This window comes from Panthera pardus, unplaced genomic scaffold (assembly GCF_024362965.1).
Source record: "Panthera pardus isolate Hobbes unplaced genomic scaffold, ASM2436296v1 HiC_scaffold_27, whole genome shotgun sequence".
In the NCBI taxonomy this organism is placed as follows: domain Eukaryota; kingdom Metazoa; phylum Chordata; class Mammalia; order Carnivora; family Felidae; genus Panthera; species Panthera pardus.
Window position 1 is genome coordinate 51,382,274 of NW_026526843.1, and position 144,179 is coordinate 51,526,452.

Consider the following 144,179-nt stretch of genomic DNA (forward strand, 5'->3'; position numbering starts at 1 on the left):
AATAGAATATGTGCAAATTCTTTAATGTGTATGCAAGCTCTCTGCCCCTGTCCTCTATTACACTGAATAAAAGCTTCTTGCACTAACCCCACAAAGAGACAGTGCTTTGAGAGTTATTTCCCCGTCTCCTTACTTGTAACAAGTAATAAAAAGTATTTTGCTTTTGGAGCATCTGTGTGGCTCAGTCAGTTAAGCATCCGACTCTTGATTTCAGCTTGGGTCATGATCTTGCAGTTTGTGAGATTGAGCCCCATGTCGGGCTCCATGGGGATGGTGCAAATCTTCCTTTGAATTCTCTCTCTCCCTCTCTCTGCCCCTCCCCTGCTTGTGTGCTTTCTCTCTTTCAAAATAAATAAACATTTTTAAAAAACCCTTTTCTTTCAACACTTTCTTGGGCTATGTTCAACTTAATGTGCGCTAAACAGTGAACACCTTGAGTTTGGCTACATGCCTAGTACTCAGAAATAAATGACATGTGGTAAATTTGCTATAGAGATATGAACAAAGGCCAGGAAGCACAAAGGAGCAAATCATTTTCCTTGGAGATCATGGCAGGCTATATAGAGACCTTGATGTATACATAGTCAGACTGGTAGAAGGGAAGTTTAGCAGATAGAGAAAAGACAGTACAGGAAAAGGAAGGATCACAGCCAAAGGCAAAAAGACTTAGAAAAACAAAAATAGAAATGAGATGGGTCTTGAGAAAATAATGCAACATATGTATGTATATTGTATATATATATATATATATATATATATATATATATATTGCATTTGTGTATACACATGTGTGTATATACACACAATATATATGTGCATCTGCCTCTGTGTGTGTGAAAGATAAGAAAAGAGACAGCAGTTGCAAAAAATGATCAAGAAATACTTAGATAAATGAACAGAAAAAGACATCCATATTATTATCTATCATATATATATATATCATATATATATATCATATATATCAATCATATATATATGATATATATGATATACATATCATATATATATAATATATATTATATACATATCATATATATATACATATATATATATATATACACACATATATATATAATATATATAATAGCTGGGGTGCCTGGATGGCTCAGTTGATTGAGCATCTGACTCTTGATTTTGGCTCAGGTCACCATTCCAAGGTTTTGAGATCAAGCCCCATGTCAGGCTCCACGCTAAGCATGGAGCCTGCTTAAGATTCTCTTTCTCTCCCTCTGCCCTTCTCCCCCACGTCACACTCTCTCCCTCTCTCTAAAATAAAAAATAAATAAAATAAAATAAAATAAAATAAAATAAAATAAAATAATAAAATAAATAAAATATAGCTATGTTTGTATTTATCTTTGGAGAAATTATTTAAAATCATGTAATTGGGTAATTCTAATAGATTATAAAATTATTAACTTTAATAATTCTTATATTCACTCAACAATTATTTATTGAATCTCACAATATACCAGGCAGTTAATTCAAAAAGTACCTGTTATCAACTTCTTTTTTTCAATGTTTACTCTTGAAAGAAAGAGACAGAGTGAGCAGGGAAGGGGCAGAGAGGGAGACACAGAATCTGAGGTAGGCTCCAGGCTCCAATCTGTCAGCACAGAGCCCGACACTGGGCTCAAACTCACAAACTGCGATATCATAACCTGGGCCGAAGCCAGACACTCAACCAATTGAGCCACCTTGGTGCCCTTGTTATAAACTTATGATACATATAAAGTAAAAAAAAAAAAAAAAAGGAAAATGCTATCCCAGAATCTTAAAATAGTAAATATAACAAATCAAAACACTATAGTTAAAATACCAATTTAGGGACATAATTCTCCACCAAAATCTCTGTAATTTCAATCCGTTTTCTTCCTTCCACATTTCCATGTGAGGTACTACAAGAACAACAGATCAAAGACACTGAAGGAAATATCACTCCTAGAGATAAACGAAGCAAGAAGCAAGGCTGTGACCTATCAGTCCAGAATCTTGACCACTAGCTTTTTACTATCCCTGAGCACCTTTCCTTACTGAGTTCCCTAGAGAATATGAAATGTGTGGCCTTTGGAAATGTATCTTACAATGGCACACACAAGGCTAACACATACATTTCTTCATAATTGGAAAAGCCAAAGCTCTGAATTGGATTTTGATCTTCATTCTTCAGTCTTCCCACAGAAACTTGCAACTTTGCTTATTCCCAAACCTGTGACTCTGCCTTCTAAAAGCCTGTACTAAAACAAATACACAGAGGTTCATAGGAACTCTGTGATTTCATTACTTTTTATTATCAGGACATTAAAATTTGTCAAAAGGTATGTTAAGTGTATTTGAAATTTCTATAATAGTAAGTGAGATGTAGATAATATCCAATGTGAACTGAGTTTCAAAACAATGCTCTATAACATATGATTTTATCTAGTAATGATAATTTGGGAGACCCTTCCTTAAAGAGATAGGGAAAATTGTATTCATTAGTGAAAGCTTTATTACTGAAATACAGTATCTAGTATTGAAAAAAAAAGATTGTATCTTCATACACCAAACACAGCCTGAAAAGTGATCAATTTGGTCACTCAATCAGATAGTTTTTGCTCATTATGTAAGTTTCATATTTTTAAGAACAGAATTATCTTATTGGTTTTGAATAGTGAAATAATCCTGACAATAATCAAGAAATGAGAGAGACATTATATAAGGGACATAAAATGTCCTAACCATCTAGGCAGCTATTGGTCTCCTACTTATATAATCACCTCTAGACTGAATACTTAACTTCCAAACATATTTATACATGATTAATATACTATATGTATGTATACACACACACATATATATATATACACACATTTAATATGAAAATTACACACACACACACACACATATATATCTCCAGTATAATATTATTAAAATAGTATTACAATATTATTAAAATATTCAAATTCCTATCAAGATTTGTTAGTAGGTTTATGTTTTTTATTAATAATAATAAGATTAATACAACAGGATTTCTGAAATTCCATGTCATTACTTTGATTCTTTCATTTCTAACATTTTTGAGAAGCACACAGTTCATGCATATGGAGAATAACCAAAATCCCATTTGTTTTACTTGTAGGAAAGCCTGATGGTGTAGTTTCTAGTGAAGCATACTGACAAGTGGAATGAAATGGTTGGTTCTTATATTATGATTCCCCCAGAAGGAAAAAACAAGGTGATTCGTCTTTAATTTTCATAATGTGACTTCTCCTATTCCAAATGGTAGAAATTTTAGAACTCCTAAAGCTATCTGGAATTTGTCCCTAAAGATCTTTCAAATTGAGGTATGAAATATCTTTTAAAGAATCTGTAACAAGAAAAAAGCAACAATTAACAATTACAATATTTTAGGAAATGAGAAGTTGGCTAAGGAGAAACAAAACCCAAAATTTGTGAGCAATTCAAAGCACCTGGATGGCTCAGTCAGTTGAGTGTCTGACTCTTGATGTCACTTCATGTCATGATCCCAGGGTCCTGGGATTGAGCTCAACATTGGGCTCCATGCTGAGCATAGAGCCTGCTTAAGATATTCTCTCTTTCCCTCTGCCCCTCTCCCCTGTTCACTCAGTTTCTCTCTCTCTCTCTCTCTCTCTCTCTCTCTCTCTCTCTCTCTCTCTCAAATAAATTTTTAATTATAAAAAACTTTTTGAACAACTAAAGCTATTTAACCCACTATGGAAAACATTAACAGTGAAGCCTTACTTTTATGTAATATGATTAAAGTTTCAAAAGCCCTTTCAAATCAACAATTTCATTTAATACAACTGACTTGTAAGAAAGAACCCAGGAATGAAGCCCTTCTAACAGGTAAGCACAGAGGAACACATTTAAGTAATCAAAATTACAACCATAAACAATCATACATTTATTTTTCCATCCATCCGTTTATCATTTATTGAAAGATTGCTATATGCCAGATATTGTGTGAGTTGACAGTGGAATGCCTTTGCCTTCAAGGCTGTCAGACTACTCTAAAAAGGATGACAAACAAAAAAGTTTCAGAATGATGTTATAAATGTTATAAGGGGATTTGGACCTTGAAAAAATGAAACTTTAAATTGCTGTGGAGCTTAAAACTAAACTCCCTTAAATCTCACAGATGAGATGTTCATGAAAAAAAAAAGGAATCTTTGAGCACAGAACCACAGAATTTTAGAGGTGCAAAGGGCCTAGAGATTATTTTTCCAACAATTCCCTTATTTTATAGGTGCAGAACCTAAAACCTAAAGAGACAGAGTGATTTTTCAAAGATAATAAAACTGGAAAATGGCAAAGCTTTAAAGTTTCTTAAGCCCATAAACACAATTTCCAAACTCCTTCAATACACATGGAACCAAAAAAGCAAAAAATAAAGTGTGTTTTTAGTCTGAAATGTTAGATTTTAACACTATCCTTAAAGTTTTCAAAATGTCAAAAGAAAAAGGGGATTTTTGTATTAATGCTATTTGCTAGTACTATAATTTCTCAATGAATTAAAATATTTTTAACATTCAATGATCAAATATTACTCAAAAGGCAAAAATGAATAAATTATACTTTACATTATGTTAAAGATCCTTGCTGGCACCTCTCTGAATGAATGGACATCACCAGGTCAACTGCTAAATATATATATACATATATATGAAGATAGAAAGCTTCTGCACAGCAAAGGAAACAACCAACAAAACAAAAGGCAACCAACGGAATGGGAAAAGATATTTGCAAATGACATATCAGACAAAGGGCTAGTATCCAAAATCTATAAGAGCTCACCAAACTCCACACCCGAAAAACAAATAACCCAGTGAAGAAATGGGCAGAAAACATGAGTAGACACTTCTCTAAAGAAGACATCCGGATGGCCAACAGGCACATGAAAAGATGCTCAACGTCGCTCCTCATCAGGGAAGTACAAATCAAAAGCACATTTAGATATCACCTCACGCCAGTCAGAGTGGCCAAAATGAACAAATCAGGAGACTATAGATGCTGGCGTGGATGTGGAGAAACTGGAACCCTCTTGCACTGTTGGTGGGAATGCAAATTGGTGCAGCCACTCTGGAAAAACAGTGTTTAGGTTCCTCAAAAAATTAAAAATAGACCTACCCTATGACCCAGCAATAACACTACTAGGAATTTACCCAAGGGATACAGGAGTACTGATGCATAGAGGCACTTGTACCCCAATGCTGATAACAGCACTCTCAACAATAGCCAATTTATGGAAAGAGCCTAAATGTCCATCAACTAATGAATGGATAAAGAAATTGTGGTTTATATACACAATGGAGTACTACGTGGCCATGAGAAAGAATGAAATATGGTCCTTTGTAGCACCATGGATGGAACTGGATAGTGTCATGCTAAGTGAAATAAGCCATACTGAGAAAGACAGATACTATATGGTTTCACTGTTATGTGGATCCTGAGAAACTTAACAGAAACCCATGGAGGAGGGGAAGGAAAAAAAAAGAAGTTAGAGTGGAAGAGAGCCAAAGCATAAGAGACTCTTAAAAACTGAGAACAAACTGAGGGTTGATGGGGGGGTGGGAGGGAGGGGAGGGTGGGTGATGGGTATTGAGGAGGGCACCTTTTGGGATGAGCACTGGATGTTGTATGCATACCAATTTGACAATAAACTTCGTATATTGAAAAAATAAATAAAAAATTAGAAAGAAAAGAACAGTGACAAAAACAAAAAAAATATATAGAGTAAAAAATGGAGAAGAAAACAAGATCCATCTGTATGCTTTTAGAAGAAACCTATTTTAGACCTAAAGTCACCTTCAGATAGAAAGTAAGGGGATGGAGAACCATGTATCATGCTAATCGTCGCCAAAAGAAAGCCAGAGTAGCCATACTTATTTCAGACAATCTAGTTATTAAAGAGTATAACAAGATATAAAGAAGGGCATTATATCATAATTAACGGGTCTATCACTGAGATCTAACAATTGTAAACATTTATGCTCCAAACGTGGTGCAACCAAAAATGTAAATCAATTAATCATAAACATAAAGTAACTCATAACAGTATGGGACTTCAACACCCCACTTACAGCAATGGACACATCATGTAAACAGAAAATTAACAAGGAAACAATGACTTTGAATGACACACTGGGCTGGGTGGACTCAACAGATATTCAAACATGTAATCCTAAAGCAGTGGAATACACATTCTTAGATAATTTACATGAACATTCTCCAGAATAGATCACATAATGGGACAAAAATCAGCCCTCAACAAGTACAAAAGATTGAGATCATACTGTGCATATTTTCAGACCACAATGTTATGAAACTCAAAATCAACCACAAGAAAAAAATTGGAAAGATAACAAATACGTGGAGACTAAAGAACATCCTACTAAAGAATGAATGGGCTAGCCAGGAAGTTAAAGAGGAAAGTAAAAAGTACATGGGAGCCAATGAAAATGATAACACAACAGCGCAAAACCTATGGGATGCAGCAAAGGCTGTCACAAGAGAGAAGTATATGGCAATCCAGGCCTTCCTAAAGAAGGAAGAAAGGTCTCAGATACACAACCTAACCTTACACCTTAAAGAGCTGGAAAAAGAACAGCAAACAAAATCCAAAAGCAGTAGAAGACACGAAGTTATAAAGATTATATCAGAAGTCAATGGTATCAAAAAAAAAAAAAAAAGAACAGATCAATGAAACCAGGACTTGGTTTTTTGAAAAAATTAACAAAAATTAACAAAACTGATAAATCCCTAGCCAGTTTTATCAAAAAGAAAAAGGAAAGTACCCAAAAAATTAAATCAAGAATGAAAGAGAAGACCTCACAACCAACACTGCAGAAATGCAAACAATAACAAGAGAATATTATGAGCAATTATATGCCAATAAATTGGGCAATCCAGAAGAAATGGAAAAACTCATGGAAACATATAAACTACCAAAACTGAAACAAGAAAAAATAGGAAATTTGAACAGACCCATAGCTAGTAAAGAAATTGAATTAGTAATCAAAAATCTCCCAAAACACAAGAGTCCAGGGCCAGATGGCTTTCCAGGGGAATTATACCAAACATTTAAAGAAGACTTAAAACTTATTCTTTTGAAGCAGTTCCAAAAAATAGAAATGGAAGGAACATTTTCAAACTCATTCTGTGAAGCCAGCATTACCCTGATCTCAAAAGCAGACAGAGACCCTACTAACAAGGACAACTACAGACCAAAAATGGATGCAAAAATCCTCAACAAGATTACTAGTCAACAGGATCCAACAATACATTAAAAGAATTATTCACCACGACCAAGTGGGATTTATACCTGGGATGCAGGGCTGGTTCAATATCTGCAAAACAATCAGTGTGATACATCACATCAATAAAAGAAAGGAAAAGAACCACATGATCCTCTCAATACATGCAAAGAAAGCATTTGACAAAATACATCATCCTTTCTTGATAAAAACCCTCAAGAAAGTAGGTATAGAAGGACCATACCTCATTCTTAAAAACCATATATGAAATACCTACTGCTAATATCATCCTCAATGTTTAAAAACTGAGAGATTTCCCCCTAAAGTCAGGAACATGACAGGGATGTCCACTGTTGCCACTGTTATTTAGCATAGTATTGGAAGTACTATCCTCAGCAATCAGACAACACAAAAGAATAAAAGACATCCAAATCAGGAAGGAGGAAGTCAAACTTTCCCTCTTCACAGACAACATGATACTGTATATGGAAAATCCAAAATATTCCACCAAAAAACCCTAGAACTGATCTGTGAATTCAGCAAATTCGCAGGATATAAAACCAATGCACAGAAATCTGTTACATTTCTATACACTAACAATGAAGCAACAGAAAGAGAAACCAAGGAATTGATGCCATATACCATTGCACCAAAAAACATAAAATAAATATGAATGAACTTAACCAAAGAGATGAAAAGTGCATACACTGAAAACTATAGAAAGTGTATGAAAAAATTTAAAAATTCACAAAAAATGAAAAATATTCCATGTTCCTGGATAGGAAGAACAAATATTGTTAAAATGTCAATACTACACAAAGCAATCTACATATTCAATGCAATCCTTATCAAAATAACAACAGCATTCTTCACAGAGGTAGAAGAAACAATCTTAAAATTTATATAGAACCAAAGAAGACCCCGAAACCCAAAGCATCCTGAAAAAGAAAACCAAAGCCGGAGGTATCACAATCCTGGGCTTCAAGATGTATTACAAAGCTGTAATTATCAAGAAAGTATGGTACTGGAATGGAAACAGACACTCAGATCAAAGGAACAGAATAGAGAACCCAGAAATGGACCCACAAATGTATGGCCAACTAATCTTTGACAAAACACGAAAGAATGTCCAGTGGAATAAAGACAGTCTCTTCAGCAAATGGTGCTGGGAAAACTGGACAGCAACATGCAGAAAAATGGACGTGGACCACTTTCTTACACCATACACAAAACTAAACTCAAAATTGATGAAAGACATCAAAGGAATCCATAAAAATTCTAGAGGAGAAAGCAGGCAAAAACCTCTTTGACCTTGACTGCAGCAACTTCTTACTCAACATGTCTCAAGAAGCAAGGGAAACAAAAGCAAAAATGAACTATCAGGACCTCATCAAGATAAAAAGCTTCTGGACAGTTAAGGAAATAATCAGCAAAACTAAAAGACACTGACAGAATGGGAGAAGATATTTGCAAATGACATATCAGATAAAGGGTTAGTATCCAAAATCTATAAAGAACTTATCCAACTCAACACCCAAAAAACAAATTATCCATTGAAGAAATGGGCAAAAGACATGAATAGACACTTCTCCAAAGAAGACATCCCGATGGCCAATAGACACATGAAAAACTGCTCAACATCACTCATCATCAGGGAAATAGAAATCAAAACCACAATGAGATACCACCTCACACCTGTCAGAATGGCTAACAGGAAAAACTCAGGAAACAACAGATGTTGGCGAAGATGCAGAGAAAGATAATCTCTTTTGCATTGTTGGTGGGAATGCAAGCTGGTGCAGCCATTATGAAAAACAGTATGGAGGTTCCTCAAAAAACTAAAAATAGAACTACCCTACTACCCAGCAATTACACTGTTAGGCATTTATCCACAGGATACAGGTGTGCTGTTTTGAAGGGACACATGCACCCCTATGTTTATAGCAACACTATCAACAATAGCCTAAGTATGGAAAGAGCAGAAATGTCCATCAATGGATGAATGGATAAAGAAGATGTGGTATACTTATACAATGGAGTATTACTCGGCAATCAAAAAGAATGAAATCTTGCCATTTGCAACTACGTGGATGGAACTGGAGGGTATTATGCTAAGTGAAATTAGTCAGTCAGAGAAAGACAAATATCATATGACTTCACTCATATGAGGACTTTGAGAGACAAAACAGATGAACATAAGGGAAGGGAAACAAAAATAATATACAAACAGGGAGGGGGACAAAACAGAAGAGACTCATAAATATGGAGAACAAACTGAGGGTTACTGGAGGGGTTGTGGGAGGGGGCATGGGGTAAATGGGTAAGGGGCACTAAGGAATCTACTCCTGAAATCATTGTTTCACTGTATGCTAACTAATTTGGATTAAATTTAAAAAAATAAAAACATAACATTAAAAAAAATTATAAGCCAAAATTATAAGATTCTTTCCTGTTGATACATCCCTTCCCTATGCCTAGCCCAGTACACATTCTATCTAAAAAAATAATGAAAAACCACTTTAAACCAATATAACTTTGAACACTAAAACAAGATAAGATTACACTATCTGAATCACCTCATGGTAGATAAGTGAGACACTATTTACAATATTACCAGCATTTCTTAAATGCTTATAATAAATTATATTGCTTTCCCCATACTCTTTGTGCCACATCCCAATCAATAGGTATGAAGTTATTTTACATATATTTCAATATTTTAAGAGACATTTTAAAATACACTGAAATAAATGTAAATATTATTACTATTAAGCTTTTAATTGCTTTCCTTATTTTCTTTTTTATAAAGGAAGACATTTCTAAGTTTCTTATATAATTTACCTAAAACTTATTAGGTAATTAATTCAAGCACAGTTAGACAATTTCCAACAGCGCACGGAACCATAAGGAGCTACCCCAATATTTAATAGGTTATAGGAGTACTAGCTAGTTATTAAAATATTCAAGGATGGTGTTTGAGAATAATTTTACTTGGCCTTTAAGACTCAACAATTTAATCCACTATCATCCTCTTTTTTTTTCTGGAAAAGACAGAGACCCTAACTGAATACCAAATAAATTTCAGTTCCTTTCCCATGGATAATTAAAAGGTAGAGTGTCTGTGAATGGGAGAATGTTACCAGTATTTATAGCCTTACAGTGTTAATGAAATCAAGACATTTAGCAGCATTATTTATTTCAGCATTGTCCAAAAAAGATGCAAAGTGAGTAAATAGGCCTAGACTTAAGTACTGTATATATACTGCTGGCTTATATAACAATCAGACCAGCCATTTGCTATTATAATTGATAGCTGTCCAAAAAAGAAACAAACACAGGAAATGGCAATGTGTATTGAAGGGTATATCCTTCTACAGATGTACTAGGCAAGGATTATATTTAAATTTTATATATAAAAATTTTTAATGTTTATTTATTTTTGACAGAGAGAGAGAGACAGAGCATGAGTGGGGGAGGGTCAGAGAGAGAGGGAGACACAGAATCCAAAGCAGGCTCCATGCTTTGAGCTGTCCACACAAAGCCCAATGCAGGGCTCGAACTCACAGACCGAGAGATCATGACCTGAGCAGAAGTCGGACACTCAACTGACTGAGCCACTCAGGCGCCCCTATATTAACATTTTAGAAGTAAGTTCTTTCTCTGCTTAAAAATATGCATTTACTATAGAAAATCTGGAGTATCAAAAAAAAAATAACATTACAAAAAATCATTCCTTTCCCCAAACTCAGTAATTATAAAACCTATTATCCCCAAACTCAAAAATTACAAGTGTCAATATTTTGCTGTATTTCTCTCTGTGTGCATTGTGTATGTGTGTGTGTCTACAGTGTCTTATACAGTATATACATGGATTCATGGTATGTTTTTCTCACTTCAGACTATATAATGGAAATTTTCCCCATCTGTAGATATAGTTCCAATTGTAAGTAGTTACATAGGATTCCATAGTATAAACGGACCATAAGGCATTTAAGCAAAATACTATAGACCATTTAAGCTATTTCTGATTTTTTGTTATTATAACTAAATGCATAATAAATATATATCTTTTAATCATTTGTTATTTTCTATGGATAAATTACTGGAAGGGGAATTAAGCAAACAGTGTGAACGTTTTGAAATCTCTTTTATTTTTTTAATTTTTTTTCAAGTTTTATTTATTTTTGAGAGAGAGAGCATGAGTTGGGGAGAGGCAGAGAGAGAGGGAGACACAGAATCTGAAGCAGGCTCCATGCTCTGAGCTGTCAGCACAGAGCCCAATCCGGGGCTCGAACTCACAGACCATGAGATCATGACCTGAGCTGAAGTCAGACGCTTAACCGACTGAGCCACCCAGGTGCCCCTGAAATCTTTTAATAAATACTACGCAATTGCTTTCAGGAATTATTTTACACTGTCATCAGCAGTGTATATGTTTTTCTCACTAACAGTGCAGTAGATGATAGATAAGTAGATATATAAATACATATATACATCACACACACACACACACACACAACACGCACACTTCAGTGGCATTTATTAAAGATGCCAAAGGGATCTCATTACTCTAACTTACATTTCTTTGTCACTAGTGAAGCATTAATTTTATGTGGACAGTAGTTACTTATATTTCTGATTTTTTATATATCTTCTTAAATATTTTCCCATTCTCAATGAACTGTAAGCACACTTGAATATATAATATTGAAATGTAACCTTTCAATCAGGTTTGCAAATCTATTGTGAAAATATATAGAAAATTACAGTAAATAATACAAGTATAATTATCCACCTTCCAGAAGTAATAAATATCAATACTATTTTAATTTCTCAATAACTTTTCTTTTTTTAAGAATAAGTAAAATATTACAGAATTAAGGTGCCTTTATATCATTGTTTAAATCAGATCTATCCCCCCCCCACCCAGAACCATCAATAACCATGATTTTTATTTATATACTTCTCATTGTTATTATACATTATAAGTATTTTCATGAAAAAGTATTTGATATTATTTGGACTGCCTTAAAGAAAAGGTAAATATCATATTCATCATTCTGCTGCTCACATTTTTTACTTAACATTTTTGAGATCTATCCATGTTGATGTATAAATATCTAGCTTATTAATTTATACCAATATATCCATGTTATTTATATAACACGCATTCATTTTTAACAGTTATATAATATTCCATCATATCAAGATGCCATTATTTACCCATTCACTATGATAAACATTTAACTTGACTCTTGCTTTTGGTATTCTAAACATTGATTTAGCTACCAACCTTGTGCATTTGTGCATTAAATTCTATATGTTATATACATAAATATTAATTTTTCCACCAGGATGTTTGAATAATTGTGTTGAATATTCAATTATTGAATCACTTTAAACCTTATTAGATACTGTCATATTTCTCTCAATTTTTAATGCTTTATATATAATTTTTATATTTATGTCAAGAAAAGACACTGGACTATAATTTTCTTCTGCTGTATTTCCTTTGTCTATTTTTCAGTAATAAATTATTAATAAAAATTATAAAGTTGGTTGGGGAGCATATCTTTATTTTTTCAAATTTGAAAAATATTTATTTAATAGGGATTCTATTCCTTGAAGGAGTGATAAAATACACATGTAGCTGCACTTGATAACTTTAGAATGGAATAGGAGGGATGGCAATATCTTTTTTTAACTTTCAGTTCAATTTATTTAATGATAATCAGTTTAGTCAGATTTTCTGTTTCTTCTAGCTTCATTATGATATTTTATATTTGTCTGGAAACTTTATCAATTGTTTAGGCCTTTATTTATTCTCTGAGATAAGAACTTATATGCAGGTAATATAGTTGGGGCAAAGTGTATGATTCCAGGGAATAGGTATGTGGCACTGGAGAAGAGTGAATAAAGGAAGGAAGGAAGGCCTATTCAAGATTATGTTATTGGGGTGCCTGGGTGACTCAGTCAGTTGAGTGACTGACTTTTGATTTTGGCTCGGGTCATAATCCCAGGGTTGTGGGTTCAATCCCCACATTAGGCTCTGCACTGAGTGTGGCCTGTTTAAGATTCTTTCTCTCTCTCCTACTGCCCCTCCCCCGCTCTCATGTGCACTCTGTCTCTAAAAGTAAAATTAAAAATTTAACATAAGGGAAGGGAAACAAAAATAATATAAAAACAGGGAGGGGGACAAAACAGAAGAGACTCATAAATATGGAGAACAAACTGAGGGTTACTAGAGGGATTGTGGGAGAGGGGATGGGCTAAATGGGTAAGGGGCACTAAGGAATCTACTCCTGAAATCATTGTTTCACTGTATGCTAACTAATTTGGATGTAAATTTAAAAAAATAAAAAATAAAATTTAAAAAGGGAAATAAAAAGATTGAGGTCAAAAAAATAAAATAAAATAAAAATAAGAATAAAAAATTAATTAAAAAATAAAGATTGTGTTATTGAGTTGATCACGACTTTGGCCAACTGGGACTTTTTTCTACAAGTGACCTTTGAAAGAGCATACGGAGTGCAGCACAGAACTGTTTACCATTCACTCCAGTGACTCCTGCTTCTCATTGATCAAGCATGGTAAGATGGGCTATTAAATGCCACTTACTTCTAAGTTGCATACACGTATAAGTGCTATGGATTCCCACACATCAGAAAGAAAGATGAAGTGTCCAAAATTACTAAGTCATAACTATGCAAATCTGTCAGCTCCAGCAACGACCAGAGTAAAACATGGACTGAGTGCACATGAGGTAACAGAACCAAAGGTGTCCAATACACTATTTCCTCTTAGTTTTCAAAACCATTAAGTCTCTTCTGATTTCTAGGGGTTTTTTTTTCCTTTCTTAAGTTTTTCTTTAAATTCAGTTATTTAACATTCAGTGCAATATTAGTTTCAGGTATACAATTTAGTGATTCAACACTTATATAAACACCTGGTGCTCATCACAAGTGCATTCCTTAATAACCATAGACTATTTAACCTATCCCTCCACCCACCTCCCCTCTGGTAACAACCAATTTGTTTCCTATAGTTAAGGGTCTGTTTCTTGGTTTTCCTCTCTTTTTTATTCCTCCTATGTTCCTTTGTTTTGTCTCTTAAATTCCACATATGAATGAAATTATATGGTATTTGGCTTTCTCTGCCTGATTTATTTTCCTTAGTATAATACTATCTAGCTCCATCCACATGTTGTAAATGGCAAGATTTCATTATTTTTTTCCTATTATTTCTTTTTTAAATAGCCTTCACACCCACCATAGAGCCCAATATATGACTTGAACTAATGACCCTGAGATCAAGACCTGAGTTGAGACCAAGAGTCAGATGCTCAATTGACTAAGCCACACATGTTCCCCAAAATTTTATTCTTTTGTATGGCTGAGGAATATTCCAGAATATTCCATTATATATATATATATATATATATATATATATATATATATATATATATGTGTGTGTGTGTGTGTGTGTGTGTATACACATATGTGTGTGTATGTGTGTATATATATGTATATATATACACACATATGTCACATCTTCTTTATCCATTCATCAGCCGATGAACATTTGGGCTCTTTCCACAATTTGGCTATTGTTGATAATGCTGTTATAAACATAGGGGTGCATGAAGCCATTTAAAATAGTATTTTTGTATTTGGGGAATAAACACCTGGTAGTGCAATTTCTGGATTGTAGAGTACTTCTGTTTTTAATTTTTTGGGGCAACTACATACTGTATTCCAGAATTGCTGTACCAGTTTGCATCCTTACCAACAGTTAAGAGGGTTCCCCTTTCTCCACATCCATGCCAACATCTATTGTTTCTGTTGTTACTTTTAGTCATTCTGACTGGTGTGAGGTGATATCTCATTGTACTTTTAATTAGTATTTCCCTGATAACAAGTGATGTTGAGCATCTTATCATGAGTTGGCCATCTGTATGTCTTCTTTAGAAAAATGTCTTTTCATTTTAATTGGATGATTTGTTTCTTTGAATATTGACTGTTATAACATCTTTATATATTTTGGGTACTAACCATTTATCAGATATGTCATTTACAAGTATCTTCTCCCATTCCAATAGTTGCCTTTTAGTTTTGTTGATTGTTTCCTTCACTGTCCAGAAACTTTTACTGTGATGAAGTCTCAATAGTTTATTTCTCCTTTTGTTTCCCTTGCCTCAGGAGATATTTCAGGAGAGAAGTTGCCATGGCCTATATCAAAGAGATAACTGTCTGTGTTCTTCTCTATGAGTTTAATGGTTTACTGTCTCATATTTAGGTCTTTCATCCACTTTGAATTTATTTTTGTGTATGGTGTAAAAAAATGGTTTCATTATTTTCCATGTAGCTGTCCAGTTTTCCCAAAACGATTTGTTGAAGAGACTTTTTTTCCATTGGATATTCTTTACTGCTTTGTCAAAGTTTCATTGACCACATACTTGTGGGTTCACTTACGGATTTTCTATTCTGTTTCATTGATATTTGTGTCTATATTTGTGCCAACACCATAGTGTTTTGACTAAGATAGCTTTGTAATATAACAAGTACAAAATTGTGATGCCTCCAGCTTTGCTTTTCTCTTTCAAGATGACTTTGGCTATTCATTGTCTGTTGTAGTTCCATACAAATTTTAGGATTGTTTGTTCTGGTGGTATTTTGATAGGGATTTCATTAAATGTGTAGATTTCTTAGGGTAGTATAGATATTTTAACAATATTTGTTTTTCTAATCCAGTAGCATGGAATGTCTTTCCATTTCTTTGTATAATCTTCAATTTCTTTTATCAGTGTTTTTTTAATGTTTACTTATTTATTTTGAGAGAGAGAGAGAGAGAGAACAAGTAGGAAAGGAGCGGGGGGGGGGGGTTGGAGAAATAATCCTAAGCAGGCTCTGCACTGTCAGTGTAGAGCCTGACAGGGGACTTGAACTCACAATCCACAAGATCATGACCTGAGCTGAAATCAAGAGTTGGGCATTTAACTGACTGAGCCACCTAGGTGCTTCTCTCTCATCAGTGTTTTATAGTTTTCAGAATACAGGCCTTTCAGCTCTTGGGTTGGGTTTATTGCTAGGTATCTTAATTGGTTTTGGTGCAATTGTAAATGGCATTGCCTCCCTAATTTCTGTTTCTCTTGCTCCTGTTATAGGTGTATATAAATGCAATAGATTTCTGTATGTTGATTTTGTACCCTGAAACTTTACTGAATTCATCTATCAGTTCTAGCAATTTTTAAGGGGAGTCTTTCAGTTTTTCTATATAGAATATCATGTCAACTGCAAATAGTGGAAATTTGACTTCTTCCTGGAAGATTTGGATGCATTTTATTTGTCCTTGTTACCTGATTGCTGTGTCTAGGACTTTCAGTATTATGTTAAATAACAGTGATAAGAGTGGATATCCCATCTTGTTCTGGACCAGAGAGGAAAAGCTCATTATTCCCCACAGTTTGTTCTCTATAGTTAAGAGTCTCTAATGGTTTGCTCCCCTCTCTTTTTTTCCTTCCCATATGTCATCTGTTTTGTTTTTAAATTCCACATATGAGTGAAATCATATGGAATTTGTCTTTCTCTGACTGACTTATTTGACATAGCATAATACACTCTACTTCCATCCACATCATTGAAAATGGCAAGATTTCATTATTTTGAGGACTGAGAAATGTTCCATTAAATATATATATATATATATATATATATATATATATATATATATACACCACATCTTCTTTATCCGTTCATCAGTTGATGGACATTTGGGCTCTCCATAATTTAGCTCTTGTTGATAATGCTTCTTAAACATCAGGGTGCATGTGCCCCTTCAAATCCATATATTTGTATCCTTTGTGTAAATACCTAGGCGTGCTATTTCTGGGTCATAGGATAAATCCATTTATAACTTTTTAAGAAACCCCCATACTGTTTTCCAGAGTAGCTGCACCAAATTGCATTCCCATAAACAATATAAAAAAAGGCCCCTTTCTCCACATCCTTCCCAACATTTGTTGTTCCCTGTGTTGTTAATTTTAGCTATTCTTACAGGTAGGTGAGGTCATATCTCATTGTGATTTTATATATATGTAATTTATTGTCAAATTGGTTTCCATACAATACCCAATGCTCATCCCAACAGGTGCCCTCCTCAATTTTGATGTGTATTTCCATGATGATGACTAATTTTGAGCATTTTCTCATGTGTCTGTTAGCTATCTGTATGTCTTCTTTAGAAAAATGTTTATTCATGTCTAGTACCATTTCTTAACTGGATTATTTATTTTTTGGAGTCTTGAGTTTGATAAGTTCTGGATTGTTTTTAGATACTAACCCTTTATAAGATATGTCATTTGTAAATATCTTCTCCCATTATGTAGGTTGTCTTTGAGCTTTGTTGATTATTTCCTTCGCTGTGCAGAAGCTTTGTATCTTCATGTAATCCCAATCTTTTATTGTTGCTTTTATTTCCCTTGTCTCCAGGATGTGTCTAGTAAGAAGTCACTCTGACCAAGATCAAACAGGTAACTGCCTGTGTTCTCCTGTAGGATTTTGATGGTTTCCTGTCTCATATTTAGGTCTTTCATCCACTTTGAATTTACTTCAATGTATGGAGTAAGAAAGTATTTCATTTTCATTCTTCTGATGTTGCTGTCCAGGATTCCCAACACCATTTGTTGAAGAGACTGTCACTTTTTCCATTGGATATTTTTTGTGCTTTGTTGAGAATTAGTTGATCATATAGTTGTTGGTCAATTTATGGGTTTTATTTTTTTTTCCAATGATGTATGTTTCTGTTTTTGTGCCAGTACCATACTGACTTGATGACTAAAGCTTTGAAATATAGCTTGAGTCTGGAATTGTGATTCCTCCAGCTTTGCTTTTCTTTTTCAGTGATGCTTTGGTTAATCAAGGTCTTTTTTGGCTCCATACAAATTGTAGAATTGTTTTTTTCAGCTCTGTGAAAACTGTTAGTGGTATTTTGATAGGGGTTGCATTAAATGTGTAGATTGCTTTCGGTAGTATAAACATTTTAACAATATCTGTTCTTCCAATCCATGAGCATGGGATTTTTTTTTCCATTAAGTTCTGTCTTTTTCAATTTCTTTCATAAGTGTTCTATAATTTTAAGAGTATAGATCATTAACTTCTTTGGTTAGGTTTATTCCCAGGTATATTATGGTTTTTAGTGCAATTATAAATGAGACTTATTCCTTGATTTTTCTTTCCACTGCTTCATTATTGGTGTGTACAAATGTAACAGATTTTTGCACATTGATTTTGTATTGTGAGATTTGACCAAATTAATTTATCAGTTCTAGCAAATTTTTGATTGACTCTTTTGGGTTTTCTACACAGAGTATCATATCATCTTCAAATAGTGAAATTTGACTTCTTCACCAATTTGGATGACTTTTATTTATTTGTGTTGTCTGATTGCTGAGGCTAAGACTTCCAGTAATATGTTAAATAACAAAGGTGAGAGTGAAAATCCCTGTCTGGCTCCTGACTATAGAGGTAAAACTTTCAGATTTTCCTCATATTGGCTGTGGGTCTTTCATATATTCCCTTTAAGTTATTGAGATATGTTCCTTCTATCCCCATTTTTGAGGGTTTTTATCAAGAAAAGATGCCATATTTTGTCAAATGCTTTTTTCTGCATCTATTGAGAGTATCATATCATTCTTATTCTTTCTTTTATTCAGGTATTTTACCACATTGATTTGTGAATATTGAACCAAACCTGAAGACCAGGAATAAATCCCACTTGATTGTGGTGAATAATTCTTTTAATGTTGCATTGATTTGTTAGCATCTTGTTGAGAGTTTTTTCATCCTTGTTTATCAGGTTATATTGGCCTGTAATTCTCCTTTTCAGGGGAGTCTTTGTCTTTTGAATCAAGGTAGTTCTTGCTTCATAGAATGAATTTGGAAGCTGTCCTTCCATTTCTATTTTTTGGAACAGTTTGAAAAGAATAGGTATTAACTCTTCCTTAAATTTCTGGTAGAATTCTCCTAGGAAACCATTTGGCCCAAGACTCTTTTTTTTTGGTGGTGGGGGGGGGGACTTTTGATAACTGATTCAATTTATTTGCTGGTTATGGACCTGTTCTAATTTTCTATTTCTTCCTGTTTGAAGTTTGATAGTGTATGAGTGTCTAGGAATTTGTCCATTTCTTCTAGATTGTCCAGTTTGTTGGCCTATAATTTTCATAGTATTCTCTTATAAATGTTTGTATTTCTGTGGTGTTGGTTGTGATCTCTCCTCTTTCATTCATAATTTTATCTATTTGGGTCCTCTTTTTTTTTGATAAGTCTGGCTAGGGTTTATCAATTTTATTAATTCCCTCAAAGAAACAGATCTTGGTTTCTTTGATCTGTTCTAGTGGGGTTTTTGTTTGTTTCTATATAATTTGTGCTCTAATCTTTATTATTTCCATTCTTCTGCTGGCTTTAGCATTTATTTGCCTACATCCAGCAGGTGTAAGGTCAGGTACTGTATGTGAGTCTTTTCTTGCTTCTATTGGTAAGCTTGCATTGGTATATATTTCCCCTGTATGATGCACTTTGCTGCATCCCAGGGGTGGTTTAGGACTATTGTGTATTGTGTTTTCATTTTCTTTTTGCTTCAATAGATATATAGATAGAATATATATATATATATATATATATATATATATATATATAAAATACATATATTATATGTAATATAATATTACATATATGTAATATTATATTACATATAATATATGTATTTTATATATATATTATATTACATATAATATTATTACATGTAATAATTGTATAATGTTATAATTACATATATATAATATTATATTACATATAATATATGTATTATATATATAATATATATATTATATATATGTAATATAATATATGTATAATATATATATAATATATAGAAGAGATTAAATATAGTTATTATCTATATATAATATATATATATAATATATATATTATACATATATATGTATAATATATATATATAATATATAGAAGAGATTATATATATAGAAGAGATTATATATATAGATGTATGAGATTATATATATATAGAAGAGATCTATATATATAAGAAATTATATATATGAGATTATATATATATGAGATTATATATATACATATATATATAATCTTTTCTTTAATTTCCTGGTTAACCCATTCGTGCTTTAGTAGGATGTTTCTTATCTTCCATGCATTTGTGGTTTGTCCAAATTTTTTCCTGTGGTTGTCTTCGCATTTCATAGTGTTGTTGTCAGAAAATATGCATGGTATGGTCTCAGTAATTTTGTACATTTTGAGGCATGATTTGTGACCCAGTAGGTGTTCTATTCTGGAGAATGATCCATGTGCACTCAAAAAGAATGTGTATTCTGCTGCTTTAGGATGAAATGTTATGTATATATCTGTTAAGTCCATCTGATACACCGTGTCATTCAAAGTCATTTTTTTCTTGCTGGTTTTCTGCTTAGATGATTTGTCCATTGCTATAAATAGAGTGTTAAAGTCCCCTACTGTTATTATATTATTACCCATGAGTTTCTTTATGTTTTTTATTAATTGATTTATATATTTGAGTGCTCTCAAATTTGAGGAATAAATATATACAAATTTTAGATCTTCTTCTTGGATAGACCTCTTAATTATGACATAGTGGCCTTTTTCATCTCTTGTTACAGTTATTGGTTTAAAATCTAGTTTGTCTGATATAAGAATGGTTACCCTGGCTTTCTTTTGACATTCACTAGCATGATAAGTGGTTCTGCATCTCCTCAATTATCTGAAGGTATCTTTAGGTTTAAAATGGGTCTCTTGTAAGCAAATATAGATGGATCTTTTTTTAACTCATTCTGATACCCTATATATATTTTTTTATTTTTATATATTTTAAATTTTTTTACTGTTTTATTTATTTTTGAGAGAGAGAGAGAGAGAGATACAGAATGTACAAGCAGGGGAGGGGTAGAGAGAGAGGGAGACACAGAATCTGAAGCAGTCTCCAGACTCTGAACTGTCAGGACAGAACCCAACACAAGGCTCAGACTTGTGAACTGTGATATCATGACCTGATCCGAAGTTGGATGCTTAACCAACTGAGCCACCCAAGTGCCCCTGATACCTTATATCTTTTGTTTGGAGCATTTAGTCTATTCACATTCAGAGTAATCATTGATAGGTAAGAATTTAGTGCCATTTTATTACCTGTGAAGTCTCTCTTGAGATTTTTTTGTGTTCCTTTCTACTCTTTGCTCCTGGTCTTTTTTTCCTTCTTTAAGTGTCCTCTTTAATATTTCTTGCAGGGATGGTTTTCTGGTCTTTTAGTTTTTGTTTGTCTCTCCTTCTATTCTGAATGACAGCCTTCTTGGATAAAGTATTTGGGGCTGCATATCTATCCCTTTCCCACTCACCATGTTGAATATTTCATGCCACTCCCTTCTGGGCTGTCAAGTTTCTGTGGAGAGATCTGTTGCTAACTTTATTTGATTTCCCTTGTAGATTAGGGGTTTCTTTTCCCTTGATGCTTGGAGGATTCTTTCCTCATCTCTATACTTTGCAAATTTTACTAAGATATGTCTTGATGATGTATTAATGGGAGTATTCTGTGCTTCCTGGATTTGGATGTCTTTTACCATCCACAGATTAAAGAAGTTTTCAGCTATAGTTTGTTCAAATAGACCTTTTGCCTCTTTTTTCCTTTCTTCTTGTTCTGGGATTCCTGTGATTCTGCCTCTTTTTTTCCTTTCTTCTTGTTCTGGGATTCCTATGATAAGAATGTTATTACACTTTATGGGCCACTGAGTTCCCTAAGCCTTCATTCATGATCCAATGCTTTTCTTTCACACTGACTTCCCTCTTCATTATTTTCCATAATTTTATCTTATATAGCACTGATTCTTCCCTCTACTTCATCCATCCTAGCTATTATTGCAGCAGTCAGTTTTACATCTCAGTTGTATTAGTTTTTTTTTTTATTTCAGCCTGAGTAATTTTAATTCTTCAGAAAACGATTCTGTAGTGTCTTCTATCCATTTCTCAAGCCTAGCTAGTATGCTTATGACTATTATTTTAAATTCTGGTTCAGACATATTATTTATATCTGTTCTCACTAGATCCCTGGCCATGACCTCTTCCAATTCTTTCTTTTGGGATTAATTCCTCCATCTTCGCATTTGGTCTAGACCTCTGTCTACTGTATGTTAGGAAATCTTATTGCTTTTCCTCATCCTGAGGGTAATGGTTATATTAAGAAGAGATGGGTCTCTCCTTGTAAGTTAAGGACTTCTTTCTTCATGGTGCTTTTAATATGTTTGTTTATCAGTACATTTTACAAATTTAAATACAATATGTCTTGGTGTTTGCCTTATTTTCTAGATTTTGATGGGAATTTTCTGTGCCGCCCAGATCTGTATGTCTGTTTTCTTCCTTGATTAGGGAAGGTTACAGCTATTATTTCCTGAAATAAATTTTCTGCACACTTCTCTCTCTCTTCTTCATCTGAGTCTCCCATAATGTGAGTATATTATGCTTTATGGAATCACTGAGTTCCCTAAGTTTATTCCCCAGTTCCATAATTCCTTGTTCTCTCTCTTTCCTTCATGGTTTCACTTTTTTATTTAGATTCAAATAAATAAATGAATAAATCACAGTTAGTTAATAAATAGTGTAATATTGTTTCACGTGTAGACTTTAGTGATTCATCACATACAACAGCCAGCACTGATCACAATAAGTACCCTCCTTAAAATCCATAAGCCATTGAATCCATTTCCCTGTCAAACACCCTTCCAACAATCCTCATTTTCTTCTCTATAGGTAAGAGTGTGTTTTATGCTTTCCCTCTCTTTTATTTCCACATATGATCATCTGCTTTGCTTTTTCAATTTCATGCATAAGTGAAATCATATTGTATTTGTCTATCTCTAATTGACTTATTTCACTTACCATAATACTGTCTACCTCTGTCCACATCATTACAAATGTCAAGATTTCATTATTTCTTATGGCTGAGTAATCCATTTTATATATACATGTATATATATTGCTCTTTCTTCATTCATCAGTCAACATACATTTGGGCTCTTCCTATGCTTTGGTACTGTTGATAATGCTGCTAAAAACATCAGGGTGCATGTATCTGTTTGAATCACTATGTTTGTATCCTTTGGGTAAATACTTAGTAGTGCAATTGCTGTGTCATAGTGTAATTCTATTTTTAACATTTTGAGGAACCTCTATACTGTTTTCCAGAGTGGTTGAACCATTTAACATTCCCAACAAAAGTATAAGACTTACTCTTTGCATCCTCTCTTGCATCTCTTGTTTCCTGCTTTGTTAATCTTAGCCATTCTGACAGGTGTGAGGTAATATATCATTCTAGTTTAATTTTGTATTACCCAATGATGAATGATGTTGAGTATATTTTCATGTGTTTATTATCCATCTGTATATATTCTTTGGAAAAAATGTCTATTAATATACTCTGTCCATTTCTTAACTGTATTATTTGTTTTCTGGGTGTTGAGCTGTATAATTTGTTTATATACTTTGAATACTAACCCTTCATCAGATATGCCATTTGCAAATATCTTCTCCCATTCTCAAGGTTCTCTTTTAGTTTTGTTAGTTGTTTCCTTCACTTTGCAGAATGTTTTTATCTTGATGAAGTCCCAATACCTTATTTTTACTTTTGTTTCCCTTCCTTCCAGAGACATGTCAGGAGAGAAGTTTCTTTGGCCAATGCCAAGAGGTTGTTGCATGTGATTTCCTAAGGATTTTGATGGTTTCCTGACTCACATTTAGGTCTTTCATCCATTTTGAATTCAATTTTGTGTATAGACTAAAAAAGTGGTCCAGTTTCATTCTTTTGTGTGTGGTTGTCCAGGTTTCCGAGGACATTTGTTGAATAGATGGTCTTTTTTTCCATTGGATATTCTTTTCATTGTTGCAGATTAGTTTACCATAATTCTGTTGGTCCATTTCTGAGATTGCTATTCTCTTCTATTGATCTCTCTCTCTCTCTCTCTTGCCAGTACCATACTGTTTTGATCACTACAGCTTTTTAATATAATTAGAAGTCTGGTATTGTGATGCCTCCAGCTTTGCTTTTCTTGTGAAGATTGCTTTCACTAGTCAAGGTCTTTTGTGGTTCCATATGAATTTGAGGATTGTTGTTTCTAGCTCTGTGAAAAATGCTAGTGGTATTTTATAGGGAATGCATTAAAAGTGTAGGATACCTCAGGTAGTATAGACATTTTAACAATATTTGTTCTTGTAATCAATGAGGATGGAATGTCTTTCCAATTTTTGTGTCATCTTCAATTTATTTTTTTCAATGTTTTATAGTTTTCTGTGTACAGATCTTTTACTTCTTTGGTTAGATTTATTCCTAGCTGTCTTACTGCTTTTGGTGTAGCTGTAAATGAGATTTATTACTTGACTTCTCTTTCTGCTGCTTCATTATCGGTGTATAGAAATGTAACAGATTTCTGTACATTGGTTTTGGATTCTGCAACTTTGCTGAATTCATGCATCTGTTTTAGAATTTTTTTTTGTTTGTTTGTTTTTTGGTGGAGTCTTTCAGGTTTTCTACATAGAGCATCAAGTCATCTGCAAATAGTGCAGTTTGACTTATTCCTTGCCTATTTGGATGCCTTTTATTTCTTTTTGTTGTCTGATTGCTGAGGCTATGACTTCCAGTACTATGTTAAATAACAGTGGTGAGAGTAGACATCGTTGTCTGGTTCCTGACTGTAGAGGAAAAGCTCTCAGTTTTTCCACATTGATGATGATACTGACTGTGGTTCTTTCATATATAGCCTTTATGATGTTGAGGTATGTTCCCTCTATCCTTACTTTGCTGAGGGTTTTTATCAAGAATGGATGCTGTACTTTGTCAAATTCTTTTACTGCACCTATTTAGAGGATCATATGATTATTACTTTTCCTTTTATTTAGGATCATATGATTATTACTTTTCCTTTTATTTATGTGGTGTGTTATGTTGGTTGATTTGTGAAATTCGAACCACCCTTTGCCCCAGTAATAAATCCCACTTGAAAGTAGTGAATGATACTCTTAATGTACTGTTGGATTTGATTTGTCAATATCTTCTGAGAATTTTGGCATCCATGTTCAACAGTGATATTGGGATATAGTCCCTTTTTCACTGGAGTCTTTGTTTTTAGAATCAGGGTAATGTTGGCCTCATGGAGTGAGTTTGGAAGTTTTTCTTCTGTTTCTATGTTTTGGAATAGTTTGAAAAGAATAGGTACTAACTTTTTAATTGTTTGGTAGAATTTCCCTATGAAACCATCTGTCCCTGGACTTTTGTTTGTTGGGAAATTTTTTATTACTGATTCCATTTCTGTGCAGGTTATTGGTCAGTTCCACTTTTCTATTTCTTCCTGTTTCCAATTTGGCAGTTTATATGTTTTTAGGAATCTATCCATTTCTTTCAGATTGTCCAATTTGTTGGCATATAATTCTTCATAATATTCTCTTATAAATGTGTTTCTGTGATGTTTATTATGATATACCTTCTCTCATTCATGATTTTAAATATTTAGGTCCTTTTTCTTGCCTTCTTGATATATCTGGCTAGAGTTTATTAATTTTATTAGTTTTTTCAAAGAACCAGATCTTGGTTCCTTAATATGTTTTACTGTTTTTTTTTTTTATTCTATATCATTTATTTCTCCTCTGGTGTCTATTATTTCCCTTATTCTGCTTGATTTAGGCTTTGCGGGCTGTTCTTTTTTAGTGCTGTCAGGTATAATATTAGATTGCATATTTTAGATAGTTTTTGCTTCTTCAGTAGGCCTTTATGGCTATATTCTTCCTTCTTATGACCCATTTTGGTACATCCCAAAGGTTTTGTGTGGTCATGTTTTCATTTTCATTTATTTTCCATGTTTTCCTTAATTTCTTTTTTTTAATTTTTTTTAAAAAAATATTCATTTATTGAGAGAGAGACAAACAGAGAGAGAGGGAGAGAGAGAAGGACAGACAGAATTCCAGCAGGATCCGTGCTGTCAGCACAGAGCCCAACATGGCACTTGATACCACAAGCCAGGAGATCATGACCTAAGCCAAAACCAAGAGTCAGATGCTTAATTAACTGAGACACTCCGGCACTCTTCATTTTTAAAAAATTCTCTCTTATTATTTCTCCTTTAATATGCATTCATTCTTTAGTACAATGCTCTTTAACCTCCATTTATTTGTGGTATTTCCATATTTTTTCTTGTAGTTGACTTCAGGTTTCATAGCATTATGATAAGAAAATATGTGTCATATGATCTCAGTCATTTTGTACTTGTTGAGGCCTTATTTATGACCTACTGTATGATTTAATCTGAGGTATGATCCATGTGCACTCAAAAAAGGATATGTAATCTGTTGCTTTAGGATGAGATGTTCCAAATATATCTGTTATGTCCCACGGGTGCAAGGTCATTCAAAGCCATTGTGTCCTTGTTGATTTTCTGCTTAAATGACCTGTCCATTGATGTAAGTGGGAAATTAAGGCTTCCTCCTATTATTGTATTAATATCAATGAGTTACTTTACATTTGTTATTAATTGTTGTATGTATTTGGGTTCCTTCAAGTTGGGGGCATAAATATTTACAATTGTTAGAACTTCTTGGTCAATTGACCTCTTTATTATGATATAGTGTCCTTCTTTAACTCTTGTTACAGTCTTTGGTTTAAAATCTAGTTTGTCTGATATAAGTATTGGTACTTTGGCTTTAATTTTATAGCGATTTGCATGGTAAACGGTTCTCCATCCACTCGCTTATAATCTGAGGTGTCTTTGGCTCTAAAATGAGTCTCTTATAGGCTTCATATAGATGGTTCCTATTTTTATCATCCACTTTCACACCCTATGTCTTTGATTGGAGCAATAATCCATTTACATTCAGAGTAATTATTGATAAATATAAGTTTAGTGCCATTTTATTTCTTATTTGGATGTTGTTGTTTGCGACAACAAGTCTTTGTCACTTTTGGTCTTTCTTTCCCACTCAAAATTGTCCTTTAATATTTCTTGCAGAAGGTATTTTAGTGGTCACAAACTCCTTTAGGTTTTGTTAGACTGGGAAACTTTTTATGTCTCCTTTCCATTCTGAATAATAGCCTTGCTGGATAGAGTATTCTTGGCTCCAGATTTTTCCCATTCAGCATGTTGAATATGTAATTCCACTTCCTTCATTCCTGCCAAGTGTCTGTGGAAAGACCTGCCATTAACCTGATTTATCTTCTCTTGTAGGTTAGGAAGTTCTTTGTCTTGTTTCCTTTAGGACTTTTTCTTTATCTCTATATTTTGCAAATTTACTACTATCATATGTGTTGATGTTGGCCTGCTTTTGTTGATTTTTATGGGAGTTCTCTGTGCCTCTGGGATGTAGATGTCTGTTTCCTTCCCCAGATTAGTGAAGTTTTCAGCTGTAACATCCTTAAATAAAACTTCTGCCTCATCTTCTCTCTTCTTCTTCTAGGAATCCTATGATACTAATACTATGTTTCATGCAGTCACTGAGTTCCCTAAGTCTGTTTTTTTTGATCCAAGATTTTTCTTTCCCTGTTTTGATCACTTAATTATTTTCCATAATTCTATCTTCTATAGCACTTATTTGTTTCTCTTTTTCCTCATGTCTTGGTGGCATTATATCCAGTAGTTTTGAATCTCAGTTATTGCATTTTTCATTTTGGTTTGATTGCTTTTAAATTCTTTTATGTCTATTGTAAAGTAATCTCTGATATTTTCTATGCTTTGCTCAAGCTCAGCTAGTGTCATTATGATTGTTGCTTTAAACTCTGAATCAGGCATATTACTTTTATCTGTTTTGATTAGATTCCTGGCTGTGACCCTCCTTGTTCTTTCTTTTGGGATGAATTCCTTCATCTGGGTAATTTGTCTAAGTTTCTGCCTTCTTCTATGTGTTACACAAGCTTGCTATGTTTCATGCTCCTGGGAAGAATGGCTTTATTAAGAAGAGGTCATATACTGTCAAGGGCCTGGTGCTTCAGGCAGTGTCTCTGCTGTGTGTTGTGTGCACTATGCTGTTGTGTTTTGGATGCTCTACTCTTCAAGGAAGTCACCTGCAGAGATTCTTGTAAATCATGTCCTTTTTAGTATAAAATACACCTTTGAAGCTGAATATCCCCACAAGATACATTAATTATATATACATATAAATATTTTTATATATTCAGATAGATAAATACCTTCCACTTGAAGAAACACCTCTTTCTTTCTAAAAATAATTTTAATGTTTATTTCTTTTTGAAAGAGAGAGGGACAGAGCAAGGCAGGGGAGGGGCAGAGAGAGAGAGAGTAAGACAAAGAATCCAAAGCAGGTGCAGGCTCTGAGCTGTGAGCACAGAGCCTGGTGTGGGGCTCAAACTCACGAACTGTGAGATCACCACCTGAGCCAAAATTAAGAGTTGGACACTCAACCGACTGAGCCACCCAGGCACCCGAAGATATATTTACTAATAAAACTGTGTTTCCTTATCCTAGAACATTGTCTTTTTAGCTGGAAAAAAGCTATAGTAGTACAACTGCCAAAAAGAAGGTTGTTAACGTAGTTTAATATAAATAGCTACTAAGAGTCAGGAAAGAGATAATATTTCATACATACTCTTTTGACCTCTTATATTTTATACCACATTGATTTTTTTAATATGAGATTTATTGTCAAATTGGTTTCCATACAACACCCAGTGCTCCTCCCAACAGGTGCCCTCCTCAATGCCCATCACCCACTTTCACCTCCCTGCTGCTCCCCATCAACCCTCAGTTTATTCTCAGTTTTTAAGAGTCACTTACGGTTTGCTTCATTCCCTCTCTAACTTTTTTTCCCTTCCCCTCCCCCATGGTCTTCGGTAAGTTTCTCAGGATCCACATAAGAGTGAAAACATATGGTATCTGTCTTTCTATGTATGACTTATTTCACTTAGCATAACACTCTCCAGTTCCATCCATGTTGCTACAAATAGCCAGATTTCATTCTTTCTCATTGCCACATAGTATTCCATCGTGTGTATAAACCACAATTTCTTTCTCCATTCATCAGTTGATGGACATGTAGGCTCTTTCCATAATTTGGCTATTGTTGAAAGTGCTGCTATAAACATTGAGGTACAAGTGCCCCTATGCATCAGCATTCTTGTATCCCTTGGGTAAATTCCTAGCAGTGCTATTGCTGGGTCATAGGGTAGGTTTATTTTTAATTTTTTGAGGAACCTCCACACTGTTTTCCAGAGTGGCTGCACCAGTTTGCATTCCCACCAACAGTGCAAGAGTGTTCCCATTTCTCCACATCCTCTCCAGAATCTATGGTCTCCTGGTTTGTTCACTTTAGCCACTCTGGTGTGAGGTCGTATCTCAGTGTGGTTTTGATTTGTCTTTCCCTGAGGAGGAGTGACATTGAGCATCTTTTCATGTGCCTGTTGGCCATCTGGATGCCTTCTTTAAAGAAGTGTCTATTCATGTTTTCTGCCCATTTCTTCACTGGGTTATTTGTTTTTCGGGTGTGGAGTGTGGTGAGGTCTTTATAGATTTTGGATACTAGACCTTTGTCCAATATGTCATTCGCAAATATTTTTTCCATTCCTTTGGTTGCATTTTAGTTTTGTTGATTGTTTCCTTTGCAGTGCAGAAGCTTTTTAGCTTCATGGGGTCCCAATAGTTCATTTGTGCTTTTGATTCCCATGCCTTTGGAGATGTGTCAAGTAAGAAATTGCTGCAGCTGAGGTCACAGAGGTTTTTTTCCTGCTTTCTCCTTTAGGGTTTTGATGGTTTACTGTCTCACATTGAGGTCCTTTATCCATTTTGAGTTTATTTTTGTGAATAGTGTAAGAAAGTGGTCTAGTTTCATTCTTCTGCATGTGGCTGTCCGGTCCTCCCAGCACCATTTGTTAAAGAGACTGTCTTTTTTCCATTGGATATTCTGTCCTGCTTTGTCAAATATTAGTTGGCCACACTTTTGTGGGTCGAATTCTGGAGTCTCTATTCTATTCCATTGGTCTCTGTGTCTGTTTTTATGCCAATACCATGCTGTCTTGATGATTACAGCTTTGGAGTAGAGGCTAAAGTCTGGGATTGTGATACCTCCGCTTTGTTCTTCTTCAATATTACTTTGGCTATTCGGGGCCTTTTGTGGTTCCATATGAATTTTAGGATTGTTTGTTCTAGCTTCGGGAAGAATGCTGGTGCAATTTTGATTGGGATTGCATTGAATGTGTAGATTGCTTTGGGTAGTATTGACATTTTAACAATATTTATTCTTCCAATCCATGAGCATGGGATGTTTTTCCATTTCTTTGTATGCTCTTCAATTTCCTTCATTAGCTTTCTATAGTTTTCAGCATACACATATTTTACATCTTTGGTCGGGTTTATTCCTAGGTATTTGATGATTCTTGGTGCAATTGTGAGTGGGATCAACTTCTTTATTTGTCTTTCTCTTGCTTCATTATTAGTGTATAAGAATGCAACTGATTTCTGTACATTGATTTTGTATCCTGTGGCTTTGCTGAATTCATGTATCAGTTCTAGCATACTTTGGTGGAGTGTATCGGGTTTTCCATGTGTACTATCATGTCATCTGCAAAAAGAGAAAGCTTAACTTCATCTTTGACAATTTTGATGCTTTTGATTTCCTTTTGTTGTGATTGCTGATGCTAGCACTTCCAACACTATGTGAAACAACAGCAGTGAGAGTGGACATCCCTGTCATAATCTGATCTCAGGAGGAAAGCTCTCAGTTTATCCACATTGAGGATGATATTAGTTGTGGACTTTTCATAAATGGCTTTTATGATGTTTAAGTATGTTCCTTATATCCCAACTTTGTCGAGGGCTTTTATTAAGAAAGGATGCTGAATTTTGTCAAATGCTTTGTCTTCATTGATTGACAGGATCATACAGCTAGCCAAAGCACAAAAAAATGAGACATGCCTGAAAATAGTTGATTGATTCATATCAGGAAACTGATGCCTAAATTATATCCTTATATACTCCCACTACTTTTGAGATGTAAAGCCATCCGTTAAATTACTTCAAGGATAAGTCTCACAGAATCCTACTGATTTTACCCTTCTTTTCAACAGTTATGTATTTGTCATAGGATAACATTTACAGGGAAATATTCTTTCATTTTTGGATTCAGAAAAGAATAAAATGTGGTATTTTTACATGAAGTTCATATACATCATTATGTCATACTTTCTAAAGTTAGTCCCATGAAAATAGGATGAATTGTGATTTTTAAAAATTGAAACTTTTATTATACACACACTGAAATTTTCACATACACACGAAAGTAGAGAGAATAATATAATCAATTCCATGTAGCTATCATCCAATTTCCACAATTATTAACACATTAACACTTTTACAATTTTGTTTCATCTATCCCACTCATTTTCTTTAGCCTGGAATATTTTAGGACAAATTTATCATATTATGTTCAAAAATAGTTCAGTATGTATTACTAATAGTTGAACAGATATAAAAATATTTTTAGGGGTGAAGAAATAGTTCTCAGTATTGTACTAAAATCACCAATTCTTTTCTTAAAATTTTACAACCTTAATCATACCACTTTGTTTTCCTGTACTCTAAAGATATAAACTTATAAAAATAAATGTTCCTAGCAGATGGAAGGGAATGCATGTGAAACATGAAAAGTATTTTACTGTCTTAGCTATGGTCTTTGAAGTATTTAGGAACCATGATTTGATTAAAAAAATGCATTGTGATTTCAATGTGATAGATTACTATAATAATCAAATTGAAAGCATATATATATATATATATATACATACACATATATATTTTTTTCATTTGAATGTCTTTTTAGCTCTGTGATATTTGTGGATATCTTAAATTAAGTGTAGAATGAGGTATCCAGGCTCATAATACAATATAGATCATCAATCTATTTTAATAAGGCAATTTTTCTAGAAATGTTAGAGCCTAATGGCTTTAGTAATTTGCATCCACTGTTTCCCAAGTGATTGTGATTATTATTCCCTCCTAAACTGATTATAAAGTATACCAGAGGTGTTAATGTAGATGTTTAGACACCTATTTACTTTATTCAGTTTACTGAACCCTGCCCATACAAATGGTAATCACTGGTTTATAAATGATAGTAAGTTATGTTTTGCTATACTTTGAAAGTTGCAGTTTAATAGGACACTAGTTTAAGCAATACATCTTAAATCTTAAAGCAATCGTGTTAAAAATAAACAGGCATATTATGAAAATCGTCAGGGACATTCATTTTTCTTATAACAAAATTTGAATACTTCTGTTACATATACCTAAACCAGACATGTATAAGATATAAAATGTAGGAGTTAAGATTTTATTAATTTATCCATTATACCTATATATTCAAAGTCTATATTGTTTGCCCTTGTTTCCTTACAATTGCTGTGAACCTGTATACAGAGATATACACATCCTTTCTAGTACTATAAAACCATGAAGGCATCATTGGCTCTAACCAACTAGAGTGAAATGTGCCTGAGTAGCTGTCAGTTCTCTTTGTAAATTAGTATTTAGTTAACTCCTATTTTGGAATCTTCTAGGATGAACCAAATAAAAACTTCCCTATAGAAAGTTAAAGTAGAACTCTAAGTCTGTGTTTCAGTGATCTTTGTTCTGGTATCTTACTTCACATTCATAAATACTGTTTGTATATTTTGACTTTGCAGATATTCTTCCCAATAAATTGCTCAAGTTTGTGACTTCATTTGATGTCATTAATTTGTATCAAAGACTGGATGTATTCCTATACTCTTACAGAGTTAACTTAAGCTTTTATTTTCCCTTTCATTATGTGAATTTCATAAAGCAGAGTTATCTTTCAAAGTAGAGATTCTAGAGATTCTAGAATTGCCAAAGTATAGCTATTTTTAGAATATAATTCCCCAAGGGCGCCTGGGTGGCGCAGTCGGTTAAGCGTCCGACTTCAGCCAGGTCACGATCTCGCGGTCCGTGAGTTCGAGCCCCGTGTCAGACTCTGGGCTGATGGCTCGGAGCCTGGAGCCTGTTTCCGATTCTGTGTCTCCCTCTCTCTCTGCCCCTCCCCCGTTCATGCTCTGTCTCTCTCTGTCCAAAAAATAAATAAAAAAGGTTGAAAAAAAATTAAAAAAAAAAAAAGAATATAATTCCCCAAAAACTTCTTCCACTAACGTGAATTATGGGTTACTGGCATGTTTGTTTTTCTTGCATAGTAAATATGAAAAAATAAAGAGGATTTTAACTTCAAGTTTGGAGAAAAATTGTTTGGTCTGGTGCCCTGAAATTCAAACTTCAATCAAAAGTACTTTGAGTGAAAAAAAAATTAAGGACTATGTTTTTCCCTTCTTATTTTTCAAGTTCTTGAATATAGTTTTTCTTTTGAAATATTATTAGACTCCAATTTCTGGGTATTTTTTACCATAAAAACTTAAAACACAAATGGTATATCCAATATAAAAATAAAGACAACAACTCAATAACACTCTGTCAGAGAATTAGATTTTCTTATTTCATGGAATTATAAAAGTCAACCATCAAGCTGTCTAAGCTACAGGCAAGACAGGGCTGAAAATTTTTTTTTTCAGTAGATGTTTTGATCTACAAGTTAGGTCACATTCCTTCTATGCATATTGATGTTAGGTACATTTGAAAGAGAGGTTAGAAAATGGAGAGTCACTATTCATATATATATGGAAAGCCAAGGCCATGGTAGACGGTAGGCTTATTCTGTGACTAGTTGTACAATCTATGCCAGTCATCTTATTCCACTTAGCCTCTATTTTTTCATCATGGAAATGGGAACAATATCTGTAATTGTGATGGCAAGATAAATGTAACAAATGCATAAGTGTCGTAAGATAGCAAAATCCCAGATACTTTCATTGGTGAGATGAAAAAGGGAGAAATGGATACAATAGATAGCATGATGCGAGAAGTTATCATGTAATACATATCTATAATTTCTTTTTCATTTTTAAAAATATGTTATTTATTTTTGAGAGAGACAGAGTATGAGCAGGGGAGGGACAGTGAGAGAGGGAGACACAGAATTCGAAGCAGGACCCAGGCTCTGAGCTGTCACCACAGAGTACAACACAGGGCTTGAACTCATAAACCATGAGATCATGACCTGAGCTGAAGCAGGACACCCAACCAACTGAACCACCAGGCACCCCCTATAATTTCTTTTTAAAAAGTATAAGATAAAATAGTTAAGGAAGAGTCTTTAAAGTGATGATTTCAAAAGAAATTACTATCTTTTTGGTCAAAACAGCAATCACAATAAGAAAACTGGAAGACACAGAATATTGGTTTGGGGGATGCTTGCATGGCTCAGTAGGTTAAGCGTCTGACTTAAGCTCAGGTCATGATCTCATGGTTTGTGAGTTCTAGCCCTGCATTAGATGAGCTCGAGCCACATTTCAGGTGAACTTGAGCCCCACTTCAGGTGAGCTAGAGCCCCACTCTGGGCTTCAAACTCTCTTTTCCTTTCTCTCTCCCTCTCTCTTTGCACTTCTTGAGATTCTCTCTCTCTCTCTCTCTCTCTCTCTCTCTCTCTCTCTCTGCCTTTCACTCACACTGTCTTTCAAAACAAAACAAAACAAACAGAACAAAATATTGGTTTTATAGAGAACATTTTCTTGACAGTAGCACTATCCACTACATTTAGTTAGTCTTTGGGTAACCAAACATACTAGTTTCCTGAGAAATTTCTTAGTTTTAACACTGAAAGTCCAACATTCTAGTAAATTCCTCAGTCTTGGAAAAAATGTGTCTGGGTCTGCCTATTTGGTATCCATGACATTGGCTATGAGTTTGTCAAGATATGCAGTGAAGAATAGAAGTTCACAAGGCTTTCCACTTTCATAGTTAAAACCGTAATTTTATTCCTTGACATGCATTTGCACTTGTAATTAAATGTCATTTTTACAATTTTGTATTAAACGTGTTTGCTGGTTAAGTGGGCATAGTACATTTTGTGATCTATAGTGGATGTTTCCAGAAGTGTTGGAAGGGGATTATACCATACAAAACTAACATACAAATAGAAATCTGAAGATGATGGGGAAAAATGTTAATGGTAAAATGGTTTTATGAGATAAAAAGATATAAAAGTGTGTGTTCTTCAAATATAAGAAACTAACCACAAGACTTTTGAAAGCTGTTTTTGAGTATGTAAGAGACTATTTTGGGGGATGCAGTCTGTCTTTTAAAACACTAGGATCTGAGAATTTCATAGTAAAGTTTGTCTCTTGGAGGAAGAAAGAGTATTCTGATGGGATATGAAGTGGCTATTCACTAAGAAGCTAATGTATAAATTAGTGCTAAAATGGTGGGTCTTAGGGTAGTAAGTATATCTGAAACCAGAAGCTGAATATGGAACAGAATGTTCTTTATGTCACTATTCCCTTTCTTCATTTTAAGTTAATCTATGGCCTACTATTAAAAAAAATAGAGGTCAAGGATTGGGAAAGATGGCAGAAGAATAGGAGGACCCTGGCTCACCTTGTCCCACAATGCAACTAGATAACTATCAAATCATCCTAAATACCTAAGAAGTTGATGTGAAGTCTAGAAGAATAAACTCCACCACTAAGGTAGAGAGGAGGCCACATAGAAGCTAGATAGTATGAAGACCTGGTTTAGGAGAGAAACTGATCATGGCTGCTGTGGTGGGGAGGGAGCCAGGATCATGGAGAAGGGTGAGAGGCAGACTTAAACACAGGGAAGTGCATGGGGAAGACAAACCCCCATAACAATTGGCTTGGAAATCAAGAGGGTTCAAATTTCATGACTTATGGCCACCAGCAATGCTTAAAGCCTGAAGTTTTAAGGGCCAGGGGGCTTGACTGGGTTAGAGCCTGGGGGGCATTGCACTGTTCTTGGAGAAAAGGCAGGCAAACAACCCATGGACATACAGTTTGAGAACAGCAATAGGAAGATGGGCACACAGTGGAGAGGATATTCACTCATCTCAGAGCGCAACCCAGAGAGATAGCATTCATGGAAAGACTCCTCCAGGAACAAAGGAACTGACCAGTGCCATTTCCCTCCCATGCCCCACAACATAAGCACAGGACTACTTACAAGAACCAACACAACTCAGACACTCGTTTCCTAACTTGCTTACACCAAGCCCTGCCCCCACTCTGCCCATGTGGAAGTGCTATTCCCAGTCACGCTTGACTCAGTCACAGCATAGTGCCCCCCCCCGTCCAGAAGAATATCCCAAACCCCTACCAGTACCACGTCTCCGGATGTGGGAGTTTTGCAGACACTCAGTTCTGGCAGTGTGGTGACAGATTTTATTTCACAAATGGACCAAAGTACACCTACTTAAAATGCACCACATTCAGTCTATGGATCAAACACTGTCCAAAAAGGAAAAAGACGCTCTGCAGACAACTACCCTGAAGGCTAAAGTGGCCAGGACAGAATAGCAGACCATACACCGCACACTTTGGGGACACTACTGGACATGCCAGGCCCTGAGGAAGTGAGGACACAACATGGCAGGACACTATATGACCTTTTCTTCATAAATCCATTACCCTGAAGAAGAGAAGACATAGTTCACTTTCCTGACACAGACAAACAGGTACAGAGACTTAGACAAAAATGAGAAGACAGAGAAAATTATCCCAAATGAAAGAACAGAACAAGACCACAGCCAGACACCTAAGCAAAACAGATATAAGTAATATGTCTGATAAAGAATTTAAAACAATGTATACAAGAATACACACTGGACTTGAGAAGAGAGTAGAAGACATGAGTAAAGCACTTAACACAGAGATAAGGAGTAATATAACAGAGATAAAGGATACAATAAGCCAAATGAGAAAGCACTTGATGGAATAAATAGCAGGATGGAAGAAGCAGAGGAACAAATTAGTGACTTATAAATCAGAGTAATGGAAAGTAATCAAACTGAACAAAAGACAAAAAATAATTATGTATGAGAATAAACTTAAGGAAGTCAATGACTTCATCAAATGTAATAACATTCATATTAGAGACATCTAGAAGACAAAGAGAGAGAAAAGGGGACTGAAACTTTATGTAAAGAAATAATAGCTGAAAATTTCCCTAGTATGGGAAAAGAAACATATCCAGATCCAGGAGGCACAGAGAACTCCCATAAAAATCAACAAAAGCAGAACCACACCAAGATATATTGTAATTAAATTGGCAAAACTGTGATAAAGAAAAACAATTTTAAAGCAGCAAGAGAGTAACTTATAAGGGGAAACCCATAAGGGTAGCTGGAAACCTTTCAACAGAAACTTAGCAAACAAGAAGGGAGTAGAATGAAATATTAAGAGTGCTGACTGGGAAAAATTCTTCAGCCAAGAATACTCCATCCAGCAAAGCTACCATTCAGAATAGAAAGACAGATAAAGAGTTGCTGGGAAAAAAATAAATAAACTAAAGGAGGTGGAAACCTCAAAATTAACCTTGCAGAAATACTAAAGGGGGCTCTTTGAGTGGAAAGCAGACACAAAAAGTGACAGTATAAAGGTAGAAAACACAAAAGCAGTAAAAATGATTCTTTCTGTTAAAACTCAGTCAATCAAAGAAGAGAATAAATGGATGTAAAATATAAGGACATATACTTAAAACGTAGGGAGGAGAGGAATAAAGAATAGATTAAAACTTAAACAACAATCAACTTACTATAGACTACTATATGCAGAAGATGTTATATACAAACATAATGATAACAATATATCAAAACAACTAATGAATATTCAAAGAATAAAGAGAAAAAAATACGAATATGTCACTAAAGAAAATCAGCAAACCATGAAAGAGAAAAAGAAGAAAGGATGTTAAAAAATCTTACAAATAACCAAAAAAAAATAATAAAATGACAATAAAGACATATCCATCAATAATTGCTTTGAATGTAAATGGACTAAATGTTCCAATAAAAAGACATAGAGTGACAGAATGGATAAAACAAGACTCATCTGTATGATGCCTATTAGAGACTTATTTTAGAACTAAAGAGACCTGAAGATTGAAACATGTCATGCAAATGGATGTCAATAGAAAGCCTGAGTAACAACACTTATTTCAGACAAAATAGACTTTAAAACAAAGAATGTAATAATAGACAAAGGACACTGTATAATAATAAAGGGGGCAATCCAAAAAGATTGTGCAATTACAATTATTTGTGCACCAAACATAGGAGTATCCAAATGTATAAAACAGTTAATACTAAACATAAAATAACTAATTAAAAATAATACAATAATATTAGAGGACTTTAACACCCCCGATCACATCAAGGGACCAATCCAAACAGAAAATCAACAAAGAAACAATGTCTTTGAATGACACCCTGGACCAGATGGATTTACCAGATACATTCATAACATTACATCCTAAAACAGCAGAATACACATCTTTTCAAGTGCACATGAAACATTCTCCAGAGTAGGTCACATATTAGGCCCAAAATCAAGTCTCAACAAATTCAAGAAGATTGAAGTCATACTATGTATCTTTTTGGATCACATACCCTGAAACTTGAAGTCAATCACAAGAAAAATATGGAAAGATCACAAATCCATGGAGGTTAAACAACATACTACTAAACAATGAATGGGTCAACAAGGAAATAAAACGAAAGATAAAAAGTACATGGAAACAAATGAAATTGAAAAAAATATCCAAAACCTTTGGGATGCAGCAAAAGTGGTTGTAAGAGAGAAGTCTATAGCAATACAGGCTTATCTCAAGAAGCAAGAAAAATCTCAAATAAAAAACCTAACCTTATACCTAAAGGATTTAGAAAAAGAACAACAAAGAAAACCTAAAAACAGTATAAGGAAAGAAATAATGAAGATCAGAGCAGAAATAAATGGTATAGAAATTAAACAATAGAACAAATCAATGAAACCAGGAGCTGGCTCTTTGAAAAATTCAATAAAATTGATAAACCTCCAGCCAGGCTTTTCAATAAAAAAAGAAAAAAAATACTCAAATAAATAAAATCACAAATGATAGAGGAGAAATAACAACCAACACAACAGAAATACAAACAATTACAAGAGATTATGAAAAACTATATGTCAAAATGGAAGAAATGGATTAGTTCCTAGAAACATATAAACTACCAAAACCTAAAAAGGAAGAAATAGAAAATTTGAACAGACAATTACCAGCAAGGAAATTGAATCAGTAGTGAAAAACCACCCAACAAATAGAAAGTCCAGAACCAGATGGTTTCACAGGCAAATTCTACCAAACATTTAAAAAGAGGTAATACTTATTCTCAAACTATTCCAAAATATATAAAAGGAAGGAAAACTTCCAAATTCATTCTATGAGACCAGCATTACCCTGATTCCAAAACCAGATGAAGACTTCACTGGAAAAAAAATACATGCCAGCATCTCTGATGAACATAGGTGAAAAAATCCTCAACAAAATACTAGCAAAACAATATATTTTAAAAATCATTCACCAAGACCAAGTGGGATTTATTTCTGGGTTTCATAGGTGGTTTAATGTTTGGAGATCAATTAACACGTTATATCACATCAATAAGAGAAAGTATAAGAACCATATGAACGTTTCAGTAAATGCAAAAAAAAAATTTGATAAAATACAACGTCCATTCATGATAAAAACTCTCAACAAAGTAGATTTAAAATAATAAAGGCCTTATGTAAAAAAACCCACAGAAACCCCACAGGAACATCACACTCGATGTGGAAAAACTGAGAGCTTTTCCCCTAAGGTCAGGAGCAAGACAAGAATGTCCACTCTCACCACGTCTATTTAATATAGTACTGAAAGTTCTAGTCACTGCAATCAGAAAACAAAAAGAACTAAAAGATATCTAAATCAGCAAAGAAGTAAAACTTTCACTATTTGCAGATAACATGATTCCATTTATAGAAAACCTGAAAGACTGTATAAAAATCTGCTAGAGCTGATAAATGAATTCAGTAATGTTGCAGGATACAAAAATCAATATACCGAAATATGTTGCATTTTTATACACCAATAATGAAGCAACAGAAAGAAAAAATAAGAAAACAATTTCATATACTATTGCACAAAAAATAAAATACTAAACAAAGAGGTGAAAGATCTATACTCTGAAAACTATATAACACTGATGAAAGTAATTGAAGAGAACACAAAGAATTGGAAAGATATTCTACACTCATGGATTGAAAGAACAAATGTTTTTAAAGTGTTTATACTACCCTAAACAATGCACACATTTAATGCAATTCCTACCAAAATACCAACCACATTTTTCACGGAGCTAATAATAATTCTAAAATTTGTATGGAACCACAGAAGACCCTGAAGAGTCAAAGCAATCTTGAAAAAGAAAAGCAAAGCTGGAGGCATCACAATTCTGGACTTCAAGTTATATTACAAAGCTGTAGTGATCAGAGGAATTAAGATAGCAGAGAAGTAAGGGGACTAGGAATTTCCGCATTCTGTATTAAGGTCATATCACTTGGAACACCCAGAAAATCGATCCGCAGAGTGACAGAAGGATATCCACAGTTGGAGGGAGACAGCTTGGCAGGATCTAGGTGCGTGTATGTAAGTTGGGGGAGATAAAACAGCATAGTCATGGAGGGGAGGGAATTGTTTCTATAGAGAGACAAAAGAGAGAAAGAGAGAGGGATTGTGAAAGTGTGGCATGAAGTTAGTACAAGAGGAAAACCTCTCTGGACCATGGACAGAAAATGAGAAGTACAGAGAGTTCCATTTCTTTTTTACTAACAGCCTTTGGAGCTGAAACTCAGAGGTTTCAGAAGTGCACAACTTTCTCCAGAGTGGAACCATGGCACACACTCCTGGGGAGGAGGGAGCTAGCCCCGGACTGAATAACATGGTGTAGTTATCTCCAGGGCACACTGGAAGAGAACAGTACCCTTCCCGGAGTACTTTGGGAAGAGGGGTTATTGCTTCCCCAAGGACAAAAGACCCTGCGGGTGCCAGCCAAAGGCCTTTCATTAGCAAGGTGGAGAGGCTCTACTCTGGAGGAGGGGAGCAGATCCATGTGGTGCTGGGTCCTTTAAGATGTTGGATTTTGAATCCTGGCCAAGTGCCAAGGGGAAAGTTCAGGAGAACTGTGGCACAGGGTAAACTGACTCTTCTTGCTATTCTGTGAGGGTTGCCTGAACAGCCTGGGCTGAGTTCCCCAGTCCAGGGAGGAGAGAGTAGGGTGATGTCATTTTCCACCCAACATCAACAGGATGGGACTTCAGAGAGCAGCACAGCAGCCCCCAGTGGAGGTGGGACCTGCTTACACCCAACCCTGTCCCTCTGTGCCTGACAACTGCTTATTTACTGGAGCAAGACTGACCCAACATAGCTGGTCTCTCTTCCAGACCAGCACAGCCCCAGTCCAAGGCAACAACAGTCTTTTTTTTCTTTTCTTCTCCCTTTTATTCCACCCCCTTTTTTTTTTTTAATTTTGGAATCAGGCTCACAGTTCCTGATTTGTTTTTAGTCAGTTTTATACATATATATATACATATATATATATATATAGTAAATATATATATATAGTAAATATATATATATGTAAATATATATATATAGTAAATATATATATATAGTAAATATATATATAGTAAATATATATATGTAAATATATATATATAGTAAATATATATATATGTAAATATATATATATAGTAAATATATATATATGACTTTTTATTCTATTCTTATTCCATATTTTCTATTTTCTTCTGCTTTTTTTCTTCTTTTTCTTTCCTTTCTCTTTCCTTGGAATCAACCTTATAGTTTTTTTATTCTCTGTTTGATTTTCTTTTCTCCCTTTTCCTTTTGCTCTTTTTAAGGGATCAGCTTTCCCACCTCTATTTTTTCCAGGGTTACTTCAAAAAACAAATCAAAGCACACGTAATTAAAGGTCTGAACACTCTACCACTACAAGCAAGTAGGAGCTCTGCAGAAGACTGATCAGTGGAAAAGAACAGCCAAAATGCAACAGCAGAGTGCACACAACATACACTGGAAACACTTCCTGAAGTGCCAGGCCTTGGATAGTATATGACCCGTTTTTGATATAGTAGTACTCTCAGGTGCAAGACACATAACAACCTTTTAAAACACACAAAAGACAGAAACTTAGCCAAAATGACAAGACTGAAGAATTTTCCCCAAAAGAAAGGTCAAGAAGAAATCACAGCCAGATAATTGCTCAAAACATATCGAACAACAAATTAGAACAAGGCATAAGACAAATAGCTCAGCTTTAAAAAATCATAGAAGACAGCAGAGAAACTTTTGCTGCAGAGATCAAAGACCTAAGAACCAGTCAGGATGAACAAAGCTGTAGTGATTAAGACAGTATGGTATTGGCACAAAAACAGACACAGAGACCAATCGAATAGAATTAAAAACTCATAAATAAGTCCACAACTGTATGGTCAATTAATCATCAACAAAGAAGGAAAGAATATGTAATGGGAAAAGGATAGTGTCTTCAGCTAATAGTGTCAGTGAAACTGAACGGCAACATGCAGAAGAATGAAACTCACAACTTTTTACACCATACACAAAAATAAATTCAAAACTGATGAAAGACCAAAATGTGAGACCTGAAACCACAAAAATCCTAAAAGAGAACACATGCAATAACTTCTTTGACATTAGCTGAAGCAACTTCTTTCTAGCTATGTCTCCTGAGGCAAGGGAAACAAAAGCAAAAATAAACTGCGTGTTAAAATCTGACTCACTTTTTGTTCTGTCCCAACCTTTTGTAATAATGCCAAATACATTAATAATGTAACATTTATGCCTGGATTCTCTGAGGGTCTTGTTGGCCTTACTCATGGCAATTTTTTTAAAGGAAAGTGGAAAGTAACAGTTCTGGAGCTTGTAAATATTTGCTACCTAGGAACAGGCTCTTGGACCCTAGCTGTTATTGAAAATTAGCGTGGCTCTCATCTGAAATTCTCCTTTTACAATCCAACTACAAGTTTTCTGCATACAATTTGCCCACTGCCTCACTGGATCTTGGCTTTCTTTAACTATGGAAAAATCTATGTTTCTTGCCTGAGACGTAGTTAAAACCTTATATAGACAGGAATAGATTCAACAGTTGAGAATATGAGTTATCACCATTTTCTTCAGAAAGTACTGTCTATCTTCCTTGGAGTGTGGAAGAGAAAAGCTTCTTGATTTATTCATCAAATAAATATTCAAAGTATGCATACTATAAGCAATTGGGTTTACAACTCCAAAATGCATTTTATGATATTTTTTTCATAATAATAGATATATATATATTATATAACATATAATAGATATATGTTAATTTATAACATAGCATGAAAAAACAGTGAAAATAGAAATTATATATGAATAACATGTATGCTTATGAGATTTTGTTTAGATTTTCTTCGTGACAGTTTTAGGACAAGTAAAGATATTCATAAGTTTTCTATTTTGTAAAAATAGAAAGTAATTATAAGCTTCAAAATTGCATTGGTTTTGCTTCATTAAAATGACACATAATAAGTCTTGTTTGTAAAAGCCATAAACCAGGTAATTAGACATATAATTAGCAAGATACAACAATGAACTTATATCTTGCCTTTATTGATCAATAATATTCATTAATTCTCAACTGTATGTAAAGCTTAATTGTACGTTCCTTTTGAAAATTCTCAACTGTATGTAAAGCTTAATTGTACATTCATTTTGAAAATATTTTCAGTCAGAAAATGAACAAAAATTCCTAAATTCAGCTATGGATATCAGATCATTATGGGTTTAAAAACCAATAAAACACTGTAAGTTCTATAAGTTCATTAAATGAAATTTGTGCTACCTTTGGTTATACTACTAGTGGAGAAGAAAATAAGTGAGAGCTCAGATTTGAGACATTCCAGCCATTCCTGTGACCTGATTAATCTTTTTCTTATGCAGCATTTATTGAAATAATTCACTCACACTAATTTTAGATCTCTAAATTTCCTATATTTTGTGTGTAGAAACTGATTGTGACTGTCACATCCATGAAGTGAGACAGAACTAAGAAACCAACTTGAATATCAAAATTCGTAGGCACGAATTAATTTGAAATCTGCTCATTTCAAAGTAGCTCCAGTGTTAAAATATACATAAATTTATGACATTGTATGATTAATGAAAGGAGCCACTGGTGACCACTTTAGGGATTGAAATAACTGAGAAAAAAAGTCCATTCTGTATTGCTATAAAAGTTTGGGGATACCATTAGAAGCAGAGATTATTGAACTGATCATTCAAGCATGTAAAAAAGAATTTTGAGCCAAAAGCCCACAAAACATTGCAGTCAGCAGTGGTTTCTTAAGCAAAAACAATAAATGTATATTTAGAATCCAAAATCATGTGTTGAATTATGGTAAGAATTATTAAGAAAATCAGATATCAAATATTACTATCTTAAAATTGTATTTTGCTCTGTGAAATCCTAGCTTTGGGGAGCATTTCATAGATGAAGTTCTGTTTTCAATCTATTCAGAGTGCTATAACAAAATATCACACACTGGATAGCTTATAAAAAATTAAAATTTATTTATTATAGTTCTTGGAAATCCAATATCAGGGTGCCAGAATGCTCAGGTGAGCACCCTCTTCCACGAACTTCTTACATCCTCACTTGGTGGAAGGGTCAAGAGACTTCTCTGGGGCCTCTTTTACAGGGACACTAATCTCATTCATGAGGGCTGCGTCCTCAGGACTTAAGCATCTCCCAAAGACCTCATGTACTAATACTATCACCTTGGGCATTAGGACTTCAGCATATTAATTTTGGGGGGTACATAAAAATTATAGATCATAGCAGTCGTGCTCCCAGTCTTCCAGAGAGTTGCTACCTTCTGAAAATAGGAAAACAAATACAGCAGGATGATGAGCAATGACAAAATTTGTTCCTTAGTTTACTGTTTCTACAATGTACTGCCAAATCTGGAACTTTAGTTAATGTGAGTAAGTCATACTCCCACCTGGATAGAATCATTCATATCTAGTGATAAAAGAGGCTACTTGAACACTGCCTTTTCATTTTTTTGAAGGGAGGTCTTTATATTAGTACAGAGGAGGTCTTTATACAGTGAAGCCAACTTGGGAAAAAATACTTTCTCAGTTAATTATATGTATTTCACCATAGAATTATTGTAAAGTGAGTGCATAGAGTAAAGAAATAGGGCTTTTAAACAGATTAACTAGGCCAAAAACAAGGTTATAGGCAGGGCTTGGGGTGGGAAGGTCCTTTATTTTTCACTGTAAGAAGTTGTTCAAATTGTATATTTGTATTGTTCAACTCTTACTTTCTATTTGCATTCAATGTTTGAATTTTGTCCTTTAAATCTGTGTCTCATCAGAAAAAATGACAAATTTTTGTGGTGTAGGCAACATGATTGTTATGGACTGAATGTTGGTGTCCCCTCACCCCATTCATAGGTTGAAGCCATAACCTCCAACATGATACTATTTGGAGATGGAGTCTTTGAGAAATGATTAAGATTCGATGAGGTCATAAGAATGAGGCCCTCATGATGAGATTAGTGTCCTTTTAAGGAGATATACTGGAGAGCTTTCTCTCTTTCTCTGGGTACACACAAAGAAGAGGTCATATGGACATGGTGACTACCTGCAAATCAAGAGAGGAGGTCTAAGAATGACACCTATCTTGCCATCACATTGATCTTGGACTTTCCAGCCTTCAGAACTGTGAGAAATAAATTTCTTTTGTTTAAGCCATCCAGCCTATGGATTTTGTTATGGCAGCCCAAGCTGACTTAGACAACAATAGTTTTAAATACCTGCTTTTTTTGAATGATTTTTATAATGATAGTATAAAGTCTTTCACTGATTTTGGTGTGTTTCTGCTTCTATAATGATACTGCCTTATATTTTGTCAGAAAATAGCTATCCTTGTTTGGGTTCCAAACAACTAAAAGTACCGTATAACAAATTTTGCTTTATACAAAATAGCTTTGGGGTGCCTGGATAGCTCAGATGGTTAAGTGTCCAACTTCAGCTCAAGTCATGATCTCACGGTTTGTGGGTTCAAACCCTATGTCAGGCTTTGTGCTGATAGCCTGGAGTCTGGAGCCTGCTTCGGATTCTGTGTCTCCCTCTCTCTCTCCCCCTCTGCCACTCAAATCTGTATCTATCTCTCTCTCTCAAAGAGAAATAAACATTAAAATTTTTAAATAAATAAATAAATAAATAAATAAATAAATAAATAAATAAATAATAGCTTTATAGCTTGATGGCGGTGAATATGAAACTTGCATTCAACAGGAGGTACGTCCTCTCAGCCTGTATTTTCTTTCTAAATGAAGTAAGAAATTAAGTAGTTCTTTAATAGTCAGGTCATAATCATAGGCTTCTTGAAGGGATCATTAAAGTAAAGTTGTATAGCCATTTCATTTTACTTCTCCAAGAAAACAAGGATGAATGAAAGAATATCTATAGCTACATTACCAAATGATATTTTAAAAATTGATGATGCAACTAGACCATTAAAAAATAAAGGAAATATACAGAAAGACAAAAAAGTTTAAAGATGATACTAGCGATATATTGGTTTTATATTTATACTCTTAAGGAAAATATTTTTAATATGAAATTTATTGTCAAATTGGTTTCCATACAACACTCTGTGCTCATCCCAAAATGTGCCCACTTCAATACCCATCACCCACTTTCCCCTCCCTCCCACCCCCCATCAACCCTTAGTTTATTCTCAGTTTTTAAGAGTCTCTTATGGTTTGACTCCCTCCCTCTCTAACTTTTTTTTCCTTCCCCTCCCACATGGTCCTCTGTTAAGTTTCTCAGGATCCACATAAGAATGAAAACATATGGTATCTGTCTTTCTATGTATGACTTATTTCACTTAGCATAACACTCTCCAGTTCCATCCACATTGTTACAAAAGGTCATATTTCATTATTTATCATTTCCAAGTAGTATTTCATTGTGTATATAAACCACAATTTCTATATCCATTCATGAGTTGATGGACACTTAGGCTCTTTCCATAATTTGGCTATTGTTGAAAGTGCTGCTGTAAAAATTGAGGTACAAGTGACTCTATGCATCAGCATTCTTGTATCCCTTGGGTAAATTCCTAGCAGTGCTATTGCTGGGCCATAGGGTAGGTCTATTTTGAATTGTTTGAGGAACCTCCACACTGTTTTCCAGAGTGGCTGCACCAGTTTGCATTCCCACCAACAGTGCAAGAAGGTTCCCATTTCTCCACATCCTCTCCAGCATCTATAGTCTCCTGATTTGTTCATTTTAGCCACTCTGACTGGCATGAGGTGGTTTCTCAGTGTGGTTTTGGTTTGTATTTCCCTGATGAGGAGATGAGGAGTGACGTTGAGCATCTTTTCATGTGCCTGTTGGCCATCCGGATGTCTTCTTTAGAGAAGTGTCTATTCATGTTTTCTGCCCATTTCTTCACTGGGTTATTTGTTTTTCGGATGTGGAGTTTGGTGAGCTCTTTATAGATTTTGGATACTAGCCCTTTATCTGATATGTCATTTGCAAATATCTTTTCCCATTCCATTGGCTGCCTTTTAATTTTTTTGATTGTTTCCTTTGCAGTGCAGAAGTTTGTTTGTTTGTTTGTTTGTTTGTTTGTTTTATCTTCATGAGGTCCCAATAGTTCATTTTTACTTTTAATTCCCTTGCCTTTGGAGATGTGTCAAGTAAGAAATTGCTGCAGCTGAGGTCAGAGAGGCTTTTTCCTGCTTTCTCCTCTAGGGTTTTGATGGCTTCCTGTCTTGCATTCAGGTCCTTTATCCATTTTGAGTTTATTTTTGTGAATGGTGTAAGAAAGTAGTCTAGTTTAATTCTTCTTCATGTTGCTGTCCACTTCTCCCAGCACCATTTGTTAAAAAGACTCTCTTTTTTTGCATTGGCTATTCTTTCCTGCTTTGTCAAAGATTAGTTGGCCATACTTTTGTGAGTCGAATTCTGGAGTCTCTATTCTATTCCATTTGTCTATGTGTCTGTTTTTGTGCCAATACCATGCTGTCTTGATGACTACAGCTTTGTAGTAAAGGCTCAAAGTCTGGGATTGTGATGCCTCCTGCTTTGGTCTTCTTCTTCAATATTACTTTGGCTATTCGGGGTCTTTTTCTCAGCTTCATCTTTTTCCATAATTTTATCTTCTAATTCACTTGTCTCCTCTGCGGCTTCAATCCATGCTATGGCCACCTCCATTTTATTTTGGACCTCATTTATAGCATTTTTTAATGCCTCATGACTATTTTTTAGTCTCTTGATCTCTATAGCAATAGATTCTCTGCTGTCCTCTATACTTTTTTCAAGCCCAGCAATTAATTTTATGACTATTATTCTAAATTCTTGTTCCGTTTTATTGCTTAGTTTTTGATCAATTCGTTAGCTGTCACTACTTCCTGGAGTTTATTTTGAGGAGAATTCTTCTGTTTCATCATTTTGGGTAGTCCTGCAGTAGCTCCAAACTGCAGGAAACTTCCTCTGTGCTGTTGGGAGTAACTTGTGTTGGTGGGTGGGGGTGAAGTCAGACCCAATGTCTGCCCCCAGCCCGCTGCTGGGGCCATAGTCACACTGGTGTGTACCTTATCATCCCCTCTCCCAGGGGCAGGACTCACTGTGGAGTGGTGTGGCCCCTGTATGGGCTACTTGCACACTGCCAGGCATGTGGTGTTGCTTCGATGGGATCTGGCATATTAGCTGGGGTGGATCCACAAGGTGCACAGAGGTGGAAGGAGCAGGCTGAGCTAGCTTTGCCATGGGTGGTCCCCTGATATGTCAGGGGCCCTGTAGCACTGGGAGGGTGGGCAGACCTCTCTGAGTAATGGATCCACAGAAGCACAACGTTGGGCATTTGTTCAGTGCAAGCAAGTTCAGTGACGGGAACTGGTTTCTTTTGGAATTTTGGCTGGGGGATGGGAGAGGGAGATGGCACTTGCCAGCACTTTTGTTCCCCTGCAGAGCTGAGCTCTGTCTTCTGGGGCTTAACGACTCTCCCTCCCTGTGTCCTCTCGCCCTCCCTGCTCTCTGAGAGCAGAGCTGTTAACTTTTAACATTCCAGATGTTCAGTCCCACTGGCTGTCAGAACTCATGGAGTCCAGACCCTCCACTCTTGCGAGGGACTTTTCCTTGCCCAGGGGACTGCCCCTCCACCACCCCGGCTCCCTCCTGCCAGTCTTTGTAGCAAGCACAGCCTCTCTGCCCTTCCTACCCTTTTCTGTGAGCTGCCTGTCTATGCTTGGCTCCAGAGAGTCCATTCTGCTAGTGTTTGGGTGGTTTTCTGGGCTATTTAAGTAGGTGTGGGTAGAATCTAAGTGATCAGCAGGAGGAGGTGAGCCCAGCACCCTCTACACCACCATCTTTTTCCATAGTCCTCTTAAGGAAAAATTTAATTCAACTTTGGACCCATCTATTATTGGAGCTTCAGAAAACATGTTTGGCTTTACCATATTTTTTAAGTGAAAGAAACTGTCTTCACTTTTGAACCTACTAAGGGTAGGTTGGATAAACAATTTTGATAAACAAAATTTGGTAATTTAGATAAACAAATTTGATGGATAAACAAATTTGATAATTGATGGAGTAAGATTTTTTGGTTATATTCCTTTAATAAAAGAAAATATCTCTAGTAAGAAGGTATATTTTGCAAAACTTATAAGAACTACTTTCTTCCTTTACTGAGAAGAAGCCACCTGCAACACACACACACACACACACACACACATGCACACACACACATGTATATACATATATATATATATATATATATATATATATCCTTTGAGAATTATTTTGATATGAGTTATGGGAAATAAGAAAACCTTATACAGTAAAGGATATAACTGTAGTAAATGTATAGTTATCTTATAGCTGTTCATTAAAAGTGTTTTAATTCAAGGATGAATTTAGGATGTAGTTCCTGAAAAAACATCTCAAATTACTATCAAACTGTAATTGGGCCTTTAGAATATTCTACACTATAGTGCACTATCAAGGAAATGGTATTCTGTAATCCCTATTTACTCAATGTGTTGAGTAAGCATTAAAAATTATTATTACTGGGGCGCCTGGGTGGCACAGTCGGTTAAGCATCTGACTTCAGCTCAGGTCATGATCTCACGGTTGGTGGATCCAAGCCCCATGTTGGGCTCTGCGCTCACAGCTCAGAGCCTGGAGCCTGCTTCAGATTCTGTGTCTCCCTCTCTCTCTGCCCCTCCCCCATTCGCACTCTACCTCTCTCTCTCTTAAAAATAAATAAAAGTTAAAAAAAATTAAAAATTATTATTATTATCTTCATCACCATCATCATCATAATTAGTTGTGTTAAAAGGAAACCTTAGGATGCATAATTGACCTGCTAGCAAGGATTATCCATTCGAGTGCATAACGAATCAGTTTTACTCTCAACAGCAGGCAACATTATAATCAATAGGAATTGCCCATATGGGGTTTATTTTTTATTTATTTATTTATTTTTTTTTAATATATGAAATTTACTGTCAAATTGGTTTCCATACAACACCCAGTGCTCATCCCAAAAGGTGCCCTCCTCAATACCCATCACACACCCTGCCCTCCCTCCCACCCTGCCCTCCCTCCCACCCCCCATCAACCCTCAGTTTGTTCTCAGTTTTTAACAGTCTCTAATGCTTTGGCTCTCTCCCACTCTAACCTCTTTTTTTTTTTTTTCCTTCCCCTCCCCCATGGGTTTCTGTTATGTTTCTCAGGATCCACATAAGAGTGAAACCATATGGTATCTGTCTTTCTCTGTATGGCTTATTTCACTTAGCATCACACTCTCCAGTTCCATCCATGTTGCTACAAAAGGCCATATTTCATTTTTTCTCATTGCCACGTAGTATTCCATTGTGTATATAAACCACAATTTCTTTATCCATTCATCAGTTGATGGACATTTAGGCTCTTTCCATAATTTGGCTATTGTTGAGAGTGCCGCTATAAACATTGGGGTACAGGTGCCCCTATGCATCAGTACTCCTGTATCCCTTGGATAAATTCCTAGCAGTGCTATTGCTGGGTCATAGGGTAGGTCTATTTTTAATTTTCTGAGGAACCTCCACACTGCTTTCCAGAGCGGCTGCACCAATTTGCATTCCCACCAACAGTGCAAGAGGGTTCCTGTTTCTCCACATCCTCTCCAGCATCTATAGTCTCCTGATTTCTTCATTTTGGCCACTCTGACTGGCGTGAGGTGGTATCTGAGTGTGGTTTTGATTTGTATTTCCCTGATAAGGAGCGACGTTGAACATCTTTTCATGTGCCTGTTGGCCATCCGGATGTCTTCTTTAGAGAAGTGTCTATTCATGTTTTCTGCCCATTTCTTCACTGGGTTATTTGTTTTTCGGGTGTGGAGTTTGATGAGCTCTTTATAGATTTTGGATACTAGCCCTTTGTCCGATGTGTCATTTGCAAATATCTTTTCCCATTCCGTTGGTTGCCTTTTAGTTTTGTTGGTTCTTTCCTTTGCTGTGCAGAAGCTTTTTATCTTCATAAGGTCCCAGTAATTCACTTTTGCTTTTAATTCCCTTGCCTTTGGGGATGTGCCGAGTAAGAGATTGCTACGGCTGAGGTCAGAGAGGTCTTTTCCTGCTTTCTCCTCTAAGGTTTTGATGGTTTCCTGTCTCACATTCAGGTCCTTTATCCATTTTGAGTTTATTTTTGTGAATGGTGTGAGAAAGTGGTCTAGTTTCAACCTTCTGCATGTTGCTGTCCAGTTCTCCCAGCACCATTTGTTAAAGAGACTGTCTTTTTTCCATTGGATGTTCTTTCCTGCTTTGTCAAAGATGAGTTGGCCATACGTTTGTGGGTCTAGTTCTGGGGTTTCTATTCTATTCCATTGGTCTATGTGTCTGTTTTTATGCCAATACCATGCTGTCTTGATGATGACAGCTTTGTAGTAGAGGCTAAAGTCTGGGATTGTGATGCCTCCTGCTTTGGTCTTCCTCTTCAAAATTACTTTGGCTATTCGGGGCCTTTTCTGGTTCCATATGAATTTTAGGATTGCTTGTTCTAGTTTCGAGAAGAATGCTGGTGCAATTTTGGTTGGGATTGCATTGAATGTGTAGATAGCTTTGGGTAGTATTGACATTTTGACAATATTTATTCTTCGAATCCATGAGCAGGGAATGTCTTTCCATTTCTTTATATCTTCTTCAATTACCTGCATAAGCTTTCTATAGTTTTCAGCATACAGATCTTTTACATCTTTGGTTAGATTTATTCCTAGGTATTTTATGCTTCTTGGTGCAATTGTGAATGGGATCAGTTTCTTCATTTGTCTTTCTGTTGCTTCATTGTTAGTGTATAAGAATGCAACTGATTTCTGCACGTTGATTTTGTATCCTGCAACTTTGCTGAATTCATGTATCAGTTCTAGCAGACTTTTGGTGGAGTCTATCGGATTTTCCATGTATAATATCATGTCATCTGCAAAAAGCGAAAGCTTGACTTCCTCTTTGCCAATTTTGATGCCTTTGATTTCCTTTTGTTGTCTGATTGCTGATGCTAGAACTTCCAGCACTATATTAAACAGCAGCGGTGACAGTGGGCATCCCTGTCGTGTTCCTGATCTCAGGGAGAAAGCTCTCAGTTTTTCCCCGTTGAGGATGATGTTAGCTGTGGGCTTTTCATAAATGGCCTTTATGATCTTTAAGTATGTTCCTTCTATCCCGACTTTCTCAAGGGTTTTTATTAAGAAAGGGTGCTGGATTTTGTCAAAGGCCTTTTCTGCATCGATTGACAGGATCATATGGTTCTTCTCTTTTTTTTTGTTAATGTGATGTATCACGTTGATTGATTTGCGAATGTTGAACCAGCCCTGCATCCCAGGAATGAATCCCACTTGATCATGGTGAATAATTCTTTTTATATGCTGTTGAATTCGATTTGCTAGTATCTTATTAAGAATTTTTGCATCCATATTCATCAGGGATATTGGCCTGTAGTTCGCTTTTTTTACTAGGTCTCTGTCTGGTTAAGAATCAAAGTAATACTGGCTTTGTAGAATGAGTCTGGAAGTTTTCCTTCCCTTTCTATTTCTTGGAATAGCTTGAGAAGGATAGGTATTATCTCTGCTTTAAACGTCTGGTAGAACTCCCCTGGGAAGCCATCTGGTCCTGGACTCTTATTTGTTGGGAGATTTTTGATAACCGATTCAATTTCTTCGCTGGTTATGGGTCTGTTCAAGCTTTCTATTTCCTCCTGATTGAGTTTTGGAAGAGTGTGGGTGTTTAGGAATTTGTCCATTTCTTCCAGGTTGTCCAATTTGCTGGCATATAATTTTTCATAGTATTCCCTGATAATTGTTTGTATCTCTGAGGGATTGGTTGTAATCATTCCATTTTCATTCATGATTTTATCTATTTGGGTCATCTCCCTTTTCTTTTTGAGAAGCCTGGCTAGAGGTTTGTCAATTTTGTGTATTTTTTCAAAAAACCAACTCTTGGTTTCGTTGATCTGCTCTACAGTTTTTTTAGATTCTATATTGTTTATTTCTGCTCTGATCTTTATTATTTCTCTTCTTCTGCTGGGTTTAGGCTGCCTTTGCTGTTCTGCTTCTATCTCCTTTAGGTGTGCTGTTAGATTTTGTATTTGGGATTTTTCTTGTTTCTTGAGATAGGCCTGGATTGCAATGTATTTTCCTCTCAGGACTGCCTTCACTACATCCCAAAGCGTTTGGATTGTTGTATTTTCATTTTCGTTTGTTTCCATATATGTTTTAATTTCTTCTCTAATTGCCTGGTTGACCCACTCATTCGTTAGTAGGGTGTTCTTTAACCTCCATGCTTTTGGAGGTTTTCCAGACTTTTTCCTGTGGTTGATTTCAAGCTTCATAGCATTGTGGTCTGAAAGTATGCATGGTATAATTTCAATTCTTGTAAACTTATGAAGGGCTGTTTTGTGACCCAGTATATGATCTATCTTGGAGAATGTTCCATGTGCACTCGAGAAGAAAGTATATTCTGTTGCTTTGGGATGCAGAGTTCTAAATATATCTGTCAAGTCCATCTGATCCAATGTATCATTCAGGGCCCTTGTTTCTTTATTGACTGTGTGTCTAGATGATCTATCCATTTCTGTAAGTGGGGTGTTAACGTCCCCTGCAATTACCACATTCTTATCAATAAGGTTGCTTATGTTTATGAGTAATTGTTTTATATATCTGGGGGCTCGGGTATTTGGCGCATAGACATTTATAATAGTTAGCTCTTCCTCGTGGATAGACCCTGTGATTATTATATAATGCCCTTCTTCATCTCTTGTTACAGCCTTTAATTTAAAGTCTAGTTTGTCTGATATAAGTATGGCTACTCCAGCTTTCTTTTGGCTTCCAGGAGCATGATAAATAGTTCTCCATCCCCTCACTCTCAATCTAAAGGTGTCCTCAGATCTAAAATGAGTCTCTTGTAGACAGCAAATAGATGGGTCTTGTTTTTTTATCCATTCTGATACCCTATGTCTTTTAGTTGGCGCATTTAATCCATTTACATTCAGTGTTATTATAGAAAGATATGGGTTTAGAGTCATTGTGATGTCTGTATGTTTTATGCTTGTAGTGATGTCTCTGGTACTTTGTCTCACAGGATCCCCCTTAGGATCTCTTGTAGGGCTGGTTTCGCGGTGACAAATTCCTTCAGTTTTTGTTTGTTTGGGAAGACCTTTATCTCTCCTTCTATTCTAAATGACAGACTTGCTGGATAAAGGATTCTCGGCTGCATATTTTTTCTGTTTAGCACACTGTAGATATCGTGCCAAGCCTTTCTGGCCTGCCAAGTTTCAAAGGAGAGATCAGTCACGAGTCTTATAGGTCTCCCTTTATATGTGAGGGCACGTTTATCCCTTGCTGCTTTCAGAATTTTCTCTTTATCCTTGTATTTTGCCAGTTTCACTATGATATGTCGTGCAGAAGATCGATTCAAGTTACGTCTGAAGGGAGTTCTCTGTGCCTCTTGGATTTCAATGCCTTTTTCCTTCCCCAGTTCAGGGAAGTTCTCAGCTATAATTTGTTCAAGTACCCCTTCAGCACCCTTCCCTCTCTCTTCCTCCTCTGGGATACCAATTATGCGTATATTATTTTTTTTTAGTGTATCACTTAGTTCTCTAATTTTCCCCTCATACTCCTGGATTTTTTTATCTCTCTTTCTTTCAGCTTCCTCTTTCTCCATAACTTTATCTTCTAATTCACCTATTCTCTCCTCTGCCTCTTCAAGCCGAGCCATCGTGGATTCCATTTTGTTTTGCAATTCGTTTAAAGCGTTTTTCAACTCCTCGTGACTGTTCCTTAGTCCCTCGATCTTTGTGGCAAGAGATTCTCTGCTGTCCTGTATACTGTTTTCAAGCCCAGCGATTAATTTTATGACTATTATTCTAAATTCACTTTCTGTTATATTATTTAAATCCTTTTTGATCGGTTCATTAGCTGTTGTTATTTCCTGGAGATTCTTCTGAGGGGAATTCTTCCGTTTGGTCATTTTGGAGAGTCCCTGGCGTGGTGAGGACCTGCAGTGCCCTTCCCCTGTGCTGTGGTGTATAACTGGAGTTAGTGGGCGGGGCCGCAGTCCGACCCGATGTCTGCCCCCAGCCCACTGCTGGGGCCACAGTCAGACTGGTGTGTGCCTTCTCTTCCCCTTTCCTAGGGGCGGGATTCACTGTGGGGTGGCGTGTCCCGTCTGGGCTACTTGCACACTGCCAGGCTTGTGTTGCTGGGGATCTGGCGTATTAGCTGGGGTGGGTAGGCAAGGTGCATGGGGGCTGGAGGGGCAGGCTTAGCTCGCTTCTCCTTAGGTGATCCACTTCAGGAGGAGCCCTGTGGCAGCGGGAGGGAGTCAGATCCGCTGCCGGAGGTTTGGCTCCGCAGAAGCACAGAGTTGGGTGTTTGCGCGGAGCGAGCAAGTTCCCTGGCAGGAACTGGTTCCCTTTGGGATTTTGGCTGGGGGATGGGCGGGGGAGATGGCGCTGGCGCCTTTGTTCCCCGCCAAGCTGAGCTCTGCCGTCCGGGGGCTCAGCAGCTCTCCCTCCCTTTGTCCTCCAGCCTTCCCGCTTTCCGAGCAGAGCTGTTAACTTCTGACCTCCCAGACGCTAAGTCGCGCTTGCTGTCGGAACACAGTCTGTCCGGCCCCTCCGCTTTTGCCAGCCAGACTCGGGGGCTCTGCTTGGCCGGCGAGCCGCCCCTCCGCCCCGGCTCCCTCCCGCCAGTCCGTGGAGCGGGCACCGCCTCGCCGCCCTTCCTACCCTCTTCCGTGGGCCTCTAGTCTGCGCTTGACTCCGGAGACTCCCTTCTGCTAATCCTCTGGCGGTTTTCTGGGTTCTTTAGGCAGGTGTAGGTGGAATCTAAGTGATCGGCAGGACGCGCTGTGAGCCCCGCGTCCTCCTACGCCGCCATCTTCCGGACGCCCATATGGGGTTTAAAAGACACTGTGATAATTAACTTCACCAGAAAAACATGGAAAGTTTTGAATATTGCTGTAAGCCACTATTCTGTGAATCTTCTGCAGGTTTCATTGACTACAATGTCTAAATCAGAACAGATAGCAGTTTTTCTACATACTCAGCAAAAACTGTTAATTGGCTTGTGTGTGTGTGTGTGTGTGTGTGAGAGAGAGAGAGAGAGAGAGAGAGAGAGTGGTTTAAATAAACATTCACTGAGTGTTTCTTAGAGTCTACTGAGTAAATATTAAACTGTTCTTTTCTATTTTTGCTAATAGCAATCATCAAAAACTTTGCCTTTTAAAAAATTTTCCTACATAACCATGGTTCAGTTAAACATTCTCTGCCTTCTAGGAATTATAGCTTAAAATAGTATCAGTACTTTAGCACTTTTAGTCTCAGCAAACCTTTTTAAATTTTTTAATGTTTATTCATTGTTTTTATACAGAGAGACAGAGCATGAGTGGGGGAGGGGCAGAGAGAGAGGGAAGACACAGAATCTGAAGCAGGCTCCAGGCTCTGAACTGACAGCACAGAGCCCGTGCCTGGCTGGAACTAATGGGCCATGAGATCATGACCTGAGCTAAAGTTGGAGGCTTAACTGACTGAACTTAGCAGTTCAAAGTAACTTAGCTTTGTAAAGTAACTATTAGCAGTACTTAGCAGTTCAAAGTAACTTAACAGTTTGTAAAGTAACTATTCAGTACAAAGATCATTTCCAGCCTTTGATAAGATTTTTCCATTTTCTCTCTTTTTTAATTCTTTTAAATTATAATAAAGCTTTAAAGACTGAAAAAAAATAAATTATAGTTATCCTAGTAGTGTAAAATAAAAAAGTCCCTTTCCAGAAAGAGGGACTATCTTTTAAAATGCTTAAAGACTTTGCTTATTGCTCTCATTTGGAAACAGGACAATACATCAATTTAGTATATTAGTAAACCTTCACACAGAAAGGTTAGAAAGACTTGTTTGAGTATTAAAGGAATAACTTAGAATAAATACTTAAATCAGTGATTCTCAAATGTTAATTATGATAAGATAATCTGAGAGTTTATTACAAGGAAAAATTCCAAATGTTCTCAATCTCAGAAAATAAATATACTTTAGAATATCTGGGTGGTGGAACCTGGAATCCATATTTGTACCAAATACTCTTGGTGATTCTGATGTACATAATCCACTTGCTGTGTTTGTATAATAATGCACTAAACTGTATGTCTTTAACTTTCACTTTTTTTGGCATGACAGCAAATGCCTTACCTTATTAGAATTTAGAAATTTGGAGTGCCAAATGGATTAGATGTACAAAACTTCATATCTTTAAATACATTATTTCACACAGTTCTAACAAACATTTGAACTTGATGGATTTCAATCTTCTATAAATATTATTTACTTTGTAATAAAAAGTACAATCCATTCTTCCATGAAATTTCTATCTAAGAAGTTATTTGTGTGTGTTGTCTCTTTCCAAATGTCCTAGACATCAGTTTGTTTAGGTGGCTTATACCATTCCTGACTCATTAGGCTTAATATTTTTCTGATCAGCCACAATTGCAATATATTTGCTTATTAAAGGATTTTTTAAGTTATATATAAAAAAGTAACTTTCTACCATGCAGAGAAAGATATTATAGGTAAATAAGGCAATATTTGTAGTGTGACAAAAATGCATCAGAGTGGGGTATTGCATTATGTATTTAGTTGTTGGTTATAGATTATAGAAGTCTACTACATCAACTGGAAGTTCAAGTAAAATGTGTCAGAATATTTTAAAATACAAATCTCAATTTATCCATTGTTTGAAAAGAGGACTATATCATAGCTGGAAATGATTGCATTAGTAAGGGTAATTTTAACTTAAATTTTTTTAATGTTTATTTATTTTTGAGAGAGAGAGAGGGAGACACAGAATCTGAAGCAAGCTCCAGGCTCTGAGCTTGACACACAGAGCACGACGTAGGGCTCAGACCCAGGGCTCATGACCTGAGCTGAAGTCGGACACTCAACCAACTGAACCACCCAGGCTCCCTTAGGGTAATTTTATTTTTAAATTCTAAGGGGTGCCTGGGTGGCTCCATCACTTAAGCATCTGACTCTTGATTTCATCTCAGGTCATGATCTCATGGGTAATGAGGTCGAACCCTGTGTTGGGCTGACAGCACTATGCCGGCTTGAGATTCTCTCTCTCCCTCTCTCTCTGTCCATTCCCCCCTCAAAATAAATATAAACAAACTTCAAAATAAATAAATAAAATCTAAAAGACTTTTTTGAATGCTGCTGTTACTGTATTATAAACAGTTTCTCCTATGAAAGACTTTCTGGTATATTAAAGTCTTGATCCCATCAAAAGTATTCTTTATGGTTGGTGGCTGATGATATAATTATACTAAACTGTCAAGAGATAGATCTCAATTCCCAGAGTGAAATTCCTTTCTTTAGCTACAATAGAATTGACAGACTTCATTGTTCACTATTCACCATTCTTTTGCTTCCTCTGCTTTACAGTCTGGGTCCAGGAAAGCTCCCTTGCAGACTACTACTGTACATGCTTAAGCATCTTGATAATAGCAATGTTATTTTGTTTTGTTTTATTTTTATTTTTTCTCACCTAATTGGAGCTTGATAAGTTTATCATTGTTCTAGATAGTCTTCAGTGGCTGAGTCACTTCTCCAATTACTGTTGTTGTTATTTTGTTTGTTTTTTGTTCATGGCTGGAGAGGTCTTTCTAAAACAAACATACAACTCATGAAAGAAAAACAACTAATCAAACATGCTGGTTTTCCTCCAGAGACTCAATGTTTAATTTATGCATTAAGAAACTTTGCCTTGTATTTCTCTCTCTCTCTCTTTCTTCATCTCTTCCTTGTGTTTATAAGAAAAACTCAAACAGCTATGTGCTTTAGTAGGCAGGGCTGATGGCAGAGCTCTGCCTCTGGGAAATGTTTATTCCAAAAAATACATAGGAGATATTTGTTTGGATTTTCTCATCTAGACTATGTCATAAGCCATCGTGGGTAATATATATATATGTATATATATATACATATATATATATATACATATATATATACACATATATGTATGATATATGTATCATACATATGATATATGTATACATATGTATACATACATATACATATGTATATGTACACATATATGTATAGATACATATATGTATACATACATACATATGATATATGTATACATATACATATATCACATATATATATGTATGATATAAGAGATATATATATCTTAAATAAGGATGCCTGTCCAGACTAAATTTCATGTTTAAAAAAACAAATAATCATGGCCACTGCAACCTATAAATTAACCAATAAATATTTACCAGTCCACTAATTTATTAATAGATAGTCCTCTTGCCTTCCAAGGATATGCATAAAGTTCATAAGCATAATAGATTTTTGTTATTTGTCTAACGAATGGATATTCTTGACAAATAGCCATTTTTAAGCCTTCCCCAGTAACATGAAATAATAATGCTAAGGAAAAATCAAACTGCACTTACTCATGCCAAAGCTGCTTTTGTCTCTGTGTTGTGGCAGGTATGGAAAGAAGGAAAGGCGAATAATATCCTGGTCCTGTTTTGTCTATTTGGTCCTATCTTTTCTCTTAAATCTCTGTGCATATCTGCCAGAAATTATGAGCCGAGGGATTCTAATTCCCTATTACTGTCTCTGGCTAGGAGCCCAGGGCTACCACCACACCCCTTCCTCCTCAATTAGCCTTTGTTCCACTTGAAAGAAAGGGAAAAACTAGTTGGACTGCTTTCATGCTATTTTTTTCAACTTCTCAGACTGAACTTATTAGAAGTTTATTTTTATTCATTTATTTGCTTAGTATTCATTCACTGTTTATACAGAGTATACTTGCTATAAGTTCAGCAACATGCTACATGTAAAGAAAGGGCTAGGATTGGGGGAACTAAGGTGGGAAGCAGATAGTCTTGACAATAGAAAGGGCAAGGAATAAGAAACCTTAAAGAAACAGAAGGTTTTGCTACCTTAAAATCTAACTGGGGGGAAATTACACTCCCATGTCAAATAAATTGAAACAATTAAGAAGCAATAGGAAAAATATAATATAAGGTGAATAGTTTAAATGAACATTGACAGGGATGGGAGAGCTCACAAATATTTAATTCCATCCATCATTTGAGTAGACACTACATACTAGAATCTGTAATAGAATCTGGAGACAGACACAGATACAGATAACTTTATTTTGAGGTACATTGTGCTTAGTTTTTAAGATATACAAAGTACCATGGGGAAGTTGTGGGGGGGGGAATTAATTATGAATGAGGGGGTACAGATTCTGCACCCAAATCCAATGTCTGGAGAAGGGGTTCCCCACACTAACAAGAAATGCTCTGACATCAGCTGAATGCCTCACAATTCAATTCAATTTTGATACTATCTACACAGAGGTAGCATCAGATTCCACAGATTAAGAGTTTAGTTTCAGAAGATTTCCCTGCCCCCTTTCACATGCCAATCACAAACTCAAGTTATCACCTGTGCTTCTAACTAATGGGCTATAGATTGGAAGTTCTGATGAACCCCTCCTTGGGTTTGATTAATTTCCTAGAGAAGCTCACAGAAACTCATAAAAACATTTTACTTACTAGATTACTTGTTTATTATAAAAGAATATAACTCAAGAACAACCAGATGGAAGAGATGCATACAGCAGAGTATGGGGAAAAAGCAGTGGGCTTCCCTGCCCTCTCTCAGCCCACCACTGTCCCCAAACTTCCACATGTTCACCAACCCAGAAGCTCTCTGAACCCCCTCCTTCTGAGTTTTTATGGAAACTTCATTACATAGGCATGATTGATTAAATTATTAGCTATTGGTAATTGATTCAAACTTCAGCTCCTTTCCCCTCCCCAGAAATCAGTAGGTGGGACTGAAAGTTCCAAACCTCTATTTATGGTTGGACTTCCTGACAAGAAGCCTTTATCCTTAGGTATTTTCCAAAAGTCACCTTCTGTAACATAAATGCAGTTAGAGTGGAAAGGGGTCTTTTATGAATAACAAGACACCTATTTCACCTTTATGACTCTGAGGGGATTTCAGTAACTGAGAACAAGAGACAAAATTTATAACAAAAGATGCTCCCATTGCTCTTATTGCTCAGGTAATTCCAAGGGTTTGGGGGGTTGTAAGCCAGAAAACATGGATGAGACCAAATATATATATATACGATTATGAAGATGGTGGAGAAGGAGGGGGATTTGAATTTCACTTGTTTCTTAAACACAGCTGTATTGATGTCATAAAACTAGGAATACCCAGGAATACAGGCTGCAGAGTGACAGAAAAATCACAGGTGAAAAGAAACAGCTTGGTCAGACAGAGATGCGTGTATGTGAATTGGGAGAGATACAATGGGCAGCACAGTCACAGAGAAGGGGAACCCCTTCTGTGGAGAGACAAAAGGAAGAAAAAGAAGGTCTGTGGAAGTGTGGGGTTGTATTTGGACAAGAGAAAAACCTTTCCAGACCACAGACTGGGGAACGAATAATATTGAGACAGTCAGTTTCTACTTTGCAAACAGCCTTAGGAGATAAAAATCAGAGTTTTCAGTGGCGCGTGACTTTCTATGGACTGGAGCCACACCATGTGCCCGTGCCTAGTGGGGAAGGAGCTGGCCACGGGGCATAGTAGTGATCTCAGGGGCACAATGGGAAAGAACAGTCCCCTCCATTGAATAATGTGGGAAGACGGTATTTTGCCCCCCACCAAGGACAAAAACCCCTGCAGGCACCAGCCAGAGGCCCTTTGTCAGCTGAGAGGCACTAACCCAGAAACAGGTCCAAGTAGAGCAGAATCATTTAAGATATTTTTTTTTAATGTTTTTTTCTATTTTTGAGAGAGAGAGAGGCAGAGAGAAAGAGAGAGAGGGAGATAGCAGGGGAGGGGCAGAGAGAGAAGGAGACACAGAACTGAAGCAGGCTCCAGGCTCTGCGCTGTCAGTACAGAGTCCAATTCAGGGCTCTAATCCACAAATTGTGAGATCATGTCCTGAGTGGACGTTGGATGCTTAACTAACTGAACCACCCAGGCACCTCAGGACATTTGGGTTTTGAATCGCAGCTGAGCACCTAGGAGGCCTGGGAGATTGTGGAGCAGGACAAGTCAGCTGTCTTTGCTGCTCGGTGAGGACTGCCTAAGCAGCATGGTTTTAGACACCATGTCTGGGGGTGGGGAGAGATTTGGGTGTCACCATTTTTCTCCCCATCACAAAAACCATGGAGCTTCAGGGAACAGCACAGTAGCCCCCGGTGGAGGTAGGACCCTCTTACACCAAACCCACTCCTCAGTGTCTGGTAACTGCTTATCTACTAGAGTGGGACTGACACTGACCAAACCAGACAGCCTCTCCTCCAGACCAGCACAGCCACCAGTCCCAGGCACCAACAGATAACTGTCCTGTGGTTTTATACGTTAGTCTGTTGTGTTTTTTTTTTCACTTTTCTTTCCTTCTATTCTCTTTTCCCTTATTTTTCTTTTTATCCTTCTGGGTTTTTTTTCCTTTCCTTTGGAATCAGGCTCATAGAATATGATTTTATTTTTGGCCAATTCCTATTGTATATAAATATATATTTTTCATTTTTCTTTCTTTCTCTGTTGTGGTTGATTCTTTTTTAAATCAGCTATTTTTACTCTATTCTTTTTACACCTTTTCTACATCTTTTCTTCTTTATTTTCCTCTCTCTCTCTCTCTCTCTCTCTCTTTGGATTAAGCCTTATAATTTCTTTGATTCTCTACCTGGTCTTTTTTTTTTCTTTTTTTGCTCCTTTCATTTCTCTTTGTACAGGATAAGGCTCCCTGCCTTTTTTTCCCCCTTTATTCCATGGTTATTTCAACAAACAAATAAAAGCATGCCTGGTGGAAGGACCAAACAATCCACCACTACAAACAGTGGTATAGAACAGCCAAAGATGCAACAACAGAGTGCATGCAACACACTCCAAAAACACTTTCTGAAGTGCCAGGCCCTGGATAGTGTATGACCCCTTTTTAAGATAGCAGTACTTGCAGGTGCAGGCTATTAAAAACGTAAAGGACAGAAACTAGCCAAAATTATGAAATGGAAGGATTCTTTTCAAAAGAAATTCCAGAAAGAAAGGACAGACAGAGCATTGCTCAAAACAGTTATAAACAATATATCTGAACAAGACTTTAGAATAATAGTCATAAGACTAATGGCTGGTCTTCAAAAATGCATAGCAGACAGCAGAGAATCTATCACTACAGAGATCAAAGACCTAAGATATAGTCACAATGAATTAAGAAATGTTGTAAATTAGATGCAAAATAAGTTAGATGCAGTGACAGCAAAGATGGAAGAAGCACAGGAGAGGGGACCCTGGGTGGCTCAGTTAAGCGTCTGACTTCAGCTGGGATCATGATCTCACAGTTTGTGGGTTTGAGCCCCATGTCAGCCCAGAGCCTGGAGCCTGCTTCAGATTTTGTGTCTCCCTCTATCTCTGCCCCTCCCCTACTTTTACTCTGTCTCTCTGTCTCTCAAAAATAAACATTTTTTTGAAAATAAGCACAGGAGAGAATAGGTGAAATAGAAGGTAAAATTATGGAAAATTATGACACTGAGAAAAAGAGGGAATGAAAATTATTATATCATGAAGTGAGAATTAGAGGCCTAAGAGATTCAATGAAATGAAATAATATCCATATCATAGGAGTTCTGGAGGATGAAGAGCTAGAGAAAGGATCAGAAGGTTTATTTGAACAAATTATAGCTGAGAACTTCCCTAACCTGGAGAAAGAAAAAGACATCCAAGTCAAGGAGGTGCAGAAATATACATGCAAAATCAACAAACATACGTCAACACCACGACATAACATAGTGAAACTGGCAAAATACAAAGATAAAGAGAGAATTCTGAAAGCAGCTAAGGACAAAGTGGCCTTAACCTACAAGGGTACACATAAGGGTAGTAGCAGACCTGTCTACTGAAACTTGGCAGGCCAGAAAGGAATAACAGGAAATATTCAATGTGCTGAATAGGAAAAATATGCAGCCAAGAATCTTTTATCCAGCAAGGCTGTCATTCAGAATAGAATGAGAGATAGACTTTCCCAGACAAACAAAAACTAAAGGAATACATGACCACTAAACCAGCCCTGCAAAAGAACCTAAGGAGGACTCTGTGAGTGGAAAATGGCAAAAACTACAACGTGCCATATACATCACCATAATCATGAAACCTACAGATAGCACAATGACACTAAATCCATATCTATCAGTAATCACTCTGAATGTAAATGGACTAAATGCTCCAATCAAAAGACATAGAGTATCAGAATGAATAAAAAACAAAAAACAAAAAACAAGATCCATCTGTATACTGCATTACAAGAGACTCATTTTAGACCTGAGGACATCTGCAGCTTGAAAGAGAGGGGATGGAAAATCATCTATTATGCTACTGGATGTCAGAAAAAAGCCAGAGTAGCCATACTTATATCAGACAAAATAGATTTTAAAACAAAACTGTGACAAGCTATGAAGAAGTTCATTATATTATAATTAATGGGTATATCCATCAAGAAGAGATAATAATTGTAAATGTTTTATGGCCCCAATGTGAAAGACACAAATATATAAATCAATCACAAGCATAAATAAATGTATGGACAATAATAATGTGATTGTAGGGGACTTTAATACTCCACTTAAAGCAATGGACAGATCATCTAGGCAGAAAATCAAAAAGGAAACAATGTCTCTGTATGACACATTGAACTAGATGGAATTAAAAGATATATTCAGAACTTTTCATGCAAAAGCAGGAGAATAAACATTCTTCTCAAGTGTACATGGAACATTCTCCAAAACAGATCACATACTGGGTCACAAAACAGCCCTCAACAAATATAAAAAGATAAAGATCATAGCATGCATATTGTCATATCACAATGCTATGAAATTTGAAATTAACCACACAAAAAAAATTGGAAAGGCCCCAAATACATGGAAGTTAAAAAACATCTTACTAAAGCATGAATAGATCAACCAGTAAATTAAATAAGAAATTTAAAAAATATATGGAAGCAAATGGAAATGAAAACAGAAAGCCCAAACCCATTGGGATGTGGCAAAGACAGTCTTTTTTTTTTTATTTTTTTTAATCTTTATTTATTTTTGAGAGAGAGACAGAGTGTGAGCAGGGGAGGAGCAGAGAGACAGGGAGACACAGAATCTGAAGCAGGCTCCAGGCTCTGAGCTGTCAGCACAGAGCCTGACGCAGGGCTCAAACTCACATACCGTGAGATCATGACCTGAGCCAAAGTCGGACACTCAACTGACTGAGCCATCCAGGTGCCCCCCAAAATTATTTTATTTTATTTTTTAGGTTTTTTTTAATGTTTATTTATTTTTGAGAGAAAAAGAGAGAGAGAAACAGAGTGAGAGAGGGGAGAGTCAGAGAGAGAGGGAGACACAGAATCTGAAGCAGGCTCCAGGCTCTGGGCTCTTAGCACAGAGTCCTACATTGGGCTCAAGTTCACGAACCACGAGATTGTGATCCGAGCTGAAGCTGCAGGCTTAACCGACTGAGCAACCCAGGTACCCCCAAAGACAGTCTTAAGAGGAAACTACATCGCATTCCAGTCCTATCACAAGAAGCAAGAAAGGTCATAATTACAGAACCTTACCTTAAACCTAAAGGAGCCAGAAATGCAACAGCAAAGAAAGCCCAAAGCCAGCAGAAGAAAGGAAATAATAAAGATTAGGGCCAAAGTAAAGGATATAGAATAAAAAAAAAAAAAGAAAGAAAGAAAGAAAGAAAAGAAAAGAAAAAAAAAAACCAGAAGAACAGATCAATGAATCTAAGAGATCGTTTTTTGAAATAAACAAAATTGATAAACTCCTAACCAGATTTCTCCAAAAAGAGAAGAGGACTCAAATAGATAAAATCACAAATGAAAGAAGAGAGATCACAAGAAACACCACAGAAATACAAACAATTATAAAAGTATACTATGAAACATTATACTCCAACAAACTGGAAAATCTGGAATAAATGGGCAAATCACTAGATACCCACACACTAACAAAACTCAAAAGGGAATAAATAGAAAATCTAAACAGACCCTTAAGCAGTGAAGAAATTGAATTGGTTACTAAAAATCTTGCATAAATAAATAAATAAATAAATAAGACTCCTGGGACAGATGGCTTCCCAAGGGAATTCTACCAAACATTTAAAGCATACCTATTATTCCCAAGGTGTTCCAAAAGACAGAAATGGTAGGAGAGCTTCCAGATTCATTCTATGAAGCCAGCATTATCTAGATTCCCAAACCAGACAAAGGCCTCACTAAAAAGGAGATTTACAGTCCACTATTGCTGATGAACATGGACACAAAAATTCTCAACAAAAACTAGGAAATCAACTTCAACAGTATATTAAAAGAATTATTCACCATGATCAAGTGGGATTCATTCTGGGGCTGCAGGGTTGGTTCAATATTTACAAATCAATCGTGATACACCACAACAATAGAAGAAAGGGTAAGAACCGTATGATACTGTCAATAGATGCAGAAGAAACATTTGACAAAACACAGCATCCTTTCTTAATAAAAACCTTCAAGAAACTTGGGATAGAAGGGACACACCTCAACCTCATAAAAGCCATATGTGAGAGTCCCACAGCTGCTATCATCCTCAATGGGAAAAAACTGAGAACTTTCCTCCTAGGATCAGGAATACGACAGGAATATCCACTCTCAACACTGTTGTTTAACATAGTGTTGGAAGTTTTAGCCTTAGCAATCAGACAACAAAAAGAAATAGAAGCCATACAAATCAGCAAGGAAGAAGTCAAGTTTTCACTTTTTACAAATGACACGATACTCTACATGGAAACTCGAAAGACTCCACCAAAAACCTGCTAGAATGATACTGGAATTCAACAAACTCGCAGGATATAAAAACATACAGAAACCTGTTGCATTTCTATACACCAATAATGAAGCAACAGAAAAGTATATCAAGGAATCAACCATTCACAGTTGCGTGAAGAACCTAGGAATAAATACCTAGGAATAAACCTAACCAAAGATGTAAAAGATTTGTGTGCTGAGAAGTATAGAGAGCTTATGAAAGAAATTGAAGAAGATACAAAGAAATGGCAAACATTCCATTCTCATGGATTAGAAGAAAAACTATTGTTAAAATGTCGATACTACCCAAAGCAATCTACACATTCAATGAAATTCCAATCAAAATAGTACCAGCATTCTTCACAGAGCTAGAACAAAAAATTCTAAAATCTGTATGGAACCAGAAAAGATGTCAAATAGCCAAAGTAATGTTGAAAAAGAAAACCAAAGTGTGAGGCATCAGAATCACAAACTTTAGCCTCTACTACAAAGCTGTAATCAAGACAGTCTGGTACTGGCCCCAAAACACATAGACCAATGGAATAAAACAGAGAACCCAGAAATGGACCCAGAAATGTATGGTCAACTAATCTTTGACCAAGAAGGAAAGAGTATCCAATGGGAAAAAGAGTCTCTTTAGTAAATGCTGCTGGGAACATGGGAGAGCAATATGCAGAAGAATGATTCTGAACCACTTTCTTACACCATACACACAAATAAACTCAAAATGGGTGAAAGACATAAATGTGAGAAAGAAAAACATCAGAATCCTGTGGAGAAAACAGGCAACAATCTCTTTTTCCTTGGCCACAGAAGCTTCTTACTTGACATGTCTCCAAAGGCAAGGGAAATAAAAGTAAAAATGAACTATTGGGACCTCATCAAAATATAAAGCTTCTGCATGGCAAAAGGACACAATCAACAAAACTAAAAGAAAACCGACAGAATTGGAGAAGATATTTGCAAATGACATATTAGACAAAGGGCTAGTAACAAAAATGTATAAAGAACATACAGAACTCAACATCCAAAAAACAAACAGTCCAGTGAAGAAATGGGCAGAGTACATAAATAGACACTTGTCCAAAGAAGACATCCAGATGACTAACAGACACATGAAAAGATGCTTAACATCATTTATCATTAGAGAAATACAAATCAAAGACACGCTGAGATACCACCTCACACCTGTCAGAATGGCTAAAATTAACAACTCAGGAAACAACAGATGTTGGCAAGGATGTGGAGAAACAGGAACCCTCTTGCAGTGTTGGTGGGAATGCAAACTGGTGCAATCGCCCTGGAAAACTGTGGAAATTCCTCAAAAAAGTAAAAATAGAACTACCCTACAACCCAGCAATAGTGTTACAAGGAATTTATCCAAAGAATACAAGAGTGCTGATTCATAGGGGGACATGTACCCCAATGTTTATAGCAGCACTATCAACAATAGCAAAATTATGGAAAGAGCCCATATTTCCATCGACTGATGAGCGGATAAATAAGATGTGGTGTTATGGAATCAGGCTGGAACGTTGGCGGAAAAACCAAGCGGCACTCGGAGACCTTGGTGGATTGGAGATTTATTTAACACTGGCGGGCTCAGAGGAGACTGTTTCTCCAAAGATCTGAGCCCCGAATGCGAGCAGAAAAGGTAATTTACAGTTAGCCTCCATATGTGGGGGAGGGGGGGCGTGCCGCGCATGCAGCAAACAAAGGAAGAAGAACCCAGAGGAGGGGTCTCTAAGCTAGAGACCAGAGTTTGTTTTAGTCCAATCAGCCATCTTTGGTGTACTTTATCCACTTCTCCAACATTCCCCCCTTTGATGTCTTTTAAAAAACTTTTAGTAGGCATCACCTTTCAGTTTTACAGGTTGGTACTCTCAGAAGGCTAAGATACATGCAGTAGTTTGGCAAGCAACAGTGTTTTCAATAAAAAGTGCCATGGCATTCAGTATACAGAGGCCAATGGATACAAGTAAAATTATGGAGAGGAGAGGCCCTACCTGGGCAGGAAGCCAGGATGCCCAATCTGTGATGATCCCATCCTTTCCATTGGCTGATATTTTCCTGTTGTCTCCGTTGAATTCTTTCCTTGAGTTCCTTAACCTTAGTTGTAACTATTCCTGACTGGTTTAGGAAATAGCAACATTCCTTCCCCAGAAAGATGCAAATCCCTCCTTTTTCTAAAGTGAGGAGGTCAAGGGCTCGCCTATTTTGGAAGGTCACTACCACCAGTGAGTGTATTTGGCTTTTAAGGTTACCAGAGAATCTGCCACCTGTTCCATGTCTTCATTTAGCTCTTGAGATAGTCTATGGTATAGTCCTATGGATGAACCTATGCCTCCTATTCTAGTTCCTATTCCTGTCGCAATTCCTGCTTCTATCAGAACGGGTAGCAGGATTGCCTGTTTAGTCCGGGACTTGGGGCTAAAGTCTGTTAGGAGATGATCTTCAGTGTATATGGATATCTCTGGGGTTGGAATAACATATCTGAGTCCAGTTGGCCTCTAAGTATCAGTCGGCCGGATTAGAACATAGATAGAACACCCCAGGGGTTGAACATAGGGTTGTATTCCTCTTTAAGGTTATATTTCTTCCATATAGAAAGGTACCATTCATACCTTCAGGGACTGTACAGATAGATCGTTGGCATTTGTGAGATGGATCCCAGTGGCCAGGGGTCCAATTAAGACAGAAGTGTTGGTTTTGAGATTTTTCAGGAGCTTCCCAGGTCAAAGGGATAGGAGTGGCTAAGTAAGCCCTCCAGCTGAGGGGCAAGCACATCCAGCAGGTTTGGGTGTGATTATCTATTTTACGGAGGACTTGTAGAGTAGTATTGGCCCAATGCTGGAGTGGGGAATTGGTAAGCATCTGACTGAGGGCTTAAAGGCTCAAACCCTGGTAGGCTGCAGGGGGAATGGTCACCTTTATGGCTTGTATTACCCTATCCTGGGTATCCTTTATAACCTTTTGAAGGGCTCTGTCTTTCATCCCTTCCCTGTCTGAGATCCCCCATTGAGGAAGGTAAGTGTAGCAAGCTTCCCTCTCTGGAGGCCCTTGTTGTGACATGGGTTCCTGACATTTTGGGTTATCTCTATGGCCTAATACTTAGTCCTTAGGGCACCGGGTGACTGACAGAGAGTGGGTGTTTTTCCCTTGTAGCAATCTTTGTGGAGGAAGGTGAAGGCGCTGAATGCCCTTGACCCCCTTATTGTCCTATAACAATCTTGGGGACAAAGTGGGTAAGCGGCAGTTGTGAGGGTGAGAGAGGTTATCATAATATACAGGCAATAGTTAATAATCCTCCCATCCAGAGGAGGTATGTGAGATCCAGTATGCATCTTTCGTCCCATGTCCAGCTTGTTGGTGCAGTCTCTATCAGCCAAACAGTAAGAAGTAAGATCAGGGCTATGACACCAGTAAAGGACAAGGGTTGGCAGAGTTGCATCCAAATCCCTGGGCTCGGTCCATATGTTGAATCCTCAAGCTTCTGCCATGTGCAGGCCAGCCAGCTTCCGGGCTGTGTCTGGAGCAGGGCTGGAGATCTCAGGGGCCAGTGTCCTTTTGAGGGTCAGTTTAAACGGGTTGAGTGGATCTGGATCACTTTGCCAGGTTGAGGGTTCCTCTGAGTTGGCCTTCTTAGCTCTAGAGTGATGGACCCATGGGATGATACCTGAAACTTAATCCTCTATTTGATTGTATGTCTGTAAAGTCCACCTCCAAGTTTCCGAAAAGGGCGGGTTTCTGGTAACTGTCAGATCAGGTTTAGGGAAGATATGGTTTGCATATTCAGAGATCCATCCTGTTCACCATTATTTAAATAATCATATGCCCATGGGGTCTTATTATTATCCCCATAGTTTAAAAAACACAGAAGATTGCCTATATATGAAATACTGTGACGATTTTCTGAAGTTTATCTCAAGTTGTCTAGTTTAGGCAAACAACAAACATTTAAAGGCAATCATAACTAGAATTTAACATCCATACGGTTCATTGTTAAAACATAGTTGTTCTCTCTGAAACGACCCCTTTCCAGAGATAGCCAAATTGAGGCCATGCATTTGTAGAACCAATTCAGTCTTAACAAATCTGGCCTAATTATTTACATAAGCTCAGCAAGAATAGCGATTGAGGATCTTTTAAAGTTTTCTTTGTTGGAACCTTTTATAAGGAATCTCTGGGTTGACCTTTTAGTAGCCTCTCCAGACCAGAAACCAAGCCAAACACTTGCCATCAGACAGGACTGAAATACTTGGAGAATTGGGTGAATTCCTCTTCATGAGGTCCCCAAGATATCCTGAGGTTCCTGCACCTGCCAGGAAGTGACCTTCTTTACTGTCATCCTCAAATATGACATACCAGTCAAAGCCTTGGTAAAATAACCAGTATTTCCAAATGGTGACATGTTATAAGATGAACAGATTCTTATTGAACTTATGCAAACAATTTTAATTGCCATGAAAGAAAGAATACTCATTGAGAGTTTTGTATTTCAAGGGAATTATGTAGAGAGAAAAGATAAATGCTTCAGTTTGCAAATGCATACTTTATGACACTTTTGTATATCATAGATATCTTAAGAGAAAGTTTCCTTAATCTGGAAGAGGAAACATTAGGGAACCAGCAATATTTTCAACACGAATCATGAAACTATAATCTTGCTCAGTTCATTTAGTCACATGTTCCTAATTCTTGTTCAATTTGAATGCAGCTTTTTAGTTCTGGAAATTTTTACTCATTTTAGTATTAATCTTAAAGATGTCGAATACCTGTATTTATCCCCAAAGTCCTTTTTATAAATCTCCTTGAAGAAGAAACATGTTTTGTGAGAGAATAAGAACAATTATAAATGGCAAAATCTCAGAAATAGACACCGGTAAAGATCTGATGAGAGTTCATTATGATGCAATTGACAAAGAAATTCAGTTATTTCTGTGACACATAACATCTCAAGTAATCAGAATATTAAGTGATGACCTTATATAAAAACATTAAAATTTTAGGAATTGCATATATTAGGACAGTTACAGCATTTACCTGTGCAATACAATCTAAGGTTTACCATTGTATGACAGAGCTTTTCCAAGTAACTTAACATCCCAAATAAAAGGGCCTAATTTGTCAAGAAGACTTCATTTATCATTTAAATCCTGAGAAGTTTGTTAAAACCCCAGAAGTCATAAGTGCATCCTAAATAGGATTACAGATCATTATAAATCTTATAATTTTATATATTCAACCAAAGTGGCATAAAAGATCCCAAAGGTGAATGTATAGCATTATACAGTTGTTATCAAAACCTAGATCCTTAAACATTCATAAGTTTTAACTAAGTAATCAAAGACCTGATAGAGATGAGACCTAAAACCTTGATTTTCCCAGAGGATAAACCTTTGCTTGCATTGTCTTATCAAAAGCAGGTCAACAGTTCAAGGAAACTTTGTCCTTTTAGCAGAGAGAAAAGCAGGATTTCAACCTTATACTAGTGTACTTTTAAAATTCCATTCATCTCAACCTTCTATAACTTTCTTTTGCTTCTAAATTTTGTCCCAAAGCCATTTTCTTCCAAATGACCAGTCTCATTTAGGAAAAAATTACTTTCTTCTATCCTCAACAAAACTGTATTTCCATTCCTTATATCTTTCTTATACACCTCCTATTTTCCTACATACAGAGTTGCTTTCTTTATTTTCATCAGTCTTAAGTACATTTGGCAGAATTTTAACTCTTAGGAAACCTTAGTCTCCAGTTGAGGACTTAGTAACCAATTGAGAGGTGTTTACATCAGAATTTTTTTAGATGGTAAACTCATGAACCAATTTAGTACAAAGCATGTTTTCCAATAGGTCCAAATAGCCTTAATTTCTCAGCAATAAGAAGTTAAAACATAAACCTATGTTCAGTAATCAAAGCTTTAGCATTCCATCCTACTTGGAAAGTTTCAGGTTACCAAGGACCTTGAAAGTTATCTTAGCAATTACCCATGAAAACTTTGAGACAGACAAAATTAACTATCATTAACAAATTGCAACAGAGATAACATGAGCTTTGACCTTTGTCGATATTTGTCGATATTTGACCTTTGTCGATAACTTTAAAGACAGGTCCAATAAACTTAAATTAGTTTAAACATTGAATATGTTTCACCTGTGTACCCCTAAAACTCAATCAATTTTTCCCCATTGTCAATTTTCATTTGGGGCACCAGTGGAGATACCTGAAGTGGGTGGTCCAATGGGGGGGTGCATTTTGCTCCTTGACTTGGAGGGTGGGAGGAGGATGCAATCGTGCCTGAGACACTGAGGATGGTATAGAACCACACCCAAGTTGGTGCAGAAACATGAGGGGGGAGAGGAAGGCCAGAAGCAGCAACTGCTTGGGAATATTCCTTAAAGTCCCTGTCCTGAGGTAGACTAACCACAGTTGGCTCCAATTATAGCTGTTAACCTGGCAAGTGAGGGAGAATCCCTTAAACAGAGGAACAGGGAGAGATAGTCAGTGTCCCCTTTTAGTCTGGTTCTATCTTGGCTAGCCCAATAAGGTCCCCTTCTCAAGGTTTCTCCTGATTTTGGCTGGGGTTTTGGGACTTTCCCTGGTTGGGACAGTTATTCTTTTTAATATCCTTTCCCCTTGCAGTAGGTTCACATTTATGGCCTTCTCAGCCCCCTGTGCTGATCCCCCAGAGAGCCTCTTGATACTGGCGGATGTGGACCAGCATCTGGAGAGTGCCTGCGCCAGGCCAAGAGCACAATCTCTGGCTGCGGGTCCTTGTGGGGGAGCGTTCTCTGGCCAGGAAGGGGAGGAGAAATGGGCTGCTGTGGTGGCAGTCTTGGCGGCTGCAGTGGCAAAACAGATGGGGGGAAGAGTTTCAAGCTCATGGGAGAGGGAGGGAGCCTAATGAATCATGAGGAGGCAGAACACTAGGGGAGCGGTGGGTCACTTCTTTGGCTCCCTGGGTGAGTCTCTGGATAAGGTGGCTAAAATCTTTGCCTGGCTCTCCTTACTCCATCCCGACCCCGCAATGCTCCCATGAGGTGGAGTCGCAAAGACAGAGGGACAGGGGCGCCCCTCCAGCCAGATGCCCGCTTGGCCATGTCCCGAAGGAACCCAGGGGACGCTCAGCCCCACAGGTCCCAGCCCTGCGACCTACAGACAAAAACCACTCTGACATCGCCACAGACTGAGCTCCATCCATCATGGAATCGAAGACGGGCCCACTCAGACTCCATGGGCCCCTGGGGACCCCAAGGGCACCCACCTTTGGAGCCACCTAATCAAACTCGGCAAGCAAGCTAGACCTAGTTGAACATTCACACTAATATGCACACCAGAGGTTATTATATTCCCTTCCACAGAATTCCTACCTATGAGACTTCTGAAGTCTCGGGGAATGATCAGGTCCCCCTTCTACTCTTGTGAGTGGGACTGACTAGATTGGGCCCCAGCCTTACTGGTTCCAATGTCAGATCTAGGTCCTCACCTACCAAGTCTCCTCAAGTCCAGTGGAAATGGGGGAGCAGGGCTGGCCCAAGGGGATGGAGCAGGAGATTGCCAAAATTAAGGCAGGGTACGCACTCTCCCTTGTGATCCCTCATTCTGTCACCGCCTCACCATTCTCCCAAACCAGTGGCAACAATGGGCCAACACAACACGGTTGGGTTTCCTCATCAGGGAACCAAATTTGTTACAGAACCAGGCTGGAGCGAACACTGGTGGAAAAACCAAGAGGCACTCGGAGATCTTGGTGGATTGGAGATTTATTTAACACCGGCAGGCTCAGAGGAGACCATTTCTCCAAAGGTCTGAGCCCCGAATGCGAGGGTGAAGGGTAATTTATAGTTATCAGCCTCCATATTTGTGGGGGGAGGGGTTTTCACGCACAGCAAACAAAGGAAGAACCCAGAGGAGGGGTCTCTAAGCTAGAGACCACAGTTTGTTTTAGCCCAGTCAGCCATCTTTGGTATATTTTATCCACTTCTCCAACACATTCAGCAAGAACAACCTCCAGGTTGGCTGTTGAAGGTACTAATGGAATATATAATCATACACCTACAAGCACTCTAGTTCAAAACTCATGCTATTCATATGTAGTTAATGGAGACAACACACCTTCATCTCCATCTCAGGTTGCTTCCAGACCTAAAAGTACACCAGCTCCAAAACCACTCGCATCCAAGTTTGCCAATGCCACTTAGTAAGGGAGAATCATCCTCATCTGTACCAACTGTTAATGCTTCCACCACAGGCATGGTAACAGTATCTGAGGAAACTGCCTTGTCTTCAAATTGCACTAATACTACTGTTGAAGATCCTCCAAGCTCAAGAAATACTGACTTCCTCAGAAAACACTTAACTCTCCCTGTGTAATGTTAACCCTTTCCCAATTTGTTCCTCTCCCTGGAATAGGGCCTGTAACTGCTGTTAGTGAGCAGGGACAATGACTGTTAGCTTCCTCAAGCTGATAAGGGATGGTGTTGGGGTATGGCAATTAGAATCAACCCAAGGGTTGGTCCAGTGACCCATGGTATGGATCTACAGGAAGGCTGGCAGGCATGAGGTGGCATAAATATTAGCAGGCACAAAGAGAAAAAACACAAAATAAAGATTGTACTGACCAATAAGATGGCATCTTAAGGTAATGTTCCCACTTCCCAAACCAGTCAAACAATCCAGGAAAGACCCTGACTTTGTCCAGTTATGCCTGAATATCATCTATTAGTTCTAAGACTCTGTGAAAATTATCGGTTATATTGAAACAATATATGTCAGGGGATCTCTCTTAACCCAGGTGATGGAGGAGCAGGAAGTAATAAATTGTGGCTCTACTCTCTAAGAGGTTAAACCTAGCTTTATTTATTTATTTACTTATGTATTTATTTATTTATTTTTAGCATCTAATGCTTGTGAGGTGTTATTTATAGTTTTGCTGAGTATAAGTAGACAATTTGTTTTATTTTGAGGTGTAAAACTTTTCCAAGAACCGGGAGTCCTATCACTGAAAGAGCCAAGGCAGCCACTTACCATTATTATTTTGTAAATATTTGGGTAAGGTGAACCTAGTATTATTTTTTAAAGCAGAACTTTTATTACCTCTTGTACCTTTTCAGTTTTGAGGGGAAGACCTCTATCCAGTTAGTAAAAATATCAACTCATAACAACAGATGTTAGAACCCCTTTGACCTTTGCATGCATGAAATCTAATTGTCAGTCTTCCTCTGGATAGCCTCCAGTTTTTTTCTTGCCTGGGAGAGTAAGTTTGTGGTTGAGAGGATTGTTTCTAAGACAAAGTTTACAGGCTGATACTACCTGTTGAAATGTCCTTGACAATTTTTTTTTCCAGTAAACATCCTTTGGGCCATTTGATAAGTTTTATCCCTCCCTAAATGAAAGGCCTGATGTAGTGCTTTAACAATCTCACTCTGTGTGCTAGGTAATAGTAATTGCTCCTGCTCCATTTGTTACTGCTTTAAGGACTGGATACAGTATCCATGAGTCAGAACCCAGTTCATTTCCTCGGGAGAGTAGGTGAGATTTAGTCTCCTTTAATAATTGATAAGGCAGGTGAGCTACTTTCCTGGATCCTGTTATCCACAGTCTACAATATCCAGAAATTTTAAAAAACCCAGGCAATTGTTGAACTGTCCTGGAGCTAGTAATGCTATAGTCTCTAATTCAGTTATAATGACCCTTCGTAGCAATGGATTAAGGCTCTCAGACATTATCAGGAAAGAATGAGAAAAAAATTAGGTTTCCCCATATACATTCCAGGGGCTGAGAGAAAAATTTAGTCATAAGTTTTCTAGAGACACCTCTAATCATCATGCTGGCATTTGGATACTTGGCCCTGAGTGGAAAAGAGAACAGCAAAGGTGGCTATGGGATCAAGAAGGAAGTGAACCTGCTTTCTTGTTACCGGAATTTTTCCAGAGTTACCCGAGGTTCTGGGCTTCAAATAGACAGTTGGTTCCAAGGAGCCACCCCGAAGAGCCCCAGTCCCCATCAATCACTTCCAGGGACACTCTTATCTGAGACCTCACAAATAGAGGTCCTGAGGGCATTCAGGCATCCAGTGATTGTCTCCACACAAGGGGCATGGCTTACGGAGCTTTGACTTTTGTTCTCTTTCGAGGGCCGACTCGTTTCCAGTGCCATGAATGGCCACGTAAGTGGCATTTGGTGCCAGGGCCTCAGGAAGTCTACTCTGACATAGTATGTAAGGCCACAACTAAGGCCTCAGATTTTTTTTTTCTATCTTGGTTGTAATATGCCCAATTGGTAGCTCGTAGGAACTCCTCCAGGGTCCCTTCCAGGCCAACAGCCAGTTTTTGCATTTCCTCTGAATATCTAGGGCTGAATGAGTGACAAATTTGTCATTTAAAATGTTCTCAGCCCTAGGGGTGTCAGGGGAGAAAGCCATATATTTTTTTGTGAAACTTTTTTTTAAATGTTTATTTATTTTTGACAGAGAGAGAGACAGAGCATGAGCAGGGGAGGGGCAGAGAGAGAGGGAGACACAGAATCGAAAGCAGGCTCCAGGCTCTGAGCTGCCAGCACAGAGCCCGATGCGGGGCTCGAACTCACAGACTGCGAGATCATGACCTGAGCCGAAGTCAGACGCTCAACCGACTGAGCCACCCAGGTGCCCCAAGAAAGCCATATATTTAATAAGACCCTCTCTCACCCTCTCCAGGAAGGCCATTTGGCTCTCATTTTGTGTTTATAAAATAGTGGCTAGTTTAGCATAATTTAAGGTCTTAATCTTAGATTTCCTTAATTCTTCCAAAACAAAAGCTTGGAGGTGGCAGCAATACAATTCCCCCAATGGGATGGTCATAGTCCCAGTTAGGATCCTGGGGTACAAGTTCCTGAGCTCCAGTAAGGGCCTGGAAGTTCCCTTATATGACCTCCAGTCGCTTGGTATTTAATGAGTTGCTCATCCCCACATCTCCTAGCTGCTGCCTGAACCCCACAATTTTCTGTCTCATTAAGAGTCTGATTTAACAAAAGAATTATATCTTTCTAGGTCAACTCAAAAACATACATATATTTTGAAAAGCCTCTATATACTTATTGGATCAGAAAACTTGCTTAGATCTCCTTTTATCTGTCTTAAACCTTGCAATGTAAAATGTTTCTCCTTCTGGCATTCTAGTTTCTCCTAAGGGAAACACACCTCTTACATTATGGTGAGGGCATAGATAAGGTGGGCAGCAGAGAGCAGAATTGCATTTTTTATATAGATTGAAGACCCAAAGAGGAGGAGATTGAGGTGGAAGACTTTCCTTCCTCCTTCTATAGGTCTGCTTTGGAGAGGGGTAAAGTGCCCTTAATTGTTTCCCCTTCTGATTGGTAGACTTCAGAAAGAGTTGCCATTAAATCAGGATCCACCTTACATTGCTTACATATATCGTGATTTTTTAAGGCCCCAAAACAAAGAACATAGGGGACTTCTCCCCATTTTTCTTTACATTTGTAAGACAAATCCAATTGTAGGAGAGTATTATGAATGATATTTCCCTCTGGTGGCCAGGTTTTTTCCTTCAATTTGTATTGGGGCCAAGCATGTGTGCAAAAGAAAATGAGTCATAATGCGTTCCAAAGGAGTAATGGCCTTGGTTGAGGAATTACCCGTCTATAGGAAAAAGGAAGAAAGGTGTCCCTTATCTCAATTTCCTACCGCTGGACAAGAGAAACCTCATCTCCCGGTCTCATGTTTTGGCTGACTATGTGATTAGCAGCCAAAAGCCCTGTCAGTCATGCGAGGTGCTGGGAGTAGTTGCTCTCACCCAGGTTTGACCCTACCTCTGAGAGCTGACCTGGTCTTCCCCGATTTCTCCTATCCCTCTGTTTCCCACCGGTAGGACCTTGAAGTATGGACTGTGACCAAACAAGACTTCCCTGGTTGTGGTGGGATTCATTAATTTTATTTTGGCCCAACAGTAATTTACATATTGATCATCAGCCATTGGGTGGGAGGGTGTTAAAGGGCTAAAGTAAAGATCTATTCCCCTGCCTTTTTCAACAATGCTCACAAAAATATGTTCCAGCCACGTGGATATCAATTTTCAGCATACAATGGGTTAAGTTTAGTAAAATGGCTCCCATGTATCTCAGTAAAAGCCCTTCATATATCATCCATCCCTCATATGGCATAGACATCCATTCTTCTGCTAAACAGGAACAACATAAATATGGAGGATTTGGAGGCTGGCACTAAGGGTATTGCCTTTGAATCAAAGGAGGGAGCAATTTTAATCTTAAACCAGTGTACTTTTAAAATCCATTCATTTTAACATAAATCCATCCTGACTATATATAAAATTTCTTTTTAAAGATTTCCTTCCACAAACCTTCTACAACTTTCCTTTGCATTCAGATTTTGTCCCAAGCCATTTGTCTCCAAATAACCAGTCTCATTTAGGACAAAATTACTTTCTTTTACCTTTAACAAAAATGTATTTCTATTTCTTATATCTTTCTTACATATCTATTTTTTTAATATACAGAGTTGTTTCCTTATTTCCATCAGGCTTAATTACATTTAGCAGAATTTTTGGTCTTAGAAACCTTAGTCTCCAGTGGAAACTAAGTAGTTACCAATTGTGAACTCTATGTCACATCAGAATGTTTTTAGATGGCAAACTTATGAATCCATTAAACATAAAGTATATTTTCCCACAGATCCAAATATCCTTAGTTTCTCTGCAACAAGTCAGAAGCACAAATGTACATCTAGTAATTATGGCTTTAGCCTCTTATCTCATTAGATATCCAATGAATTTGGGTTTCCTGGGTGGCTCAGTCAGTTGAGTGTTCAACTTCAGCACACATCATAATCTCACAGTTTGTGGGTTTGAGCCCCACATCCTTCACTGCACTGACAGCTCAGAGCCTGGATCCTGGTTCATATTCTGTGTCTCCCTCTCTCTCATCCCCTCCCCTGTTCATGCTCTGTCTCTCTATTTCTCAAAAATAAATAAACATTAAAAAATTAAAAAAAATAGATTCAATGAATCCAATCTCAATTTGTCATGCAAGTATAACTTTAACATTTTAGGTTACCAAAGACTTTGAAAGCTATCTTAACAATAACCCATGAAAACTATGAGGCAGACAAAACTAACGATCATTTTCAGTCACTTTTTTGCTGACAAATTGCAACAGATATAGCAGGAGCTTGTTTGACCTTCAGAAAACCTTAGTAGAAAAAAGTTATATATTTAATGCTGATAACTCTAAAGACATGTTTATCTTAAACCAAAAAAAAAACAAAACCTTAAATCTATTTAAATAGCAAATGTTTTCCATATTTGTCCATTTAAAAATCAATTGTTCTCCATTGTCTATTTTTACCCACGGCACCATTCGGGAAATCTGAAGTGGGTGTTCTTTGCTCCTCAACATGTCAGGTGGTAGGATAAGCTAATGGTACCTGAGGCATTGAGGCCAGTTTTGCAGGCCACACCACAGAGACAGAGCATGACCAGGGGAGGGGATGAGAGAGAGGGAGACACAGAATATGAATCAGGCTCCAGGCTCTAAGCTGTCAGTGTAGAGCAGGATGCGTGGCTCAAACCCACAAACCGTGAGATTATGATGTGAGCTGAAGTTGAACACTCAACTGACTGAGCCACCCAGAAACAAGAGTGGGGAGTGAAGTAGAAGCAGAAGAAGCAAGGTGCCACCAAGACATAGAGAAAGAGTGTTCCCAGTTTTAAATCTTGTCAGCTTGGGCAGAGGAGAAGACAGCATGTTTTTTTTCCCTTCCACCAACAAGTGGAAATATACAGTCCATGTTAGGCCAGAGAAGATAGGGAATTTCCCCCAAACAAAGGGGTTTTTGTAGCTTCTTGGAAATATTCCTTAAAGTCCCAATTTTGGGGTAGACTGACTAGAGACAGTTGGCTCTAACACTTGGTTTTGAGCAATTGCCCCCATCCTGGTATCCTAGATGGTCCTTCCCAATGTATGGTGTCACAGAACAAATACTTGTGAAAAAGTCATTTTGTCTGGCTGGCTGCTCCCCTTGTGGGACTTTAGTCACCTCTTAGTATTGGCAGATCAGTATAAACCCATGATTTGGATGAGGTCTCTGTGGACCTGATTCTGCCTTGTGTTGTCTGAGGTCATCACAGAATTGCAGTATAGGACCCACACAGGCTCCATAGCTGAAACCGTGGAGCACAGGCACTCACACACACATTCAGAGAGATTGCAGACTTACACCCAGGACCTCTCTGTCCTATGTGGGACTATGTGGGGCAACTATGTTGCCCGGGAGGTGATCAAGCTCCCTTTCCTCCTCTAAGGTGGGACTGAATTTGGTCCTGAGTCCCCGGGGACACTTACTTGATCTGATGTTCCATCAGGGCTGATTTTTCTGATTTCCCTTGTAGTCCGTTCAACCATAGTGGTGGACAACTATTGTTGGGCTTGATAAGGATTGGGGTCCAGTGAAATCACTAGCAGTGTGCCTTCCTTTCTGTCATAGGGCCCCGTGTGATATGTGGCCTCTCTGTTGGCCTCCAACAAAGGTGGCTTAAGGACCAGTGCAGCTGTCAGGTTCCTGGTCAATGCACCAAAATGTTACAGCAAATATTCAGTGCCCAGGAAGAGACAAGCAATAAGCACTCAGGGAATCAGAAAAGACTGTTTATTTTGCACTGGTGCCAGCCCAGTGGAGTTACCTCCAATGACTGAGCATCTGGTTCAGGTTTTACTGGTCTTTATACATATGTGTTTCCAGGTTGGGTGGGAATAGTATAGTCAAGCTTCTGGTTCCTGGCTCCTGGCTGATGCAAGAGGCAAGAAATATTGCAGACGCCAAATGCATGCAAAGGGAGTATCCAGCCTTGGACATGTGACTGGCCCTATTTATTTGCATTTACCAGCTTTCCTCCTCATTGGCTTTAGGAGTAGAACCCAGTGATTCATCTCTTACATATGACGCCCAGTGCTCATCCCTAAAAGTGCCCTCCTTAATGCCTGTCATTCATTTAACCCACCCTCCAACACACGCACCCTTAAAGCAACCCTCAGTTTGTTCTCTGTATTTAAGAGATTCTTATGGTTTGCCTCCCTCTCTGTTTTTATCTTATTGTTCCTTTTCTTCTCCTATGCTCATCTGTTAAGTTTCTCAAATTCCACATATGAATGAAAACCTTTATCTTTCTCCTACTGACCTATTTCACTTAACATGATACCTTTCAGGTCCACCCACTTTGTTGCAAATGTCAAGATTTCATTATTTTTCATTGTGGAGTAGTATTCACTTGTATACATACACCACATCTTCTTTATCCATTTATCAGTTGATGGACATTTGAGCTCTTTCCATAATTTGACTATTGTTGATAGCTCTGCTATAAACATCGGGGTGCATATACCCCTTCAAATAAGAATTTTTGTATCCTTTGGATAACTTCTAAGTAGTATAATTTCTGGTCATAGGGTAGTTCTATTTTTATTTTTTTTAAAGAACCTCCATACTGTTTTCCACAATGGCTACACCAGTTTGCATTCCCACTGACAGTGCAAAACGGTTTTCCCCTCTCTACATCTTTTCCAAAATCCACTGTTTCCTGAGTTATTACTTTTAGCCATTTTGACTGGTGTGTGGTGGTATTTCATTATGGTTTTGATTTGTATTTCCCTGATGATGAGTGATGTTCAGCATCTTTCATATTTCTGTTTGCAATATGGATGTCTTCTTTGGAAAAATATCTACTGATGTCTTCTGCCCATTTCTTCAATGGATTATTTGGTTTTATTTTTTTTTGTGTGCATTGTGTTTGATGAATTTTTTAAATAGATTTTGAATACCAACCCTTTATCCAATATCTCATTTGCCAATATCTTCTCCCATTTTGTCAGTTGCTGGCAAAGTTTTTGATTGTTTCCTTTCCTTGATTCCAACACAAGATAAAGACTCCACTAAAAAGGAGAATTACAGGCCAATATTCCTGATAAAGTTGGATGCAACAATTCTCAATAAGATACTAGCAAATCGAATTCAACAGTACATTAAAAGAAGTATTCACCATGATCAAGTGGGTTACATTCTTGGGCTATAGGGCTGGTTCAATATTCACAAATCAATCAACGTGATATGCCACATTAATAGAAGAAAGGATAAGAAACATATGAGCCTATCAATAGATATAATTTTGATACAATACAGCATCCTTTCTAAATAAAAACCCTGAAGAATGTTGGGACAAAAGGAACATAACTTAATATCATAAAAGCCATATATTAAAGGCCCATATCTAATATTATCCTCAATGGAAAAAAAAATGTGCTCTCCCCCTCATATCAGGAACATGAAAGCGATGTCTACTCTCAAGACTGTTGTTCAGCATAGTGTTGAAAGTCCTAGCCTCAGCAAAAACAAAATGAAATAAAAGGCATCCAAATTGGCAAAGAAGAAGTCAAACTTTTACTCTTTGCAGATGACATGATGCTTTACATGGAAAACCTAAGAGACTCCACAAAAAAATTTACCTGAGCTCATACATGAATTCAGTAAAGTAGCAGGATATAAAATCAATGTACAGAAATAGATTGCATTTCTATACACTAATAATGAAACAATATAAAGAGATATCAAGGAATTGATTCCATTAACAATCGTACCAAGAGCAATAAAATACCTAACAATAAACCTAACCAAAGAGGTAAAAGATCTGTATGCTGAAGACTACAGAAAACTTATGAAAGAAATTGAAGAAAACACAAAGAAATGGAAAAACATTCCATGCTCATGGATTGGAAGAACAAATATTGTTGAAATGTTGATATTACCCAAAGCAGTCTACACATTCAATTCAATCCCTATCAAAATAACACCAGCATTCTTCACAGAGATAGAACAAGCAACCTTAAAATTTGTATGGAAAAACAAAAGACCCTGAATAGCCAAAATAATTTTGAAAAAGAATACCAAAACTGGAGGCATCACAATTCTGGACTTTAAGCTGTATTACAAATCTGTAATCATCAAGAGAGTATGGTACTGGCACAAAAACAGACACATAGATCAACAGAATAGAATAGAGAACCCAGAAATGGACCCACAAGTATATGGCCAACTAATCTTCAACAAAACAAGAAAGGTATCCAAAGGAAAAAACACAGTCTCTTCAGCAAATGGGAGAACTGGACAGTGACATGGAAGAGAATGAAACTGGACCACTTTCTTACACCATATACAAAAATAAATTCAAAATGGATGAAAGACCTAAATATGAGACAGGAAACCATCAAAATCCTACAGGAGAAAATAGTCAATAACCTTCTTGACCCAGGCCACAGCAACTATTACTTGACATGTCTCTGGAGGCAAGGAAAACAAAAGCAAAAATGAACTATTGGGACCTTATGAAGATAATCTCCATATTTTTAAAAAGTATATTTACTTATTTTTTACAATTACCCACCATCAAAGCAATAAAACTTACTCAGATATTGAAATAACAAGCATTTCCTACTAAAAATGGAAAGTATTGTCTCATGTGTTCTTTATATTGTCTTTTATTTTCTTTTGTTGTTCATAATGGTATATATACTTCTCAGTTTTGTTCCTGTGTAATAATTCAATACTTGTTTTTAAATTCCTACCAGGTGCAGGAAACTTTGCTACATGCTAAGGAAAAGTAAAAAAAAAAAAAAAAAAAAAAAAAAAAAAGTGAAATATTGTTAGCTCTAGGATATTTGCATCCTAATAAGGAAAGTAGATACCATACTATTCTTTCTAAGTACAATTTACTTCCTCCTCACATTATAAATTTAGTCCCACAAGAATCATGGTTTTATGTCTGTCTTTCCTTCTTGACAACTAATTACCTTAGTCATAGATTGAGTCTCACCGATTTTAGAATCCTAGCATGGAGCTCAGTGTTGGGCATATATTAGATGTGTGCTGTTTCACTTCACTTACTGTTTTAAATACTTTAATTTATCCTATTGCCTTAAAGATAGAATTCAACCCCTCAGCATGTAATCTAGGCCCTTTGTGATTCAGGTCTGTAATGTCTTATATAATAGCCACTGCCTCATGTATTGAGCACCTGAAATGTAACCAGTCTGAGCTGAGATGTGCTGTAAAATACACATTAGATTTTGCTGACTTAATATGAAAATAATGATATAAATAGTCTCATTAATAATTGTTATCTTCATTTCATGTTGAAATGGCATTTTGACTATATTAAATTAAATGCAGGTTATTATAAAAATTCATTTCATTGTTTAAATGTGGTTACTAGAAAATTTAAAATTACACATGTGGCTCACAGTTGTTACTCATGTTTTGTTGAAAAAAATGCACAAGTCCCGTACCTCTTTTCCCTTATTTTCCACATTTACTTTGTATCTACCCTTAAAAAGTCTCCTCTCTCTTTCAAAGTTCATGTTAAACTCCTGCTTCAATACCTTTTCATTTCTGTTTGACATGCTCTCTCTTCTTAGCACAACCCATTGGGAAAAGCCTACTCACTGCAGTCCACCTCACAACACTTCCTCCCAAGACCTGTTTTAGATGCTGTGTCTATAATACCACATCATCCTTTGCAAAGTTTTATATAGGCCTTACCACACTGTAATGTATTTCTTAGTCTACTTCTGCCTTTTTTAAGCCTGTGACTAATTTCTCTCTGAATCTCCTGCACTGAACAGTTTCTGGCTTAGAATAATTTTTTATGTTTGTTGAATGAATGCAAGAAGGATCTGGTTGAATAGCAAATCTAAAGGGAAATTTTAATGTCTCTTTCTCTGAATCTGGATAATGGTTATAACCCAAACACACCACCCCCCCCACACACACACGCACACACACACACACTCGCACACGCACACGCACACACACAAATTTCATACATGACCAAAAAGTCCCTCACTTCCCTCACCAAAATATCCAAAACAAATAAAAACACTAACCCAAAATAGAAGCCACTATAGCTGAAAGACAAATAGTGATGATGTCTTACAAAATGGTCATTTAGTTATTTATTAGTAATACAACTTGTCATTCAAGGACAGAGTGGTTCTGTGGTTGTGGCTTCATCCTTCCTTTACAGAATGGCTGATAAATTCCCTGGTGACCACTAACAAAGGGAGCTGCCTCATATATTTATACATTGTAATATGTAAATGCAGTTCCAAATTCATGGGTCCCTTAGTTATAGCCAAGAAAATCCTCACCACTAAGCTACTAAAAATTGACTGATCACTGTGAGCAGTATGGAAATTGCCATACATTTGATCAGAAAAATCAATGCCTCCATTGCAGGCTGAGAAGGGAAGAGGAACAAGCACAGTAGAAGGGCTTCCAACAACTTCAACTGTCCTACAAACATTTTGGTTTGCCACACAGCATTTGGGTTTGCACACAAGACTCTTCCTTCTCAGCTGTTGCCTACCCTGGCTAATGGAACATCACTTCTTTGCTTCTGTTGCACTTTTTTTCTGCTTAGATAATCTGTCCATTGCTATAAGTGGAGTGTTAAAGTCCCATACTACTATTGTATTTTTATCAGTGAGTTTTTTCATATTTGTATTAATGGGTTTATAGATTTTGATGCTTCCAACTTGTGGGAATTAATATTTACAATTGTTAGATCCTCTTGTTGGATAGAAATCTGTGTTGAGGTTGGATCTGGCTTCTTCTACACTTTTCTCAATCCCAGCTAGTGTCGTTATGAATGGTGTTTAAATTTTGGTTCAGGCAAATTAATTAAATCTGTTTTGATTAGGTCCCTGCCCATGGCATTTCCTTGTTCTTTCTTTCAGGATGAATTCCTCAATATTGGAATTTTATTTAGGACACTGTTTTTTGTGTGTTAGGAAAGCCTGTGCATGGTCGTATTTCCATTACAGCTGAAGCTTCACAGCACTCTATGATCAGGAGGCCTGGTGCGTGCAGAGGCTTTGTGCTGGTCTTATGCATGAGGAGTCTCCTGCACCTCTGGCTTTCAATTACACTTGCCCTAGTAAAAAAAAAAAGCCACCTGCAGAATGAAGGGTGGCAGTGCTTGGTGAAAGTGGCTCAAACTTCCACTGTGGGTGTTGTGGTGCTCACTGAAATCTGGTTGTGCTGATGAGTGGGGGTAAAAATGGACTCTATGTACTCTCTTGTCCCTGGAGAGGGGAGTTTGTGCCCACTACTGTTCAGGAAACCCTTACAGAAGAGCAAACAATGAGCCCTCCTGTGTTTCAGGCCTCTGTCAGACTCCTGCCTTCACCCCATCTGTGTCAGAGCCATCTGCCTGCCCAGTAGCACAGTGCTTCTTTGTTTTATCCCAGATATGCTGGCTGGGCTTCAAAACCCCACACTTTAGTGACCTGGTCCAGTCTAGACCTGTACTAATCTGGAGGAGGGTTTCTCCCTGCTGTGGCTGGTACCAGTTTGTCCCAGAAAGGCATTTGCACAACCACACAGGGGTTTGGAGTTTATGGTAAAGTGCAGCAATAAACAAACAAACAAACAAACAAACAAGCAAACAAACAAAACGGCATCCAGGTTAGCTGCCACAGCAGGTTTAACTGCTCATATGCTAATGAATTGGGTAGCTCAATGTAGCCTCTTAGTCCTTTTGTCCCTAAAAAACAGTGTTGCCTCTCCCAAATGCACTCCGCAGACCATGGTCTCCATTCATGGGCCTCTGCACTCCTTATCCACAGGAGCATTGCTACACCCACCAGGCTTGACCTGGTGATGGCACAGACTGCTAAAACTTCACATTCCCAACTCCACTGCTTATAAAAACTTCCAATAATCAGCCCTTCTTGTTTTCCCAGACAACAGTTTTGGGAAATTGTTTTCCCTCTGCAATTGCCTGTGTGCAGCTTTATCTCTCTCCCTCTTTCTCTCCTCTGTCCATGATCAAGGCTCTTTTCCCTCCACAGCACCCGCTAGTCTTTTCTCCCCCAAACACGTCTCTGCATCTCTTACTTCCACCATGTGGCCTCTTTTCTTTCTCTCATTGTGTAGTTTGTTCTGTCTTCAAATTTATTTCCTGGGTTTTCAGAATTATTTGATAATTATCTAGCTGTGTTAAAGGGATGAGGCAAACAAGCTCCTCCTACTACTCTGCCATCTTAACTACCCACATTTGTTCTTTCAAAATGGAACCTGGATGTCTAAATGCCCACTTGGTTAGTGCATCCTTTAGGTAATTTTCCTATTCTATTGACATACATTGGGGGGCACAGATGGGAAAGGAGGTAAAGGAGATAGACTAGAAAGTAGGGGAAAGAGAAATTTCATGCCTATGGATTTGGAGGTTTTTCTGAAGGGGTCTAAAATAACATTTTTATTAAAGACAATAGTAGCTTTGTGGAGGTATAATTTACAGACCAAATAATTCACTCTTCTCACATTCTTAGTATGTTTGCAGAGTTTTACAATTATTACTACAATTTAATTTTAGAAACCGTTTGTGCCCCCAAAAGAAATTCTGTACCTTGTTAATCAGTCACTCTACATTTTCCCCTCAACCCTCCCAAATAGTACGATCTGTGGCCTCTTGTGCCATGCTTTTTTTACTTAATGTTTTCAACATACATGTTGTGGCACATTTCAGTATTTCATCTTTTTTAATGTCTGAATAATACTACATTGTGTGGATATACCACATTTTGTTTAACCATTTCTCTACAATAACATTTGAAAGCTTGAAAACATTGATGTTATTTCATATCTGTGTCATATGTAAAATAAGTACAATGGAATCATCTGGCAGTCATTTTCATTTGTGATTTCTGGCAATCAGTTCAGATAGTAATCATTACGATTGTGCAGACTATTGAGATAATATTAGCTTATACTCTTAGCTGAATACTATTTAATATTAGCTTAACACCTTCTTGCATCTGAAAACCAAAAGTCAAATTTTGAATGTTTCATTTGGCTTCTTCCATTTTTGTCATTATCTATCTAATATAATCGAGTAATTTATTTTTGTCTCCCTCATTCAAATATTAGCTTTTTTGGGGAAAAGGTTTTTAAATTCCTCCACAGCACCTCCCCACAGGCTTTGTCTGTATTTTCAATTAATGAAATTCTGCAATTACTCATATTTTTAAAGAATCCTACTTTTAATAATAGCCTGCTTAGTTTTTTCTGCAAACATGTATACTCCATCATTTGGAGGGAGATAAGGGAAATAAGTTAAACCACAGGGAAAATGAATTATTTCACAACAAAAGTAAGACTAAAATCTTTAGGAAAAAAATCCCTAGCTCACACTTTAAACTATTTGAAGCCCCATTTGCTTCCACATTTTAGGTGTATTCCATGTCCCCGTGTTTTTGTTCATTTTGAACATTCATCCTTGAATGTCTTTGTTTTCTCCTCAACCCTGTTCCCACTCTATCTGCCTAGTCGGTATAGCCTTCTCTAGAGCCTCACTTCTATAAACTTCTTACACCCTTGTTATGCACCTTTATAAAGGTGATTGTATATGTGACTATCAGTGAGATTTTCATGGACAGACATGGTACCATACTTAAACACCTCAACACATGGCACAATACATAGAATACCTGGCACATTATGAAAGATGGGAATTTACTAAATGCTTGTAGAAATAAACTAAACAATGGAGTTTTAAATGCCACATGTTCAAAAATTTTTGGTCTAGTTAGCCTCTGGTAGTATAAGCCACTTGCAAATTATTTCTAAATGCTGATCTGACAGTTTGAAGACCCAATCTATCTTTTTTTTATGGAAGAGGCTGCAAGTTTCAATTCTTATTTCTGGCTCTTTCATAAACCATCTGAGATAACTACAGAATCTCCAGAGCTCTCTTCAGCTCCTTATTTCACTAGATTCAAATCTTAGGGAAATTATACTTTCAGGGTGTTTCTAAACTAGGAAGGCACCTTGATGGCTATTTATCTGTGGCTATTTTTCTAATTAGGTCATGTCTGAAGTCATAATTTTGACCCCTTTGTGGGCTGGTTAGCTGTATTCAATTACGTGTCTACAGGTGGCACCCATTATTCCAGTCTTTAACCTTACAAATGCATGCTCCTGGTCACAAGGGGCATATAGTAATATCAATGAATCAGTGAAAAGACTATCCTCACGTCTGGATACACAATTCGAAACATTTAACCTACTGATCTTGGGTCAATAGTGTCATTTTGGTATGTGAAAGCCCATTATTACTGTAATTACTCTTGAAGCAGTAAAAAAGGGACATTAAAAAAGAAAGATTGTGTCTACTGCTGGTCTTCTGATGAAAATAATTATGATAATTGAGGACCTGTTTTCCCACACACACACTCCATGATTTTTAGATGTCTAAAATGTATTTAAATAACTCTTTTCCACTGTAATGTCTGAAGAAATGAAAATGTGTGCTATTTAGCTTTATATTTCCATGGCAATGGTGCTGTACAACTTCATATATTTTAGGTATTTAAATACTGTCATCAGATTCCTAATAGTAATTTTCCTTATGGAGCAGTACAGTAATGATAATTGTTGTTAGTAATTGATTCTTAGTACACATTAAGTCCAAATACATATATTATAAAATTGAAGCAACAAGCAACAGGAGATTCCTTTGTTGAGAAATGAATAAATTAATGCATTAATGTTATGTACCCAGGGAATTACCAAAGATATTTTACAAATGTAGAATGCATATAACAACAAACACTGTAAATAAAAGAACAAATGACACAGAAACTAGGGATATAAAATAAGGATTTGCTGCTTCTGGGGTAAGAGGTCCAAATGTTGTAATACATGTAGGATATCATAATTTTTGTATTTTAGGGAAAATGGCTGCCTGATTTGGTTTTATTTTACTCTGATCTAGGCCATGCCTGCAGTATTTATAACTCTTAATTTGATTATCCCTTAAACGTTGGTATCTCATTTATATTTGTTGGAGAATGGAGAATAAGATGAAAGATGACATATGCCTTTGGAATTAATTTTCCTCTTTTATCATGGGATTAGACCTTGGCAGAACGATGCTGTGGGATCCATGAATCAGAAAGGTAACCTGGATTTATCCTGATTTGATATGCTGGCATAGACCTGTCTCTGTGGTAATATGTTCTTTAATGCTCTGTTGAACCTGTTCTGTTTAGTTAAATGAAAATGAATGCGTTTGACATACTTGGTGTAGTTGGTAGTTTGATAAAATGAGATTTCCTTTCTCTTTTTCCTGTTCATTTTCCACAGAACTGCCAGTGCCCATTATTTCCATTAGGTTGAGAGTGCTGGCAGATAGTTTGAAAAGTAATCATTTAGGAAGTACTGTTCTCTACTAACTCTGAGTGTATCCAAATAGTGATGTAGCTGAATGTAGTACATTGGACATAGAATAAAAATTAATTTGACATAAAAAATTTTAACAGCTGAATCCAGCTGCTGGACTTCTGCTTAGATAAGAGTCATTTAAAAAGCCCTTTTTGAATCTGCAAAGAAGGCAAATGTGCCTGCATATAGGAAGACAACATAACCTTGGCAGTTTCAATTATTGCTTGACAAGACAAGTGTAGTATTAAAACATCCATTTCTGGGGTACTTGGGTGACTCAGTCAGTTAAACATCCAACATTGGCTCAGGTCATGATCTTATGGTTCATGGTTTTCAGTCCCACACTAGGCTCTGTGCTGACAGCTCAGAGCCTGGAGCCTGCTTCAGATTGTGTCTCCCCCTTTCTCTGCCTCTCCCCTCCCCCACACTCTTTCTTTCAAAAATAAATAAACATAAGGAAAAAATTAAAAAAAAACAACATGCATTTCTCTTGAGAATAACACTTAAAATAGTTATGCTAATGAGAGAAAGACTTTATTTGAATATTTTTTTAAGAGGGCTTGATAGACTCATTTATTTTCTCCACCATGCACTGAACAATATACAGTGTATGGAAAGGAAGTCTATTGTGAAAACCTCTCTGTCTCCCAGTCCTCAGGAGATTCTCATTGTTAACTTCAATGGCTACCTGGTTGCAAGTTTGTGTAGGATCTATCACAGAAAGAATGAGAATCCATTCCCCAAGCAACTGTGCATAACCTGGAGAATATTGGAACAGGAGTGGATCCTTGTATTTCCCTATTTCCTTCTTTACCTCTTAATTAGCCAGTGTTATGCCAAAGAATCATGGGAGTCCAATAAACTAACAGATGAAAACATAAATCTCAAAATTAGTGCTTTATTTTTGCACACAGGTTGGAATTTCCCATACCAAATGAGTTTAATTATTTTTTTAAATATGAAATTTATCGTCAAATTGGTTTGCATACAACACCCAGTGCTCATTCCAATAGGAGCCCTCCTCAATACTCATCACCCACCCTCCTCTCCCACCCACCTCCCATCAACCCTCAGTTTGTTCTCAGTTTTTAAGAGTCTCTTATGCTTTGGCTCTCTCCCACTCTAACCTCTTTTTTTTTTCTTCCCCTCCCCCATGGTCTTCTGTAAAGATTCTCAGGATCCACATAGAGTCAAAACACATGGTATCTGTCTTTCCCTGTTTGACTTACTTCACTCACCATATCATTCTCCAGTTCCATCCACGTTGCTAAAAAGGCCATATTTCATTCTTTCTCATTGCCATTTAGTATTCCATTGTGCATATAAACCACAATTTCTTTCTCCATTCGTCAGTTGGTGGACATTTAGGCTCTTTCCATAAATTGGCTATTGTTGAAAGTGCTGCTGTAATCATTGGGGTACAAGTGCTCTATGTATCAGCACTCCTGTATCACTTGGGTAAATTCCTAGCAGTGCTATTGCTGGGTCATAGGGTAGGTCTATTTTTAATTTTCTGAGGAAGCTCCACACTGTTTTCCAGAGCGGCTGCACCAGTTTGCATTCCCACCAACAGTGCAAGAGGGTTCCTGTTTCTCCACATCCTTGCCAGCATCTATAGTCTCCTGGTTTGTTCATTTTAGCCATTCTGACTGGCGTGAGGTGATATCTGAGTGTGGTTTTGATTTGTATTCCCCTGATGAGGAGCGACATTGAACATCTTTTCATATGCCTGTTGGCCATCTGAATGTCTTCTTTAGAGAATTGTCTATTCATGTTTTCTGCCCATTTTTTCCCTGGATTATTTGTTTTTCAGGTGTGGAGTTTGGTGAGCTCTTTATAGATTTTGGATACTAGCCCTTTGTCTGATATGTCATTTGCAAATATCTTTTCCCATTCCGTTGGTTGCCTTTTAGTTTTGTTGATTGTTTCCTTTGCAGTGCAGAAGCTTTTTATCTTCATGAGGTCCCAATAGTTCATTTTTGCTTTTAATTCCCTTGTCTTTGGGGATGTGTTAAGTAAGAAATAGCTGCAGCTGAGGTCAGAGAAATTTTTTTTTCCTGCTTTCTCCTCTAGGGTTTGGATGCTTTCCTGTCTCACATTCAGGTCCTTTATCCGTTTTGAGTTTATTTTGGTGAATGGTGTAAGAAAATGGTCTAGTTTCATCCTTCTGCATGTTGCTGTCCAGTTCTCCCAGCACCATTTGTTAAAGAGACTGTCTTTTTTCCATTGGCTATTCTTTCCTGCTTTGTCAAAGATTAGTTGACCATACTTCTGTGGGTCTAATTCTGGGGTTTCTATTCTATTCCATTGGTGTACGTGTCTGTTTTTGGGCCAGTACTATGCTGTCTTGATGATTACAGCTTTGCAGTAGAGGCTAAAGTCTGGGATTGGGATGCCTCTTGCTTTGGTCTTCTCCGTCAATATTACTTTGGCTATTCAGGCTCCTTTGTGATTCCATACAAACTTTAAGATTGCTTGTTCTAGTTTCGAGAAGAATGCTGGTGCAATTTTGATTGGGATTGCGTTGAATGTGAAGATAGCTTTGGGTAGTATTGACAATTTAACAATATTTATTCTTCCAATCTATGAGCACGGAATGCTTTTTCCATTTCTTTATATCTTCTTCAATTTCCTTCATAAGCTTTCTATAGTTTTCAGCATACAGATCTTTTACATCTTGGTTAGGTTGATTCCTAGATATTTTATGCTTCTTGGTGCAATTGTGAATGGGATCAGTTTCTTTCTTTGTCTTTCTGTTGTTTCATTTTTAGTGTTTAAGAATGCAACTGATTTCTGTACATTGATTTTATATCCTGCGACTTTGGTGAATTAATGTATCAGTTCTAGCAGACTTCTGGTGGAGTCAATCGGGTTTTCCATGTATAATATCATGTCATCTGTAAAAAGTGAAAGCTTGACATCATCATTGCCAATTTTGATGCCTTTGATTTCCTTTTGTTGTCTGATTGCTGATGCTAGCACTTGCAACGCTATGTGAAACAACAGTGGTGAGAGTGGACATCCCTGTCGTGTTACTGATATCAGGGGGAAATCTCAGTTTTTCCCCATTGAGGATGATATTAACTGTGGGCTTTGCATAAACAGCTTATGATGTTTAAGTATGTTCCTTCTATCCCAACTTTTTGAGGATTTTATTAGGAATGAATGCTAAATTTTGTCAAATGCTATATCTGCAACGAATGACAAGATCATATGTTTCTTATCCTTTCTTTTGTTAATGTAATGTATCAGATTGATTGATTTGCAAATGTTGAACCAGCCCTGCAGCTCAGGAAGGAATCCCACTTAATCATGGTGTATAATTCTTTTTATATGCTGTTGAATTCATTTGCTAGTATCTTATTGAGAATTTTTGCATCCATATTCATCAGGGATATTGCTCTGTAGTTCTCTTGTTTTACTGGGTCTCTGTCTGGTTTGAGAATCAAAGTAATGCTGGCTTTATAGAATGAGTCTGGAAGTTTTCCTTCCCTTTCTATTTTTTGGAGTAGCTTGAGAAAGATAGGTATTATCTCTGCTTTAAATGTCTGGTAGAATTCCCCTGGGAAGCCATCTGGTCCTGGACTCTTATTTGTTGGGAGATTTTTGATAACTGATTGAATTTATTCTTGGTTATTGGTCTGTTCAACTTTTCTATGTCTTCCTGTTTGAGTTTTGGAAGTGCGTGGCTGCTTAGGAATGTCCATTTCTTCCAGGTTGTTCAGTTTGTTGGCATATAATTTTTCATAGTATTCCCTGATAATGGCATGTGTTTCTGAGGGACTAGCTGTAATAATTCCGTTTTCATTCATGATTTTATCTATTTGGGTCTTCTCCCTTTTCTTTTTGAGAAGCCTGGCTAGAGGTTTATCAATTTTGTTTATTTTTTCCAAAAACCAACTCTTGGATTCATTGATTTGCTCTACCGGTTTTTTTTTTCTTTTTTAGATTGTATATTGTTTATTTCTGCTATGATCTTTATTATTTCTATTCTTCTTCTGGGTTTGGGGTATCTTGGTTGTTCTGCTTCTATTTCCTTTAGGTGTGCTGTTAGATTTTGTATTTGGGATTTTTCTTGTTTTCTAAGATAGGCCTGGATTGCAATGTATTTTCCTCTCAGGATTGCCTTCACTGCATCCCAAAGCATTTCAATTGTATTTTAATTTTCATTTGTTTCCATGTATTTTTTAATGTCTTCTCTACTTGCCTGGTTGACCCATTAATTCTTCAGTAGGCTGTTCTTTAACCTCCATGCTTTTGGAGGGTCCTGTGGGTGATATCAAGCTTCATAGCATTGTGGTCTGAAAATATGCATGGTATGATCTCAATTCTTTTATACTTGTGAAGGGATGTTTTGTGACCCAGTATGTGATCTATCTTGGAGAATGTTCCATGTGCACTTGAGAAGAAAGTGTATTCTGTTGCTTTGGGATGCAGAGCTCTAAATAGATCTGTCAAGTCCATCTGGTCCAATGTATCATTCAGGGCCCTTGTTTCTTTATTAACCATGTGTCTAGATGATCTATCCATTGTTGTAAGTGGGAATATTAAAGTCCCCTGCAATTACCACATTCTTATCAATAAGGTTGCTTATGTTTGTGTTTAATTTTTTTATATATATTTGGGGGCTCCCATAGTCAGTGCATAGACATTTATAATTGTTAGCTCTTCCTGATGGATAGAACCTGTAATTATTATATAATTCCCTACTTCATCTCTTGTTACAGCCTTTAATTTAAAGTCTAGTTTGTCTGATATAAGTATGGCTACTCCAGATTTCTTTTGACTTCTAGTGGCATGATAAATAGTTCTCCATCCCCTCACTTTCAATATGATGGTGTTCTCAGGTCTGAAATGAATCTCTTGTAGACAGCAAATAGATGGGCCTTGGTTTTTTTATGCATTCTGATACCCTATGTCTTTTGGTTGGCACATTTAGTCCATTTACATTCAGTGTTATTATGGAAAGATATGGGTTTAGAAGTCATTGTGATGTCTGTAGGTTTCATGCTTGTAGTGATGTCTCTGGTACATTGTGGTCCTTGCAACATTTCCCTCACAGGATCCACCTTAGGATCTCTTGTAGGGCTGTTTTAGTGGTGATGAATTCCTTCAGTTTTTGTTTGTTTGGGAAGACATTTATCTCTCCTTCTATTCTGAATGACAGACTTGCTGGATAAAGGATTCTTGGCTGCATATTTTTTGTGTTCATCACATTGAAGATTTCTGCCATTCCTTTCTGGCCTGCCAAGTTTCAGTAGATAGATCTGTCACTAGTCTTATTGGTCTCCCTTTATATGTTAGAGCATGTTTATCCCTAGCTGCTTTTAGAATTTTCTCTTTATCCTTGTATTTTGCCAGTTTCACTATGATATGTCATGCAGAAGATCAATTCAAGTTACGTCTGAAGGGAGTTCTCTGTGCCTCTTGGATTTCAATACCTTTTTCCTTCCCCAGATTAGGGAAGTTCTCAGCTATTATTTCTTCAAGTACACATTCAGCCCCTTTCTCTCTCTCTTCCTCTTCGGGAATTCCTATTATATGGATATTGTTGCGCTTGGTTGCATCACTTAGTTCTCTAATACTGCCCTCATACTCCTGGATTTTTCTATCTCTCTTTCTCTCAGCTTCCTCTCTTTCCTTAATTTTATCTTCTAATTTACCTATTCTGTCCTCTGCCTCTTCAATCCTAGCTGTGGTCTCCTCCATTTTATTTTGCAGCTCATTTATACCATTTTTTAGCTCCTCCTGTTTCTTAGTCCCTTGATCTCTGTAGTAATAGATTCTCTTCTGGCTTCTATACTTTTTTCAAGCCCAGCGATTAATCTTATGACTATTATTCTAAACTCATGGTCCATTATATTGCTTAAATCATTTTTGGTCTGTTCGTTAACTGTCGCTATTCCTGGAGTTACTTTTGAGGAGAATTCTTCCATTTCCTCATTTTGGATAGTCCCTGGAGTGGTGCGGAACTGTGGGGCACTTCCCCTGTTCTGTCTGGAGTAGCTTGTGTTGGTCGGCAGGGCTGCAGTCAGACCCAATGTCTGTCCCCAGCCCACCACTGGAGCCATAGTCAGACTGGTGTGTACCTTATCTTCCCCTCTCCCAGGGGCAGGGCTCACTGTGGAGTGGTGTGGCCTCTGCTTGGGCTACTTTCACACTTCCAGGCTTGTGGTGCTGCTTAGATAGGATCTGGTGTATTAGCCAGGGTGGATCTGCAAGGTGCACAGGTGTGGGAGGGACAGGCTTAGCTAGTTTTGCCATGGGTGGTCCCCTGAGGGGGATTGCCTGCAGCACCAGGAGGGAGGCATATCCGTTGAAGGGACAGATCCACAGAAGCACAGCATTGGGTGTTTGTGCGGTTCAAGCAAGTTTGGTGACCGTAACTGGTTCCCTTTGGGATTTTGGCTGGGGGATGGGTGAGGGAGATGGCACTTCCTAGTGCCTTTGTTCCCCACCGCCAAGCTGAACTCTGTCTTTCAGGCTCAACACCTCTCCCTCCCAGTGTTCTCTTGCCCTCCCACTCTCTGAGCAGAGCTGTTTACTTACAATATTCCAGGTAAGTCCCCATGGCTGTCAAAACTCAAGCAGTCTGGGCCCTCCACTTTTGCAAGCCAGACTCAGGGGCTCTGCCTTTCTGGGTGGGCTGCCCCTCCATCACCTGGGCTCCCTCCCGCCAGTCTGTGTAGCTCACAACGCCTCTCCATCCTTCCTACCCTCCCCTGTGGGCCTCTTGTCTACACTTGGCTCTGGAGAGTCTGTTCTGCTCATCTTCTGGTGGTTTTCTGGGTTATTTAGACAGATGTGGGTGGAATCTAAGTGATCAGCAGGACGTGGTGAGCCCAGCATCCTCCTATGCTACTATTTTCTCCACGACTTCAGTTAAGCTAAAATTCAAAAGATTGTAACTTATTTTGATGTTTTGCAACATTTAATTATTAATTTATTTTTGTGACTATTTTGATATAGGGAAAAAACTATACTTGGCAATTCATTTTTTTAATAGTCATTTGGTGGAGAGGGTTTGGAATAAATTAATGGAATATATATATTTCTTCTTATACACAAACTTGTAAAAGTCATAAAGGTAACTGTGCATATGAATCACACAAATGAGGAATTTAGGTATTATTTTTGTGAAAAAAAATATATGTATATATATGAATAAATATCAAAATCAACTATACACTATAGAGGTCTGTGCATATAATGTTAATTGAAGACAATTCTAAAGAATGCCTGATTATTTATTCATAAATTATTTAATGTAAACTTCTTTCCAGTTGTTTTCCTGAGTCATAGAAACATCTAAATTACATATTCATGTACTCTGGGCCATACATATACATGTACTCATGTACACCTATATTACATATTCATGTACACTGTGAGTATAGGTTTTATTTCCATAATGTTTTTTTGTTTGATTGCTCATTTTGTTGTTGTTTTTTTTTTTTGGCTCATAAATAATTTTTCACATATCTCCTCTAAAGCAACATATGCTAAAATCGAATTCCCGGGTATAATTATTTTTCTGAATTTAATTCCTGGTTATATAGAGAACATGCTTAAACATCAAAAATAAAATACCTGTATTCCATATGTGTATACCCTTCAAATTATGACCCACACACAATATCAAAGCTGATCACAGAAAAAAAAATAGTTTCAGAGTTAGAGAATTAGAGGTTTGTGCAGAGTGCATAAGACATACAGAAAGTATTCAAAAATATAATCCATACCTACTGAGATCGTATTGAGAGTGGTCTGACATAGATGAGGAAAGGAAGGCTATTATTGCTTCAGTAATAGACCTGGGTCAGGTCCTAATACAAGAGAGGTTTTTAGCTCCATCTGGAAATAGAGGAATCAGAGATAAGAGATAAGAAGGTAACACAAAATTGAGGGATGTCTTCTAGAACAAAACAGAAAGATGAAAATAAATACTGTCCTTGTTGATGAGAAATATAATATGGTGAATGAGTAGTCAGTTGATATTTTAGGTTTTTTTCACTGTTTCCTTGGCAGTGATATACTTCTTTCAGGAAGAATTATCTGTGGGGTGGGGGGTGAAGGAGCCAAGATGGCAGAACAGCATGGAAGGTATTTTTTGTGTCTTGCATCCATGAAATACAGCCAGATCAACACTAAACCCTCCTGCACACCTAGAAAACTTATTTGAGAATTAATACAACAATCTGCATGACCTGAGCCACAGAACTCATATATATATATATATATATATATATATATATATATGAACTCATATATATACACACACACACACACACACACACACACACAATGGAGTATTACTTGGCAATCAAGAAGAATGCAATCTTGCTGTTTGCAACTACGTGGATGGAGCTAGAGGGTATTATGCCAAGCGAAATTAGTCAGAGAAAGACAAATATCATATGACTTCACTCATAGGAATTTAAGACACAGAGCAGATGAACAAAAGGGAAGGGAAGCAAAAATAATTTAAAAAGAGGGAGGGGGACAAAATGTAAGAAACTCTTCAATATGGAGAACAAACAGAGGGTTACTGGAGGGGTTGTGGGAGAGTGGATGGGCTAAATAGGTAAGGGGCATTAAGGAATCTACTTCTGAAATTATTGTTGTACTATATGGTAACTCACTTGGATGTAAATTAAAGAAATAAAAAAAAGAATTATCTGCTTTAAGTGATACTAAGTAAACAATTCAAATACCTAGGATTTATACCCTTCTGAGTTCTTTTTTCTTTTTCTCTTTGTTTCTTTTTTTTTTCACTTAAATGGAAGGTATACAATTGTGAACAGTATAGTTACCAGCTCTTTTATGAAAATGGGGAGCAATAATCCTTACCTGGCAGCTTGCCTATTTATTTTCTATCTGTCAATATCCAATTCATTCTTTAACCAGTGTGGACTCTGCCTGCAACAATTACACAATGTTTTTTGTTTGTTTGTTTTAAAATATTTATTATTTATTTTGAGAGAGAGAGAGAGACAGACAGGGAGAAAGAGAGAGAGAATGAGCAGAGGAGGGACAGAGGGAATCCCAAACAGGCTCCATGCTGTCAGCACATAGCCTGATATGGGGCTCAATTCCTTGAACTGTGAAAGCATGACCTAAGCTAAAATCAAGAATCAGACACTTAACTGACTGAGCCACATGGATACCCCAATTACACAGTGTTTTTTTTTTTTAAATATTTGATAATCAAGACTTCATTTTATTTCCTGACAATTTAATATACAAATTACTATGCCTTCTCTCTGTCAATATTATTTCCTAATAGGTTATCTATTACAGTCTTAATATCCATTCCTAGGCTTTTCAGAGTCTAGGTTTCAGGAAGAGTGTAGTAGCACTTGTATGAATTCCATGTTTCCAAACATTCAGCCAATATGCAGTTAGCATCAGACAGAGAAGGAAGATAATAGATATCAGGCAGAGAAAACAGTATTCCCCAAAACTTAGATTTGTTTTAAGAGCAACAGTGGAGTAGGTGGGGTATTATTTACAGTGATGCATATGATAGGAGATAAAGTTAGCAATTTGGGGATTTATGGTTATTCCACAAGAAGTTTGAACCTTCTCGTGTGTCAGACACTGTACTAGAATTTGTGGATACAAGGATTAATAGAATTTTTTTATGAACTAATGTAGGATTGTGATACACTTGTAAACACAAGCTCTATTACAATTTAAATACAGTCATGACAGTAAACACACGTTGTCCTAGGAGTGGAAAAAGTGGGAACCATAGTCTGCAGACAGGAATGTGTAAGATGTTTCTATGAAAGAGAATAGGGAAGCCAAGGGAGGCCAGCACTAAGCCCTGAGATGCTTCAGCATTTAAGGGACCAAGGCACTTTTCACAGTCTATAAAGTTTATGGCAATTAAAAGTTGAAACCTATCATTTCATTTTAGAATTCTTTAGAAAGATCTTCCTCTTTGAAGATTCAGAAAAATGATTAAGCTACAAATTTACTATACTAAGTTTATTTCCCCTATAATGTATAATGTATTTTCATAACTTTTGTGTATCTTTATGATCTCATATAAATGAGCCAAAAATGTGTGGAAACATTTGAGTTAACAGTTATTGATTTAAATATAAGATACCAAATGCAGAATAAAAGAAATTTTTGAAATTTTAGACCCCATCAAAACTAAAATTTTCACATCTCAAAAGATACCATTGAGAAAAAGAAAAAGAAAAGCCACAAACTGGTAGAAAGTATTTTCAAATCATATAACATCCAATAGTGATTGCATTCAGAATATATTAGCACTATTCATAGTTCACTTATAGGAAAAGTAGCTAATTTAAAAAATGGGAGAAGATATGAATAGAAATTTTACTAAAGAAGATATAGAAAGAGTCAATAGGCATATCAAAAGGTGCACAACATCATTAATCGCTAGGGAAATGCAAATTAAAACCACACTCATATAATATTGTTTTTCTTTTTTTTTAATTTTTTAAATATTTATTTTAGTTTTTTTGAGACAGAGAGGGACAGAGCATGAACGGGGGAGGGTCAGAGAGAGAGGGAGACACAGAATCTGAAGCAGACTCCAGGCTCTGAGCTGTCGGCACAGAGCCCGACGCGAGGCTCGAACTCACAGACCGTGAAATCATGACCTGAGCCGAAGTCGGACGCTCGAACGACTGAGCCACCCAGGCACCCCTCATATAATATTTTAAACTCACTTGAGTGACTATAATAAAAACACATACCCATACTTCTGAAGATGGTAGTGTAGGAGGATCCTAAGCTCACCTCCCCCCATATAAGCTCACCTAGATAACAGCCACTTCAGTGCAACCAACCCAGAAAATGACCTAAAGACTAGCAGAACTGACTTCCCACCGTTAATCATATCAAAGAAGTCACATGGAAAAAGGTAGGGGAGTAGAAATGAAGTCAGGAAACAAACTCCTAGCAAGACTAGCTATAAGTGGGATGGAAACCACAAGTACAGATATGAAGGAGAAGACCTCACACCAGGCACCCAGACACAGGGGATCTACAATGGGAAGACAGATAGATATCCATAACATTTGGCTTTGATAACTAGTGGGACATAACTTTGTGAGTCATTATGGCCAGCAGGGCTTAACTCCAGGTATTTTAAATTCAGTGGACTCAGCTCTGGGAAAGCTGGAAGGCAATAGGAAACTGATCCCTGCTTTTAAAGAACCAGCATAATGGACAACCCCACCATAGAAACAGCAGCTTGAAAACCACTTAGTATATATATGAAGATTTATTTACTACTCTCAGAACATAAATTGGAGGGACAGGGATCTTTAGGAGACTTCTCCAAGAACACAAGAGCTAGTGAGCACCATTTTTCTCCTGCTATCAGCCTAGATAGCCAGACACTTGTGGGAACAAGTGGAAACATCCTCCACCTATATTGCTAGCAATAAGTGCCCCACCCTCATGTTTTCCTGTGTATCTGCCCCATCCAATCTGCTCCTCTCAACAAGAGTTCCTTCAAAGTGGCTCCTGCCATGTCATATCTTGCAAGTAGTCCTAGCAGGAACCAGTGCCACTCCAAAATTACATTTTCCCTTGAGAGAAAGAAAGATAACATGCACACACCAGTTTGGCTGCAGACACAACATATGGACTTGGGACCAGAATCTGGTTTGACTGCCAGCCTCACCCATCAATAAAAACTTCTCAGAGCACAAGTCAGGGAAGCCCTCCATTTTGGTGGGACCACGTCCTCAGCAGACAGACTGTAAGCAGGCATTTGGTCTCAATGTTGACACTATTCAACTATGAGCTCCTTAACAGCACAGGCAAAGTGGGCCATTGCAGCTGACGGGGCTGAAGACAAATATGACTCAGCCATAACAGTAGGGCACACACAACCCTCATAGGTGACAGCTCTGAAATGCCTAGTACTAGTGAAAAGGGGATAATACAATACAGAGTACCTAGGACCTCTTCACAAGGCCACTACTTTCAATTAGAAATTTCAAAAGAATTTCCTAATACATAGAAACAAACACAGAAAGTTAGCCGAGATGAAGAGATAGAGGAATATGTCCAAATGAAAGAACAAAACAAAACCAATGCAAAAAAAAAAAGCTAAATGAAACATAGATGAGGAACGTGCTCGAAAAATAATTCAAACTAATGGACATAAACATACTTAATGGACTTAAGAAAATAGAGGAAGATCTCAGTGATCATCAACAAAGAGATAGCAAATGGTCCTGAGAGAACTGGATGGTGACATGCCGAAGAATGAAACTGGACCACGTTATTACATGATACACAAAAATACATTCAAAATGGATGAAATACATATATGAGACAAGAAACCATCAAAATCATAGAGGAGAAAATAGGCAGCTACCACTTTTACCTAAGTCTCAACAACTCCTGATTTGACATGTCTCCAGAGGCAAGGGAAATAAAATAAAAAAGGAACTATTAGGACCTCGTTAAGATAAAAACCTTCTGGGGTGGTGGCGTAGGAGGACGCTGCGATCACTGCATCCTTCTGATCACTTAGATTCCACCCACACCTGACTAAATAATCCAGAAAACTGCCAGAAGACTAGCAGAATGGACTCTCTGGAGCCAAGCATAGACAAGAAGGCCACGGAAGAGGGTAGGAAGGGCAGAGAGGTGGCGCATGCTACACAGACTGGTGGGAGGGAGCTGGGGCTGTGGAGGGGCAGCCCATCTGGTAAGGCAGAGCCCCCAAGTCTGGCTTGCAAAAGCATAGGGGCTGGACGGAGTGTGTTCTGACAACAGCTCTGCTCAGAGAGCAGAAGTGCTAGAGGACAACAGGAGGGAGAGTTGTTGAGCTCCAGAGGACAGAGCTCATCTCGGTGGGAAAAAAAGGTGCTGTGAAATGCTATCTCCCTTGCCCATCCCCCAGCCAAAATCCCAAAGGGAACCAGTTCACATCACAGAACTTGCTTGCACCGCACAAACACCCAACGCCATGCTTCTGTGGATCCATCCTTCTGATGGATCTGCCTCCCTCCCAGTGCCGCAGGGCCACTCCCACAGCGGACCACCTAAGGCAAAGCGAGCTGAGGCTGCCCCTCCCACCCCTGTGAACCTTGCAGATCCACCCTGGCTAATTCACCAAATCCCATAGATGCAGCACCACAAGCCTGACAGTGTGCAAGTAGCCCAGACAGGGGCCACATCACTTCACAGTGAGTTCTGTCCCTGGGAGACGGGAAGATAAGGTACACACCAGTCTGACTGTGGCCACAGCAGTGGGTTGGGGGCAGACATCAGGTCTGACTGCGGTCCCACCCACCAACACAAGTTACTCCAGACAGCAGAGGGGAAGAGACCTGCAGTTCCACGCCACTGCACGGACTATCCACAATGACAAAACGGAAGAATTCTCCTCAAAAGTAACTCCAGGAAGGAGCACAGATAATTTTTTTTGATCACTCAAACTGCTTTATTTATTTATTTTTTTTAATATATGAAATTTATTGTCAAATTGGTTTCCATACAACACCCAGTGCTCATCCCAAAAGGTGCCCTCTTCAATACCCATCACCCACCCTCCCCTACCTCCCACCCCCATCAACCCTCAGTTTGTTCTCAGTTTTTAACAGTCTCTTATGCTTTGGCTCTCTCCCACTCTAACCTCTTTTTTTTTTCCTTCCCCTCCCCCATGGGTTTCGGTTAAGTTTCTCAGGATCCACATAAGAGTGAAACCATATGGTATCTGTCTTTCTCCGTATGGCTTATTTCACTTAGCATCACACTCTCCAGTTCCATCCAAGTTGCTACAAAGGGCCATATTTCATTCTTTCTCATTGCCACGTAGTATTCCATTGTGTATATAAACCACAATTTCTTTATCCATTCATCAGTTGATGGACATTTCGGCTCTTTCCATAATTTGGCTATTGTTGAGAGTGCTGCTATCAACATTGGGGTACAAGTGCCCCTATGCATCAGTACTCCTGTATCCCTTGGATAAATTCCTAGCAGTGCTATTGCTGGGTCATAGGGTAGGTCTATTTTTACTTTTCTGAGGAACCTCCACACTGTTTTCCAGAGCGGCTGCACCAATTTGCATTCCCACCAACAGTGCAAGAGGGTTCCCGTTTCTCCACATCCTCTCCAGCATCTATAGTCTCCTGATTTGTTCATTTTGGACACTCTGACTGGAGTGAGGTGATATCTGAGTGTGGTTTTGACTTGTATTTCCTTGATAAGGAGCGACATTTAACATCTTTTCATGTGCCTGTTGGCCATCCGGATGTCTTCTTTAGAGAAGTGTCTATTCATGTTTTCTGCCCATTTCTTCACTGGGTTATTTGTTTTTCGGGTGTGGAGTTTGGTGAGCTCTTTATAGATTTTGGATACTAGCCCTTTGTCCGATATGTCATATGAAAATATCTTTTCCCATTCCGTTGGTTGCCTTTTAGTTTTGTTGGTTGTTTCCTTTGCTGTGCAGAAGCTTTTTATCTTCATAAGGTCCCAGTAATTCACTTTTGCTTTTAATTCCCTTGCCTTTGGGGATGTGTCGAGTAAGAGATTGCTACGGCTGAGGTCAGAGAGGTCTTTTCCTGCTTTCTCCTCTAAGGTTTTGATGGTTTCCTGTCTCACATTCAGGTCCTTTATCCATTTTGAGTTTATTTTTGTGAATGGTGTGAGAAAGTGGTCTAGTTTCAACCTTCTGCATGTTGCTGTCCAGTTCTCCCAGCACCATTTGTTAAAGAGACTGTCTTTTTTCCATTGGATGTTCTTTCCTGCTTTGTCAAAGATGAGTTGGCCATACGTTTGTGGGTCTAGTTCTGGGGTTTCTATTCTATTCCATTGGTCTATGTGTCTGTTTTTGTGCCAATACCATGCTGTCTTGATGATTACAGCTTTGTAGTAGAGGCTAAAGTCTGGGATTGTGATGCCTCCTGCTTTGATCTTCCTCTTCAAAATTACTTTGGCTATTCAGGGCCTTTTGTGGTTCCATATGAATTTTAGGATGGCTTGTTCTAGTTTCGAGAAGAATGCTGGTGCAATTTTGATTGGGATTGCATTGAATGTGTAGATAGCTTTGGGTAATATTGACATTTTGACAATATTTATTCTTCCAATCCATGAGCAGGGAATGTCTTTCCATTTCTTTATATCTTCTTCAATTACCTTTATAAGCTTTCTATAGTTTTCAGCATACAGATCTTTTACATCTTTGGTTAGATTTATTCCTAGGTATTTTATGCTTCTTGGTGCAATTGTGAATGGGATCAGTTTCTTTATTTGTATTTCTGTTGCTTCATTGTTAGTGTATAAGAATGCAACTGATTTCTGTACATTGATTTTGTATCCTGAAACTTTGCTGAATTCATGGATCAGTTCTAGCAGACTTTTGGTAGAGTCTATCAGATTTTCCATGTATAATATCATGTCATCTGCAAAAAGCGAAAGCTTGACTTCCTCTTTGCCAATTTGGATGCCTTTGATTTCCTTTTGTTGTCTGATTGCTGATGCTAGAACTTCCAGCACTATGTTAAACAACAGCGGTGAGAGTGGGCATCCCTGTCGTGTTCCTGATCTCAGGGAAAAAGCTCTCAGTTTTTCCCCGTTGAGGATGATGTTAGCTGTGGGCTTTGCATAAATGGCTTTTATGATCTTTAAGTATGTTCCTTCTATCCCGACTTTCTCAAGGGTTTTTATTAAGAAAGGGTGCTGGATTTTGTCAAAGGCCTTTTCTGCATTGATTGACAGGATCATATGGTTCTTCTCTTTTTTTTTTTTTTTTTGTTAATATGATGTATCACGTTGATTGATTTGAGAATGTTGAACCAGCCCTGCATCCCAGGAATGAATCCCACTTGATCATGGTGAATAATTCTTTTTATATGCCATTGAATTCGATTTGCTAGTATCTTATTGAGAATTTTTGCATCCATATTCATCAGGGATATTGGCCTGTAGTTCTCTTTTTTTACTGGGTCTCTGTCTGGTTTAGGAATCAAAGCAATACTGGCTTCCTATAATGAGTCTGGAAGTTTTCCTTCCCTTTTTATTTCTTGGAATAGCTTGAGAAGGATAGGTATTATCTCTGCTTTAAACGTCTGATAGAACTCCCCTGGGAAGCCATCTGGTCCTGGACTCTTATTTGTTGGGAGATTTTTGATAACCGATTCAATTTCCTCGCTGGTTATAGGTCTGTTCAAGCTTTCTATTTCCTCCTGATTGAGTTTTGGAAGGGTGTGGGTGTTTAGGAACTTGTCCATTTCTTGCAAGTTGTCCAATTTGTTGGCATATAATTTTTCATAGTATTCCCTGATAATTGTTTGTATCTCTGATGGATTGGTTGTAATCATTCCATTTTCATTCATGATTTTATCTATTTGGGTCATCTCCCTTTTCTTTTTGAGAAGCCTGGCTAGAGATTTTTCAATTTTGTTTATTTTTTCAAAAAACCAACTCTTGGTTTCGTTGATCTGCTCTACAGTTTTTTTAGATTCTATATTGTTTATTTCTGCTCTGATCTTTATTATTTCTCTTCTTCTGCTGGGTTTAGGCTGCCTTTGCTGTCCTGCTTCTATTTCCTTTAGGTGTCCTGTTAGATTTTGTATTTCGGATTTTTCTTGTTTCTTAAGATAGGCCTGGATTGCAATGTATTTTCCTCTCAGGACTGCCTTCGCTGCATCCCAAAGCATTTGGATTGCTGTATTTTCATTTTCGTTTGTTTCCATATATTTTTTAATTTCTTCTCTAATTGCCTGGTTGATCCACTCATTCGTTAGTGCTCCATGCTTTTGGAGGTTTTCCAGACTTTTTCCTGTGGTTGATTTCAAGCTTCATAGCATTGTGGTCTGAAAGTATGGATGGTATAATTTCAATTCTTGTGAACTTATGAAGGGCTGTTTTGTGACCCAGTATATGATCTATCTTGGAGAATGTTCCATGTGCACTCGAGAAGAAAGTATATTCTGTTGCTTTGGGATGCAGAGTTCTAAATATATCTGTCCAGTCCATCTGATCCAATGTTTCATTCAGAGCCCTTGTGTCTTTATTGACCGTGTGTCTAGATGATCTATCCATTTCTGTAAGTGGAGTGTTAAAGTCCCCTGAAATTACCACATTCTTATCAATAAGGTTGCTTATGTTTATGAGTAATTGTTTTGTATATTTGGGGGCTCCAGTATTCGGCGCATAGACATTTATAATTGTTAGCTCTTCCTGATGGATAGACCGTGTAATTATTATATAATGCCCTTCTTCATCTCTTGTTACAGCCTTTAATTTAAAATCTAGTTTGTCGTATATAAGTATGGCTACTCCAGCTTTCTTTTGGCTTCCAGTAGCATGATAAATAGTTCTCCATCCCCTCACTCTCAATCTAAAGGTGTCCACAGATCTAAAATGAGTCTCTTGTAGACAGCAAATAGATGGGTCTTGGTTTTTTATCCATTCTGATACCCTATGTCTTTTGGTTGGCGCATTTAATCCATTTACATTCAGTGTTATTATAGAAAGATACGGGTTTACAGTCATTGTGATGTCTGTATGTTTTATGCTTGTAGTGATGTCTCTGGTACTTTGTCTCACAGGATCCCCCTTAGGATCTCTTGTAGGGATGGTTTAGTGGTGACAAATTCCTTCAGTTTTTGTTTGTTTGGGAAGCCCTTTATCTCTCCTTCTATTCTAAATGACAGACTTGCTGGATAAAGGATTCTCGGCTGCATATTTTTTCTGTTTAGCACGCTGAAGATATCGTGCCAATCCTTTCTGGCCTGCCAAGTTTCAAAAGAGAGATGAGTCACGAGTCTTATAGGTCTCCCTTTATATGTGAGGGCATGTTTATCCCTTGCTGCTTTCAGAATTTTCTCTTTATCCTTGTATTTTGCCAGTTTCACTATGATATGTCGTGCAGAAGATCGATTCAAGTTACGTCTGAAGGGAGTTCTCTGTGCCTCTTGGATTTCAATGCCTTTTTCCTTCCCCAGATCTGGGAAGTTCTCAGCTATAATTTCTTCAAGTACCCCTTCAGCACCTTTCCCTCTCTCTTCCTCCTCTGGGATACCAATTATGCGTATATTATTTCTTTTTAGTGTATCACTTTGTTCTCTAATTTTCCCCTCATACTCCTGGATTTTTTTTATCTCTCTTTCTCTCAGCTTCCTCTTTTTCCATAACTTTATCTTCTAGTTCACCTATTCTCTCCTCTGCCTCTTCAATCCGAGCTGTCATCATTTCCATTTTATTTTTCATTTCGTTTAAAGCGCTTTTCAGCTCCTTGTGACTGTTCCTTAGTCCCTTGATCTCTGTAGCAAGAGATTCTCTGCTGTCCTCTATACTGTTTTCAAGCCCAGCGATTAATTTTATGACTATTATTCTAAATTCCCTTTCTGTTATATTATTTCAATCCGTTTTGATCAGCTCATTGCCTGTTGTTATTTCCTGGAGATTCTTCTGAGGGGAATTCTTCCATTTGGTCATTTTGGATAGTCCCTGGAGTGGTGAGGACCTGCAGGGCGCTTCCCCTGTGCTGTGGTGTATAACTGGAGTTGGTGGGCGGGGCCGCAGTCCGACCTGATGTCTGCCCCCATCCCACCGCTGGGGCCACAGTCAGACTGGTGTGTGCCTTCTCTTCCCCTCTCCTAGGGGCGGGATTCACTGTGGGGTGGCGTGGCCCGTCTGGGCTACTTGCACACTGCCAGGCTTGTGTTGCTGGGGATCTGGCGTATTAGCTGGGGTGGGTAGGCAAGGTGCACGGGGGCAGGAGGGGCAGGCTTAGCTTGCTTCTCCTTAGGTGATCCACTTCAGGAGGGGCCCTGTGGCAGCGGGAGGGAGTCAGATCCGCTGCCGGAGGTTTGGCTCCGCAGAAGCACAGAGTTGGGTGTTTGCGTGGAGCGAGCAAGTTCCCTGGCAGGAACTGGTTCCCTTTGGGATTTTGGCTGGGGGATGGGCAGTGGAGAGGGCGCTGGTGAGCGCCTTTGTTCCCCACCAAACTGAGCTCTGTTGTCCAGGGGCTCAGCAGCTCTCCCTCCCTTTGTCCTCCAGCCTTCCCGCTTTCTGAGTAGAGCTGTTAACTTATGACCTCTCAGATGCTAAGTCGCTCTTGCCGTCGGAACACAGTCCATCACGCCCCTCCGCTTTTGTCAGCCAGACTCAGGGGCTCTGCTTGGCCTGCGAGCCACCCCTCCACCCCGGCTCCCTCCGGCCAGTCTGTGGAGCGCGCACCGCCTCGCCACCCTTCCTACCCTCTTCCGTGGGCCTCTAGTCTGCACTTGGCTCTGGAGACTCCATTCTGCTAATCCTCTGGCGGTTTTCTGGGTTATTTAGGCAGGTGTAGGTGGAATCTAAGTGATCAGCAGGACGCGCGGTGAGCCCAGCGTCTTCCTACACCGCCATCTTCCCTCTCTCCCTCCAGGAGCACAGATAATTAACTGATCAAAAACGATTTAAGCAATATAACAGAAAATGAATTTAAAATAATCATCATAAAATTAATCGCTGGGCTTAAAAAAAGTATAGAGGACAGCAGAGAAACTATTACTACAGATCAAGGGACTAAGTAACAGTCAGGAGGAGCTAAAAAATGCTATCAGTGAACTGCAAAATAAAATGGAGGCGACCACAGGTCAGATTGAAGAGGCAGAGGAGAGAATAGGTGAATTAGAAGATAAAATTAGGGAAAAAGAGGAGGCTGAGAAAAAGAGAGATTAAAAAATCCAGGGGTATGAGGGGGAGAATTAGAGAACTATGTGATCCGATGAAACGCAATAATATACGCATAATTGGGATTCCAGGGTAGGAAGAGAGAGACAAAGAAGCTGAAGGTGTACTTGAAGAAATCATAGATGAGAACTTCCCTGATCTGGGGAAGGAAAAAGGCACTGGAATCTAAGAGACACAGAGAACTCCCTTCAGATAACTTGAATTGATCTTCTGCATGACATATCATAGTCAAACAGGCAAAATACAAGGATAAAGAGAAAATTCTGAAAGCAGATAAGGATAAACATGCTCTAACATATAAAGTGAGACTGATAAGTCTAGTGATGCATCTATCTACTGAAAGTTCGCAAGCCAGAAAGGAATGGCAGGAAATCTTCAATGTGATGAACAGAAAAAAAATATGCAGCCGAGAATCCTTTATCCAGCAAGTCTGTCATTTAAAATAGAAGGAGAGATAAAGGTCTTCCCAAACAAACAAACAAACAAAAACTTAATGAATTCATCACCACTAAACCAGCCCTACAAGAGATCCTAAGGGGGATCCTGTGACACAAAGTACCAGAGACATAACTACAAACATGAAACATACAGACATCACAATGACTCTAAACCCATATCTTTCTATAATAACACAGGAATGTAAATGGACTAAATGTTCCAACCAAAGGACATAGGGTATCAAAATGGATAAAAAACAAGATCCATCCATTTGTTGTCTACAAGAGACTCATTTAAGACCTGAGGACAAATTCAGATAGAAAGTGAGGGGATCAAAAACTACCTATCATGTTACTGGAAGTCAAAAGAAAGCTGGAGTAGCCATACTTATATCAGACAAACTAGACTTTAAATTAAAGGTTGTAACAAGAGATGAAGAAGGAATCATATAATAATTACAGGGTCTGTCCATCAGGAAGAACTAAAAATTATAAATGTCTATGTGCCAAATACGGTAGCCCCCCAATATATAAAACAATCACAAACATAAGCAACCTTATTGATAAGAATGTGGTAATTGCAGGGGACTTTAACACTCCACTTACAGAAATGGATAGATCATCTAGACACACGGTCAATAAAGAAACAAGGGCCCTGAATGAAACATTGGATCAGATGGACTTGACAGATATATTTACAACTCTGCATCCCAAAGCAACAATATACATTCTTCTAGAGTGCACATGGAACATTCTCCAAGATAGATCACATACTGGGTCACAAAACAGCCCTTCACAAGTATAAAAGAATTGAGATTATACCATACATACTTTCAGACCACAATGCTATGAAGCTTGAAATCATCCACAGGAAAAAGTCTGGAAAACCTCCAAAAGCATGGAGGTTAAAGAATACCTTACTAAAGAATAAACGACAATTAGGAAAGAAATTAAAAATATATGGAAACAAATGAAAATGAAAATACAACAATCCAAACGCTTTAGGATGCAGCAAAAGCAATCCTGAGAGGAAAATACATCTCAATCAAGGCCTATCTCAAGAAACAAGAAAAATCCCAAATACAAAATCTAACAGCACACCTAAAGGAAATAGAAGCAGAACAGCAAAGACACCTCAAACCCAGAAGAATAAGAGAAGTAATACAGATCAGAGCAGGCGTAAACAATATAGAATCTAAAAAATCTGTAGAGCAGATCAATAAAACAAAGAGTTTTTTTTTTTTTTTGAAAAAATAAAGAACATTGATATACCTCTAGCCAGGCTTCTCAAAAAGAAAAGGGAGATGACCCAAATAGATAAAATCATGAATGAAAATGGAATTATTTCAACTAGTCCCTCAGAAATACAAGCAATTATCAGGGAAAATTATGAAAAACTATATGCCAACAAACTGGACAACCTGGAAGAAATGGACAACCTGGACAAATTCCTAAGCACCCACACACTTCCAAAACTGAAACAGGAAGAAATAGAAAGGTTGAACAGACCCATAACCAGCGAAGAAACTGAATCTGTTATCAAAAATCTCCCAAGAAATAAGAGTCCAGGACCAGAGGGCTTCCCTGGGGAATTCTACCAGACATTTAAAGCAGAGATAATACCAATCCTTCTCAAGCTGTTCCAAAAATAGAAAGGGAAAGATAACTTCCAGAATCATTCTATGAAACCAGCATTACTTTGATTCCTAAACCAGACAGAGACCCAGTAAAAAAAGAGAACTACAGGCCAATATCCTTGATGAATATGGATGCAAAAATTCTCAATAAGATACTATAAAATTGAATTCAACAGCATATAAAAAGAATTATTCACCATGATCAAGTGGGATTCATTCCTGGGATGCAGGGCTGGTTCAACATTTGCAAATAAATCAATGTGAAAAATCACATTAATAAAAGAAAGGATAAAAACCATATGATCCTGTCAATCACTGCAGATAAGCATTTGACAAAATTCAGCATCCTTTCTTAATCAAAACCCTCGAGAAAGTCGGATAGAAGGAACCTACTTAAACATCATAAAATCCATTTATGAAAATACCACAGCTAATATCATCCTCAATGGGGAAAAACTGAGAGCTTTGCCCCTGAGATCAGGAACACGACAGGGATGCCCACTCTCACCGCTGTTATTTAACATAGTGTTGGAAGTTCTAGCATCAGCAATCAGACAACAATAGGAAATCAAAGACATCAATACTGGCAGAGATGTAGTTAAGCTTTCACTTTTTGCAGATGACATGATATTATACATGGAAAATCTGATCGACTCCATCAAAAGTCTGCTAGAACTGACACATGAATTCAGCAAAGTCACAGGATATAAAATCAATGTACAGAAATCAGTTGCATTCTTATACACTAACAATGAAACAACAGAAAGACAAATAAAGAAACTGATCCCATTCACAATTGCACCAAGAAGCATAAAATATCTAGGAATCAGCTTAACCAAAGATGTAAAAGATCTGTTTGCTGAAAACTATAGAAAGCTTATGAAGGAAATTGAAGAAGATATAAAGAAATGGAAAAATATTTTGTGCTCATGGATTGGAAGAATAAATATTGTTAAAATGTCAATACTACCCAAAGCTATCTTCACATTCAATGCAGTCCCAATCAAAATTGCACCAGCATTTTTCTCGAAGCTAGAACAAGCAATCCTAAAATTTGTATGGAACCACAAAGGACCCCGAATAGCCAAATTAATATTGAAGAGGAAGACCAAAGCAGGAGGCATCACAATCCCAGACTTTATCCTCTACTACAAAGTTGTAATCATCAAGACAGCATGGTATTTGCACAAAAACAGACACATAGACCAATGGAATAGAATAGAAGCCCCAGAGCTAGACCCACAGAAGTATGGCCAACTAATCTTTGACAAAGCAGGAAAGAATATCCAATGGAAAAAAGACAGTCTCTTTAACAAATGGTGCTGGGAGAACTGGACAGCAACATGCAGAAGGATGAAACTAGACCATTTTCTTACACCATTCACAAAAATAAACTCGAAATGGATGAAAGACGTAAATGTGAGACATGAAAGCATCCAAACCCTAGAGGAGAAAGAAGGCAACAACCACTTTGACTTCAGCTGCAGCTATTTCTTGCTTGACACATCTCCAAAGCCAAGGGTACTGAAAGCAAAAATGAACTATTGGGACCTAATGAAGATAAAAAGCTTCTTCACTGCAAATGTAAGTATAAACAAATTTAAAAGGCAACCAATGGAATGGGAAAAGGTGTTTGCACATGACATGTCAGACAAAGGGTTAGTATCCAAAATATATAAAGAGCTCTCCAAACTTCACACCTGAAAAACAAATAAACCAGTGAAGAAATGGGCAGAAAACATGAATAGACACTTCCCTAAAGAAGACATCCAGATGGTCAACAGGCATATGAAAAGATGCTCAACATCGCTCCTCACTAGGGAAATACAAATCAAAACCAAACTCAGATATCACCTCACACCAGTAAGAGTGGCTAAAATGAACAAATCAGGAGAGTATAGATGCTGGAGAGGATATGGAAAAACGGGAACCCTCTTGCACTGTTGGTGGGAATGCAAGCTGGTAAAGCCGCTCTGGAAAACAGTGTGGAGGTTCCTCAAAAAATTAAAAAACAGACGTACCCTATGACCCAGCAATAGCACTGCTAGGAATTTACCCAAGTGATACAGGAGTGCTGATACATAGGGGACTTATACCCCAATGTTTATAGCAAGACTTTCAACAATAGCCAAATTATGGAAAGAGACTAAATGTCCATCAACTGACGAATGGATAAATAAATTGTGGTTTATGTACACAATGGAATACTACATGGCAATGAGGAAGAATGAAATATGGCCTTTTGTAACAACATGAATGGAACTGGAGAGTGTTACGCTCAGTGAAATAAGTCATACAGAGAAAGAAAGATACCATATGTTTTCACTCTTATGTGGATCCTGAGAAACTTAACAGAAGTCGATGGGGAAGGGAAGAATAAAAAAGAGGTTAGGAAGGGAGAGAGCCAAAGCATAAGAGACTCTTAAAAACTGAGAACAAACTGAAGGTTGATGGGGGGTGCGATAGATGGGAGGGTGGGTGGTGGGTATTGAGGAGGGCACCTTTTGTCATGTGTACTGGTTGTTGTATGGAAACCAATTTGACAATAAATTTCTTATTAAAAAAATAAAAAAATAAACAAAACTTATTAAAAAAAGGTAAAAACCTTCTGCACAGTGAGGGAAACAATTAATAAAACTAAAGGGCAACTGATGAAATGGGAGATGATTTTTGCAAATGACGTATTGGATAATGGGTTAATATCCAAAATCAATAAAGTACTTATCAAATTCAACAACCAAAAGGCAAATAATCCAGTGAATAAATGGGCAGAAGCCATGAATAGGCCCATTTCCACAAAAGACTTCCAGATGGCTAAGAGACATGAAAAGATGCTCAACATCACTCATCATTAAGAAAATAGAAATCAAAACTAAAATGAGATACCACCTCACACCTGTAAGATTGGCTAAAATTAACAACTCAGGCAAAAACAGATGTTTGCAAGGATGCAGAGAAAGGGGAACACTTTTTGCATTGTTGGTGGGAATGCAAACTTGTGTGGCCATCCTGGAAAACAGTGTGGAAGTTCCTTAAAAAATTCAAAATAGTAATACTCTACAGCCCAACGATAGCACCACTAGGAATTTATCTAAAGGATACAAAAATGCTGATTTGAAGGGGCACATGCACCCCAATGTTTAGAACCGTGCTATCAACAATAGACAAATTATAGAAAGAGCCTAAATGTCCAAAGACTGATGAATGAATAAAGAAGGTGTGGGATATTTATACAATGGAATAGTATTCAGTTATGAAAAATAATGAAATCTTGTTTGCAAAACGTGGATGGAACTAGAGTGTATTATGCTAAGTGAAGTAAGTCAGTAAGAGCAAGACAGATATACGATTTCACTCATGTGGGGAATTTGAGAAAAATAGGTGAACATAGGAAAAGGGAAAGGAAGGGAAAATAAGATAAAAACAGACAAGTAGGCAAACCAGAAGAGACTCTTAAATACAGAAAAACTAAGGGTTGATGGCAGTGTGGTGGATGGGTGGGGGGATGGGTTAAATGGTTGATGGGCATTAAAGAGGGCACGTTTTGGGATGAGCACTGAGTGTCATATGTAAGAGATGAATCACTGAAGCCAAGAGTACACTGTACGTTAAATATCTTGATTTTAAATAAAAATATAATATAAAAAAGAATAAATCAGAGATGAAGAACTCAAGAACTGAAATTTAAAAATACACTAGAGAAAATGAATAACAGATTAGAGTAAGCAGAAGAACTAATCAGTGAAATGGAAGACAGGTTAATGGAAAGCAATCAAGTTAAATAACAAAAGGAAACAAAAATAAAAAATGAGAATAGCTGAGGATAGCTCAGTGGCATTATCGAGCATAATGACATTCATATCATAGGGATTTCAGAAGTAGAAAAGATAGAGAAGCGAGCAAAACATTTATTTCAAGAAATAATAGCTGAAAAATTCTTCAATCTGGAGAATGAAATAGTAATCCAGATTCAGATAGCAAAGGAATCCTCAGTAAAATCAAACACAGCAGTTCCACATCAAGACACATAAAAATTAAAATGGCAAAATTAATGAAAATGAGAGAATTTAAAAAGTAGTAAGAGAAAAGAAAACAATTACATAAAGGGAAACACCATAAAACTATCAGCTTATTTTTCAGCAGAAACTTAGTAGGCCAGAAGGAAGTGGCATGATATATTCAAAGTGCTGAAAAGACAAAATCTGCAACCAAGAATATTCTACCCAGCAAGGATAACATTCAGAATATGAGAATGAGTTTGCCAGATGAAAAAAAAAAAAGTTAAAGGACTAAGTCATCACTAAATTAACCTTATGAAAAATGTTAAGGGGAATGTTTTGAGTGAAAAGCAGATGCCATAGTCAAGATTAATAAAATTATGAAAGGAAAATATCTCACAGGTGAATGCAAACATGAAAGTAGTAGATTAATCACACATAAAACCAGTATGTAGGTAAAAGCACAAAAACAGTAAAATCAGTTATATCTACAAAAATCAGTCAAGGGATTCACAAAATAAAGGCAGGTGAAATGTGGAAAATATACATAAAATGTGGGGATGTATAGAACTTAGTGTTTTTAGAATGGGTTAATATGTAAGGAGTGATCTACTTAATAGAGACAGATATGTGCATAAGATAAATGTAATGATAACCACAAATCAAAAAGCAATAATAGGTACACAAATAATAAAGAAAAACGATTCTGAACATATCCCTAATTAAAGCCATCAAACCCAGATCAAGATCAGATCAAGAGAAGAAATATAGAAGCACTATAAAACAACAATAAAACAAGTAGCAAAATGGCCATAATACATACCTTTCAGTAATTACTTTGAAGGTAAATTGACTAAATGTTCCAATCAAAAGACATAGGTGACCAAGTTGAGAAAAATCAAGACCCATCTATATGCTGCCTATAAGACATTCACTTCAGACCTAAAGACACATGTGGATTGAATGTAAAGTGATGGGAAAACATTTAGCATTCAAATAAAAGTGAAAAGATAGCTGGGGTAGCAATACTTATATCTGACAAAAAGTCTGTAACAAGAGACAAAGAATCTACATAATTATAAAGGAAACATTCCATCAGGAATATGTAACAATTATAAATAAATGTATACCCAACCCTGAAACACCTAAATACATTAACCAACTATTAACAGACATAAAGAATAAAATTTACAATAATATAATAATAGTCAGGGACTTTAACACCCCACCCACATCAATTGATAGATAATCCAGACAGAAAATCAATAAGGAAACAGTGGTTCGGAATGATACATTAGACCAGACGGCATAAAAGATATATTTAAAATATATTTTCCAAAAGCATTGAAATACAAATTATTTTCAAGTGCACATGGAGCATCCTCCAGAAAAGATCACATGTTAGGTCTCAAAAAAAGTCTGAATAAATTCAAAAAGATTGCAACCATACTCATCATTTCCAAACACAATGGTATAAAACTAGAAATCAATCAAGAAAAACATGAAGAAGAACACAAATACATGAAGGCTAAAGAACATGCTACTAAACAATGAATGAGTCAACTAAAAAATCAAAGAGGATATAAAAAATACATGGAGACAAGTGAAAATGAAAACAAAATAGCCAAAAATATTTGGGATGCAACAAAACCTTTTCTAAGAGGGAAGATTGTAGCAATACATGCCTACCTTAGGAAAATCTGAGGGGCGCCTGGGTGGCTATATTGGTTAAACATCCGACTTTGGCTCAGGTCATGATCTCATAGTTTGTGAGTTCAAGTCTTACGTCAGGTTCTGTGCTGACAGCTCAGAGCCTGGATCTTGCTTCATATTCTGTGTCTCACTCTCTGCTCCTCCCCCACTCATGCTCTGTCTCTATCTCTTTCTCAAAAATAAATAAACATAAAAAAATTTTTAAAAATATCTGAAAAAAAACAACCTTCCACCTAAAAGAGCTGGAAAAATAAAAAAATAAACAACCAAAGCCAGTGGAAAAAAGGAAATAATAAAGACTAGAGCAGAAATAAATGAAATAGAAATTAAAGTAGAGATTAATGAATCCATGAACTGATTCTTAGAAAAGACGAACAAAACCACTAAAACTTGAGGGTGACTCATTAGAGAGAGGGGGCAGGATGTCAATAAATAACGTCAGAAATGAAGGAGGAGAAGTAACTGACGATACAGATATACAAAGGATTATAAGATAATATAAAAGGTTATGTGTGAAAAAATTAGAGAACGTAGAAAAATGAATAAATTCCTACAAGCATACCTTCCAAAACTGAATCAGGAAGAAATATAAAATCTGGACAGAATGATTAGGAGAAATGAAATTGAATCCATAATCAAAAAACTCCCAAAAAACAAAAGTCCAGGGTCATATTGGCTTTACAGGGAAATTTTGCCAAAAATTTAATGAAGAGTTAATACCTATTTTATCAGACTATTCCAAAAAATAGAAGATGGTAACCTTTCAAATATATTCTATGAAGCCAGCATTACCTTGCTACCAAAACCAGATAAAGACACTACAAGAAAAGAGAACTTCAGTCAATATCCTTATTAAACATAGACACAAATATTTCCAACAAAATTCTAGCAAACTGAACCCAACAATTTTTTTTAATTTCTCACCGAGATCAAGTGGGATTTATTCCTGTGTTGCAGAAGTGGTTTAATATTTGTGAATCAATCAATGTGATAATTCACATTAACAAGAATATGATAAGAACATATCATCTTAATAGATACAGAAAAAGCATTTCACAAAGTGCAACATCCATTCATGATATAAACTCTAAACAAAGACGAGTTAGAGAGAACATAACTCAACATAATAAAGACCACAATATGAAAAACCCATGGCCAACATCATACCCAATGTTGAAAAACAGAGCTTTTCATGTAAGAACAGGAACAAGAAGAAAGATGTCCACTCTCACCATTTGTATTCAAGTCCTAGCCACAGCAAGTAGACAATAAAAAATAAATAAATAAAAGGCATCCAAATTGGTAAGGAATTAATAATAATGTCAGTATTTGGAGATTACATGATACTAAATATAGAACATCCTAAAGATTCCACCAAAAAATGACTAGGATGACTAAATAAATTCAGTAATGTTTCAAGATACAAAATTAATAAACAAATCTGCTACACTTGTATACACTAATAATGAAGCAGAAAAAAGGAATAGAAAATAATCCAATTGCACCAAAAAGAATAAGATACGTAGGAATCAACCTAACCAAGAAGGTCAAAGACCTGTACTCCAAAATTATAAACCATTGATGAAAGATACTGAAGATGACACAACCAAATGGAAACGCATTCCATGCTCATAGAAGGGAGAACAAATAATATTAAAATGTTCATACTACCCAAAGCATTCTAGAGATTTAATGCAATCCTTATCAAAATACCAACAATTTCTTTTTTTTACAGAACTAGAACAAATAATCCTAAAATTAGTATGGGACCACAAAATACACAAAATAGACAAAGCAGTCTGAGAAATAAGAACAACGTTGGAGGTATTATAACACCAGATTTCAAGATATATTACAATGCTGTAGAAATCAAAACAGTATAGTACTGGCACAAAAGTAGACACATAGATAAATGAAACAATAGAAAGCTGTTGCAGGGAGAATGGCCGGAGTCGCAAAAGATGAATCTGCAAACAAAATGCAGTTAAGTGAAGGTCCTCATACCTGGGTCGGAATGAAGCCCCAACTCCAGAATGAAGCTGCTTTTTATTAGGATAATTGCTAAAGACTACGTGCATAAAGTCAGCTAAGCAAGGGTGTTAATCAATTTAATAGTTTAGCTTTTCAAGGTTGACTTTCAAGTTAATTGGTTTCTATAACACTAGGAAGGGTCAGGTGTGAAGGAGGATCAGGCCCTGGACAATGTTAATGGTTCTAGGCATTCCTTAGGAGCCGCAGATGCGTTCAGCTGTGTAAACATGTCCTAAGGCTTTGCATCTTCTCCACCCCTTCCCTTTTGAAGTCTTTTCTTTTGATGCTTCTCTCCTGCATCTCCCACAGAAAGCCAATAAATAAATCCACACTTATATAGTCAATTAATGTATGACAAAAGACGTAAGGATATGCAGTGGGGAAAAGACAATCTCTTCAAAAAATGTCGTTGGCAAAACTAGACAGCTACATGCAAAAGAATGAAATTGGGCCACTTTCTTACACCATTCATAAAAATAAATTCAAAATGAATTAAAGACCTAAATGTGAGATCTGAAATTATAAAATTCCAAGAAGAACACACACACAATAATTTATTTGTCATTGGCTATAGAAACACTTTTTCCCCCTAGATATGTCTCCTCTGGCAAGGGAAAAAAACAAAAAAAACAAAAATAAGGTATTGGGACTACACCAAAATTAAAAGCTTCTGCACAGTAAAGGAAACCATCAACAAAACAAAAAGGCAACCTACTCAAAGGGAGAATATATTTTCAAATAATATATCTGGTAAAGGGTTAATCCAATATATATATAAAGAACTTATACAATTCAATACCAGAACACCCAAACCAAAATTAAAACCAACAAATACTCCATATAAAAGACGGACAGAGGGTTTGAATAAACATTTTTCCAAAGAATACATCCAGATGGCCAACAGTCATAGGAAAAGATACTAAACACAACTAATCAGCATGGAAATGCAAATTAAAACCACAGTGATATATCATGTCACACCTGTCAGAATGGGGAAAATGAAAAATAAGCAAGAGCAAGTGTTGGTGAGGATGTGAAGGAAAAGGAACCATTGTGTACTATTGGTGGGAATGCAAATTGGTGCAGCCACTATGGTAGCAGTATGGAGATTTTTCAAAAAAAAAATAAAAATAGAATTACTATATTATCCAGTATTTCCACTACTGAGTATTTACCCATAGAAAAACATAAACACTAATTTGGAAAGATGTATGCACACTTATGTTTATTGCAGCATTATTTCCAATAGCTGAGAATGGAAGCAACGCAAGTTACATCAATAAAGAAGATGTATTATACACACACACACACACACACACACACACACACACACACACACACACTGGAATATTACTCAGCCACAAAAAGAATGAAATCTTGCCATTTGCAACAACATGGAAGAGTCTAGGGGGTATAGTGCTAAGTGAAATAAGTCAGTCAGAGAAAGACAAATACCAAATGATTTCATTCATGTGTAGAATTTAAAAAGCAAAAGAAAATGAACATTTAAAAAGAGAGACAAGGGGCGCCTGGGTGGCTCAGTCGGTTGAGCGTCCGACTTCAGCTCAGGTCACGATCTTGCGGTCCGTGAGTTCGAGCCCCGCATCAGTCTCTGGGATGGCCCAGAGCCTGGAATCTACTTCCGATTCTGTGTCTCCCTCTCTCTCTGCCCCTCCCCCGTTCATGCTCTGTCTCTCTCTGTCCCAAAAATAAAAAAAAAAAAAAAAAAAGTTGAAAAAAAAAAGAAAGAAAAAGACAAACAAAAAAGAAGATTCTTTATTTTTAAAATATTTTTAAAGTTTATTATTTATTTTTCAGAGAGAGAGAAAGAAAGCGAGCAAGCAGGGGAGGGGCAGAGAGAGAGAGGGAGACACAAAATCTGACACAAAATAGCACAGAGCCTAATGCGGGGCTGGAACTCACAAACCGCGAGATCATGACCTGAGCCAAAGTTGGATGCTTAACTGACTGAGCCACCCAGGTGTCCCAAAAAAGACAGATTCTTAAATACAGCTAACAAATTGGTGTTTGCCAAAGGGGAGGTAGATGGAGTTTGTGTTTAATAGATAAAAAGGTGTAAGGCTACCCTTATCCTGATTAACACTGAGAAATATCTAGAATTGTTGAATCATAATACTGTATACCTGAAACTAAGATAACAATTTATGTTAATTATATTTGACTTAAAAAGTACCCAGTCATAAGTGTTGGTGGAAAAAGGAGATGTAGACAAAGGAGAAGTTTCAACAATTAATAATTGGAATGTAAAATGGCAATCTGCTTTATAAAACAGTTTGGATGTTTCTTAAACAGATAAACATATTTACAATATGACCTAGCAAATGTACACCTATTATCTACCCAGGAGAAATGAAAATAAACAAAAAAAATAGGAAAAGAAAGAAATGGAAAACCTGTGCTTTGTGCATATGTGACACATAAGTGCACATAAGTGCCACATTACTCAGAATAGCTCAAAAATGAAAAAAAAAATGCCTATAAATTTGTAAAAGTAGAATACATGTGGCATATCCATTAATGAAAGATAAACAAAGTAATGATACTGGCTACATTGCTAAATTTCAAAAACTTTATTACATACAAGGCATCAGATGTAAAAGATAAAATGTTATATGATATTCATATGAAATATTCATAAAAAGAAATCTATAAAGAAGGACAATAGTGGTTTCTTGGGTTGGGGTTGAGAATAGGGAATGATTGCAAATGAGCATGAGTAATTTGCAGGGGGGAATTGGTTGAAATATTCTAGAATCAGAATATCTGGTAACTGTATAACTTCAAACTTACTAAAAATAGTAAATTATACACATAAAATGGTTTCATGGTGTATAAATTATAGTTTAACAAACCTGTTAAAAACAAACAAGTCAGTTATCAAACATGCCAGGGACCTCTCATAAATGAGAATTAAATAGTTGGTTATATTTAAATGGTTACAAAAATATATATTAAGTATGATATAATCATCATTGCACATTGGACAATCTAAACTTAAAGTTGAAATGAATTTCTGAATTCTGGAATTAGCTATCCTTATTTTATGATGATGAATTTTATTTCTACTTCTCTCTCTCTCTCTCTCTCTCTCTATATATATATATATATATATATATATATATATATATATAAAATATAAATATATATATTATATATATTTTTTAAATTTTTTTAACGTTTATTTATTTTTGAGACAGAGAGAGACAAAGCATGAACAGGGGAGGGGCAGAGAGAGAGGGAGACACAGAATCAGAAGCAGGTTCCAGGCTCTGAGCCATCAGCCCAGAGCCTGACGCAGGGCTCGAACTCACAGACCGCGAAATCATGACCTGAGCTGAAGTCGGACGCTTAACCGACTGAGCCACCCAGGCGCCCCTATATATATATATAATTTGAAGAAAAAAATTTTCTTCATGGTTTTGCGTTTTTAACTCTAGAAATATTAAAGGAAATTTTTAATACCAATAAAATGTAAATAAAATACAAAGAAAATCTTTGATTTTAGCATGAGATAATTTTTTTATGTTTTATTCATTGAGAGAGAGGAGGGGGGATGAGTCAGGGAGGAGCAGAGAGAAAGAGAGAGAGAATCCTCAGCAGGCTGTGCACTGGCAGCACAGATCCCAACAAAGGGCTCAAACCCACAAACTATGAGATCATGACCTGAGCTGAAGCCAAGAGTCAGACACTCAACCAAATGAGCTATTCAGGCGCCCCTAGCATAAGATAATTTTGACCACATTTTCATGAACTATTTGTAAGTTTTTATATATAAATCCACACACACACACAATTTGGCTTCAGATGCATGGAATTCCTGAAAATTCTTTAAGCTATCTTAGAAAACATCTCAAAATACTTCACGTTTGATTTATGTTGTAGTAACAAATACATGCTGTTTATAAAAATACAGCATTCAAGTTCTGGATTATTTCCTTGTGCAACTAGAAGAGTACAATGGGAATTCTGTGTTGAAATTCAAGGACTGTGAAGCTTAGAAATAATTATCTCTATGTATACTATGGATAAATTAGTTGATTTATTTTAATAACTTTTGAAATGTAATATAGATGCAGAAAAGTGTTCAGTACCCATAATAGAAGCATATAAGCTCATTTTTGATAAACTGAACAACTAAGGTTTTAGTTACAATTCTCAGGTGAAAAATGAGTATTGAATGATATAGTAAGTGCTGGAAAAGCCTAATAATGTAAGTATTACAAAATAATTATGATATTGTGTTTATCTGAAGACTGTTAATGCTCTTTACTTTTTTAAAGTTTATTTATTTTGAGAGAGAGAGAAGGAGAGAATGTGAGTTGGAGAGGGGCAGAGAAAGAGTAGAGAGAGAGAATCTCAAGCACACTGACGGCGTGGAGTCCAACACACGGCTTGATCCCACAAATCCTGAGATCATAACATGAGACAAAATCAAGAGTCAGACGCTTAACTGATTAACCAACTGAGCCACCAGGTGCCCCAATGCTTTTAACTACTTTAATGTCAGTCAGATTCAATATTCTTCTGAAATGGAGATTCACAGCTCAGGGTGGAGGCATATTTTTCCTTAATTTATTGTATAATTTTTGGGGTTGTCTTACTGGATTTCAAGCACAAGGGTGCAACCAGCAGCAGTAAAAATCCTCTTAGAGGATTTTGTAAATAATTCATGATATTTTCTAAGGATATGGATATATATATAATATATGTATATATTATATATATGTAATCAGTGATAAATTCAGAAAATATCACTTAAGACAATGGGAAACAAGACATAAACCCCTAAGTTTTGTTTTCCATTAATAGATCAGTACGTGTAAAATAATTCCTAAAATGGATGCCAAATAATTCGTTGAATTCCCTGATTCACATTTTGATTTCTGAAGTTAAATGGTAATCTCTCTGAAGCCTCATGACAGAATTTTTTTAGCTTTCCAATGTCTCTTCAAAGGAGATGAGGAGGAAACATAAAGGGAGCTGATATTTCTACACTTAAGGAAGAAAAGATAAATTCTATACATCAGGTTTCTTTCTTGGTCTGTTTGAACTAGATTTCTGCCAGGTACATTCATCTGCATTCTGAAAGAGTATCTGAAAATAATTTATACATACAATGTATAATTTATGCATACAATGAAAATAATGATATAGATACAGATATAGATATATAGATATGATATAGATATATAGATATAGATAGATTTAAATATAGATAGTTTTTGGGGATAAACCATGATTGAAGAGATTCAAAGTTTTCCAAATTTTTTATATTATTGAAATATAGTTGACATATAATATTATATATTTTCAGATGTACAAAATGTTTTGACAATTGTATACATTACACAGTGCTCACCACACAAAGTGTAGTTACCTTCTGTTACTATCCAAAGTTATTACAATATTATTTTTATTATTATAAATCGTAATTTAGATAATCAAAAACAAAACTAAATATATATATAATGTTTTTCTTTCTTTTAAGTTTTTATTTAAATTACAGTAGGTTAACAAACTTTAAATTAACTTTAAGGTGTACAATTTAGTGATTCAACACATTAATGTTTTTTCTGTGTTCATCACAACAAGTGTCCTCCTTAATCCACATCACCAACTTAACACATCCCCACAATCACCTCCCCTCTGGTAACCATCAGTTAATTCTCTATAGTTAAGAGTCTATTTCTCAGTTATCCTCTCTTTTTTCTCCACTATGTTCATTTGTTTTCTGGCTTAAATTCTACATATGAATGAAATCATATGGTAATTGTCTTTCTCTGACTAACTTACTTCACTTACCATAATTCTTTCTAGCTCCATCCACTTCCTTGCAAATGGCAAGATATTCTTTTTTTTATGGCAGAATGATATCCCATTGTATTTATATATACTATATCTTCTTTATTTATTCATTCATCACTCAGTGGACATTTGTTTTTTTTCCCATAATTTGGCTATTGTAATTAATGCTGCTATAAACACTGGGGAGAATGTATCCCTTCAAATTAGAATTTTTGTATCTTTTGGGTAAATAACTAGTAGTGCAATTGCTGGATCACAGGGTAGTTCTATTTTTCAATTTTTGAGGAACACATCTATACTCTTTTCCAGAGTTTCTGAACCAGTTTGCGTTCCCACCAACAGTGCAAATGGGTTTCTCTTTCCCCACATCCTAGTCAACACCTGTGGTTTCCTGTGTTGTTAATTTTATCCATCTGACTAGCCTGAGTTGATATATCACTGTAGTTTTGATATGTATTTCCCTGATGATGAATGATTTTGAGTATCTTTTCATAAGTGTGTTAGCCTTCTGGATGTATTCTTTGGAGAAATGTCTATTCATTTCTTCTGCCCATTTTTTAACTGGATTATTTTCTTTTTAGGAGTTGAATACTATAAGTTCTTTCTATATTTTGGATACTAACTCTTTATCAGATATGTCATTAGAAACCACCTTCTCCAAGTCCATAGGTTGCCTTTTAGTTTTGTTGATCGCTTCCTTTGCTGTACAGAAGCTTTTTATTATGATGAAGTCCCAATAGTTTATTTTTGCTTTTGTTTCCCTTACCTCAGCAGACATATTAAGTAAGAAGTTGCTAAGGCCAAAGTCAAAGAGGTTACTGTCTGAGTTCTCCTCTAGGATTTTTATGGTTTCATGTCTCCCATTTAGATAATTAATCCATTTTCAATTTATTTTTGTGTATGGTTTATGAAAGGTGTCCAGTTACATTTTTTTACTTGATGTTGTACATTTTTCCTGACACCATATGTTGAAGAAAACATCTTTTTTCAATTGAATATTCTTTCCTTCTTTGTCAAAGATTAATTGACCATATAGTTGTGGGTTCATTTTTGTATTTTTTATTCTATTCCATTTATTTATGTATCGATTTTTGAGCCAATATCTTAGTGTCTTGATCACTACAGCTTTGTTATTACAAACAACCTGAAGTCCAGAATTACGATGCCTCCAGCTTTGCTTTTCATTTTGAAAACTTCTTTGGCTAAATGAGGTCTTTTGTGGTTACATACAAATTTTAGGATTCTGTGTTCTATGTCTGTGGAAAATGTTGTTGGTGTTCTGACAGGAATTGCATTGAATGTGCAGACTGCTTTGGGTGGTAAAGAAATTTTAACAGTATTTGTTCTGAGTATTTATACTCAGTATTTATACATGAACATGGAATATTTTTCCATTTCTTTGTGTCATCTTCAATTTCTTTATCAGTGTTTTATAGTTTTTTAAGAGTACAAAATTTTTACCTCTTTGGTTACATTTATTCCTAGGTATCTTACAGTTTTCAGTGCAATTGTAAATGGGATTGATTCCTTGATTTCTCTTTCTCCTGTTTCATTATTCGTGTATAGAAATGCAACACATTTTTAAAATTTTTTAAATGTTTTTTTCAATTTATTTCTGAGATAGAGACAGAGCATGAGCAGGGGAGGGGAAGAGAGAGAGCGAGACACAGAATTTGAAGCAGGCTCCAAGCTCCAAGCTGTCAGCACAGAGCCCGATGCGGGGCCCGAACTCACAGACCATGAGATCATGACCTGAGCCGAAGTCAGATGCTCAAACAACTGAGCCATCCAGGTGCCCTACAACAGATTTCTTTATGTTGACTTCTTTTCCACAAGACAATAAGTTAATTAACAAATTTATTTTTCTAATATAATTTATTGTCAAATTGGCTAACATACAGTGTGCAAAGTGTGCTCTTGGTTTTTTGGGGTAGATTCCCATGATTCATCCCTTAAATACAACACCCAGTGTTCATCCAAAAAAGTGCCCTCCTCAATGCCCATCACCATTTTCCCCTTTTCCCCACTCCCGCATCAACTCAGATTGTTCTCTGTATTTTAGAGTCTCTTATGGTTTGCCTCCCTCCCTCTATGTTTATAACTATTTTTTACCCTTCCCTTCCACCATGGTCTTCTGTTAAGTTTTTCAAGATCCATATATGAGTGAAAACATATGATACTTGTATTTCTCTGACTGACTTATTTCACTCAACATAATACCATCCAGTTCCATCCACATTGCTGCAAATGGCATGATTTCATTCTTTCTCATTGCAAGTAGTATTCTGTTATATATATAAACCACATCTTCTTTATCCATTCATCAGTTGATGGACACTTAGGTTCTTTTAATAATTTGGCTATTGTTGAAAGCACTGCTATAAACATTGAGGTACATGTGCCCCTATGAATCAGTACTCCTGTATCCTTTGGATAAACTCCTAGTAGTGCAATTTCTGGGTTGCAGAGTAGTTCTATTGTAAATTTTTTGAGTAACAACCACACTTATCCAGAGTGGCTGCACCAGTTTGCATTTCAGCCAACAGTGCAAGAGGGTTCCCTTTTCTCCACATCCTAGTCAGCAACTTTTGTTTCCTGAGTTGTTAATTTTGGCCACTCTGACCTGTGTGAGGTGGTATCTCAGTGTGGTTTTAAGTTGTATTTCTCTGATGATGAGAGACTGCACATCTTTTCATGTGTCTGTTGGCCATCTGGATGTCTTTTTTGGAAAAGTGTCGATTCATGTCTTCTGCCCATTTCTTCACTGAACTATTTGTTTCTCAGGTGTTGAGTTTGGTGAGTTCTTTATAGATTTTGGGTACTAACCCTTTATCCAATATGTCATTTGCAAATATATTTTCCCATTCCATTGGTTGCCTTTTAGTTTTGTTTATAGTTTCCTTTGCAGTTCAGAAGCTTTTTATCTTGATGAGGTCCCAATAGTTCATTTTTGCTTTCAGTTCCCTTGGCTTTGGAGATGTGTTCAGCAAGAAATAGCTGCAGCTGAGGTCAAAGAGGTTGTTTCCTGCTTTCTTCTCTAGGGTTTTAATGGTTTCCTGTCTCACATTTAGGTCTTTCATCCATTTCGAGTTTATTTTTGTGTATGCTGTGAGAAAGTGTTATAGTTTCATTCTTCTGCATGGTGCTATCCAGTTCTTCCAGCACCATTTGCTAAAGAGACTTTTTCCATTGAATGCTCTTTCCTGCTTTGGCCATATATTCATGGGTCCGATTCTGGTTTCTCTATTCTATTCTATTAGTTTATGTGTCTAATTTTGTGCCAATACCATACTGTCTTGATGATTATAGCTTTGTAGTAGAGGCTAAAATCTGGGATTGTAATGCCTCCTTCTTTGGTTTTCTTTTTCAATAATACTTTGGCTATTCACGGTCTGTTGTGGTTTCATACAAATTTTAATATTGTTCTAGCTTTTAGAAGAATGGGGGCACAATTTTGATTGGGATTGCATTGAATGTGTAGCTTGCTTTGGGTAGTATTGACATTTTAACAATATTTATTCTTCCAATCCATGAATATGGAATGTTTTTCCATTTCTTTGTATCTTCTTCAATTTCATTCACAAGCTTTATATAGTTTTCAGCATACAGATCTTTTATATCTTTGGTTAGGTTTATTCCTAGGTATTTTATGCTTCTTGGTGCAATTGTGATTGGGATAAGTTTCTTTATTTCTCTTTCTGTTGCTTCATGATTGGTGTATAAAAATGAAACCAATTTCTGTAGATTGATTTTGTACCCTGAGACTTCACTGAATTCATGTATCAGTTCTAGCACCCTTTTGGTGTAGTATTTCAGGTTTTCCATGTAGAGTATCATGTTGCCTGTGAAAAGTGAAAGCTTGACTTCTTCTTTGCCAATTGTGATGTCTTTTATTCCTTTTTGTTGTCTGATTGCTGAGGCTAGGATCTCCAACACTATGTTAAACAAGAGTGGTGAGAGTGGACTTCCCTGTCATGTTCCTGATCTCAGGGGGAAAGCTCTCAGTTTTTCTCCATTGAGGATGATATTAGCAGTGGGCTTTTCATATATGGCTTTTATGATGTTAAGTATGTTTCTTCTAGCCCTACTTTCTTGAGATTTTTTATTGAGAAAGGATGCTGTACTTTGTCAAGTGCTTTTTCTGCAACTATTGACAGGATCATACGGTTCTTATCCATTCTTCTAGTAATGTGATGTATCACATTGATTGATTTGCAAATATTGAACCAGCCCTGCAGCCCAGGAATGAATCCCACTCAATCATGGTGAATAATTCTTTTTATATGCTGTTAAATACTATTTGCTAGTATCTTGTTAAGAATTTTTGTATTCATGTTGATCAGGGATCTTGGCTTGCAATTCCTTTTTTGTGGGGTCTCTATCTGGTTTGGGAATCAAGGTTACATTAGCTCCATAGAGCTCCATGGAGCTCCATAGAGCTCCATAGAGTTAGCTCCATAGAATGAGTCTAGAAGTTTTCATTCCATTTCTATTTTTTTGGAATAGCTTGAGAAGGATAGGTATTCACTCTGCTTTAAATGTCTGGTAGAATTTCCCTGGGAAGCCATCTGGCCAAGATTCTTATTTGTTGGGAGACTTTTGATAACTGATTCAATTTCTTCACTAGTTATGAGTCTGTTCAAATTTTCCATTTCTTCCTGTTTGAGTTTTGGTAGTGCGTGGGTGTCTAGGAATTTTTCCATTTCTTGTTGGTTGTCCAGTTTGTTGGCATATCATTTTTCATAGTATTCTCTGATAATTGTTTGTATTTCTGAGGGATTGGTTGTGATAAATCCATTTTTACCTGTGATTTTATATACTCAGGTCCTCTGTCTTTTATTTTTAAGAAGTCTGGTTAGGGATTTATCAATTTTGCTTATTTAAAAAAAACAGCTCTTAGTTTCATTGATCCTTTCTACTGTTTTTTTTTTTATTCTATCTTGTTTATTTCTGCTCTGATCTTTATTATTACTCTTCTTCTGCTGGCCTTGGGGTTTCTTTATTGCTCTGCTTCTAGTTCCTTTATGTGTGCTCTTAGATTTTGTATTTGGGAGTCTTTTGGTTTCCTCAGATAGGCCTGGATTACAATGTATTTTCTTCTTGGAACTGCCTTTGCTGAATCCCAAAGGGTTTGGAGTGTTGTATTTTCATTTTCATTTTCATTTGTTTCCATATATTTTTTAATTTGTTTTTTTACCTGGTTGACCCATTCAGTCTTTAGTAGGATATTCTTTAACCTCCATGCACTTGGAGGATTTCCATACTTTTTCTTGTGGTTGATTTTAAGTTTCATGGCATTGAGACTTGAAAATGTGTATGGTATGATCTCAATTCTTTTATGTTTATTGAGGGCTATTTTGTGACCCAGCATGTGATCTATCTTGGAGAATGTTCTATGTGCACTTGAGATGAATCTGTATTCTTCTGATTTAGAATTAAATGTTCTGAATATATTTGTCAACTACATCTGGTCCAGTGTATCATTCATGGTCATTGTTTCTTTATTGATTTTGTGTCTGGATGATTTTTCCATTGCTGTTATGTGGATTATTAAAGTCCCCTGCAATTACCACATTATTACTAATAGAATTGCTTATATTTGTGATTAATTGTTTTATATATTGGGTGCTTTCAAATTAGGTGCATAAACATTTATAATTGTTAGCTTTTCTTGATGGATAGACCCTGTAATTATGATATAATGTCCATCTTCATCTCTTCTTACAGCCTTTGGTTTAAAATCTAGTTTGTCTGTTATAAGTATGGCTAGTCCAGCTTTCTTTTGTCTTCCAGTAGCATGATATATGGTTCTCCATCCTCTCACTCTCAATCTTAAGGTGTCCTCAGGTCAAAAATGGGTCTCTTGTAGACAGAAAATAGATGAGTCTTTTTTTTAACCATTCTGATACCCTATGACTTTTGATTGGAACATTTAGTATATTTGCATTCAGTGTTATTCTTGAAAGATATGGATTTAAAGACATTGTGTTATCTGTAGGATTCATGATTGTAGTGGTATCTCTGGTCATTTCTGGTCTTTGCAACATTCCACTCACAGAGTCCTGCTTAGGATCACTTGTAGGGCTGGTTTAGTGATGATGGATTTCTTCAATTTTTGTTTGTCTGGGAAAACCTTTATCTCTCCTTCTATTCTGAATGACAGGCTTTCTGGATAAAGGGTTCTTGGCTGCATAGTTTTCCTGTTCATCACATTGAAAATTTCCTACCACTTCTTTCTGGCCTGCCAAGTTTCAGTATTACTGAAGTCTGCTACTATACTTATGTGTCTACCTTTGTAGGTTAAGGCCCGTTTGTCCCTAGATGATTTTAGGAATATCTTTTTATCTTTGTGTTTTGCCAGTTTCAATATGATATGCCATGCAGAAGATCGATTTAAGTTATGTTTGAAGGGAGTTTTCTGTGACTCCTGGATTTCAATATCTGTTTCCTTTCCCAGATTGTGGAAGTTGTCAGTTATGATTTGTTCAACTACACCTTCCTTCCCTTTCTCTCTTCTTCTTCTGGAACTCCTATGATATGGATATTATTATGTTTCATTGAATCACTCAGTTCTCTAGTTCTCCCCTTGTGGTCCAGTATTGTTTTATTTCTCTTTTTCTCAGCTTTGTCTTTTTCCATAATTTCATCTTCTATTTCACCAATTCTTCCCTCTGCCTCTTCAATCCTGTAGTTTAATTTGTACCTAATTTACAGTGCTTCTTAACTCATCATGACAATTTTTTTTGTTCCTTGATCTCTGCAGCAATAGATTCTCTGCTGTCTTCTATGCTTTTTTTCAAGCCTAGTAATTGATATTATGGCTATTATTCTAAATTATTGTTCAGTTATATTGTTTATATCTGTTTTGATCAATTATTTAGCTATCATTTTTTTCCTGGAATTCTTTTCAGTAGAATTCTTCCATTTCATTATTTTGGCTATTTTTTTTTGTCCCTTATGTGTTTTAAAAGATTGTTATGTGTTCTGCACCTGTGAGTACTACTATATTCAAGAGGGGTCATACACTGTCCAGGACCTGGCCCTTCAGGTTGTGGTTTTTGGGTGTATTACTTATTCTCTGTTGTTGTGTTTCTGGTTGCTATTTCTCCCTACTCATAGTGATGTTTTGGACATCCACCAGGTGTGTTTTGATTTGTTCTGTGAAGTAGCCCTGGAGTAGAAAACAAACAAACCAAACAACCAAAAAACAAAAAAAAAAAACCCAAAAACACCTGCTACAGAAAAACAATGGGGTGTGGCGTTGTTGATGGAAGAGGTCTTACCCCATACAAACAGAGGTGTGACAGGGGTGGGGAAAAAGAAAATAAAGTAAATTTGACCAGTCAGAGAAACTCTATGCTTAATCCAGATAGAGAGAAGGGAAAGTAAGAAGGAGGTATGGAACAGGTATAAACTGAATAGATTAAATATGTCTGCTTAAGCAAAGCAACTACCAGGATAGCCAGACTAGACTAGGGAAGAAACAAGAAGGAGAAAAGGAAGAAAAGGGAAAAAAATGTATGTGTGTGTGAATTAAATCAGAAAATGCAAAACTGCCTGGTGCCTTGGAACTGGTGATAGTGCTCATGTGGAGGAGGGGCTGTCTGGTTCTTCAGTGTCAATCCCACCCCAGTAGATATTCAGTTACCAGGTGTAGAATAGCGTGATTGTATATAAGGGGGGTTACATCTCCACTGTGGGCAGGGTCCCATCTCCATTGTGGGCCCACTGTCTGTTCCCTGAAACTCCACCTTGTTGGCAATGTCTCTCCTCCACAGACTGGGTGTCCCAAATCACTGTGTTTGGGCAATCCTTGCAGTAGAGCGGACATCAACAAGGCAGTTTGTCCTGCTCCACCTACTCCTGTGCCTCCCTGTTTCTTTGCTGGGATTTAAATCCCGATGTTTTAATGGATCTCACTCTGCACCCCGGTACCAGGTGAATGCCACTCCGTGCACCAATATATTGCCTTTGACTGGCGGGTGCAGGCAGTCTTTGTCCTTTGAAAGTTTACATACCTTCTTCCTACAGCACTACAGGTAGGGGATTTCTTTCTTCCACTTAACACTGTGTCTCTTAACTAGTTACCAATCTCAGGGCTGGCTCCCCTTCTCCCCAGTGCATAAAGTGGGCAGCCGGCCCCAGTTTGGAGGAAGCCCCGCAGTTAGAGATTGGATCTTTCTCCATCCCGGTCCATGGTTTTTCTCTGTCTTATGCTTCCTCAGCCTCTCCTCTTCCCTTTGTTTCTCCACAGAAGGGGATCTCTCCCCAGCATGGCTATGAGGCCCATTTATCTCTCCCAGTTCACAATTACTCATCTATGGGCCGCCAGTTTGTCTCCATGGTGCTCTGGAGATGTCTTTGTCACTCTGCGGCCTGGACTCTTGGAATTCAAAGTCCTTTGGCTTCAACACTGCTGGGTTTGATGGACAAGGGAACTTAGGGTCCCCCTACTTCTCCATCATGTTGGATCTCTCTTCTGTATGTTGATTTTATATACTGCGATTTTCCTGAATTTATGTATCAGTTCTAGCAAAATTTTTGGTGTAGTGTTTGCCTTTTCTATATAGAGTATCATGCCATCTGTGAATAGTGAAAGATTCACTTTTTCCTTGCTTATTTCCATGTATTTTATTTTGTTGTTGTTATTATCTGATTACTGAGGCTAGGTCTTCTAGTACAATGTTAAATAACAGTGATGAGAATGAACATCCCTGTCTTCCTCACCATAGAACAAAAGTTCTCACTTTTCCCTGTTGAGAATAATATGAGATGTGTGTTTTTCATATATGTGATTTATTATGTTGATATATGTTCCCACTAACTCTATTCTGTTGAGGGTTTTTTTTTTTTACCATGAATATATGTTTTACTTTGTTGAATCCTTTTTCTGCATCTATTGAAAGAATCATGTGGTTCTATCCTCTTTGTGAAAACTGAGTAATGCTTGCAGCCCAGGATTAAAGCCCACTTGATCATGGTGAGTGATTCATTTAATATACTTTTTGATTTGATTTGCTAATATTTTGTTGAGAATTTTGCATCCATATTCATCAGGGATATTGGCCTGTAGTTCTCTTTTTTAATACAGTCTTCATCAGATTTTGTTATCGGAGTAATGTTGGCCTCATAGAATGTCTTCGGAAGCTTTTCTTCCATTTATATATTTTGAAATAGATTGAGAAGAATAGATATTATCTCTCCTTTAATTGTTTCATAGAATTCACCTGGGAAGCCACCTTCCCTGGAATTTTGTTTGGAGATTTTTTTTACTGTTTATTTACCTTTGAGAGAGAGAGAGAGAGAGCGAGCACAAGTGTGGGAGGTGCAGAGAGAGAGAGGGACACTGAATCTGAAGCAGGCTACAGGCTCTGAGTTACCAGCACAGAGCCAGATGCGGAGCTCAAACTCACGAGCCATGAGATCATGACCAGAGCTGAAGTCAGATGCTTAAGTAACAGCCACGCAGGCACCCCTGTTTGGAGATTTTTGATTACTGATTAAGTTTATTTGCTCATTTTGGGTGTGTTCAAGTTTTCTTTCTTCCTGTTTCAGTTTTGGTAGTTTATATGTTTCTAGGAATTTATCCATTTCTTCTAGGTTGTCCAATTTGTTGGCATATAATTTTTCATAATATTATTTTATAATTATTTGTATTTCTGTGGTGCTGGTTGTCATTTATCCTCTTTCATTTGTGATTTTATTTATTTGGGGTCATTTCTTATCTCTTTTTTGATAATTCTGGCTAGGGGTTTATCAGTCTAATTGATTTTTTCAAATAACTATCTTCTGGTTTCATTGATCTATTCTATTTGTTTGTTTGTTTGTTAGTTTATATATCTTTTTTTTCTCTAATATTATTATTTTCCTTTTTCTGTTGGCTTTATGCTTTCTTTCTTGTTTTTTTTTTCTCTAGTTACTTTAGATGTAAGGTTAGGTTGTTTATTTGAGATTTTTCTTTCTTGTGGAACTAGGACTGTGTTACTATATACTTCCCTCTTATGACTACTTTTGCTGCATCCCAAAGGTTTATGGTCCTTGTGGTTTCATTTTCATTTGGTCCTATGTATTTTTTATTTATTCTTTGATTTCCTGGTTGACCCATTCATTCTTTAGTGGCATATTCTTTAACCTCCGTGTAATTGTGCTGTTTCCATATCTTCTTCTTCTGCTTGACTTCAAGTTTAACAGAATCATGGTCAGAAAACATGCATGGTATAATGTCAATGTTTTTGTGCTTACTAAAACCTGATTTGTGACCTACTATGTTATCCTTTATGGAGAATATCCCATGTGCACTTAAAAAGAATATGTATTCTGTTGCTTTGGGATGGAATGTTCTGCATAGTCCATCTGGTCCAGTGCGGTATTGAAAGCCATTGTTTCCTTGCTGATTTTCTGTTAAAATGATCTGTCCATTGATGTACGTGGGGTATTAAGCTCCCTTACTATTAATATGCTGTTATCAATGAGTTCCTTATGTTTTCTATCAATTGTTATATATAACAATTGTTATAACAACATGTTATATATAACAACATGTTATATATAACAACATGTTATATATAACATGTTGAGGGCATAAATATTTACCATTGTTAGATATTCTTGGTGGATAGTCCACTTTATTATGGTATTTTGAAGTTCTTCATCTCTTTTTACAATCTTTGGTTTCAAATTTGGTTTCAAATGTAGTTCCCCTGACCTAAGTATGGCTACTCCAGCTTTCTTTGGATGTCTGTTATCTTGGTAAATGATTTTCCATCCCTTCACTTTCAATCTGTAGTGTCTTTAGGTCTAAAGTGAGTCTTTTATCAGCCACATTTAGATGGGTCTCTTTTTTTACCCATTCTGACACCCTATGTATTTTGTTTAGAGCATTTAGGACATTTACATTCAGAGAAATTATCGACAGATACATATTTGATGCCACTTTTTTTACTTGTTTTGTCATTTTTTCTAGAGATTTTCTCTTTCTTGTCTTTGTCAATTTTGTCATCTCTTTCCATTTAGTGTCCCCTTGAATATTTCTTGCAGGGCTGGTTTAGTGGTCACAAACTTCTTTAGTTTCTGCTTGTCTGGGAAACTCTTTATTTCCCTTCTATTCTGAATTATAGCCTTGCTGGATATATTATTCTTAGCTGCAGTTATTTCCCAATAAGCTTGTTAAACATACCATGCCACTCCCTTTGACTTGCTAAGGTTCTGTTGAGAGATCTGCAGCTAGCCTTAGAGTCTTCCCTTCTAAGTTAGGGACTTATTTTGTCTTGTTGCATTTAGAGTTTTTTGTTTATCACTATATTTTGCAAATGTAATTGCAATATATCTTAGTGTTGATGTGATTTTGTTGATTTTGATGGGAGTTCTCTGTGCCTCCTTGATTTTCATGTCTGTTTCCTTCCAGCTATTATGGAAGTTTTCAGCTATGATTTCTTCAAGTAACCTTTCTCTCCCTTTTTCTCCCTCTTCTGGTACTTCTATGATATAAATGTTATTACATTTGATGAAGTTACCAAGTTCCCTAAGCCTATTCTTGTGTTTCATAATTCTTCTTTCTTTCTTTTTTTCAGCTTCGTTATTTTCCATTATTCTATTTTCTACATCACTTACTCCTTCCCCTGCATCTTCCTTCCTTGTGTTCATTGCATGTATTTTGTTTTAAATATAATATCAATTATTTTATTTTTCATTTATGTTTTTTAACTCCTTTTTCTCTGTGGTAAGGGCCTTCTTGAAGTCTTCCATATTTTTCTGAAGCCCAATGAGTAGCCATAGGGTTGTTGCTATAAATTCTCTATTAGTCATATTACTTATATCTATTTCACTTATATCACTGGCCATGACCTTGTCATGTTGTTTCATTTGGGATGAATTCCTTTATATTGGCATTTTGTCTAAGTCTCTGTCTTTTTCTCTGTGTTAGAAAAGCCTGTTATGTTTCCTGTTCCTGAGGGTAATGCCTTTGTGAAGAAGTCATACAGTGTCCATGGCCTGTTGCTTCAGGGAGTATCCCGTGTAAGTGCTCCTTACAATTTGCTGCTGAGTTTTGGCTTCTTTATATTTCAGGCCAGTTGTCTTTTGAGTCACTCTTTGCCTGCAGTGGGCAGTGTTTGGTCCTTGGCCAGGGTGTGGTGAGTTTTAATTAAGTGTGCTCTGGTCTTCTTGTTAATTGAGATGTAATACTAATTCCACTGGAACTGAAGCCTTCCAGATGTCTGTTTGAGACACATGGTGTGGGCAGAGATTTCTTCTGGGGGTAAAGGACCAGCTGTGATGGGACTGAGGCACACTTGACTGAAGGGAAGTACTGACATATTTCAGGATGGTGGTACTTGCTCTAAGAAGTTTAGGCAGCCAGTGTTGTCCCTGTGCTATTTGCTGAAGGTGGTTCTGTGTTTATGCTTAGGGGCAGGGGAGGGAAATGGTACCAGACACCTTTTTGTCCCTGGAAAGGGGTCTCTATGCTTGCTGCTGTCTAAGAAGTACTTCCAAAAGAGCAAATAATCTCTCCCTGATGGTCCCAGACATATTTCAGGTCTCTGTTTTCAAGCTCTCTGCCTCCAAATTGTTTGCCTGCCTTCTCTCCAGGAGTAGGGCAGCACCTTCAAGTCTCTATCCCATCCAAGCCTGCTGACTTTTGAAACTCAGGCTTTAGGAATGTGGTGTGTGTGTGGGCTTGTGTTGGTCTTCTGGGGGAGGGTCTTGTCATGTTGGTACTTATACAGGTTTGAACAAAAAAATCAATCATACCAGAATGCAGGGGTATGGAACTTGGAGCAAGTAGGCTATGCAGTCAGGGTGTGGATGGAGCCACCCTTGACAGTAGGCTCTGTGCATATGCTGAGGGATGGGGAACATAAATGGAGCCCACTGGCTCTTTTTTTCACTGTAGACACGTGTCTGTGAATGCAGCCTCTCACAGGTGCATTTAAAGAAGAGGGAACATCCTCCCACCCCACCATGTGCCCAAGGCTTTTTATCATGGTGCCATCTGCCCCCAGGTTGTTTGCCTGCCTTCTCTCCAGGAATAGGGAAGCATCCTCAAGGCTCTATCACAGCCAAACATTCAGACCTTTAAAACTAAAGTATTCAAGGGGCACCTGGGTGGCTCATTTGGTTGAACGTCTGATTCTTGATTTCGCCTCAGGTCATGATCTCAGAGCTGTGGGTTCAAGCCCTGCTTCAGGCTCTGTGCTGAATGTGGAGCCTGCTTAATATTCTCTCTCTCTCTCTCTCTCTCTCTCTCCCTCTCCCTCCCTTTCACTCCCTTTGCCACTTTCCCTCATTTGCACTCTCTCTCTAAAAAAGAGAAAGAAAAGGAAAAGAAAGAAAAGAGAATAAAAGAAAAACTGCAGTCTTCAAGCCCCACTGCTTACAAAAACTCATGAAAATCACCCCCTCATTTTACCAGCCAATAGCTTTGAGGAAGTGATATCTTTGTGTATTCCCTGTGTGCTCCTTGATTTCTTCCCTTTCTCTCCAACCAAAGCTCTCTCCCATTCGCAGCACCCAAGATCTGTTTCTTCCCCAAATCATACCTCTGCACTTCCTACTTTCCTCAATGTAGCCTCCTCTCTCCTTCTAGTTGTAGAGTTTGTTCTGTCAGTCCTCAGATTGACTCCTTGGTTATTAATAATTATTTAATTTTTTTAACATTTATTTGTTTTTGAGACAGAGAGAGACAGAGCATGAACGGGGGAGGGGCAGAGAGAGAGGGAGACACAGAATTGGAAGCAGGCTCCAGGCTCTGAGCCATCAGCCCAGAGCCTGACGTGGGGCTTGAACTCACGGACCGTGAGATCGTGACCTGAGCTGAAGTCGGACGCTCAACCGACTGAGCCACCCAGGCACCCCAATAATTATTTGATAGTTATTTAGTTGTGCTTGAGGGACTCGATGAGCCTAAGGTTCTTCTACTATGCCGCCATGTTATCTCCCCTTTATTACAATACTATTTATTATATTTCCTATTCTGTACTTTATATCCATGTGACTTACTAATTTTATAACTGGAAGTTAGTATTTATTAATCCTTTTTACCTATTTTGCCCATCTTCCACCCCCTTCTCTCCTAGCTTTTTGTTCTCTGCATATATGAGTTTATTTTTGAGATATTGGCCTGTAATTCCTCCCTTCCTTCCTTCCTACCTTCCTTCCTTCCTACCTTCCTTCCTTCCTTCTTTTCTTTCTTTCTTTCTTTCTTTGTGTCTTTGATTTTGGCACAGACTAGTGCTTTCCTCTTAGAAAGAATTTGGGAGTTCTATTTTCTTTTATATTTTTGGAATAGTTTGAGAAGATTGGTACTAATTCTTTAAATGTATTTTTTTTAGAATTCACTTATTACATCATTTCACCTTGGGCTTTAGTTTGTTGGGTGTTTTTTGATTACTAATTCAATTTCATTACTAGTAAACAGTGTACAATTTTCTATTTCTTCCTGATTTAGTTTTGGATGATTGTATGTTTCTAGGAATTTATCCATTTTTTCCTAAGTTCTCCAATTTGTTGGCATATAATTTTTCATAGAGTTTTTTTTTATAACTCTTTGTATTTTACTGGTATCACTTGTTACATCTTATTTCTGATTTTATTTAATGGAATTATTTATTTTGTGTTTTTTGATAAGTCTGCTGTAGTTTAATTAATTTTGTTGATATTTTCATGAACTAGCTCTTGGTTTCATTGATATTTTCTATTTTTTTAGTCTCTATTTCACTTATTATGCTCTGATATTTATTATTTATTTCCTTCTACTAACTTTGGGACTTCTTTTCCCTATTTTTCTAGTTCTTTAGGTATGAGATTCAATTGTTTGAGGTTTCTTTTCGTGTTTCTTGAGGTAGCCTTATATTGCTATAAACTTTCCTCTTGGAACTGCTTTTGTTGCATACCCAAGATTTGACAAGTTATTAGTATGATTTCTGTTGCCCTGGAGGTACCTTAACCTATTCTCATTTTTCTCAAATATGTATGTATATATATTTTCTTTTTGTTGTTTATCTTTGGTGCTTTCCAGTATCCTATCTTCCAGATTGCTGATCTGTTCTTATGCCTTATCAAATCTTTTGTTGATTCACTCTAGTGTATTTTTAACTTTCAGTTGTATTCTTCAACTCTTATTGGCTGTTTTATCTTTTCTATCTCTATGTTGAAGTTTTCACTGTGTTTATTCACTCTTTTCCCAAGTCTGGTGAACATCTTTATGACCATTACTTTGAACTCTTTATCAAATAAATTGCCTATCTCCAATTCTTTTAGTTACTTCTCTGAATTATTGTTTTGTTTTTTCATTTGGAATATATACCTTTGTCTCTTCATTTTGTTTGATTTTCTGTGCCTTTTTTTCTCTCGAATTAGACAAAATAAATTTCTCTCCCAGTCTTGAAAGAGTCGCCTCATGTAAGAATATCCCCTGTTTAAACGACATGTGACTGGTGGGTTTGGCTGGAGCTGTAGCAGGCACAGGTTGGGATGGTCTCAAGGTAATATGGGAAGCAGGTGCCCTGGCAGGACAGCCAGAGCCAAAGTGTTTATGGGTCAGGGAATCCTAGGGTGTTCATCAGGAGGATCCCAGGTGAGTTGTCAGAAGTTGAAGCAGGTAGAGGCCCTGTCGCCCCATGTGCTCCACATAGGGGCACTCTGGCAGGTCAGCTTGAGCTGAAGAGACATGGGCTATGTGGTCTCATGGCAATGTGTGCAGTGGGGAAAGTTCCTGGTGCACAAACTGGAGCTGAGATGGGTGTGGACCAGTAGGTTCTAGGGTGCTCTATATAGGGGGTGCCTTGAGAAGTCATTTGACCATTTTGTATAAAATAAGCTTATGATCTGTGCTCACAATATGGAGCTTGTTTTGGATTTTCTGTCCCCCTCTCTGTGCTCCTCCCATACTTGTTCTCTCTCTCTCTCTCAAAAATAAATAAATGTTAATTTTTTAATAAAGTGAAATAAACCTACATTTATAATGGTGATCAGACAATGGAGACATAAAATAGCCAAACTAAGGATTATAATATATAGTCACAATATGGATTCTAGAAGGTGAGAGTTAAGATAACTGGTAATTGTAAAGTTCCTATTTCAAACATGTTTTGGTCCAGAAAAGGTAATATGGTTAAGTTAAAAATTTCATAGTTTATTTTTCCAGACAGATTTAATTGGTTTCATTTTTCAATAAAGTTTTTATTATTTTTTTAGAATAGTGGATTTATAGAAAAGTGGCAAAGATTGTAGTACTTCCCAAATACCTAACACTCAGTACCCTCTTATAAGATGTTAAGATCTTTGTATTATGGTACATTTATACTCATGGTACATTTGTCATCAGTTAGGAACCAATATCTGTACATTCTTGTTAACTAAATTCCACTGTTTATTCTGGTTTTACTAGTTTCTCTCTAATGTATTTTTTCTGTTACATTTATTCATGTCTTCTAGTCACCTCTGGGCTGTGACAGTTTCTCAGATTTTCCTTTTGCTCTATACACTTGACAGTTTTGAAGAATACTGATCAGGTATTTCATGAAACATCCCTCAATTTGTGTGTTTTTGATATTTTACTCATAGCTATATTGGAGTTATGGGCTCTTGAGAAGAAAACAACAGAAGTTAATGGCTATTCTCATCATACATCAGCTCATGGGTACATGCAATCATCATACTTGTCACTGATGATCAACTTGGTCACTTGGTTGAAGTAATGGTTGCCAGGTTACTCCAGTGTAAAAGTACTCCCCCCCCATTCCATACTCTACTTTTTCATGGTTTAATTGATTAAAGTACATTATTTATGAAGTAGCTTTATAATGACATTTT